This window comes from Melozone crissalis, unplaced genomic scaffold (genome assembly GCF_028551555.1).
Source record: "Melozone crissalis strain CALT ecotype California unplaced genomic scaffold, PUWL_Pcris_2 ptg000090l_1, whole genome shotgun sequence".
Taxonomy (NCBI): domain Eukaryota; kingdom Metazoa; phylum Chordata; class Aves; order Passeriformes; family Passerellidae; genus Melozone; species Melozone crissalis.
This window is the reverse complement of record NW_026535867.1, coordinates 2,736,277-2,880,455: the sequence shown is the minus strand read 5'-3', so window position 1 is coordinate 2,880,455 and position 144,179 is coordinate 2,736,277. Positions and strand designations below refer to the sequence as shown.

Below are 144,179 nucleotides of genomic sequence, written 5' to 3'. Positions count from 1 at the left end.
GTATATTTTTATGGATCCAATTGCAAAAGAATCATGGCTATTTTTTTTGAGGTTTTAGTATCTCGCAAAAATATTTCTCTTTTTTTTTTCCTCTCTGTCCAATTTAAAATCTCCTCTGGCATTAGGCAAAATGTTTTTCTTATTAATCCCCATCATATAATCCTAGTTTGCTGCAGATGCTCTGCTGCATGTCAGAGCATGCAGCACCTCAATATGCTTATCTACCTGTAGGAATTGTCTCCTTGGCTCCCACAGCCTTCCTGCAGGCATGGAGCAGCCATCCATGGGCAGCAGCATGCACAGGCACTCTGAGGCATCCTTTAATCTGAGGTTACAGCCCACTGTCAAGTGCTGCTGGACAGAGTGCAGGCCAGACTGTCAGAGGTGCCAGCTGAATGCAGAGCAGGCACATGGATATCACCTCTTGGTGATAACAGCAGAAGAAAAAATGCCTTTATTCACTGTAAAGAACATTGGCAAGGCATGACCAACTCACCCACAGCCCTGAAATCGAATGGAGAAAAGGAAAGACTTGCATCTCTCTCTCTCTTTGTTTATAAACCTGTCTGTAACACATTCCAGGGCTCCGTGCTCCTTTTCTGATAGATGTGCAAAGCCTGCAGATTGTAACCTTGTCCAGCTTCCAGACTAACACAGGGCCATATCTGGGACATCCTGGGGGTTATGTTCTTGATGTTGGCACATCAGAGTCTGTGACATCAGAGGATATCCTGCCTGCAACTTCCCAAAATTACTGGAAAGGCTTTTATGGAAGATTGTGCCTTTTTACAGTGTGTCACTGATAGACAGTGGTGATGCTGTCACTCTTAGGGAAGTGACAATGTTCACCTCCACAGCATGCTCACCTTGGTGCATGTGCTCTGATTCAAGAATTTAAAAAACCATCTTAAAAGAATTCTCTCAGTATGTGACTGATATTGACACATCAAGGACACAGTTATCATTCTGCTCACATGGAAGGAAAATGTTGAAAAGTAACCCTTCAGCCCATTCCTAGTATTTTCTATTTATCATTCACCAAATGTACACTTTTAAAATTGTGATACTTGCCTAAGATTTTTTTAAAGTGTTGAGTTTTGGTGTTTTTTTTTCTCCACTAGCCCTCTGTCATCAGGCAAATGGCTTGGGGAAGTCCCCACATATCACTTGGGAGCACTTGTTGAACAGTTGGAGTTACAGAGGAGCATTCACCTTTGGCAAGAGCTGTCTCCGATCCTCAGGACAGCATGGGAAAGTGATACAGGGCATTCTAATCCTTGCAGGCAGATATTTGTCCTTGTGAAAAAAAGAATCCTCATGGCACAAGAAATCTGTCCCAGGAATCTTTGTACAGGCAAGTCCTTGAGCTATGGACTTCTAGAAGCAGGGAAATTAAGGAAAATACTTGCCCTCTACTTCTAAACTCTTCTAGGCATCTGGGTTTGGCCCATATGGGATAAAGAGTTGTTGAGCTAGATAGACTACAGGTCTAACTGAGTGGAATATTTGTTATTAGGAATGATGATATTTGTTGTTTTGGGATTTTTTTATAAGAAGTGGTTAATGCTAATCAGGAAACAATTTTTCATGCATTTTTTTCACCTCCATTGGCTTCAGCCACAGTGACAGGTCCCAGATCAGAATCATGCCAGTGGCTGAGAAGTGTTTTTTTCAGTACAAGCAAGAATTTCCTGTTCTGTTCAAGTTGGTTGGGTCCACTGAATGGCCTCTGTGATCTATTTCAGCACTAGGAAGAAAGTGTAAGCCACATCTTGGGGATGACATGTTCTGTCATGGTCAAAGGGCAGCAGATGGAAATGAAAGTTGGTGAAGTAAACAGTTAGGAGAAAGTGCTTGTCATATAATAAACAGAAGTGACTCATGCAGTGTCCCCTTCCCCCTCCAGTCCTTACATGAATCACCTCACCTGTGTCCAAGGAAAGGTCAAACCAATTTCCCAGTTCTTGGAAGAGTTTTCAATTTAAAAGTACCACAGGATCGTGACATTATTTAGTGTGAAGAGTTGTATGAGCTCTGATTCAGTTTAACATGGGATTACTGTACAATTCTATTAGAACTGTCTCTATTACACAATGTGATTAATGTACATCTTGACTGGCTCTCACTGCCAACACAGATTTTCCTTTTCCAAACTCCTTAGTGCTCTCTCTAGCTCTCCCTTGTTATTTTTAATTGTTTGGCTTAGAAATAAAAAGTGAGGAGATGGAGGAAACTACACTTTCACTGGAGGAAGAAGCATAGGCTCATTTTAAGAGGGTCAGGAATTGGGATTAAAAAAGAATTACTCTTCATGGTTTCAACTACAACCCCTCCCAGTTATGCTGAGGAGTGTTATGCTAACACTCTTTTTTTGCTTCTCCCTCACATTTGGGCTCTTCTCTGTATTATTCAGAACCTAAAGGGAGGGTAAGTGCTGCTCTGGAAAATTTCAGCTTGCCAGAAGTGACACAGGGTTGGTAGCAGGAAGGGTTCTTTCAACCCTGGCTTTTCCATGGCTCTCCTCCTGCTGCCAGCCCCATTTGTTTCCATATTACATGCTTGTTACCAGGAAGAATACAGGAAGAAATTAATCCCAGTATGGATTTCTTTCAAGGCATATTTCTCTCATTTCCATTTTGGCTTGATCCTCTGTTAACTGTCATAAGATAAAATCAGGCAGCTTGACATTTTTATTTTGCTCTCCACGCAACAGGTTGGGTTAACCTATGTGGGATTCCCATATGTAATTTACCCAGCTAATTTATGTGGAAAATACCAGCACTCTTGAATTTGAGTTTGACTGAGTTTTCTCAGCATAAAAGCAAACCTCATTTCCAAATGAAGACATGTTTTTTCCCCTTCTGAAGTAGTTTGCCCTCCTGCATAGATGTGATATAAAGGAACATCTATTCTGTTCTTCTGCCATTTCATTTTCCTCTTTTCAATTGTACACTCCAAGTTTAGAGGGTGAATGGGAAGGAGATGTCTTGGCAAATCTGGTCACTGCCATTACCATACCTGTAAATGAATTAGGGGGCAGTGAACCTTTTAAAATAAGATTTTTAAATTCTGTACATAGGGTCATGCTTGATTTTTATAACAAAATCCACCTATTTCTGTCTGCATCTCATGCAAGACTGCACCCATCCTGGAAAAATCAATTGAAGTGTTTCTGTGTTATGAAACATGGGCACTTATTTTTTAATTATTGCACTCAGCTTAAGGCTATGCTTCTCTGTGACTGGCTAACCTGGATCTGTTATAACTCAATTACAACTCAAAATTCAACAGCATTAGCAACAACAGCATAACCAATAACTAAATTGTTATTGGAAATGCTTGTGGTGAGTCCGACTCCAAATATAACTAAAGCAACTAAAATGTTTATTCTTCCTATAGATTATTTAGCCTAAATAGAAATTAATAAGGATGCAATACTCCATTTTTTATGTTTTGAAAGTATTTATTTGCTTGTTTGTAGGAGCCAGAAAGTAAGTTGAGGTGAATGAAGTGGCAAGAGCACTTTTGCTCAGTGAACTATAGGCTTGAGATTGAACAAGATCATTGACAGTTTTACCAGAGAGGGTTTGCAGATGCCCATCAAAATGTCTGCACACAGACTGGCCCTGCAGCATGGGAGCAGCAGAACCCACTGCCACAAGGGAGATCTGGCTGGGTATTTATACCCTGCTCATTGCCATGGAAACAGAAAGCCTTATGAAATGCAGACATCACATACAGAGGTGTTTGTGCTTTCCTGCCTCTCTCACACTCACTCTCTCCTTCCCCCCAGCCCTGGGGCTTTTATGGATGCTTGAATAGTGAGGAGGCCCAGAGTCAGCCAACAGCTTAAGAGATCCCAAAGCCTTGGGATGCCTGGGGCAGTGCCTGCTGGAGGGTGCCCTCAGCCCTGGATCCCAAAGCCTTGGGATGCCTGGGGCAGTGCCTGCTGGAGGGTGCCCTCAGCCCTGGATGCTCCAGCCTTGGGATGCCTGGGGATGCCTGCTGGAGGGTGCCCTCAGCCCTGGATCCCAAAGCCTTGGGATGCCTGGGGATGCCTGCTGGAGGGTGCCCTCAGCCCTGGATGCTCCAGCCTTGGGATGCCTGGGGATGCCTGCTGGAGGGTGCCCTCAGCCCTGGATCCCAAAGCCTTGGGCCTGGGGCAGTGCCTGCTGGAGGGTGCCCTCAGCCCTGGATGCTCCAGCCCTGCAGGGATCCTCCCACCTGTCACAGGAGCTCCTGTGAGGGCCTGGCCACCCCAGGCAGGGGTGGGAAATCATTCAGCAATACCTGAAGGTCACAGCTGTGGAGAAGGAGCACCAAGACCTAACTCACATCATGCCTTCAGCCTCCCCAGGGATGCAGGGAGTTATAGCCATGGGGTGGGGGGTCCTCAGCTCAGAGTTTGGTGGTGGGCTCTCTGCCAGGAGCTGGGGGGGGGGTTTCCAAGCTCTGGACCAGCACATATCCTCTGCTTCTTTACACAGAACATTTCCTCTTTAAGCAGCCTCATGCCACATCCAAGATGGGGGTTCTTCCTCCTGTGGTCACATCTGGCACTGACTGTGGGAATTTTAGATAGGTATTAATCATGGTTTTGCACCTCCATACCTCATTGGCATGTTGTGCCACTTTTTTTCATCAATATCACTGTAATGTACCTGGGAGCTCATCAAATGAAGCCAATATCAATAAAAGTATCCTAGCTGACTTTAAAAATAAATTAGTCTTTTTCTGCTTCTGTCTATAAAAGAAATCTACCCTAAGAGCTGGGTAATTGGTAACCTCTGGCCCTCTTAGCCCACATCTATATAATTTGCAAAGCTGTGTTTAACATGATGCTTCAAGTTAATATGCTGACACAATCTAATTTTCTAAAGAAAAAGGCTGACTACAGGTCTTCAGAAATTCTTTAAAATGTTCTGCTTAGTCTTATGGCAGTGTGTTGTACCAGCCAAGAAAAATGCAAAACCAGGTTTTGGGTGATTTGGAGCAGTTCAGAGTCTGGAGTGCTGTGGAAGGAAGGGGAAGTTACCTCTTATTTCCTGTGGACATCTTCTCCATGCTATAAAATATTGCTCTCTCCTTGGCCAGATAAGGAATTTATAAATGGCAGAGAAATCAAGAATCCAGAACACTCTGGAACTGGGAATTTTGATGCCTAAACCAAATAAAACAATGCATTTCAATGACAGCATATTGCTGTTTTTATGAATTTGTTAGTCTTTTGATTTTGAAATGGTTGTATTGTTAACATAGCACTTCTTTTGCTGTAGCTGCACACTTAAGTAGGCATGGTACAACATCCAAAATTGCTACCTAGAGATACAGTATTTTGTACACAGTAGGATTTCTAATTGCTTGAATAATACTACACAATGGAATCATTTCTTACGCAGTGAGAGCTGTTTCTCACTGCTTGAGCTATAATAACCTCTTGGGAAGTCACGGAGCTGCAAACTGTAATGATCTATGTAGAGCATTTTTGCTCAGTCTCTACTCTTAAAATGCTCAGCATTCACTAAAAAATGAATCAGGAGAAACTGGTAAAAATAAGTTGCAGAAACAGAATGAGATGGCTCTTCAGATTTATATATAGAAGGCTTTTCAGACGCCCACATCCCTATATTAAAAACAGTGATTCAGAAAATCAGCCAGCGGATTTCTGAACCAAAGCATTGTGTGTGATTTTTGCAGTCCACATTTACAGAGATGCATTGTTTACAAGAATGAAATGGGCATTACAAGGCACTTTTGCAATACAGCTGCCCTGTGGTGTAGTCTCTTTACTTGGATGAGATGGTGCTAGTTTTAATTTACCAGTTTAGTTTGCTATATGCATCTATGCATTATAAAAGCAAACTTTCTTCTCAGAAATAAATATTAAACAATTCACCCAGAAATGTACGTGGTAATATTAAATAACCAAAACAGAGTGAGCCTGAAAAGAGTAGCAAAGTCACATATCTGATGCCCACAGCAAAGAACTGGAGTTGGGAAGATATTGTGGTTAAACCTGCCTGCAAGTCAAGTGTTTGCCATCCAAATCCAGAATCCTCTTTTTGAAAGGACAGAAGGAGCTGCCTACAGCCCAAACTCTCTACATCACTGTTCCAATCCTCCTTAAAGGCGAGGGGCCACTGGAAACACTTTGGTTTGTTGGTCAAACCACAGTGGCAAATGTTAATTAAACTTCCTGCCACAACCTGTGGAATTGAGATAAGGGGGAGGTTCCCAAAATGATGCCACCTACTCCCCTGGCATGGCATGTCCAAGGCCAGGGAGGTGCCCTGGCACCTCAGTGCCATGGATCCAGCTGGCAGCAGGACCTGGTGCAGGGGCAGCAGCTGCCCTGGACCCACCTCCCAGACTGGAACTTCCACAGACTGGAACCTAAGGCATGTCAAATGCAGGATGACACATTTTGAATGGTCATGTGCCCTGAAAAACAATTATATTGGTGTGTACTAATGAGCCTAGGTGTAGTTTTTAACAAAGTTCTTCATGTTACTGGCCCACGTACCTCGGAGTGTGAGCCCAGACTGCAAAACCCCAAGCAGACTGACAGCCTGGCACCAAGAGTGGGGGCTCTGCTTTCCCAGATGGAGAAGCTGCTGTGCAAGAGCTGCCAGCCCTGCCAGAGGATGCCCCAGATGGACAGACGGCTCCTTGCTCACACTCTGCTCAAAAGACACCAAAGAGAGGAATCACATACTGCACAAACCCTCCTTCCCCACCAGAGAAGACAGCCTAGGGCCTTATTAAATGCCCTTGCTCAGCTGAGTGCTTGATTTTTGTCCTGAATTATATTCTAGACTCAGTATGGAACAGCACTGATGGTGGCTGGGCATGTTATATAGGCATGTGAGTAGACTGAAATCTGATAATTTTAATTTAAATATCTAATAATTTTAAAAAATATACAACCCAAGGACTTTTTAGGCATTAGGGGTACCTAGTGAGACTCAAAAACTTTAGTTATTCAGTTTAGTTATTTAGTTATTTAGAATTTTAGCCCTTCCTGGCTCCTCTGCTAGAAGACCAGCGGACAAACTTTTTAAAATATCAGTCAGTGTTTCACCTACTGTCATGTATGATCTTTTTCTGGGCAGAATTAATGTTGGAAGGGCTTTTCTGGATGGAAATTAAGAATAGGTCTAGTACTCCAGAGAAACAACAAGCCTTTGTTTCCCTTCCAGTGTTACAAGAAGAGAGGTCTGCTGTACAGGCTATGACACAACTAAAAGTAGCTGTCACAGAGCATGAAAGTTAAGAATAAGGTACATGTTCAAAATACCTCTGTGTGCTCTTTCAGACTAGAAATCAGTGCTGTGCCATCTTCTGGGTTGATGTGGAGATCAGGCTTTGCTGGATGCTACACAAAGGGAGCAATCACTGGCAGAGCTCCATGGGCAGGACTCACACCGAAGGAATTTGAAGCAGTCAGTTCCATTCTGAGGGTGGCCTCTCGTGTGCTATTTCTCCTCTGCTTTTCAAAACCAAGCTGGTGATCACAGAAAGGCTTGTCCTGCATGCCTTCATTCCAGAGGAATTGATTCCAGAATAAAGTCACCCCCCTCATGCATTAGCAAGACAAGGCTTCCTGCTCAATGCCCCTCTATCCTGTCAGGCTGTGCTGGAGCAGTTGCTTTTAAAGGAACTGTGAGACCCAGCTGGGATTGACCTCTGCCAGCAAATGGAACAGCAGCTCAGCCAGCGTGGCCAGTGGAAACAGCTCAGGTAGGATCTGAGGTGGTCATTTGTGTTTGGACAGTCCAGGGCAATTTCAGGGAGCAATGGGCTAAGTCCACACTGGTGACAAAGATGGTGACATACACAGGGTGAGTTTTGTTCTGTTGCTGTCACTTGGGGAATTAGAGCCCTCGGAGGTGGCACCAGGAAGAAGCGAGGGGTCAGCCCTCAAAGAAAGCTGTGTTTGAGGCAAAGGAGATTCCCCTAATAAATCTCTCACTCCCTTTCTCTCAGGTTGTGACAGCCTGTCACAAGTCTGCCACACTTTTGTCTGAAACTCCACATAACCCAGAGCTAGAAAAACAGAATTTCACAAAATGCACGAGGTCCTGCAAGTGATGGGTGCCTGATCTGTCCTAGGGGAATCCAGCAGAGGGATCCTGCAGGGTGGGATTTCTGGGAAGGGTTGCCTTTAACTCTGGGCTTGGCTGTGGGAGCTGCCCCTGTGGGACATTGTGCAGGGTTGTATAACCCAGTGAAAGACCTCATTGTGATGGGTGCTGCTCATGGCATAGGACATTGTTGTGAGAGTCTCAGGCTGAAGTCTCCTGTTAACTCAATCCCAGCACTGTGCTGTTTGTGCAGAGATTGTGCCATGCTCTCATAAAGAGCTTTTGGAAGACAAACCAAGTGAAAGATGAGTATGCTGGAAAGGAAAAAAAGAAAAGAAAGCCAGTGTATGGGATGCAAAAGTAGAGGTATGCTGGAAACCCCACCATCTTCTACTTTGGCCTTTCTACAGTGAAGCATTGCATCCATTGAGCATAGCATTTTTCTTTCTTCTTACCCTGCAATTTTGTATTTAATGAAGAATATTAATGCACATTTAAATTAGGATAAAACCACAAACTTGATAAAGCCCCATGTGGACAGACTGGAGCATTAGAGAAGAATCCAGGAGACTAAACATAAAAAATCAAGACGTCAATAGGACTAAAAATTGTTTAAACCTATGTCTGGACTACCAAAATACCAACTGTCATGTTAGATCACTTTTCGGATATTTGGAAGCCATACAAAGTTTCCTCTGTTAGTTAATTACTCCCTTAACTGTCCGCTACAGAGTTTCTTTCATTTCCTCTCCCAAACATCTGGCAGTAGATGCTGCAGAAGCCCACAGTCAGCAGGATGTGCAAGCAGGGGCCTAACTTTAGTTCATGAGTCATCTCCGTGGCTCCAGTGGGACAGTTCAGGTGGTTAAAGTTAAGCTTGTACTTAAGCGCTTTGCGGAAATGAAATGGATCTGTGCCAGAGGGAGGTTGCTGCCTAGGTGGGAACTGGTTGTTCACTTCTCCTTAACCATTTAAAAAAGGGATTTGTATAAAATATAATTAAAATACACCCCTCTGCTGTGAGAGCAATGATTCCTGATTTCTAAAAGTGGACCTCCATCAGCATTTACATCAGTGTCTCTCAGCCCCCCTGTTTTTATCCAGCCATTAGTTGGAAATGCTTTGATGGGGTTCAGCAGAGCAGGGAGTGACTGCTCACCCTCCCCTTCCCCAGCTCAGTGAGCCTGCAGGGCACAGAGGGACAATCCCTGCTCCAGGGTCCCTGCTGTGTTACAGATGTTCTGCTCTCCTGGTGGCCCCAGGGCAGCTGCTGACCCGGAGCTGTGTTTGCAGGCTGTGCAGCCACCATCTGCCAGCAGCCCTTCCACTGCAGAGACACGGACCCAGAGAGCTTCCTCTCCTTCATCCAAATATTCATGGGGCTTCAAAAAATCCTTATTCTTTAAAATTCCATTTGGAGCTCTCTTATCATAGAGAGCACATTCCCTGGAGCGCTGATCACCACAAGGCCTGCAATGAATTCTGCTTGGGCTGTGCTCCTGTCCCCACCACCGCCCTGCTCCAGTGCCACAACCCCAGCACAGGTGACCAGGTGAGCTGCACAGGTGAGCTGCAGCTTCATGGGAATTCTGCTCATGCAGAATACAAGACCTGTATTGTTGTACCTATACAGGAGCTGTAAAATGCGTCCCAATAATCCCTTTAATAAAATCAGATAGTGATTTGTAGCTGAAAGAATGGTTTCAAAACTCTTTAAGAGTACCTTTGTCACCTGTAATTCCTTTTTTTCTGAACATAAAAAATGAAAATCAACTTTTGCCAAATAGAGAGCAATTTTTCCTCAGCCCTAATATCTGTGAAGTATTTCTCCTTGCACATTTTTCCCAACCTGTCAGAATCATAAGACTGAATATTATAAAGCCAGCAGCTTTGCTAGAAAATGTCAGGCAGCCACACATTTTTCAGAAGAACAGAGTCTACTTTATGCTGGGTAGCATTGTTTGAAATTGAGTTTTCAAAGTGCACAATTTTTCATTTCCAACTCAAGGCTAATGGAAAAATTTCACTTCCAAAGGTGAGATATGGAGCAACTGAAAAGAGAGATTTAGAAAAGAACTGCCATCTCAGCAATCATTTTCAACATTAGGATCATTTGACATTTGAAAACTGGTGGCAGTGATTCACTTATCAGAGGGACTTAACTAGGATTTGTTTATATGTCTTTCAAATGCTAAGTGTAAATCATCAGTCTTGTGTGTCTCTGTTTTCTCCTCTGCAGGGTTCCTCTAAGCTCCCAGAGTTTCTCTCATCCATTGAATCATCATGTGAAATGGATTTTAATATTTACATTAAGCAAATCTTCCTTCCTTCCTTCCTTCCTTCCTTCCTTCCTTCCTTCCTTCCTTCCTTCCTTCCTTCCTTCCTTCCTTCCTTCCTTCCTTCCTTCCTTCCTTCCTTCCTTCTCTAGAACTTTAATAGGAGTCTCTATTCCTATCTGCCTCAGAGGCCAAGATCATTCACATGAAAGGCAGAGTGTTGCAAATTAATTAAGAAAATGAACATGAGGGTGAATAACAGCATTATAGAAAACTACAGAGGAAAGTTTTGGGTTGACATGTTTAAGAGAAGTCAACTCAGGGGACTTTTTTTCCCATACTTTGCATGGGAACGTTCCTTTGGTCAGATCCCAGGGAATGGATGCAGGGCATCATTGTCACACACTAATGCCCTCATTGCTGCTAAGCAAATATCATGGCCTTTATTTAAATACACATGCATAATAAATCTTTGCCAAACAACCCATGAAAATTACCAGCAGTTTCCTTGAAATTAAGAATACTCAAGTGTTTCTTCATTGCGAGAAATTTTTGGTTCAATGCCTCTGCTCTACCTGAAAAGCCTTTTCTGGTCCTGCCACACAATTAATTCCCACCTTCCACTGAAATTCCTGCTAGAAAACACTGAGTGTCAGCCTGCTGTCCTGGGCCAGGGTGCTGTCTGATTTAATTTCAAGGCAGGCAGAGGAAAAAAATGTGGGAGAGGAGCAGCATTGAAAGGGCACATGGGAATGAGCTGCCATGGCAAAGCAGAAGAGTGGTGGAGTCAAGAAGCAAGGCCATTTTCTCCACAGGATCATCATCTGCACCATTTAAATTCACATGTAGTCCTTGCAGAAATGTTTCCTGCTTGTTTTGACTAGAGGAAATAAGGTAGCAGGGAATATAAAAGTGTCAGGCAAAAGGATTTGTGTCAGATTACAGCTTGTACAGCTGTCCCTGGAGCAAGACTAGGCTGCCCAAAGAAGACTACAGAAGAGAAGTAGTCTAGCAGAAGAAATCCTTCTTTCTGCTCCTCACATCTCTTTTCCCTTCCCATACTTTTAGCCAGATTCTTCTGTCCTGCTTTCATTCCTTATAGTAACCTGAAAAAAATTCTGGTAGCTTGACATTAATCTTGTCACCATTTCTTGTGCAACTGAGTAAAGGGTGCAGCCTGAGCATCACACACCAGAGTTTGGAATTAGCCTTGTACATCTTGGATTTTCCCTCTCATCCCCACCATGTCCCCATTTAGGTGCTTCATACTGAATTTATCTATAGCCTGGTCTCACATGCTGCTATCAATGAGCTTTTCTTTTAGCAGTCATTTATCTATGATCCAACAGGCTCAAAGATTTCATAAAACTTCCTTTAAAAAGCCTTTTACTTTGCATTAATAGCAGCCAAGATGTATTCTCTTGAAATGCATGCCTGAACTTGCACATCTATTGTATCTGCCACTTACAGAATCACAACAATCTTCTGGATTACTGGTCCCTAAACATGGAGTTTATCACTTGAAAATCCTTCTAGAGGGCAAAGGCTTTTTATCCAGGGCAATTACTTACCTAATGCAAAATTTTCTGAGGATCACTTTCATTTAGAGAAGAGGTCAAGGAAAGAAAACCTGCTGAAAAAAATTCATTTTAAATTGCTTTGTGTGAAAGGAATGCAAGTGTTTGATGCAGTTGTCATATTAATGTGCTTGCTAAACTCTGTCTGGAACAGGAAAGGAATATAAACAAATTATTTCATACAGTGTAGTTCTCTCTGTCTGAGAGGAAGTGAAACTGAAATGACACCATTTAACCCTTGCAGGATCAGGTATTAGCAACCTGGTTTAAATGACAGCATTGTTTTTTAAGTTTTCTCATCCCAAGCAGAAGCAGAGGCAAAGGGATATGCATTCTTCTTAAAGGGAAAGGACCTGTTCAGTGTATGCCTGCCTCCTTTCAAAGATGTTACAGGAGGGCATGGTTTTTACAAAACCAAGTAAATGTTGTTATTCAATGGCCAGTTGTGACCCCTCATTTAAATAAAGCAGCAAATGAAGCCAAAATTTAAGGAGGGAGAAGAACTTATTGTTAAACATCTATTTTACACTTCCACGAGCATCTCAGACATATTAAGAATAAATGTAATTTGAATAGATGCATATTATTTAGTAAGATAATGCAAGGGAAGTTTAGCAATCTGTGATGAAGTGTGACTGGCTGAGCAGTGTTTATTCCCACTAATATGCTAAAGAGCCCATCACCAGCAACCCCACAATGAAGGAGTTGAAATCAGCAGTGTGTGGTATATTCAGGGTCCCCTGTGGCAGGAAGGAAATTATGAACCTGACTCCATGTTCTTAGAAGGCTAATTTATTATTTTATGTTACTATATTATATAAAAGAATGCTATACTAAAACTATACTAAGGAATAAAGGATACTTACAGGAGGCTTAACAAGATACTAATGAAAAACCTGTGACTCTCTCCAGAGTCCCGACACAGCTGGACCATGATTAGTCATTAAGTAAAAACAATTCACATGAAACCAATCAAACAATCACCTGTTGGATAAACAATCTCCAACCACATTCCAAAGCAGCAAAACACAGGAGAAGCAAATGAGATAATATTGTTTTCCTTTTTCTCTGAGGCTTCTCAGCTTCCCGGGAGAAGAAATCCTGCCGAAGGGATTTTTCCAGAAAATGTGACAGTGACAAGCAGTGGAAACCTTTTACTTAAAGAAATAAAATGCTCAGACATCAAGGCCAAGCACACAGGTACCACTTCTGCTGCACAAAAGTCCAACCTGTGCACTCCAATGACAAAATATCCCTGCTGCAGGTAGAGGGACCAACCTTTGTTCCTCTCTGCCACAGAGAGATGCAGCCCCTGGAGGGAAGGAGTGCTGCCACTGTGGCACAAGGGGTTTCTTCTGGCAGCAGAGAGGCAGCTCTGCCTCTCTGTACCCCCAGGAAATGGAGGTGGCAGTTCCTCACAGCTGGCAAAACTCTGTACCTGGGTGTCCACACTGAACAGTACACTTTATTTCTGAGTAATTATTGCTTTGAGGGTTCAAACACCCATAAAGGTAGATTGATGTTCAGGGAAAAATTCTAGTAGCATCTACCTTTGGCTTTAGAGGGGGACAAATAACATTTTGTTAAACAAAAGAATACATCTGAAGATGTTAATGGCAAGAGAAACCCAAAGAGAGTTCATTACAGGTGTTGAGTTTTAGTTGTAAAGAGGCAGCTGTGTGGTCAGCATCACACTGCATAGAAATATCTGCCCCAGTCCAGAACGAAGCTGAATTTGTGGCAATTTTCCTCTTCCTTTGGAAGCTTTTTTGGTTTTTGGAGAATGGAATGCTGCTCCTTCTTTCATCACTACCTTTCCCTTGGAGTCCGATGCAATTTTTAGTTATTGCTTTGTGAGGAGAATTGTTTATGATTCTGCAAACATGGAGAAATATGTTACTCACATTTCCTCATTCTTCAGCTCCTGGGAGAGAAATGATGGGATTCTTCTGGCCAAGTGTGCAGTCCTGCAAGCCACCAAAGGATCTCTGCAGTGTCACATGGAAAAAAGCAGGGCACGACCTCATAGGGCACGACCCTCTCATTTAAAAATAGTTGCCTATGGAGAACTTAGCCTTTTTAAAATATCAGAGAAGTATTTATCACCTTGAGTTGTGTGTATTTACACCAGGATGGGATGAACTGCATCCTAAAGGGACTTGCTCCTCCTCAGTTGACTCCAAAGGGAGGCTTGCCAGCCATGCCATTGCAGCTGTCTATACTGCAGAGCTCTAAAGTTCATAGAGACCAGTTTTGTCCCAAAATGCCCCTCCACATCAGCCTTTTCAGTCACAGCACTGCACAGGCATTGTGCTCAGCGCGTGCTTCATATTTCTGTAATTCTCATCTGACATCCCTGGCTGTGTCTGACAAGAGCCCAGGTGCTGTCTGTCCAGCACACAGAGGTCTCAGCTCTCCAGAGCCACCCTGCAGCTGATGGGGCTCACCTGGTGATTGAACACTTCCTTTAAGGCTGCAGGGAATGCCAGCCTGGGCTGGGAAGGCCATTGCTCCCACAGTGTGACAGTAAAGTGGAGCAATGGCAGAAGGCCATGTCACCCGTCCCACACGCTCACAGCTCCGTGCTGCTGTAACTCCAGGTGTGGTTTGACACACAGCAAAAGCCTGTCTAACCACTCTGTGCAGCTGAAAACTCCCCCTCTGCTGTGCCCAGCACCTGTTCCCACCCTTCCTCCTCCTCCTCCTCCTCCTCACTGGCACTGGGAGTTCTCTTGGGAGCCAGGCAAACTCACCCTTCAGAAAGGATTTTCTCTCTCTCCTTTTGTCTCCCTGGTCTGGCTCACATCAGTAGCCAAGTGGGGAGGGCAGGAAGACAAAGATGAGGCCACAGGGTGGGAAAGGGCAGGGACTGCCCTGGCTGAACCTTCAGGGAGAAGTTTTCTGTAAGGCTCAATACCTTCCAGTTGAAGCTTGCCCAGAACAAGTTACTTTACCTTGGGTGATGAGAAATAACACATTCAACTCCATAACTTTATATTTACCTTGAACTTGGGCTTCCCAGCTCCTAAAACATGAAAGCATTTCATTTGAAATGCTGCTTGTTGGATGTGCTGGACATGCTTCCATCAAACATGGTGTGGTGGGTTCAGTGCTGGCCAAACACCACTGTACTCGCTAGAATGAACTCAATCATTTCCTGCTGTGAGATAGGATTGGGAGGAAGGTAAAGCAGGCTCCAAATTTTGAAAGGGTATAAAGAAAAGTTTATTATCAGTAATTAAAAGAAAGGGTAATAAGAAACAGAACAAAACCTTCAGAACACTTCTCCTCCCCCTACAACCTTTTATTTCCCACTGACAATGTAAAGAGACAAAACCTAAAATTTTCAGTCAGTTTACCACCTCTATAATAGCCTTTCTTCAATTCACACAGGGAGAGAAGTCCCTCTTGTTAATGTTAGCTTATTTCTGGGCTAAGCAGACGAATGGGGATGCAAGCATCATAAAGTCACCTTCTTCTCTAAGGCAGAGACAACAGGCAGAGTTCAAAGCCCTGAGATTGTTACCTGCTCATCACCTGCCTCTTCTGCTTCAGACTGAAGACACTGCACTGACAGGATGCCTTCAAACCTTGCCTAGGCTGTCCCCTCAAAGTCCACCTGCCTCCAAAATGGCAACACAGGAGAGCCAGCAGGTGAGCAGTGAAGCAGCAGTGATCACCAGAGCTGTCTTCAGCCAAAATGGATTGTGGTTTTCTTAGTGCCCTTAACAGTAATCTATGATGAATCCATAATATTTTCAAATAACTGTCTCTTTGTTGCCATCTTTTAATTCTTGGCATTATAAAAAGAGATTGGTTTGATTATTTTCTGTAGTTTGAAGTGGTCACCAGTCTGTGGCCTCTTTTCAGCTCCTGTTTCTTGTTTCTCCAACAATGGACCAGCCCAGCAGCTTGTGAGAAAATTACCTTTGAGAGCCAAAGCTTAGTTAAGTCAAGCCTAAATCATATCCCAGGATTCTCAAATAAGGCTTCAACAAAAAGGCAAGTGTGGGAACAAAGACCATGCTGAGTTAGAGAAGCTTCTTCTGTCATGATCATTTTCATGACCACCACAACTTCTCTTCCCTGATCCAAAGAGACCAACACAAGGCCAGGGCTGGGTCCTTTCTCTTGCTAAATGAGATGTCCCAATTTATCTCACAGCTATGTATGTGATAAAAGCTTGAAAGGGCTTTAACCAAGGTCATTTGCCAGCGCTTGGCTGTCTGGCAGCCCTGAGGACCAGAGCACCTCTCCCTGGGTGCTCTGCTTCCCTGGGGCTGCTCTCTGTAGTGGTGGGAGGCCCTTGCAAGTCTCACCTCCCTGTGGAAGATGAGATGATCCAGATCCTGCCCTCATCCCAGGAGGTTCCTCTCAGGTCCCTCGTTGCCTGGCAGCAGCTTCTGATCACTCCTGAGCAACACATCCACATCCTTCTCAGGAGCAGCTGCCATCCTCCAATCCTCCAGGCTGCCCTGATTTTCCTATACCACTTATTAATGTTCATAATTGCAAAATAATTGGGCCTGCTGAGTTTGTAATGAATGCACAATTTTAAATGCTGTAGTCAAAGAACTTTCAATTGGATTAAGACTCGAGTGTCCTAGTGGTTTAATTACAGGCCCAGGTAAGCACAAACAAGCTTTGGGTTTACTCCTGTCTTTCAGATAGGCCACAGCAAAGTCTTTGTGCCCACTTGGTATATTTGAATATATTCGAACTGAATATTTGACACTACTTGAAGGTTGAGCCCCAGTAGCCAGGGCTCCAGGCAGTGAGAGTCAGCCCCAGACAGGCTCAGATCCCAGGGTGAGGCACCCCCAGATTTACTGAGTCAAGGTGACAAATATCAGTGAAGAATTCCTTAGGAGGAGACATCATCCTGTGAAATAAAAGGCTGAACTGAAGGGTGTGCAGCTTGACAAATGCCCCAGATAGCACAGCCCAGATAGCACAGATAGAAAGGTGGTGTCCTCCTCTCGCCTTGCTCCCAGCCATCGTTCTCAGCCATCCTGCCTCCTCCTCTCTCTGGCAAAATTGCTTCAATACCCACATGGAAAAGTAAATATGGTTAAAGGCCACTTTTTATTTCTTTCCTTTTTTTTTTTTTAACCTGGAGGAACAGCACAAATATTTACAATAGCATGGTGAAGCAGGGAGCCCGGGGACAGGGACAAGGGGCTGGTGGTGAGAGGAACCCCTTAAGAGAGATGGAAATGTCAGAACCCATATGCTGAAATGTTGACCAAATTGAATCCTAAGGAGAAAGGTGAGAATGACTCAGTTTAAAGGGGGTTATTAAGCTTGAGTCCTATAAGGACAAATAATTATTTCTGCCCTGCACCTCTGGAAAGGGCAGCGTATTTCAGCAGCATTAGAAAATGGAGTCTATCAAACAGGCTTCAGACAGTCCCTGGTGACAAACCTCCTAATCTGGGGCAGGGGAGACGTGGCACTGCAAAGGAGGTCTGAGCAATAGGCAAAACACTCTGGGACTGCAGTTTCACTTCTGCTTTGGCCATTTGCAGCCCAGTCCTTTTCTAGCTGCACTCTTTGAACTCCTCCCCAGCACGCTCAGGGACTGGTTGGGAGGCAGGATTTGCTGCAACTGCCAGAGAGATTAATTGGAAGAGAAGTGTAGATCAACACCATCAGCTGCACACACACAAAAGTATCAATTTAACTACTCCAGTGTAGAAAAGATTGAGATAAATTGATACAATCTTCTTTCTGGACAAGGTCAGAATGTAGATGCTTTCAGCTTGCCAGGTGCAAAACCAGACAAGCTACAGCACCACCAGGAAAGGGAAAAAAAATCTGTGGGTCTATGCCAGTTATAAAGGTGTTATAACCAAATGTATGAAAATAGATAGGGGCTGCCCATATTTTTGCAAAAATTGCATCTACACGTCATACTAAGTTCAATTGTAGTTGATAGCATTTTCTAGCAGCACAGTGGTTGTTTTATTTTACTGTGGGGTGGTTTTTCTTCATCTCACTGGGATGTGTCTGCTTTGATGCCCTATTGAAGCCCCTAAAAAGCTGTGAATTATTTTGAGATCACCAGGAATTCACATTAAATGATAAACCTCAATGCAAAAAGAACTTAACAAATGCAAATCTGTAGTCAGAGAATTTTGACTGTTATGTAATCCCTGAGGTTTCATGGACATCCATATTATATTTACTCAGTTTAGAGGTAAGAGGTACAAACAGAAATTTATTATTTCAAAGAGAAAACCCAACAAATTGCCTTTACTAGGCTGAAGCATCCATGAAAGTATCTAAATGCAATTTATCTTCATTATAGAAACTCAACATTGAGACATGGGTTGTCTGCTGCTGATCATACTAGAAATTATTCCAGCTCCATTTTCACATTTTGATAATAATGATACTAAATTATATTACATAATTATAACAAGTATATTGTATTTGTACAGATTTTGTTTAACAGATTAAAATTATAATCTAATGTTATAAGCAAATAATCATCTTTGGTCTATCTTTGAAGGGGGAAAATGGAATAAAAGCTACAAGGTGGGAGATTCAGCTGTCCAAAGGTAAATGTGTTGCCTTTTCAGAGAGAGGTCCTTTAGGCAGCACAGAGGTGCATGCCATGGGAATGATTGCTCTTAGTCTAGAGCAGCCCAAACAAACCTATTTTGCCACTTTTTACACTCCTAAATGTACACAGGGACACCGCCTGATGTTTTATTTACTCAGTAAATTTGAGCAGACATCAGACATTAGTCTTTCCAAGAGCAGAGAAAAGCCACAGTTTTGTCAAATGTGACTGAAAATGGAAAATTATGAGGGAAAACAGCTGCTCTGCCTTACCTCTGTGAGTGCTGCACAGGGTCCATGAGCACATTTAGGGGGAAAGGGGAAAGCAGTGTTTGCTAAATTGATTTATTTGTGATAGCTATGCAATATAAACATCCCAGCAGCTATTCCCAGATTATTTCTCTTAACAGGGTGATGAGAACTGAACCTCCCCTGTGCTCCTGAACCAAACCCATCACCTTCATCCAGGAGCCCCTGAGGGGATGTGGGGATGGTCCAAACCCCTCCACAGCTGCTGAAGGGGAAGTTTAAATAAACTGTGTGCTTCCTCAGCACTAAATCCTCCTGCTCCTCAAGTACTTGCTGACAGAGTGAAGTGGATTTTTCTTGAAGCTAATGTCTCTTTAAGGATTCATGTAAATCCTTCATGGGTTTTGCTTTCATTTTCAGAGTGACTGAATTTTATGGTAGGATCATATCAACTCTTCCATTTAAAATTCAGTCTTGCACCAAGGGATGGTTTCTATCATTATGTCTATAGTTAGTAAAAGCAAGGCTTTACCATCTGAGCTGCACAAAAACCAGCTAAAACACTTTACAGACCCTGTTTTCCTTTTCACAGTGGTTAGTTCCTCAGACAATAAGCAAATATATCACTCTTCTAGAGGGGAGTTTCATTTCCTCCTTATGTACATTACCTCAGGAATGATTAAACTTTGGGCTTGGTTTGCAGCATCCAATTTCTGCTCCATCCAGCAGCTCTTGGCAGGATGTTTTTGGGATTATGTGGCACAGAGTCAGCGTTGGCAGCACTGTCCATCCACGAGGGTGCCCCTGACACATCCCAAGGGGTGTGAGGAAGAAATGCCCTCCTCTGGATTTCCCAGAAGGCTGTGGCAGGAAAGAGGGAGCTCGGAGCCACCCTCTTTGGGAGAGCAAACAAGACATCAGCTGCTTCCTGAGGTCTCCCTGGGAAATGCACAGCTCATAGGAGCTCTGGATCTGGTGGTTCCTCTCCATGAATGTTGCCTAAAAATAGAGCTGAAATGTGGCTGTTCAAGATACAGCCTTGTGGCAAACAAAGAAATTGAGCACATAGCCATGAAAGTTTTGCTTATTTTTCTATTGTGGTCTATTAAATGTTAAATTCTATTGATTGTAGCTTTTTATTTTAGGGTCAATTGCCAATAAGCTTAAGAAAATCTTCTGTTGTTCCACTAGTCCAGCTTGGTGCAGATCTCAGGGGCTTCTTGCCTGTTTCCAAGCTTTTTTTCAGCAGGCACTTGGAATCAGTTAGCTTACAATGTAAATGTTATTTGCAGATACATGCCAAGTAATATAGACATTTGCAGGATGATTGCCTGAAACTGTCCATTATAACTTCATTTTCAGTTGCCTATCACTTGGGTAGACATTTTCCAGAGTTTCCATCAGATTGAGAGTAGAAGCCATTTGCATGTGCATGCTGGACTCGTTCAGAGCCACAGGGAACATCCCACACTGGCCCTGCCACAGTGAGCTGAGCCTCACACAGACAAAACTGATAAAGCTTTTCCAGGCTTGCTTTGTCAAGGACAGCCATGATTCTGAAATTGCCAAACTCATCCTGGAGAATCCTTGAGTGCAGATGGCATAACCTGGGGTGTTCCCATGCCCATAGCTTTGCTTCCATATCTCAATTTTTCCCAAGATGTTTTGGAGAAAGGCTGCTTGGGAGGGACTGCTGCTCAGGGCAGATTCTGGAGGATCTGACACTCAGGAATCCAGAAAGCCCAATGATGAACCTCCCTCCTTTCCCAGCTTCCTCTGGAGGAGCACAGCTCTGTCTTTCTCAGCATGCAGAAGTGGGAGGAGGGGTGAGACAAGGATGTGTGAGACAGCTGAACTCAGCTACCAAAAAAGCTGCTGCCCTCCCTTGTTTAGAGATGTACACAAGCTGAACTTGCAAGCCTTGCTTTAATGATGACTCCATATCCACTGTGAGCTGCCTCCCCACTTATCCATTATATGCTGTGGAAGCAGAATAGGCTCAAATGCAGCTGAAGCTTCTCCAGCACTCTTTAAATCTGCTGTACACTCTTCCTTGGGCTCTACTTTTGGGAGCTGGGATGTTTTATTTTATTCTGTGTGATCTTTAAGCCCACAACTCACCTGGGCTCTGCCAAGCTCATGCAGGCAGGCCAGGAGGCCTTGCATGGAACAAAGGCTCCAGAAACCTCATTTTTTTGTCACACCACTACAGTTGTTCACCATTATTGTGCCAGAAATGGCACCTTTGGCCATTGACAGGACAAGCTGTCAGCACTGGTGGAGGAGTAAAGATGTTGGGCAGCAATACAGCCAGGTGGAAGCCATAAACTGGACTGCTTTCCTCCTCTGACACCAAAGCATCAAAGACAGCCCAGAAAAGACAGAAAGAGGACAAAACCAAGAGCATGGAGACTTGAGCAATGAGGATTCAGCAGTGTCTCTGTTAAAGGCTTGTCAAAGGTCATGTAAGACTTTAGAAACCAACTTACACGTCTTTTAGGGGCTGCATCCCATGTCTTGCTGTCCTGCCTCCCCTCAGCATGCCTGACATGTTTTGCATCTTTGGTTCCCTCACCACCACTCCCCTTATGGATATCTATCACCAGCCCAGTTCCTTTCCTGAAGAAGGAGTTAATTTCCTAAATCCTTCCATCATGCCCTTGGCTTCCTCTGGTTTCTCCCACATTCTTGCTGTATCTCCTTCCGGCTTGGGAAGATGATGCCTGCACATTTGTCATGCAGCAGGAATGTCACCCAGTCCATGAATGCAGCCAGGAGGGCAAACTTTGTGGGTTTTTCAACCCCCTGCAACTGACTGATCCTTCCTGTCACCAATTTATCATGCTTTCATCTAGCTCTGAAAAGTCCTGTTAGAGTGTTGCAGTGGGACACCACACCAGTCTGAGATGCCTCTTCTCTTCCTTTCAGAAGAGGAAGGAAATTTCAGAAATTTCATGAATATTTTTCTTTAGTGTCTCACCTGGAAAAGGATCAAGGAACATAACCTTGAAATCAAGCCCTGCTAGCTACCACCCAAAACTCAGTATGGACAACCAGCTTTACTTTACATTTTATATAAAAACCATGGTGCAGAGCGCTGTAATGTTTACAGATGTATTTTTATTAAATTTACACCTACAGTTTTTGCGCAGTCAATCTCACAAATGACAAACACAGGCCCACTAATAAGTCAGCTGAGAACTGCACAGAGGAACCAGGTTGGGATGGAAAGGATTTTGTTGTTTTTGTTAAGGAAGGCATGAACAAGGGGAAACAGTGAATGCATCATCTTACATTGGTGTGGCAGGATAAGAGCTCTGAAGGAGCCCAGGCATGCCCAGTCCATCAGAAGAGGAAAACAGAGAACTGCAGATAACATTCTCTCCAGAGAGCAAAAGAGGAACTGAGACCATAAGAAGATGTCCCAGGGAAGGCAGAAGTGAACACAAAGCCAGCTGGAGAGCTCCTGGAGCAGGGGAGGAGTGGGAAGGCCTGTGAGGCTGGGGATTGACTGAATCCTCTGGGCAGTCACTCTGGGCACAGCTTCTCCTCTCTTCAGGAAATTGGGTTGTGCTCCCTCAGCTTCTGGCTGCATGTGCACATGGCCAGGGAGGGGCTGCAGAGGGACCAGGCAGGGAACATATGGGATGGCACAATGTGGATAAAGGGAAATTTTGCCCAGGTCAAACTGTCAGGACAGAAGACAAGGTAGGAGCGTGCAGTGGGGTTAGATGTACTCCTGACTTATACAATACATATCCTTAAATGTCTCAGTCCTGAAAACACAGCATTCTGAAAGGAATCTGCCCCTTGTCCTCTCCAACAGGCACACCTTGCCAGCACTGCCCCTCTCTTGGTACGGGGGAGACAGAAGAACATCAGGAACTAAAGGTCCAGGGCAGCTGGAGAGAAGAAAGAGAACCCAGAGAGAGAAAAGGCATCTCCCAGTGAACCATACAGAGCAGAGGCAGAAGGGTGAAAGGCAAGGGGTGAGAGGTAGAATGGGAGATAAAATTATGATAATGGTATGGGAGAGGTAATTGTGTCACTGAAGGTCAGAGAAGGGAGAGGAGAGGAGAGGAGAGGAGAGGAGAGGAGAGGAGAGGAGAGGAGAGGAGAATATGCAGAAAGAATTGGGTGATGAGATCTCCTTGGAAAGATGAGTGTCATTTTTGGGTAATGGCTTTCACAGCACTCTGGGAGGGACTCACAGCTCCATGACCTGCACTCACATCCAGGGGCTGATGCTGCCTTGGAAGTACAAACCTACGTGTCCTGAGTGGTGACTCTTTCTTCTGGGCAGCAAAGAAGCTCAGAGGTGTTGCTGCTCACACTGAGGGCTTTGGCACAGGCAGGAGCTGTTGCCATGTGTGGCACTGGCAGGAGCTGTTGCCATGTGTGGCACTGGCAGGAGGTGATGCCATGTGTGCCACTGTCAGGAGCTGATGCCATGTTCGGCACTGGCAGGAGCTGATGCCATGTGTGGCACTGTCAGAGTTGATGCCATGTGTGGCACTGGCAGGAGCTGTTGCCATGTTTGGCACTGGCAGGAGCTGATGCCATGTGTGGCACTGGCAGGAGGTGATGCCATGTGTGGCACTGTCAGAGTTGATGCCATGTGTGGCACTGGCAGGAGCTGTTGCCATGTTTGGCACTGGCAGGAGCTGATGCCATGTGTGGCACTGGCAGGAGCTGATGCCATGTGTGGCACTGGCAGGAGCTGTTGCCATGTTTGGCACTGGCAGGAGCTGATGCCATGTGTGGCACTGGCAGGAGCTGATGCCATGTGTGGCACTGGCAGGAGGTGATGCCATGTGTGGCCCGGGCAGGAGCTGATGCCATGTGTGTCACTCTCAGGAGCTGTTTCCATGCGCATTTACCAAGGTCCCCATCTCCAGCAGCACCCAAGCACACCAGGAACTCTCCCAAGCCAAGGCAGCCAGGTGCCTACAGAGTGTGATGGTCACTGCTAACAATTTTGTAACTCATTGAGGCAGCCCCTGCCCCTTCTGCTGTGCCCTGAGGGGAAAGTTCCCTGCATACCCATTTAACTCACATTCATAACAGATTATAATTTTCAAATATTTGTCAAGAATTATCAAGAGCTATGCCAGAAATTATCTGTACATCAGAGTCACTTATAAAGTGCAGGAGAATGCCTGGAGAAGCTGAGGTTTAGATTGCAAATATTGTGGCATCATGACAGCTTTTCACTGGGAGTTGCAGCACGTGTGTTTGCACTTCTATTATAAAACCTTATTCAGCTGCTGAAGGGGCTAAAGCCTTTCTTAGGTTCTCTAAAAGATCCTTTTAATTTTCAGCTCTCCCTGTGGGAGGCTGGAGGCCAGCTATTCTTTCCACTTGAGGGGTAGGTACCTACAATTCTTGACAAGCAAAGTTCTTTGTAGGCAGACAAAAGTAGGCTAAAAGCAAAGATGCCTGTTAGGAGTTTTTCACCACATGAGAAACTGAGAATTGTTGGTTCTTATCCTAACTTGTCACCCCATTTCTAACATATGCTAAGGATGGTTATTTTTGAAGAAAAGACCTTTATCATAAGGAAAAAAAATCATATTTGTATTGCTCATAACAGAGAGTATAAAATGTCACTAACAAAACTATTCAGCAAAGGCCAATAAAGTGTTTAAGTGCTCAGCTATGACAATTTAAAATATTCACTCATTTATGTGTCAGTGGATGAAAAGTAACCCTTCTAGAACAAGTTTATAGCAATCTTCTCCTGGGTTTGTGTCAGTGGTGCTCTCAGGTGTGTCCTGGACATGGCTGGTAGGTTTGAAATGCACATGGTCCTGATGCAGAACCCAAACCTTTGTCCTCCAGGCTGGACCCAGGAAATCACATCTGACAGACCAAAGCAGTTGGACTCCTCAAGAGCCAGGACTTAGCTCGGCCATCATTGCAGTGCTGAGCTTCCTACAAAAACCTCTGAAATGTCCAGCCTCCAAACAGAATAAAAATATTCAATAAAGCATCAGAAAACTATCTTTAACACAAACACAGTTATACTTTTAAATAAATCTGATTTTGTTTTTGTAGGCAGAGTTTGTTCCTCAGTGCCTAATTTTATCTCAGGAGACTTAGTCGCCTAAATCAATATTTACTGCAATGATTCAGTAAAACCATCAAATACACAGCATCTTAATATTGTATTTTAAAATACATCAATTTTGTGAACTGGGATGTATGAAATGTAAGCCTCGAATTATCCACCCTAATTTTTGTGCACTAGGTAAAGTTTATTTCTATAAATGAATACCTGTAAAGCAAGATACTATTTTTATAATCCCTTTAAACCATGTTAGATTAATAGGTTAGGAATCATTCAGATAATAATATAGGGTTTAGGTTATAATAAAAAGAGGATTAATAGCACCAACATTATCCACATGATATATTCCTCATGCCCCCAGCTCTCCATTGCCTAAGACAGCCTGAGCCTGGCACCACAGGCAGGAAAACCCAGTGGCAGAACTCTTGCAGACTCCAGAGTCACTCTGGCATCCCTGAAGCACATTCCAGATTTTGCAAATGCTCATGAGTGGAGCTAAGATAAAAATATAAAACAGATAAGAAATGAAAACATTACACAGTCAACTCATGGCTGAATAACCTTCCCATGGGCTTTGGGGGCTGAATGATCTTAGCAGCCAGACTCTCAGAAACCAAATTTTCTAGGTCTTAGACAATGTTCTTGATACCATATCCTTCTTGTCAATGGAGAAGAGAGCAATGAACCCTTTCTTTTCTAGTACTTTTTCTTTTTTTAGCAGCTTTTCCCAATGTAACATCTTAAACTGGCCCTCAAGGATGAGAAACATCTTCATGTACACAACAGCCTTCCTACAGGCAATTAATGAATCCAGAGAATGATTTTTTTTTAAATTATAACTAATATTTGAGTATTATTTCATTATCTGTTTGCTGCACATTTGTTGAAGACCATTTGATTTTTTGTTTAAACTGGAATGCACTCCTAACACAGCATAAAATATTAAACATTTGTATTTTTATAATACTATTCCCCTTTCCCAGCCAGATCCCATCTGTTAAGACTTCTTAGATGTTTCAAATGTTCATCCACTTTCAAACCAAGGTTCTCAGTCCTGCTCCAGCATATAGAGGCATGCTGTGGTTGTTTTGTTTGTTTGTTCTTCAGTTCCTCCCTAATACCCAACATCTTGAGCTTTCACATTTTAAGAAAGGCAATTTTGTCATCTGCAAGTCCATCACATTATGCTTTTTTAATGCTTTTCTTAATAAAAAGGCAAAACCTGGTGCATTTCCTTTTACAATCTTGGAATGAATTTTCCAGGATAAAGAAAAATTAAACAAAGTTTCTTGCTGGTTGCATTAGAGATATTTACCCTTGGCATTAGTTACTTATTATGAACTTTTCTCCTGCATTATCTCATTTCTGATTGGGAAAGTGAACTTTTTTATGTTATATAATGTTCTCGTAAGTTTTACCACTGACAAAAATACAGCAGGAGTGAAGCTGGTGGTTTGAAGCAAACTCCTGTGTTTTACTTTCACTCTCAAGCAGAAACAGCTCTTTAAAGTAATAAGTTTTATTTTAAAGAGACACGGTGTGAGGACTTCTGACTGTTGCATACCTTGCCTTCCAATCTATGCAGAAAATAATGAAGTTCTAACATTCCTTAGAGGAGAAGTTTTACTTGGTAAGATGGACACAGCTGTCCATCCTTGCCTTTAAATCATTCTTCATTCCCACCAAGGGTGTGAGCAGAAGAAAAGTCACAGTTGTTGAAGATTGCAATGCAAGATGTCTTCCATTACCATCTGTATGGCAGATTGCCTTTGTCAAGTGGGCAGTTTGCTTTATCTCTCTCTTTGAGTGACCACATTCACACCTCCCTTGGGAGGGGACATTACTGATAACAGCTATTGAATGTCACTGCATGGCTGATAAGAACTACAGCATCCCACTGGGAGATGTGAGCCCAGGGGGAGGAGCCAAGCATTGCTACCCAGATATAATCCAGAGGTTTTGAGACACCAGCACGGCTTTCTCCTCGGGATTCCCCAGAGGAACAGCAGCTGCCTCTTCTCGCACTGGATCTTCAGAGGAAGAATACATCCTTCTCTGCAGGATCCCTACTCCAGCAGAATCACACCTGACACTGCAGGAGGGCTGCAGCCACATTCCCAATGGGACTGCCACCAACACCCTGACCTGGGTGTCAGGTTGGGTTCTGACACTGTCAGTGTTGTTCTGGTGTACTGCATTGTTTTATTTCATCCTTTAATATTTTTTTCCTTTCTTTTCCCTATTAAAGAACTGTTATTTCCTACTCCCATATTTTTGCCTGAGAGCCCCTTAATTTAAAATTTACAGCAATTCGGAGGGGTGAGGAGGGTTTTACATTCTCCATTTCAGGGGAGGCTCCTGCCTTCCTTAGCAGACTCCTGTCTTTCCAAACCAAGACAGCAGTCCAAAGTAAACCAGTCACATCCAGACTGCAGCCAGCCAAACAATGTGGAACTCAGCTACTCCTGCCCATCACCACTGCAGAGGAAATACCAGCTACAGCAGAACAATCTTGGATCCTATCCCTGAGTGTCCAAGAATGTGACATGTTTCCTCCAGTGCATGACTGAGAGAAAGTCAAGTAAATAACCGTTGTGACTCAGGGAGAATTCACACAAAATGCCCACAGGGGAAGAAACACCTACTTGGCAGTCAGTGGTTGTTTCTCAAAAGGGTCATTTCATCCTAATCCTTCAGTCTGGACCCTCAGGGCAAACCTTCTGAGGATGAGCCTGGTAACTATGGGCTCATTTATAACTCTGCACAATCCCAGAAATGAGAGGATTTTCAGAGATATATTTTTGACATTTATAAACTCTCTTGTCCACTGCTAACCTCTCCATGCTGTACAGGTTATAGACTACAAGTCTCTCTATTTTTTTGCCCTAGAAGGGAACAAACCTGAAATTTCTCCATATCTCATGCATCCTCCTCTCTCTCGCAGTGAGGAGCCCCATTCTGCACAGGGACCCATCACCTGCACTATTAAGCACTATCTATAACTAACCCAAGCAATCAAATTGGTTTGTACCCATCTAAGCCCTGAGCCATCACCCTCCATTCATCTTTATCTTACAGACTGAAAGAATCATGGAATAGTTTGTGTTGGAAGGATCTTTAAAGATCATCCAGTCCAACCCCCAGATTTTTGAAATCTGTTGCTTTTATTTCAGAACAATGCCTTTGTGTGTCTGAGATATTTTCTGAATTCTTCAACTATGACAGTTGGCATGTTAGAAAATTATTTCCTCTCCCTACAAGCCTCAGAGCTGCAGCAAAATAGCCCACACTACCTTTATCTGATATTCCAATATATCTATGCCTTGTTAAGGTGCTAGAAAAGCCATACCATACTTTACAGTAATTTCTTGGTTTTTAATTAAACACGCACAATATGTCCATCATTTAACAATATACAAGCATTTTAACATACACAAGCATGACAGGGAGGGACTGAAGACTGTGTGGGTTTTTTTCACATTTATTCCAATGTGAACAGCTGTGTGGTTGTCCCACTGCATTGAACACTTCTATATATGTATTTAATACTTCTAATAAAATGGACACTGATACCTCATATTTTGATTACCATAGGATAGATCTTTTTACTGTAATTTACCTGTGTGGAATACATAAGGCAATACAAAAAGTAAAATTCAAAATATACAAAAGCAATATTCAATTTCTCATCTCCCTTTTTGGTCTTTCACTATGAGATTAAATAGTTAGGAAACAATATTCCTTCCAGAAAATAAAGAAATAAAGATTGAGAAAACTCTTTTCCAGAGGGTTTTGAATATATCTATGCCTTGTTAAGGTGCTAGGAAAGCCATATCATACTTTACAGTAATTTCTTAGTTTTTAATTAAGAATACACAATATGTCCATCATTTAACAATACACTGCATACACAAGCATGACAGGGAGGGACTAAAGGCTGTGTGGGTTTTTTTCACATTTATTCCTATGTGAACAGCTGTGTGGTTGTACCACTGCATTAAACACTTCTATATATTTATTTAATACTTCTATTACAATTGACACCAATACCTCATATTTTGATTACCATAGGATAGATCGTTTTACTGTAATTTGCCTGTGTGGAATACATCACCCATTTCTGCTGTACAAAGGAACAGAATTTACAGATGAGTTCATCTTGCAGTGCTAGGGATCTCTGTGAAGTTGAAGTTCTCTGCATCCATGGGAGGAATAGCAAGTCACAGCTAATTAGTGCAGTGAGAATCTGGGAGGAGAAGTTGCTTCCTGTCTTTGAAATTTTCCACATCTTGGGTGAGCTGATCAGTGCTTTGTAACAAGCTGCAAGGCTGATTGTACACCTTCATTTGCTATGAGTTTTAAATGATATTTCCACACTAATATTCAGTTGTTTCCTAAGTGAAGATGTGGTGTTTACTTAGGCAAGAAAAATACTCTTTTTTTGTGTGTGTACAAGACAGTTGGCTTTAAAATTTTGCATTCATAGAAGCTGAGTAATGCACTTAATGGCAAATAATTTTTTTCCCTTTACTCCCCTGTAGGTTTTAGTGAGAGAAGCTTCCTAAAGAGATGTGTCAGAAGAGAGGAAAATATACTGGTCTATGTGGGAAACAGTAATGTAGTAATTGTAATATTTATTAAGCTTCAGATTTTAAACAAGCTACAACTTTAAGTTTGTATTTTTCTTTCATCAGATAAAGAAATCAGGGATTTAGCAAGAATAACAGAGCTTTCTAGCACATTCAAAATTCAGTGTGTATGAAATCGGAGATATTCCAAACAATATTCATTGAAAACCAGCTACTTTTTCTTACTTCCCATTTTTGTATCCAGACAATATGAGTGTAAATATTATTAATCAGAAATTTAGATGGTCTTTCATGAACACAAGAAAGGGAAATGAGAAAGACATGAATGTTTTCCTTCTTGTTTCTCTGCTTCTGTTGCTGTCCCTGTATGATATGAAGACAACATGAAGTCTATAAATGTGCTCCAAGTTAACTTCAGTAGTGTCACAAAAGCAATATTCAATTTCTCATCTCCCTTTTTGGTCTTTCACTATGAGATTAAATAGTTAGGAAACAATATTCCTTCCAGAAAAATAAAGAAATAAAGATTGAGAAAACTCTTTTCCAGAGGGTTTTGAATGAATTAGTTACTTATCCCAGATAGTAAGATATACTGGCATGACTTAAAATACTTGATATTAAATTTTGCCATTGAGGGCATCTGTATAACTTTGAAGGATGACCTTTGCATACTATTAAAGGTATGCAAAAACTGAGCAGCCACATTGAAAATAGAAATTAAAAAAAAAACAACAGGTATGATCTTGATGAATTCTTCACATGCATGAGACAGAGCCAATCTAATTTCTTTGTTCTTGCAAGCACCATCAGCATCTAAATTTTGCATTCTTAGGGCAGCTCCAAGATTCTACACCTGAAAAATGTGTGCAGTGTGATAGGCCCTGAATTTCCAGAGTCCACGTGAACATTTTTTAAGCAATTCTTTGAAGAATAAATTTATGTGTGGCTCCCAAGGAAAGTTGGACAAAGAATTTTCAATTTACACATGAAGCAATGGTTGTCTTGTAATTTCTGCTCCCTAATAAAATGAATTAAGCTTTCTAAGGAGGGAAATGAACAACAGTGAAGTTGAGCAGTGAGGATCTTCCTGTTCAGGACAGACAGAAGATCAGCCATGAGAACAGCTGACCAAAGCTGGAATCACACAAGTGACCACAGACACTAAGCAGAGGGCATAAGTGTGGTTCAGACAGCTGTTTGCTATTAGAATGAGGGTTTTCAAGTACTGTGTAGGTAATGCTTGGACAGTGTAGCCCATTGTTTAGGGTAAGTTAAAGAAACCATTCCTGGAAAGAATAGTTTGTGGTCAGACTCTCGTTATCAGAGCTCTTTTCTCACCCCATCCTTCTCTCTCACTGGCTGCCCTGGCACCTCATCTGTGTCTGGTGAACCAGATAAGTGGTTGTCTCGCAGCCAGGACAGGCAGCAGTCATTCCATCTGCTCCCTGAGCACCTCTGCTGCTGTGGGCAGCACATTTCTGTTCCTGTGGCCCAGGCAGTTTGTGCCCCCCTTGCTGCCTGTGTGCTCTGAGGGGAACTGTGGTGGGCTCACCCTGCCTGGTGCCCACCAAAGCCACTCTGTCACTCCCCTCCTCAGCTGGGCAGGGCAGAGAAAATCCTCCAGAATGTTCATGTGTGAGGTGAGGACAGGGAGAGGTCACTCACAGTCGCTGTCATGGGCAAAACAGGCTCGACTTCAGGAAATTAATTTGTCACCAATCAAATCAGAGTAGGGTAATGAGAAATAAACCCAAAGCTTAAAAAGCAAATTCCCCCCAGCCCTCCCTTCTTCCTGGGATCAGCTTTACTCCTGATCTTCTCCACCTCCTCCCCATGGCAGTGCAGAGGGATGGGAAATGGGGACTGCAGTCAGTTCACTGCACATTTTCTCTACCACTTCTTCCTCCTCAGAGGGAGGACTTCTCAAACTCTCCCCTGCTCCAACTTGTGTTCTTCCCACGGGCTGCAGTTCTTCATGAATTGCTGCAGTGTGAGACCCTCCCTCGGGGTGCAGTCCTTTGGGAACAGCCTGCTCCAGCATGGGTCCCCCATGTTCCAAGTCCTGCCAGCAAACCTGCTCCAGCTTGGACTCCTCTCTCCATGGGTCACAGCGCCTGCCAGGAGCCTCCTCCAGTGCAGGGTCTCAGCCTCCTCTGGGTATCCACCTGCTCCAGCAAGGGGATCTCCATGGGCTGCAGGTGGATCTCTGCATCTCTGTGCCCTCCCTGGGCTGAGGTGATCTCTGCATCCCCGTGCCCTCCATGGGCTGTGGGGGAATTTTGGCTCCAGCCCCTGGAGCAGCTCCTGCCCCTCCTCTGCCCAGGCCTTGGTGTCTGCAGGGCTGTTTGCTCTCTCATCTCCTCACTCCTCTCTTTGGCTGCTGTTGAATTACAGGGTTTTTTCCCCCTCTCTGAACTAAGTTGTGCCAGAGGTGCCCCCACCATTGCTGATGGGCTCAGCCCTGGCCAGCTGGGCTGTCAGAGCTGGTTTTGACTCACAGGACGCAGGGGAAGCTTCCAGCAGCTCCTCACAGAGGCCACCCTTGTGCCCCTCAGCACCAAAACCTGGCCCACAAACACAGGGTTCTTCCTGGCTTCCTGAGCCATTCCTCATCTTGCTTACAGGTGCAAAAACCACTTCTGGGCAGACACCCCATTTGTTGAGAACCCAAATTTCATTTCACCTCAAATTACCAAGCTGAAAGTTATGTAGCCATTCACTTTTTCTCTGCAGCTCCTGGGGAAGGGAAAGCAGCCGTGGAGGGCAAAGGAGGAATATAAATTCCAGCTTTGGGGCAAGCTGTGCTCAGGGAGCGCTGCCTTTCCCCATGGTCTGCCCAGAGATGCCAGGGAGCCACCTCTGACTGCTGCCCCATTTGTAGGTGGTTACAACCCAGTGATATGGATACAGCTGAAATGAGCATTGTTTGCCATGTTGAGAGCCTCACTCTCCTTTGAAATAGAGACAGACTGATGATGGATTTAGCCCACTAAGTAGAGGCTGGAGCTGTGCAGTCTTTCAGCCATATGGTTTTGATACTCATAACATTCCTCGAATTAAGGTTCAAGGAAAACTTCAAAGTCTACTATTACTTGGTGAAATTAATACTATTAGAGGCATTAATCTGTGGACTTCAGTTGGATTCTCCACCTGAGAAGAATAAGGAATTAGTCTTTTGTATTGATGTGTAGTCACAAAATCCTTAAGAACTGTTGGCCATTTGGTGCATCTTATTCAGAAAGGAAAAAAAAAGAGCACAAAACATGGGTGACTTTAGATTTTTTCCTGTCATTTCAGAAAGTAAAGAAATAATTACCTTGTCTCTGGGAAGTTAAAATACATTATTTTGTCCATTTTTGTTTTATTTTATATTTCTATTAAATAGGTTAAAATTTTCTGTTATAGATTTAAAAAACCAGAAGTATGTCTAACCATGTCTTCCTATATGTACATCTAAAAGTACAAACACAGGGAAAAAGCAGATAATTAAAGTGATGTTATGATATGAAATTTGATTCTCATTTTAACCTAGGAAATAACCAGCAATAAGCTTAAAAGCAGAAGAAGTCCAGAACCATAGTAGTAGATTTAGTAGTTTAGATTTAGATTTAGATTTTTAGTAGATATAGTAGTTTAGATTTCAAAAAGAAAATTAACTTGTAGATATCAGATTTGTCCATTTGGTCTCAATTTGTAACTGAGAGCAGTGCAAACTACAGAAGTAGTGACAAGTCAATTGTACTTCTAAAGAGCTTTTTGCTTGATATTCAAAAAAGTCAAATCACAGAAATAATCCCCTGTTTACAGCATAAACTTTAGCTTTTGTCTGTTGATGTTATTTCCACATACTTAGATTCTGAATTACACTTACCTTCCCAAAATAATGGTATAGAAAAAGAATAAAAGGAAAAGAACTAGTGTGCTGAAAAAAAGCAGATTGCCTGTGGATGATAAAAGATCTACTTAAATATTGTTTCAGTAGACCAACTGATATGTCTAGTAAAAACAGCCAAGCTTTGATGCATACAAGCCTGTTTTCAGATCTAATAAAAGATATTACCCTCTCTACAAGTTCTGGCTTGCTTAATGCCTTATTCCATCCTGACTACAAAGACACAGCTATTGCTCAAACATTATTGCTACTGTGAACCTTCCAGCCAAAATATCACTGCTGCTGCAGAAGTCCTGCTATGAGTTACTTCACATTTATCCAACATATTTTAATGTAATCTCTCAGAAAGGCTGCAGGGCTACATAAAATACATCATGGCACACAGTTAATCTGCATTATGTTCTGAAGTGACCTGTCACAGGCACAGGATGGAACAGCAACAGCAGCTATCAAAATTCAGTCCTTGCAAATCATCCATGTAAACTGGCATTTGCTTACTGTACCATTTCATCAAAAGAGAAATAATGATTGTTTGGGACAATGGGAATTATTTTTGTAGGTAACTGGCAATAAAATAGTTGAGAAAAACTTCTGGATAAAGTAAAACAGGAAAGAATGGAGTGAAAGCACATAACTAAAGGTTCCAAAACCCAACTAGTCTGCATGCTACTGTATGAAATCCCTCTTTAGACTGAAGAAAGAATATCTTTAGTCACATGAAAGGAAAAAACCCCAGCTTTACAAAATTGCAAACTTTCTTCCTGTAAATATTTTTAGATTTAAGCCTTTCTCAGAAGCTATTTTTATAAAGCTCAGACAAAACCATTGATACAAGACCTGAAATGGATCTGTGTTTCTGTTCAAATCATGTTTGTTTCAAAATCTGTGGTTTACTCTTAATTATTTTTTTCCTATTGTTTCTGATCATAGCTTTTTTCCCCCCTTTTTTCCATTCCAAATGTGTAGTGGCAACCCTTCTCCTTTCAGACTATCCTGTTTTGAAGTTTTGAAACTTCTCATGGTTTCTTAATGACACTGGTTTCACATGAGCCCATTGTCTGGCTCTGCCTCTGCCTGTTGGTTCCCCTCGATTCTTTCAGCCAATTTCAGTAAACCCTGAATGAGGAAAAAGGGCTTTTCAAAGAGATACTAATTCCTACAAAATTTTAGGAAGAGGAGGAAGAAATGCCAAAGAAATGCCCACTGTGGGAAAGGGAAAGGAAACTCAGTTATTATTCTTCCTGCTTGCTATTAGCCACAAAATCTCCTGCCTAGCCCAGCATATACAACATAAACCAGGCACTCCAGCACATGAGGGATGTCATTTGGGGGTGAAGGGAGATCAGGGCTGGATGGGTGGAAGATGCTCAGCCCTAGGAGAAGAAGCTGCTTCCCTTCTGCTGCACCCATAGAAACACTGGTGTTTACAAATCCTGCTGAGGAGGAGAAAATGCCCATGACTGTGGTGGATGGGGTTTGTGAACCACAGCCCCCTCAGATCCCCACCAGTGCCATGACAAACACTCTGTGCGCACAGGCATTCAGAAAAGATGAGGAAATTCACAAATCTACAGAATTTCTTCCTGTTTTTTTTTGAACAATGTCCTCATCTAGCACATTTAGGAACAATACTGACAAGTTTTAAGAACAGTTTCCCTTCTTCCCTCACTCTGCTTTTAAGGCTGGAAGGAAGTCAAACTTCTCCAAGGTTCATGTGGATGAAGGGGACCATATGGCTGTCAAATCCATTTTTTGAGCTCTGTCCAAGTCCTACGAGATGGATGCTTTTCACATGGACACCACATGGATTATCTGAGGACAGTTCAGCTAGCAATGAACTAGACAGGGAAAATATTTTGGATTGCTCCCTCTCCAAAAGACAGGGGAGATACTCTTTTAGGCCTATAAACAGACTTTTTGACAAATGGTCTCTGCAACATCTTCTGAGCATTTGGTAGGCACAGAGAATTTCTGTTCATGCTGTTCATTTAACCCATAAGTGCACAACTAAATGAATAACATGAAAATGCCACACCATGTTTCTCCTATCACAAGAATTGTTCCTAATCAGATAACATCCCTTAATGTGAGAGACCACAGAATCTTTTTCTTATAAAAATCTACTGAATCTTTTCCTAATAAAATTTCTATGCTTTCTGCCTAAGCAATCCTTTTTTTGCACCTGTAAGTACGGAGCACAAACTGGATTTATCTGCTTCCATGAGTCTTTCAAGAGTGACATAATGTCCATCCCAACATCACTGTTAATATCTCTCACAATCAGAAAACAGAAGTTAAAAGATGGAAAGTGAGTGACCACTATGGGAACAAGTCTTACACTGATGTGAGGAATGGTAATTAAAGCAGTCACCTCAGGAGAAACTAAAATGAATTGTCTGTATTTGACCTTTATTTGCAACAGAAAAGAGATAGAGCATCACTCCAGGAGAGTTTTTACAACTTTTTGAAACATCATTATCCTGGAATTTTTTTCCTAATTTTGAATGTTAATTAATATGTAAAGTACTGTCACCCAACCTGTTATTTTCTGAGTGTTGGTGGACAGTGTGCGTTGCAGCATCCAAGGGGCTGAACCAGAAAAAAAAGATCTTTAGTGGGTTTTGTGGAAAAATTCTGCTTTCTCCATCTGTTATTCCTCCTTTTGCTACCTCACTGCAAAACTCCACAGCTTTACTCTGCATCAGCAGCACTGTGAATTTCATTTTTGTCTACTCATGGAGCAGTGCAGCCTCAACCAGAGTTTAAGAACTGGGGATAAACACACCCATTAACACAGAGATTTTCTAAATTCTGAGTAATTCCCTCACCAGAATGTTTTGGTTTTCATTTTCAGCTAGTTCACAACTGGTTTCACTTTTTGTTTGATGGGCTAGCTGCAGTGCTGGAGCAGGGAAGCCTTCAGGGAAATGCCTCCCTTCCCCACATTTTCACACTGAATTAAAGATGTCACAAAAGCATTTCTAATCATATCAACAATTTCTAATCACACCAACAGTTGTGTACAGCAGGGAATTGACCAGAATTCTGTCACAGAGTTTGGAGCAGTTAGTCAGATTTGTGAATTCCTACTGACTTCTGTCTTCATTTCATGGGTATTCTTTAATCAGCAATTTATCTTGCTTGTGTTCTTGCGTTTCCACAGCTGCTGCACAAAGACAAACTGGTAACTTTTATTTGCAGTGTTGGGGTGTGTGAACCTTTTCAGGCAGAAGAGTGTAGCACAAGGTGAACCACAGCAAAGCCCTCAGAAGCCTGAGCAAAGAGGGGCAGGCATGGATTCCTGTCTGGGCAGGAAGAATTCCCCAGCCACAAGTCCATGCGCAGATTGCTGGTTCAGGAACCACACAGGGTGATTGCAGACCCAATACCTTTTTTATTTGGTGCCATAAATAGCTGTGTGCTTCAGCCTATTGTGACCTTTGATTAGCACAGCTTCAAGCTGCTGCTCTGTCAAGGCACTCCAGAATACACCTTTAAACCAGGCAGGAGGGCAGACATAAACAATAGTTTTGGTTTTTTCCCCGTGCAAAATTCCTCTGGTATTGCTGTGCTTCTGCAAATTGTACATAAAGTAGAATCTAAAACCTGAAAAGTACCACCAAAGGTCCAGGGGAGCTGAAGAGGAATCAGTTCTTCATCTCTTCCAAGCCTAAGGCTTCAATTAAAATAATCAAAGCTTCCACTCTTGGCTGAAGAAATGCTTTTTCACAAGAGGGAATTCTTGCCACAAGTTGTACCACCATTGTTTCCACAACTACTGTTCATATCTTTTTGTTGTTGTTGTTGACTTTTATGTGACCTGACAGTCAATTTCTTGGTGGACAATTGCCCACATTATAAAAATCCACTGATGTGTCACTCTTTGGCTCTGCCAAAAGAAAGCCATGGTACTCAGAAGGAACACAGTATTTGGCCTGTCTTTAAAACAAGGGACTATTAAACAATAAAAGAAATTACCAGCAACAAACATAGCAGTTTATTTTTAAAGTTAAGTGTCAAAATACAGGCAGCTACAATTGTCTGAGGTGTCACCATGCTTCTGTAAGTTATCATAAACAGGGAAGGGCTTGAGGGAGAATACTGTGGTGGCAAGGGAAGGTACAAGCATTGTAGGTGCAGCTATTTTAAATGCTTTCCCTGGAAAACAAAGTGGATTAATGGGAAATAGGAGGAAAAGCTGAAAGTAGTTGATAAGGGACAAAAAAGGAGTCTACAATAACATGCCCAGAAGCATGAAAATCCCACAGAGAAAAGAGCTGTTTTGATATGATTACATGTATTTCTAACCCAAACACGAAACACAGACACTTGCAAACTTTCACCATGGTTATGGCTTGTTTTTATTGCTGAAGAAAATGCACATACAGCTATTCCTTCAGTAAACAAACTGTTGCATTTGTACAGTGATGAAGCAGCTGCATCCCTTGTTTTGTTTACTGAGTGGCTAACACAGCAACATACTTCAGCTTTCCATCCCAGATCCATCTAATGATCAGCAAAAAACCTAATAATTCTGCTAAATTAGGAAACATCAGAATTATCACCACTTGATTTTGAGCTCCAGCTTTTTACTGAAAAACACCCACCCAATGTTGTTCCATCTCCTGCAATGAGCAATTAGTATTTCAGTTTTTTAGTCTTTTGTAACTGTGTGGTCCAAAAGATAAAACATTTTGCACTGGAGTTAAGGCTGTTGGCCTGAGCCTCTCGAGCAAATTCCAACATGGGGAGGCTAAATTCCTCCTGTGCTTTCAGCTCAATATCGTATCTTTCACCTCCTGCTCCGAAATTCTTGAATAATGTTGTTAAAATGAGACTTTGATCTTGGAACACAGACTAACAAAACTTTAAGCACCGCTTCAGGTATTCCTGAAGTCCGAGTTCGCCATATCTGCCAAACTTCTGTCCTGCCCCAAGCATCCTTTCCCGTTTTCCCAGGTTTTAAATCCAGACTTGGAAGTCCTCCCGGTCGCTTTATAAAGCACGCACGGACCGGGGTTCTACCGATCTCCTACAGTGGCCATGTAAAGGCAGACGTATCAAAGAAAGGAAAAAGAACCAAAGAATCTCAGAATATTCAGAGCTGGAAGGACCCAGGGAGATCATGGACTCCAACCCAGGCCCTGCGCAGGACACCCTGAGAGCCACCCATGAGCGCCTTGTCCCTGAGCTCTGCCAGGCTCGGAGCTGCGCCCGCTGCCACGGGGATCCTGCAAGAGGAACAAAAGCTCCGTTCGGCTTTCGGGAAGCGCCGGTGTGCCCGAGCGGGGAGCGGGCTCTGTCTGCTCTGCGGGCCCTGAGGGCCGGAGCTGCCGCCGCCGCCGCCGCCCGCGCCCCCGTCCCCGTCCCGCTCCCGGCCCGGCCCGGCCCCGGCGCGGCGGGAGGCGGCCGAGCTGACGTCACCATCGTCACCGCCCTGACGTCACCATCCGGGCCCCGGCGCGCGCCCGGCGGCGCGGGCCACAATGGAGAGCGCGCGCGCGCCCAACCGACGCCAAGCAGGCCCCGCGCGCGCCCGCGCGCCGCTGGCCGGGCGTGCGTGTGTTTGTGTGTGTCCTACAGCCCTCGTCCTTCCCTCGCCGCCGCCACCGCCCCGCACACCGACACACCGGGGGGGGGGGCGGCCGGGACCGGCGGCCCCGGGCGGGCACACGGGCGGAGCGTCACTGCCGCGCTCGGGTGGCCGAACCGCCGCCGCGCTGGGCCGGGTGCGGAAGGCGCTGCCGGCGCCGCCATCTTGCCCACGGGGCCCCGCCAGACGCGGCTGCGCCGCCGCCGCCGGGAGCGCGAGGAGCCGCCGCCACTGCCGCCTCCCTCTGCGCTGCCTCCCCCGCACCGCCGAGCCCTGAGCGCGGAGCTCCCGCCGCCCGGCCCGGCCCCGCCACCCCCGCCCGGCCGAGCCCCGGGCGCGCGTCCGCCCACCCCCCCCGCGTGCGCCCGGTGCCCGGACGGGGCGGAGCGGAGCGCGCAGGCCCCGGCCCAGCCCCAGCCCGAGCCCAGGCAGGGCCGCCGCCGCCGCCGCCGGGCAGCAGCTGGTGACGCAGGAAAAACGCCCCAGAGAGAGAGAAGCGCTCAGGGCCGGCACCCGGAGCGCGGGCAGCGGCGCCGGATTTGCCCTCCCGCTTCCCGCCGCAGCGCAACCGAGTGGGAGCCGGGGGAACGGAGCCGCCCCCTCAGAGCCGCGGCCTGGCATGAGACCGTGCCCCGCCGGCCGCCGGGCATGAGGCAGCGCCCAGGAGGGCTCCGGGCCGCCGCAGCAGCCGCCGCGGGACGAGGGGAAGCGGTGCGGGGGTGAGTGCGGAGCGGTGCCCGGGCGGGGCCGGGCCGCTGTTTGTGCTCCCCGGGGATGGGGCTCCGCGGGCCGGGGCGCGGCTGGGGGCGAGCACGGAGCTCCCCGGGACCCGCGGGGCGTGAGGCGGCGGCAGCGCCTCCCTCGGAGCCCCGGCGTGTCGGCCCCGCACCGCCGTGTTTTGGAGGGCGAGGGAAAATGGCTGACGGCTCCTCATCTCCGGCTGCCGGCGGGGGGGAGCGCCCGGCGCCCTCGGGGGGCTCTGGCCGCCTCTCCGGGGCCGCTGTGGCCGGACCCCCCCGGTGAGCAGGGCCCGGTGCGTCCCCGCAGCGCTGCACCGGCATCGCCTCCCCTGGTTCTCGCTTCCCTTCGCCCCGAACGCCATTACTGAGGTGGAGTGATTGGGGCCGCGTAGGCCCGGGCGACGCCTGGAAATCAGGCCCTGCCGAGGCGCTTTCCCGACGGTCTCAATGAAATCCAGCAGCAGCAGCTCGTTCACGCCCGCTGTAAACACTGTTAACACGTAGGCCACTCCTCTGGCCTCGGCTTCCAGCGCCCCGGCTTCCATGGACGAAAAGCGTTCGTGGCTTTTTCGTCTAATTCCTGCAGTTCACCGCGCCGCTTCTCCTCGGAGTTGTGTCTTAGGGCTTGTCTGTAGCGATTTATTTTAGGCAGGACAGCCCTCTTCCCTTGCCCGACGAGTACGGCAGAGATAGTTGCGTGTAGTTTGGCCGCAGATACTCAGTGTTATTGTCCTCGAGAAAACGGGATTTCACCAGTTGGATGGGTTGTTGGGGTTTTTGTGTGTTAGTTACCACTGTCTTAACATGTGCCGTCCCACTTTGTGCAGCTTTGTTTGTATACAGTGGGAATAGCTTTTGAAAATTATTTAATTTGTTCTTGAGTGATTTTTTTTTTCTTGTAGAGGTATCCAAAAATGTTGTGATAGTTTTTAAGATGCCGTATTTAATTTTCAGCTTGCTCCTTCAGAAGTCCAGTTAGGTATTTTGAAGATTTGCAGTAGCTCGCAGCTGTATAGGAAAAAAAAGAACCTTTCAGAAAAGAATTGTTCTAATTAAATGTTCAAAGGACTCCCAGGCTGGCTGCAGACATATTGTGTCTGTCTCAGCTGTTTTCGTGTTATCTGTACAACTGGGTTTATATTCGCAGTTTTGCAGCTGTGTTCATATCAGGGACGTTTGTATCGGCCCAGAGACCCTCTGAAGTCGCAGGCTCAGAGCCAGCCCCAGGCCTGCTTTTGCTGACCTACTTGCAGAACTGGGGCCTGTATTTTTTTAAAAAGTTGTTGAATTGAGATACTGTTATGCATTCTTCAGTATACAGTGGCAACACTTGCTGTGACAGATCACGTAACCTGGGCTTTTTTGGCACTTCTCAGAGGCCTGACAAATGGCTGGTAAAATTGTTACATTTAGGAAGGGGCTGTTGATGGGTGTTTGGGGGATTGACCTTTATTGATTGTGGAATAGAAACTGTGTCCCTAGTAAGAAAGGGTTAGGGGTGGCTGAGAGCTGTAGGCAGCTAACTTTATTATTCATATTGTACTTGGGAATTTTCTTTTTTCATATTTTACTTGAGAAGTTGTCAGGCCTCCCCACCAAACGTGTTGCATATTTATTTCAGCAAAACCCAAGTCATACATGAGGGAGTTGGTTTGTTTGTTTGGGCTTTTTTTTGTTTTGTTTTGTTTTCTCAAACAATGCTTTTGATTCTTGGAGTTGAAGTAATGTTTATTCTTTGAACCAACAAACTACAGCAGTGATACCAAGAATTTCAGGGAGGCATACAGAATACATGTATTGATTATTCTGTTGCAATCCACCAGACAACAGTGATACTTAATGATAGCTGTGTACAACACCCAAAAACATGATCATAAAGCTGCAGTGCAAGAAACTCAAATTATCAGCATGTTTATGGGGAGGGAGTTAACCAGAAATAAATGTAAGATTGTATCACAGTAACTTTTCCCTCTCCAGAGGGTCTTGTACTTTCCTTTTGTGTAGTTTTCTTCAGGGTGTTTCTTTTGTGGAGCTTCTGTCTGAACCTTGCCTGGCTGCTGCTTCATGTCTTGCAGAATTTGCCTTTGTGGCCATTTCTCTGCCCGTGGAATTGACAGGAAGACAACATCTGGAGGTGCTAATCAATAAAGATAGTGGTAGCAAAACTGTTTTCCATCTCTGTGGAACACTGTCACCCTTACATAAACATTTTGTTCCCCACATTGTGGTGCCTTTGTGCTCAGACCAGTGCAACTACTCTGTGTTCTAAAGGCACACTTTTAAGCTTATGCATTTTATTAATATGCTGAAATTCATAGATGAGAGACTCAAAATAAACTAAAATAGTTATTAGTGTCTGTTTTGCAAAATTAAATAGACTTCTGAGAAAATAAAGGCATCTGCAACACCTTTGTTCCAAGACATCTTACATTTGAAATTAAAATTAATTTAGGACCTTCCAGTATGAATACAGCCCTGGGTAAGAATGGATAGGAATTCGTTTATTTATTAGTTTGAACAATTTATTTTTAAATGGCTTTGAAGTTCTGTTTCTGTCAGGTGTGTATTGAAAATATATTAAATTCCATGGAAAGTAATTCTGCCCTTCCTGCTATGGTTTAGACAAGTTCAGAACTAATTTCAGATATTTGAATGGAAAGTACTTTGGTGTTAGGCAGTACTGTGAGTGTAGAGATATATCTGTATATAAACATATATATGTGTGTGTGTGTATGTAAATATATATATAATATATATATAATATATATATATAATATATATATTATATATATAATTTATGTGCATATATATTTATATACACATAAATTTATATGTGTATATAAATATATGTGTGTGTGTGTGTGTATGTATTTACTCACTTTTTAAAAAAGAAATACAGTTTTATCTATTCTAAGAGATCAAAAATAGGTATATTTTGAAAACATCCAGATCAAGATAGCCTCATTTGTGAAATAAATGGATGAATGGATCAAAGGTGTCCCTTACTGTTTTTAACTTAAAGCAGAATTTTATATTTTTAAGGACAATCCAAACTCTGCACAACCCTTGAAACTGTAGTACTGAGTTTAATTCTTTCTCTTGTAATCACAGGAGCCTTGCTTATCCAGCACTTGCAGAGAAAGAAACTTTGCAGGATTTTGTGTTCATTTGAAAAGTTGTGAATGTGAAGGCTTTTGTGTGCAGGTGTTTGCTGGGTGTGAGCATTTAACAGTAGTCTGGATGTGGATGTTCTTGTGCAGGTATCTTCGTTTTTCTTACATGGATGTGTCTTCTCTTCACCCTCTGCATAGTGCACCCAGTTTTATTGTCTCCACATCAGCCCTGTTTTAAATCAGAATTCCGAGTTTGAAGCTGGACTTGAGGGTGTGTTTTGGGAGCACAGCTTGGTAGTGTCTGTCTGTCACTGCGGTCCTTGTGTTTGGCACAGCTGGCAGCACTGTGTTCCTGTAGGTTTGTGTCACATCTCACTGGTTATCTGTGAATACACAGCATTACCTTTATTCTCTAACATAGCTGAGTGTTGTTCTGATCCTGCAGAGCACAGCCCAAGGAGGTCTCCTGTCAGCACATACTTGCAGTGAGACTTGAAGTTTTCTGTCTGGGAAGTTGGAGCTACTTCAGATTCTGTGTTAGAAAAACACAATTCCTTTTTTCCATGTATTAAATCGAGTTTTTTATTCTCTTACTAATGTAGGAACATCTGAAAGTTCTCACACTCTAATTATGAAGGTTGTAATTCATTATGAGTTTCCGTTTTAGAGCAGTTATGTTGTATTGGCTGGTTCTCTTATGCTTAGGGCTAGAACATGACTTGGGAATGTGCCTAACAGAGGTGTCCTCTGCACTTGGGGACTTAAAAATTTTGTTTAGAGTCTTCAGTAGACAGGGCAGAAAACTGTTCTGTCACTGCTTTGCACCCTCAAAATGTCACTGCTGCCTTTCTGATACATGGCAGAGCCCCCCTGAGCCCCTTGGTGCATTGGGCATGTTCTCCAGATCTGGGTTGGTGATTTAAAATGGGGTGTTGGTGACAGCACAGGAGAGCTGTTAATGACTGTCCTCACTGCACAGGGTAGGAGGAAAGTAAGGAAGGTCTTAAAGTAGCCAGTTGTGACTTGGTATTAAAATTTTTTGTTTCTCTTTTTTTTTTTTTTTTCCTTGAGGGATCTTAACAGCACAACTGGTTTCTTCTGCATTTTGTGTTGTGAATTTTCTAGTATTTGCTTTGTTTTATAAGAAGCCATTAGTTACTCATTTTATTGGAGAGTTGAATTCAGTCTGCTTGTTATCAAGGCTTTTTGGTTGACACATTTTCAAATAGAAATTATAATGCTTGAAATGAAAACCACTGGGATATAGGTATGTTCCCAAGCTTGCTTTTTAAAAGAACATTGTTGAAATATGACTTTCTTAAAGAATTAGTCACTCTTGACTTTGAGAATGGTTACTTGCTTTTGGTTGGCTTTTTGTCAGTACAGCTCAGAAAGGGGTCCATGGGATGTAGATTTAAGGTCTAGGTAAATTTTGAATGCTGATATTATCAAGCATTTTCATGAAGTCAGATTGAAGATGCTTTGGAAGTTCTGGGTAACTATCAGGGATGTTACTGTGGGAAGCTTGTATTTGTAGCATCCTGGATCTGCTTACAAAACCACTATGTAACCCTGTTTGGTGACTTTGTTTTCATTACACATGGATCTGCTAACAGAAAAATGTGATTTTCTTGCATTTGGATCTTTGCATGGACATTTCAGCAAATCCTGCTGTTCGGTTGTTAGCATTCAGCTGTGGATTTACTCAGAGGAGGGGAATTCCACATTGCATCATTCCTTAGAGATGAGCTTTTTTTCCAAATTCTCTTTTTAAGCTGGGATTCAGGACTGTGTGGAAGGCAAGACTTCCTTGTTGCCCGAGTTTCCTCATATCCTCTCTGTTACAAATTGCAAAAGACTTCTTTTTTTACCAGAAGTGTTCAAGTGACTGCTTCAAAGTAATGAAAAGTATGTGGAGGGAATTTCAGGGCTGTCTTTTCATTAAGCTTTCATGTAAAATACCCAAAACTCAAGTAATAGAAAATTGTCCCTGGAAGAGCCTTTAAGACAAGTAGCAGTGTTTTGTAGCAGTCGAATGGCACGTGGAATGACAGAAAAATGCACATGCCAAATTCCATAGGGTTCAGTCCTTAAGTCATTTACTTGCTGCTTAACCTTTTCTCCAGCTTCAGTGGCACTGGGTGTGGGAAGAGGAAAAGGTTTGGTTTGCCTTAGCTGTAGCAACATGAAATGGTGAGAGAAGGAAAAAAAGAATGTTTAGAAATGTGTTCAGTAAGAAATGTCAGCAGTGATGTGTGTCAGGTCTGATCTCTCTGCTACCAGAGAGGCTCCTTTGGTTGGAGGGGGTGTCCTCACTGCCACTGCGCTGTGGGACAGTGGGGACAGGCCTGTGTTGGCTCTGGGTGAACTTCAGTTCTCTTGTCCAGAGATACATTTGACAGTGGGGTGAAAAAAGTCTCATTTTAAATATAAGACAGGAATGAACATTGTTGTCAAAAGGCACTGGCGTCTTGGTAAATTAGCCTTGAGTTGTTTATGGTTTATGTTTTTCTGTTGTTTTAGCAATCAGAAAAACATTGCTAAAGTACTTCAGTGTGTTTTTTAGTACATTTCAACAGGACAAGTTCATAATTTTGAAAGTTAAATAAGAAAGATGTATCTGTTTAACTTAATTTATAAGTAAGTATGTTGATGTAGTGCTGAAATTCTGATAAACCAAAACATTAAACTATAGTTTAACCTGTATTTTAGACTTTATGAATTTCTGATTTAGAAATAGATTATTAATTGTTTGATAATTTCTGATGTTTTCTTTTAATGTGTTTTCCTGAATCGTTTAGCTGTGAGGATTTCCTTTTTTTAAATCATAAATTGTAACATAAATCCTCTGGAGGTTGAAGATTTAACTCAGGTGGCTGGCTATACAGTTTCAGGTTCCAGTTTTGCACAGCTCTCCATGTGTGTTGTCCTGTCTTTCAGGCAGAGTTTTATTAACCACAGTGAGGCCTTAAAACCCCAGGTGCTGTCCCTGGAATGCTTACAGTGGTGTCTCTGTATACAGACACACATGTGCAGACGCTCATGCCATGGGACTGCTTCTAGGATGATGTCCTGATGTTTTTCTTAGGTGAGGTGGTAGTGTCACATTTCTGAAGTGCTTTTCAGTTCTCTTGCTGTGTCAGGATGTCTTTGTGATAGTTTTGGTAATTAGGCAGAAACACAGCCTGAGAATTCTTACAGTGTGTGTTCTTGTAGCAGTTCAGGCAGGTTCCTGTGGTTGACAGTTTGTCACATGTCTGGTGAAGATGCAGCTGAGAACACGAATTCCCTTTGTGCCATTTGGGAAGCCTTTTTTTTTCCTTCCATGTATAGGATTGCAAAACTGAGGTTGTTTGTTGTTGTTGTTTGTTTGAATGGCTGCAGCAGCCATCAGTTGAGTGATGTTCAGTGGGATGTCAGTGAGTTAATGGGAGTGAAGCCTTGCTGTGAGCCAGTGTTAATGAAAGAACCCCAGTCAGTCCCAGCTCTGGTTAGCAGGTGCATGGCTGGGATTTTCCACTTACCTGCACCATCCTGAGAGTTTTGACTAGATGAAGGAGGGTTTGGGAGTTCATGCTGTCATGAATGTTCCTTTTATTTTCTGTCACTTTCCTGAGAATGCTGTGAATATTTGGGAGCAGTAGAACTCGGGATGTGTTGCCTGGAGGCAGCTGGAGGAGGACAGTGGTTGGTTTGGTTTCATTGTTGGCAGGTGAGAGCCAATAGAAGAGTTGAATTTGAAGCACTGTGTTGGTTGATCCTTAGATGGTACTTGAGAAGATCATCTTTGTCTGAACATGAAATTGTAGCAGCACTCAGTGCTCTGTTTGTGTCACCTTTCCCCAGGTACAAGTGTCACCTGGAGCTGAGATTTGTGCAGGTTATGGGCTCGTGTAGGCCAGCAGTGAGTAACTCAGCAGTTGAGAGCAGGGGATCAAACTCTCTGTGCTCTCAAGGATGTGCTTCCACTGTGCTACACCTGAAACACACTTTGGGGGTTTGGCAGTGTTGATGAGTCACTGCAGTCCTTTGTGGGTGTGAAAATACAGTAAATAAGTCATAGTTCACACTTAAAATGAAGACTAACCCCGTGGTTCTACTTTCAGTTTAACAGCAAAATTTGCTTTAAATATGAGTTTATCATTGATGTCACTTAAGTTCTAAATTGCAGTTGTCCACTAGAATTCTTTATTCCATATATTTGACATAATCAGTTTCTCTATTGTTTCATCAATTGAAGTTCTTGTCTAGAACTTCCTTCCAGAAATGAAGTGGGGGGGGGGGGGAGGAGCCTGAACAACCATGTTGACATTTAAACAGTTCAGTTGCAGTGATTTTTCCTTTGATAAGAATTGTGAAGAAGTTACTTTGGGGATACGTTTCTGTAGGTATAACAAAACTTTGCTTCTCACATAGGCTGCCAAAGTGTTTGTTTTCTCTTAAGCTATTTTCATGGGTTTTGTGATGATTTTCCCTTAATTAGAAATTATTGTTAAAATCTTTGTAGTTTGCTTCTACCTGCCTGTTTGGTCAGGTGTCATTAATCTGCTTTCAAGGAGAGTTGTCTCTACTGAACAGCTGACGTTCTGTTCCCCAGAATTGGTGATGCTAGGGGTGTACTTTGGAGACACTTTCCAGCTGTGAATGAGAAAGTGTCTGCATTACAGACAACAGCTTGTCACAGGGTGCATATAATCAGTTGAGTTTTTCTTTGCCTTGCTGCATTTGTAAATATGAGGCTGATGTTTGAGGGGCCTTGTTCTTGTACAGATTCTTGATAAATGCAAGTGAAAAGTTTGTTTTCCTCATATCATTTCATCAGGACACGGGGTTTGTGTTTCAGAGTGATTTTCTCAACAGAACTAAAAGCTTATTTTTAAAAATGTGTCCATTATTCATTTTTTAGGTAATTGTTAGATGGCTTAGTGAAGTTACTTTAAAATTGTGTGTGGTGAAAAACAAATGATGCAATGAGCCTTGGGAAAAAATTATGAATCATGGTCTATATAAGCATTTTATAATAATTTAAGAACCATTTAGGGGGATAGCAAATGGATCCTGTGATCCAGCCTGGCCTTGAACACTTCCAGCAATGTGACATCCACAACTCTGGGCAACCTGTTGGAGTTCTTCACCACCTTCACAGTAAAGGTTTTGTTCCTGGCCCCTCATCTAAACTCACCCCTTCCAGCTTAAAGCCATTCCCCCTTGTCCTGTCTCTGCCTGCCCTTGTCAGAATTCTCCTTTATGTACTGGAAAGTGCTTTAATGTCTCCCCTGAGCCTTCTCCAGGCTGAGCAGCCCCAGCTCTCTCAGCCTGTCTTTATGGCACGGCTGCTCTGGCCCTCTGCTCCTTCTCCTGATCTCCTCTGGACCCACTCCAGCAGGTCCATGTCTGTCTTGTGCTGGGACCCCAGGGCTGGACACAGCATGGGGGTGGGATGTCCCCAGAGCAGAGCAGGGAACAGAATCCCCTCCTTCTCCCTGCTGCCCACACAGCTCTGAATGCAGCCCAGGACACGTTTCCCTTTCTGGGCTGTGGGTGACATTGCCTGGGTTGTGTTGTGCTTCCTGTCCCCCAGCACCCCCAAGTTCTTCTCCTCAAAGTTGCTCCCATTCCATCCTTGACCTGGCCTGTACTTGTGTTTGGGATTGCTCTGACCCATATATAGGAGCTTGTGCTTGGTCTTGAACTTCAGGTTCCTCTAAGTTTATATAAAATGGAAAATGGGGAAATAGGGGAATGAGGCTTGTCATTAAACTGGTGTTTCCCTCACACCCCTTCATTAGGAGCTCTTCCTCCCGTTGGATTCTTGGCTCATTCAGTCAGATGGAATTGGATTTCATTCAGTATTTTATCTGTGGAATTCTCTCTGTAAATGCATGTGTGACATCAGGCTAAATGCTGAGTAGAATGATTCCTCTGGCAATAAGGAAGCTTGATAAGCTTGATAGGTTCTTTAGGTTCTTTCCATTCTCCTCCTGTGTGTTACCCAATCATTAATCAGCTTGTGTTGTCTTTGTGTTACTGATCAAGAGCTGAGACTCAGAGGCTGTGAACCTCAAGCCTACCTCCTGCCATAGCTTTTCAGTGGATTTCTGTTAGATATTCAGCAGTTACACAGTTTTTTGGGCTTAAGTTTCTGCTGTGCCTCGTCACTCTTTCTCAGTTTTCTTTTTCTCTCAATGCCAAGAAAAATGAGAGGAAGATGAAAAGGTGAATCTGAAAAAGACAGGTGTGTTCTCCAACAGTGTTTTTGAACAAGACATAGATTTAACTTTGGGGATTTCTATATAGCTGCCTTATAAGCCAGAGATTTCCCTTTCATTTCTGAAGTTCTGTTTCTTTCCTTATAAAACATCATTAAACTTCTGTGACAAATAAGGTACAGACAATTTTTCTTCCTGGTGCCTCAGTTGATTACTGTTTACCCAGGAGACTTAGTTCAATGGAAATGAAATTACAGTGGAAACCAGATTACTCTGAAAATTCCAATTAGGTAGGAGAAAAATGACAAATTCAGCCTTTGACAAATACAGAGAACATGTTGTGTCTGTCTCTGCAATTTTGTTAAATGAAAACTTGTGAAAAAGTCCTAAGATGTTGACTATCACAGTGGATGTGGCTGCTGTGCTCAGCTACTCATGCTCTGTCATCTCTAGTTCCATTTTGTTTTTTACCTGAGTTTCCAGGTAATGTTTGAATTGTAGAGTTTTCCTTACAGTTTCATAGCTCTGGCTTTTTTTGTTTGTTGTCATCAGAAGTAAAATTTTTGCCACCTTCTGCGTTTTACAACTTCTGTGTTACCTGCTGTGGCTTTGTCATTAAGTTGTCTGCTTGTAGTGAGAATATTCAAAGTATTACTGCCAAATAATTTTCCTGACTCACTGTGATCTGCTGAGTGTTCCACTGGCTTTATCATAATTTCCAGGACAGTTTGTTGCCTTCACCTTCTCAGACTTCTTGCACTTGGCATTATTTGCTGTGGCTGCTTAATATTTCTTTCATGACTGAACTTGTGCTGTTGGTGGACTGACATTCCTGGCATTTATCATCTGCTAAACAGCTTTCTCTGTGTGCATTTTCCTGTGGGATCCATTGTGCTTGGGAAGAATTTTGCTCTTTATGACTTTTCTGTGTTGTAAAGGTTCATTTGTGCTATAATGTACATGAACCTTGATTATATATTAGTTAAATATGTGCTAATTCTAATTGACTGTATTCTGTTTCCTTCACTTTCCCTTCTCTTCTGGGGTGTAATTTCATGAGAGCTTTGCAGTGATGCTGAAAGGGTTGGTTCTATTCATGGTTATGTGTTCTTCCTGTTTCTCCTGCCATTGTTACTGTTCATGTGGCTTATGATACAGCTGAAAACTAAAATGATTTTATTCCTATCCTCCAGTTGCCTTTCAGCCAGCTTGGCTTCTTGGTCTGGCTGGTGATGTGGTGATGCAAGGGGTGAAAAAGTGGTTAGGATGGAAGCCAGCAGGATCACCCTCCTTCCCTTCCTGTCACACTGGAGACTTCCCTGATTTCAGATGGCCTGAGAGGCTTTACCCTGGCTGAAGGCTTGTCCACATGCACAAATACAATGAGACTTATTTTCTAAAATCAGGATACAATGCTTGTACTGGGGGATGAGGTTGCTGTTGCACACTGAGGTTCTAACAGTAGGAGCAGAACAGATCCATGCACACACTGTGGTAGCAAAACCACCTTACTGGAGTTCTGTCACTCTCACGTGTGCTGGTTTAAGCACTGTCCCTGAGAAGGACAGGTCCTGTGCTCCTCTTGTCTCTCCTGGCCTGTTGGTAGGCTCAGCTCAGAAATGGGATCTTTGTAGGCTGGTTTGTGATGGAATGAGGGCTCATTAGCCAGGGGGTTTGTGGGATTGGCAGTTTATGGGATTATTTCAGTGCAGGGAGAGCAGCAGCAGTGTGTGTTGTGGATTCTTTTATTTTGTGTGTGGTGGGCTGTGGTTTTTATGAATGACTTTCTGGTTTTCAGATAGCTGCAAGAGAATTCTTAAACCCATCCTCAGCCCTTAGGATGATTGTTTTCTCCCTTAGTTGATTGTTTTCTCCTGCATTTCTCACTAAAGAGGGTTATGACATGCTTTTAAATAGGCTTTGTGGATACAGGAATAGTGTGTTTCTGGGACAGGGGTGTCACTTCTTGGTTCTGTGGGGGGGAGTGAACATAGTGGAAATAATTCTCCTATTTCCAGCCCTGCTTTGTTCTCAGTGTACTTTCTAGGGGCTTCTTGTTCCTTTCCAACCTCCTCTGCTATGTATCTTTTTGCATTTATATCAAACTGCAGCCTTTTGTGTTGGCACAAGGAACATGAGCACAGAAGACAAAACTGCTGTTCTGCTGCCACTTCTTACTTCCCTATAGAGGGGCCAAGATTTTAAAGGGGAGTTGTTACACAAGTTCTCTAGAGCAGGTGGATAGTTTTCAGGGGGTTCTGGAGCATTTCAGGGAGCATTGTGGAGCATTTTCTGGGGTTTCTGGAGCATTTTCTGGGGTTTCTGGAGCATTCAGGGGTTTCTGGAGCATTCAGCCTGCCTGGGAAGATGGGCTTGCACGAGTCTGGTTGGAATGGAGCACGTTTAAGACAGACAATATTAAAAGACATGAGCTATCATCTTGTAACACCTCTAGGGAGCTTGTACAAGCTTCATTTTTCAGGCTAAGTATCTTCTGACTGAGATGGTTGTAAGGCAGCAGAAAATGTCAAAATGTTTACTTGCAGTTGTCTGGCATGGAGCAGCACAAAAACCGCCAGGCTGAGCAGGCAGTTGGTACGTTGGAACTAGTTGGAAGTTCGGCTGAGTTTGTTAAATAGTTGTGAAGGAGCTTATTGAAACACAAATTTTAATGCTGGTGTCACTTTCTTCTGTATTAGAGGTATTTGAATTACACTTGACAATGATGGTAGAGTTTGAGTTCTTGTGCTTACTTTGTGCTGATTAAACATTACATGAAAAGTAGAGTTTAAAAAAATTGAAATTAATGCTAGTACAGTAACAGGAATGCTTAGATATTTGAATTTAAAAATACCCAGGTATTTCACAAAGTTTTTATGATTCAAGAATGTAATCTGCTTCCAGCTTAATACCTGTGTTAGGTGTTGTATCATGCTTTAATTATTTACAATTAACCAAGCAGTAAGTTGTGTTGGTTTTATACATTGTGTGAAAATTTCCATAATGTGTTGATAATGTCACAGAATATTAGATGTAAAGACTGCTACAATTAATTGATTTTCTTTAGTACAATGTTTAACATAGCTTAGAGAAGCCATTAAATTTTCCATAGGGAACATGAAGTCAGGTAGAAGGGCTGAGCTTTAATTTTGCAGGCCAGTTTTAAACTCCACTTTTCTCCCAGAATCTTTGCAGTCCAGTTGCAGTGTTGGCATTGGGTGCTGCACACCACAGTGACCCATCAGGAGCTGGGCATAAGCAGGGTTTGAGAAACAGTGCCCAGGTAACACGTAACAATAACATGGTAGTAATATCCCTAATTTACTGGCTGAGTGACTTCAGCCAACATTTCAAATATTTATACCCTGAGTTTTGCAAAGCCTCGAGTGCAGTATATATACTATAAATAAGGCCATGTTTTCAAGCTGCAAGTGGGGCAAATCTGCAATGCCATTATCCTTCCTTTCAGATACTTGGGAAAGAATGAAGGTAGCAAAAGCTGTTCAGCACTTAGCAGTGGCCTCATAAAATGCATGAATCTCATCAGAAATTACAGAATCCACAATGTGTTTATGTATCTGAGGAAGAAACCAAGGCCAGGGATGGCACTGAACATGAGTGAGGATTTGGACCTTGGTGTGGTTTGGCACAGTCTTCCAAGCACGGAATGTTGAAGAGTTATTTTGTTTTTTACTCTGTTCTGTAGGAAGAATTGGAATTGTGAACAGTATTAAATGGCTCTAGTACCTCAAAGGGAGTGTTTGATTTAAGCTTTTCTGATTAACTTTTAGGGTTTTGTCTGCAGTTAGTATTATCTGTAATCCTGAGGCAATTGGACTGGATGATCATTGGAGGTCCAAATGAACAAAAGAATTCTATTCTTAAATATTCCTGTGATAGAAGGAGGAAGTAAATACCTCATGATTTTAGCTTCATCAATCCTGCCTACGAAATTGTGTTTAAAAAAATCTGAGCTTTCTTTGTGAGGCCTGCAGCAAAAGAAGGAAACAACATCCAAGGAAGTTTCAGATGTTTATCCTCTGTTTATCTTCTGTTTATCTTTTGCTAGAGCTAGGGTACAAAAGTTCTTAACAGTTATGAAGGGTTTGTGCCCCACTCATAAAAAGAAGTGAGATATTCTGTGGATGTCTTTTGGAATTTACAGGACCCATGTTCTCTACTTAACAGTAGGACCTGGCTCAGAGAGACATTCTAGAATCTAATGCAACCTAAAATAACAGCAAAACCTTCCTGCATAAATTGCAAGTTGAATTACTATCAGTGAGTGGCTTCACCACTACTCTCACAATATTTGGTACAAACCCCAATGTTTTTAGCAAGTTAAAGGTCCAGGCATTTGCTGATGAAAGGAGAAAGGAGCCTTGAGCATTGCCAGGGTTGGGCATCCACAACCTCCATGGGCAGTGTGTTCCAGTGTCTCACATCCTCAAACTGAAACATTTCCTCCTAATATTTAACCTACATTTCCCTTCTTTCAGTTTGTGCCCATTACTCCTTTTCCTGCCATTCCTGATGAAGTGTTGCTCTCCAGTTTCCCTGTACACCCCCTTCAGATATTGGGAAGTTGCTGTGAGGTCTCCTCAACCTTCTCTTCTCCAGCCCAACTTTCTCAGTCTTTGTTAGGGAGATGCTCCACTGCTTTTACCAACTGTGTGGCCTCTCTGGACTTGCTCCAGCAGTTCCATGTCCTTGTATTGGGGACACCAGAGCTGTACACAGCACTCCCAAGTGGGGTCTCACCAGAGCAGAGTAGAGGAGGAGAATCAAAAGATTTCAGAGTACCTGAATTTCTGTACTGCATTGTAGCACACTTGTCTGATTAAATTTACAGGAAAAAATAGTTTTAAAAAATGAACCTTTACTGAGTTAAACCAGAATTATTAACATGATTTTAACAAACAGGAACACATTCCTAGCCAAACCCTTCACCTAGCAATTCACAATTTCATACTGTTAATATATTACCAATTACATAGATAAAACTATAAAATTACTAATGAATATTGCACATGGCACCCACAGGAATGGGGTGAGAAACAGTGAGAGCACATCACAGAGTAATGTGAGTTATCTGCTAAGCCTGGCATAATAAAATGTGCACTAACACAGCCAAGTGTCAGGTCATTTACCCCAACAAAGCACATACAGAAGACTTTGTATATCACAGAATTTCTAGGTTGGAAGAGACCTTTAAGATCATTGGGTCCAATATATTGGTGAACATGACAAAAAGCAATCAGTTATTTTACAAAAGCAACTGCCTGTGAACACCACAAGTGTATGTTTGTAGCAAGAATGAACCTTAGCTCTGTTTTTTAATATAAACAAATAATTTTGGTTACAGAACTGATTAGAAACTTGCGAATTACAGCCTTTTACATCTAGAAAAAAAAAAAGTAGCCAAGAAGTTTTCCCTCCACACCCATTTGCTGCTCCAGTGAGATGAGAGTGCAGTGGGATGAATCAAATATCTGAGCCCATTACAGAACATGAGAGACCATGCACTGCCAGGGTAGCCTGGCTGTTCTGGGCTTTGCAACTATTTGTCTACTCCCTTGCAGTTAGGGAATAAAGATGCCCTTTTAAGATTGCTGTTTCTGTTCTCTTTGACTTTTGGGCTTATCAAAGAAGAAAAAGAACTGAGAAATCAGCAGACAAGAACTACACAAACTGTACTTTTAACTGGCACTTTCCTTTCAAAAAAATCAGAGCTGCCAATCAGGCACACAGACAAAATCAGGAAGAGCAGAAGAACCTACCTTTTCCTCCAGCTTTTGAGAAGAGTTTACAGCATTTCCTCCACATGACATGGCATCTCCTCCTTGGTTCTGAAGCCCCAAATTATAAATACAACAAGGCATTATTTAGAGCTAGGAGCTTTTAAGCTGTGGAGTTCAAGAACAGAACCAATACAAAATGTGTGTTTTGCAGGTCTTTTAGCTTGTGCTGCAAGAAAACACCTGACTGCTTGAATTAGCACACAGAGCTAAGAAAAGCAGCTGATACCACTAGCACCTATTTATAGATACACTTTCAATTAAGAATAGTGTACATACAGAGAAACCATCTCTAAACATAACTCCTAAAGCACAAATGATAAAGAGTAACACACTCTGTAAAAGTGTTCTTTGTGCAAGTGAGAAGGGAGGATGCCAGATGCATTCCCAGAACACTGGGACTGTTTTTGCTCGTGTGATTGAACTTTGGTGATGAATTTTGCTCCATGGCTTGCAGAGGTGTAGCTGTCACATCCATTTTTGAATTGGATGAATCCAGGACCAAACTCTGGGTTTAACAATCAGAAGTAAGGAACTAAGAGCATTTAATCAGTCTTCAGTACAAACTTTAGACATTCTATTTTCTTGAAGTAGTGACTGTAGAGATGTAAGGATACAATAACAATTACTGCATAGATGATAGATTACCAACTGCTAATGTATTTCTTGTCCTTGCCTGAACTGTTCTGTTGCAAAGGACTGGGTTTGCAGTTGGACCTGAAGCATCAGCCCAGTCCTGATTGGCTCTATTGTCAAGAACATGTTTTTTGGGTTGCAGAAGGACAGCTTTGTGCATAAATAAACTGTAGCATAATTGGAAAAAATATAACAAGGTGAATTGGGTCTGACTGGAACAAATTATATTCTGAAGTTCTTTGATATTTTTGTTGTTTTAGTTTTGAAGGTATTTGCTATTGTAGCTCATTCTTAATACTAAGGTGGAAGGAAGTCTTACCCACTTCTTTGCATGTTCATTGGGAATTCAAGAAAAGGGCTTTATAGTAAGTGAAAGTCATGGTTCAAACAATTTAAGCATTTTCAGATAGATTTTTGCATTCACTGGATAGAAGTCACTTAGTAAGTTTGCTTTTCTGATGTGCCAGTGTGTGCATTTTCCAGTGCTTTTTATATTTACTGGATTCTGTTCTTGAAAAGTCTGGGTTATTTTACTGTCACAACTACAATTTTCATCTCCCATCACAAAACCCCATATTATTTAGCTACTTATCAGAACGTAATTTCTTCATTGCTGGGAAATGCTTAGACCAGTAGTTTAAATAATAGAATTTTAGGGGCTGAACATTTCTGTCCCTGTTCCTTCTGTCACTGAGATACCCTGAATATCCTTGAGGATGTGTTTTGGTACCAGTTGAACCAGTGTAACTCCCAGGGAAAGCTCCTGAGTGAAGGGGTGGCTGTACAGGATGAGGCCCAGTGTTGCTCAGCCCTTTGCCTGTGGCAGCAGCCAGGGACCTGCACCTGTGGCACAGCACGGCAGCAGGGCCACAGCTCCCTGGGGGGAACCAGTTCATTGGCTCAGCATTTGGTGGGGTTTGTCTGAGGCATTGGCTGAGTGCTGTATATTTGGATTTGTCTCTGTTCTCTGTCACGTGAGCTAAACATTTCAGAACGGGAGCTGAAACTGTTTTTTCCATCTGGTAGCCAGAATGAAGTGTGTGATCTGAAGGTCTGTCCTTCCAATACATTATTTGTGAAAAAGCATCATGTGCTGTAAGTAACCAGGGGTGCACTCTCTGACTGTTGCATGTCCCAGGAACTACTGGCAGGTGAATGTCTTTTGGAGAAAGACACTTGCTGCTGCTCTCCAGTTCCCTTTCCGAGCCTGGCCTTCAGCAATTACTGCTTTGAAGCAAGACAGTCCTTTGATGTAAAGGATTTCCTTTTTAAAGTCTTTTGGAAGTTACTCCACGTGGAAGGGTCTCTCCTCTGAAGTCACACTGACATGCTTGGAGTGTTCAACTGGGAGAGGGCTCCGGGGAGACCATGGAGCCCCTCCTAGTGTGGAGAGGGGGCTTACAGGACAGGCATGCAGTGATAGGGCAGGGAGAAGGGCTTTAAACTGGGAGTAGGTTTAGAATAGATGTTAGGGAGAAATTATTTCCTGTAGTGAAACCCTAGTGCAAGTTGCCCAGAGGAGTTGTGGGTGCCCCATCCTTGAAAGTATTGAAGGCCAGGTTGGATCAAAGGAACAGCCTGGTCTAGTGGAAGGTGTCCTGTCCATGGCAGGGGGTTGGAACTGGGTGATCACTGCAGCCCCTTCCAACCCAAACCATTCTGTGGTGCTGTGAAATGAGTTAATACATTTTGAGTAGATTGGCTTTGTTGCCTTGGTGTGCAGAGCCCAATCCTGTTGTCAGCCTTGGCTTGAGTCCAGTTTGTTTTGATTAGAATTTCTTGGGCTTCAGGTTTGGAAGTTCACTTTCTGTGCTCTTACTGCTTGCTTAAACTCCTGTGAGTGCTGCATGTAGGAGCACCTTCAACAAGGTGAAGTTGGATACTGTTAAGTAGCTGTATCTTAGCTGAGCTTAGCCCCAACACCAAGTTTTGAAATTAAAAAGAAAAGAATCCTGAAAGAACTGAAGGTTTCAGGACAATTCCCCTTTATTTTGTTATGTGAATTTGAGGACAAATAAAATTGTATGTTTACATGGATGTTCTCAATGTTCCAGAAACTGATGCTGCCAGATTACTAATTTCAGGTGTATTATGTGGAATGATCACCAAAAAAAGGGTGCTTGAAGTAACCTGGTTTTCAGTGAGAATAGTTTAGTTTGTAACCATCACAGCTACTCAGATTCTCTCTTGTACTGTACCATTAAGACATTTACTACTTTGAACTTTGTTGGAACCTGATGCAGTTGACTTGTCTCATGTACACTCACTTCTTTAGGACGAGAAGGAGCTTAAAGGGTTTTTTTCTGTAATATTTGCTATTTGAGATAACATTTTCTGACTGCTGCTTATCAGGTATTTTTAAATGTTGATAGTTAGACACTTCTTGCTCTTCTGAATAGTAGCTAAATGACAGGTTTTGTATTAATCATTGAATGCATTTCACTTTCACTGCATGTCAGTGTTAATGAGTGAAGTGCTGTGACCTCCAGTTCTCTATTCTGATTATGTAAATAATTTCCTCCTTCCTGAAAGATACAAGGCACAGGGAGGAAAGAAAATGGAAAATGTGTGGGGGTGTCTGTATGTTGTAACTACTGAATTAGGTCAGTGTTACAGATTTGGGGGAGGTGTTTCTGGTTGAAAAGTCGTTCTGGTTGAAATAAAGGCATGGGGTAGAAGTCTAGAATTTTTAAACTAGAATCACATCATAATCCTTGTGATGAGTCAGTACTTATTAAGGTTTTAAGAAGGCAGTTCCTAGAATCCTGTATGAAACAAATCGGTGATACCTTTCAACCTCAAATTTGTATTGCTGCTGTTAAGCCTTTTTGCAGTACACATCACACTTGTAATGAAGCACATCTGTGAGCTCCCATTTCATGGGAACATCATTCTGTAAATAAATTGCTGTATGGTTGTTAGAAAGCTCTGTTGTTACTTGTTAAGCAAGTGTTACTCTGGCATTCATTGTTACCACATGGCAAAGTAGATTTTGTGACATATGTCCTCACTTGTGGATAACCAGAATACTTCAATTAAAGGAAAAACAGTTCTGTCCCCCTAGATAGGGCTTAGGTAAGGCTCATAAATAATAAAATGTATTTTGAGGTTTGCCTCTGTCATCTGGTACCGTGCATTTGCTTTTTTCTGAGACTCTGTATTTTAAGTAGCTAATTCAAGGAAAAGGGATGGATGTAGTGGGCTATTTCAGTTACTTTTGATGGGGAGACTTTTAGAAACTCAAATGAAGGCCATTCTAGAAGTCAGCTGTATTAGAAAAATATACTTGTTCCTTTATCATTGCATGCTGAGATGCCATCCTTTGTGTCATGCTGTAACAGAGTATTGTGTACATGTTTGCTTCTTACCTAGCACTTATCCAGGAACCCACATCTGATTTTTTTTCCCCCTGGCTTTTGAAAAGCTTGATTTCTCCCCAGAACAAAATGAAACTATTCTGCCATGTAGGCATGAGACTGCAGCCTGTGGGAGCTGAGGTTCAGGTGTGCAGCTGTACTGGGTGGTTGAGCCTGGAAGCAGAGGCACGTCCTCGATGACAATGCTGTGCCTGGTGTCCTCTCTGTGGGCTCCTCTCATGGAGCTCCTGGGTGGTGCCTTCTGAATGGGGACCATAGGGAGTCAAAAAATCTATAGTTGTCTTTTTCTGGGACTGCTGAAATTCCAGGGAGTCAGGTGGAGCAAAAACTGGCTTTCACTTGGGATTTAGTGGTGGATCAAGGTGACAAAAGGAGATGGGAACAACATGTCAAATAGGAATTTTCTCAGTTGGCATCAAAAGCAGGAGTCAGTGGGATTCATTTGACTCAGTCTTCATAGCCTCATAAACTGCTTGATTAGCAGTAGAGGAGTGAGTTTGTCACCTAGCAGAGTTCTGTCTGTATCTTGACCCTGTGTTAAAACATCCATTCAGAGCTTTGGGTAAAGGTAATGTTTTTTTATGTGACTTGTACCTGTGGTGTAGGGCAGCCCTGGGTGTATGGGCAGAGTGGGCAGTGAGGTACTGGAGGGCAGTGCTGCAGAAAGGGACCTGGGAGTCCTGGTCAGTGGAGAGTGGAAGGTGGGTCAGCAGTGCCCTGGCAGCCAGGAGGGACATCTGTGTCCTGAGGGACACCAGCTGGGTGAGGGAGGGGATTGTCCTGCTCTGTGGTGGCCTTGCCCTAAGCTGGTGCTCAATGATGTAAGAAAGACATGAAGTTCTTAGAGAATATCCAAAGGAGGGCCATGAGGATGGTGAGGGGTCTTGAGGGGAAGCCGTGTGAGGGGCGGCTGAGGGCCCTTGGTCTGTTCAGCCTGGAGGAGACTGAGGGGAGACCTCAGTGCAGTCACAGCTTCCTTGTGAGGGGAACAGGAGGGGCAGGCACTGATCTCTGCCCTGTGGGAACAGTGACAGGACCCAGGGAATGGCCTGAAGTTGTGTCAGGGCAGGTTTAGGTTGGATGTCAGGAAAAGATTCTTCCCTAGAGGGTGGCTGGGCACTGAACAGACTCCCCATGGCAGTGCTCACAGCACCAGCCTGGCAGAGAACCAGAAACATTTGGTGAATGTTCTTGGGCACACAGTGTGACTCCTGGGGATGGCTCTGTGCAGGGCCAGGAGTTGGACTGGATGATCCTTGTGGGGCCCTTCCAGCTCAGTGTATTCTGTTGATTCTAGGATAGTGTGCTGAATCCAAAATCAGAAATAGTAGAAATGAGATGTATATAAAAACTAACAGGGTACTCATTAGAGTTCAGCTGAATTGTTGAATTCAGCTCAATTGTTCTATTGTGCTGTCTGTACACTTACATATACATATATGTCACTGCATCAGTTTACATTTGTTTATAAATTGTCAAATTCATTATAAATAGGTATAAAGGCAATTCTTGAGCTGAGCCAAAGTGTGCCTTGATGTGTTGTAACTCTAAAAAATTGAATTGAATAGCCTGAATTAAGGAAGTGATGGGAATTCAAAGTTTCATGCTTTATTAGTTCTAGAGAGGTTAAAGCAGTGGTGTGTTCTCTGTGGGCCTGCAGTTTGATGTTTTCTCTGAAACAGAAATGGTGAATGAGTGGCTGAAAACAGGACTGGTGAACCACTGCCTTCTAATACTGTTTAAATTGCATGAATTGGATTATAATTGCATTTACAAAGGTATGTTTGTATATTCTGTAATTAAAAGGAAAATACCTGAACAAGGATTTCCCTGCAATTGAGAGCATGCCTCTGACTACAAGAACCACTCAGATGATTTATTGGAAATGGAATGTCTTTAGTTAGCTGCAGCATAACTTGAAGTTACTATTGTGTGTCTTGAGGACATCTCATAAACTTGGAGGGAGAAGTGATGGACTCACTTAGGAAGTTGGCCTCGTCTAATGCACATGACTAAGACAAGTGAAACTCTGTGTAAGCCCTGAAATACACTTTCCTGGGAGTGTAATTTAAATAATATGCATGGAGAATCATCATTAGACCGTAAAGCAAACAATCCCTAAATAAGAGGAAGAAAAAATAGATGAGTCCTTCATGTAAATATTTTGTATTTACTGGCATCTACAAAATTCATAATATTTTTCTTAAATTTTATTTCATTCTATGAATTTGTAAGATTTCAAGTAAATTGGTTATTTCAGTTGTAGCTTCCTTGTATCTTCTTAAGCTGTGCTACTTTTCTTGAGCAGAATGGAATTTATAAGACTGCTTTGCCCACATCCTTCAGCTGAGCACAGAGGCAAATCTGAGGGTAAGTTCACACTGATGTCAGTCAGTCTGGCAGGAGAGCTGCAGTTTGTCCTGGGTCCCTGGCTGGCATTAGGGTGAGCACTCTCTGCCTTGCAGTGCACTACTTCACATAATTAAAGAAACTGAAAAATAATCAGTCTTTGTACATTTGGTGGGCTTTTGGTGTTGTTTTCTTTAGGAGTCTGAAGCAGCTCAATTCATGAGAATTCAGCCCAAAGCATTGGGATAGGGAAGAGATGAAATCAAGCAGCTTGCCCTTGGCACCAGCTGTTTTGGAACTGCAGCTGCTGGTGGACACCACTGCCTGCAGTTTAAGGCAGCCTGGAGCAGGACTGCTGCTGAAATGAGCTGTTTTACCATTTTCCTGCTTTGCTGCCTCGCTCCTTGTGCCAGCACAAGTGTTTTATGTGGCTGCTCTGTGACCCAGCCCTGTTAAGGAGGAGTGGTGGTGATTAAAGGAGGTTTATTGTGGTGGGGTTGGCTTAGGGCTGCAGAACAGTGCAGTGGGAGCTGGCAGCAGTTTGATTTCACTGGTTTGTGTGAGTACCTCCAAACCTCCATCAGGTAGTGCAGAACTGACTGCATTGAACTGCAGTAGACTGCAGTGTGTGTGTGTGTGTGTGTTTGTATATATATATGTGGCAGAAAACCTACTCTTGCTGGCACTTTCTACTTAGTGATCTTTATAAACATCAGTAAAAAACAATTAAATACTCAGGAGGGCATTTTTTAAAAAGCACAAATTAAATACCGAATACATTCATTTCAAAAATTGCATTTCAAAAATCAGTTTCTTCCTAAAGAAAGCTTTGAGTTGGTAATGCATTTGTTCTGGACTTAGTAGGCTTACTAAGCCTTATGAATATGAATTATGAAAGCTAGAGATGGATAATAGTTGAGTGTTTTGAAACAGTACAATTTTACTGAAAAGTGAACATTATTCTAATGGCATTATTAGAGATGTCTAAGTTTGTTGGTGCTGTTAATACTAGAGACTAGGCAGAGGAGTTAGAGTGTATTCAGTCAATTTTTATTGTGTATGTCGTGCCTTGCAAATTCACACAATATAAGAAAAGATTTTAAAGTGTCTTGGAGAAAGATAACAGCATTGAAACTTAACTTGAGATGAGACATCATAATAAAACACTTAGGAATATGCATGGTGTTACAACAGAAATTTCACTCCAGTTGTTCACTTGAGGTTTTGGTGATTGGATCAGGAACTCAGCACTGCCAAATGCATCTTCCTGGAAACTCATACAACTCTTTGTATCACCTTACTTGGCTCTTTAACTTCCTGGGAGCTGTTTTTGTTTTATGTGGTGCTTAGAAGTCTGAGTTGCTCTGGGAAATTACATTTCGGCTTCCGTGGTTATACAGTGCCTGGTGCTATCAAGTGGAATTGCTGTTAGAACTTGATGCAGCTCTTTTTGTCTCTGTATAACACAGTGGAGTTGAAACACAGTGAATATGGAACTGTTGGTATAGCATTGCAACTTCAACAAATCTGATGTCACAATTTTCTTCATATAATCTGCTAAACCACGTGGTGGGGATGTGATGGGCTTTGTAGTGGGGCTGAAAGGCCAGTGGATCCAGGCTTTCACAGGCACATGCTGGGAAAAGGGGGAATGCAAGTCCAATTTCCTGGGTGAATACTGATGTGCCAAGAGGAGTTTGGCTGCAGGGTCTCTATTAGTCTCAGCTGAGGTAGAATCAGTCTCTCAACTCCCTCTGACATCTGCAGTTAGACACTGTCAGGAGGAGAGTATTGCAAAGATTACAAATTTGGCTTTTTAGGCTCTTAACCAAGTCATTTCTACATAGACCTTGAGCAGCACCATGAATTCAGATGAGAATCTACTCTAGGAATTTGGGCACTAAAGAGTCAGAGCAAAGAGCTGCACACATTTACTCTGAACAGAGTAAACAGACACACATTTGGAAGGTGTGTCAGTGCCTCAATGGTATAAAGGTGATTGTAAGTGTAATTTTTACTTAGAACATTAAAATAATGTTAAATATTTCAAATGTGACTTTGTCAGTTCTATTCAATAAGAAGAAATAATAAGTCTAAAATAAAAGATTCTTTATAGCAATGTATTTGTTTCTGTAATGTTCTTTTCCAGGTGTGGATTGAGTTTCCTGTATATGTTAATACAGCATGTTGTCTTTTTTTTCCCTCTCCAGATTATGCAATGGTCTCTGCAAGATGGCATGTTCTTGAGTTGGAGATTTTTAAGGCAAGCATATGCTGGTACTTCAACTTTACTAAGTGGACTATAATTTCTTCTCTCACATCAACTACATAAGCAGACAAAATTGCAAAGATCTGCCCTGTGTCGAGTATGACAGCCACGACTCGTGGCTCTCCGGTAGGAGGGAATGACAGCCAGGGCCAGGCTCCTGATGGACAGTCCCAGCCTCCCCTCCAGCAGAATCAGGTATGGTATTAACAATCAATTCATCTCAAAATAAAGGACTTTGTTCTTTAGAAATAGTGTTCCTGAATTATTTGAATCTGTACATTTCTGGAGATCTCTAGTTAAGTTAGAGGTTTCTGTGTGCGTGTCTGGAAGTACAGCAATATTTTGAGGCGTGAAGGCAGTGGTATTGGCAAAGTAAATATGGTTAAAGAGCCTGGCATTGTAAAAATGCTGCCTTTTCAGGCAGTGGCATGGTTCTTTCAAGAATGCCTGTTTTGGATAAAAAGGCTTCTTGGATTAATACCAGAAGCTTCCTCAGAGCCACATTGCAGAACCTGCCACAGATCGGTAGACTCACACCACATCTGTGAGTTCAGTTTCTGCTCAGTTTTGCAAAAGCACTTTCTGGCTAAAGCAGCTTACTCAGGTATCAGCCCTTCCAGAGCAGCTGCATCCGGGTCTCTGTTCATTGTACTGCACTTCCTGAACAGCTTCTCATGTTCCTTGCTTTCAAAAGAAAAGCAGAAGCTTTCATATATTACATCACAGCGTAATGATTCTTTTTTGTTAGGCAAAAAAATACCAGAGAAGATGCAGTATCATGTCAAGCCAAAACCATTTAGGAGAAGAACTATGCTTTGTTATTTAATTCAGTGTGAAGATGGTATTTTTTTAATACCATAAGGTTTAGTGATTGCTCCTTCCTGAGAGTGAATTGTACTTTGATACGTGGGGAGGCCTGGCCCTGAACTGCCAAGGAAGTCTTGACTGTCTGACTCCCTCTGCCTCCGTGGGATGGGGAATTGGAAGGAAAAAGTGAGAAACTGTTTGGGCTGAGATAAATGCAGTTTAATAAATGAAAGGGGTAGGGGGAAACAAGTGATGCAAGTGCCATCACTCACTAGCAGCTGATGATGCCCAACCAGTCCCCAAGCAACAGCTGCCTTGGGAAAAAACCCCTTTGTTTTATTGCCAAGTGTGATGCTCTGTGGCATGGAGTGTCTTTTGGGTCATTTCAGGTCAGCTCTCCCGGCTGTGTCCCCTCCCAGCCTCTTGCCCTGCTGACTGCTGGGGGCAAAGTGAGAATCACAGGATGGGTAAGGTTCGAAGGGACAACTGGTGGTCATCTAATCCAGGGTGCCTGCTCAAGCAGGGTTCCCTAGACCACCCTACTGGGGATTGTGACCAGACAGTATATCTGCAGAGAAGGAGACCCCACAACCTCTCAGGGCAATCCATTCCAGTGCTTAGTCAGCCTCATTGTTAAGTTCTTCCTTGTGTTCAGGGGGAACTTCTGTGTTCCAGTTTTTGCCTGTTACCTCTTGTCCTGTTGCTGGGCATCACTGGGCAGAGTCTGGCCCGTCCTCTGACACCTTTCTGCAGATATTGATGAGATCCTCTCTAAGCCATCTCCAGGTTAAACAGGCCCAGTTCCCTCAGCCTTTCCTCAGTGAGATGCTCCAGTTCCTTCATCATTTTTGCCATTCTCTGCTGGAGCTGCTCCAGGAGCTCCACCTCTCTCCTGTCCTGATGAGCCTCAAACTCCAGGTGATCCTCACCAGGGCTGAGCAGAGGGGCAGCATCACCTCCCTGACCTGCTGGCAGTTCTCTTCCTAATGCACCCCAGGATCCCATTGACCCTCTTGGCCACAGGGACACGGTGCTGGCTCAGGGGCAGCTCATTGTCCACCAGCACCCCCAGGTCCTGCTCCCCAGAGCAGCTTCCCAGCAGGTCAGTCCCAGCCTGTCCTGGTGCCTGGGGTTGTTCTTCCCCAGGGCAGGACCCTGCATTTGCACTTGCTGGGTTCCAGGAGGTTCTCTGCCCATCTCTCCATGCTGTCGAGGTCCTTCCCAAGGGCTGCAGGGCTCTCTGGGGGTACTGGCTGCTCCTCCCAGCCTTGTGTCACCAGAGAACTCACTGAGGAGGCCTCTGCCCTCAGCCAGGCCATTGATAAATAAGTAAAACAGTCCTGGGCCAAGTATTGAACCCTGGGGGCCACCACTGGGGCCAGGCCTCCAACTGGACCCTGTGCCACCAAGTAGCAACCTCTGAGATCTGCCATCCAGGCACTTCTCAGTCCACCTCAGTGTCCACTCACCCTGTCCTCGCTTCTTGAGTTTGTGGATGCAGAGGCTGTGAGAGACAGCACCAGAGCCTTGCTGAAGTTGAGGCAGAACAACATCCCCTGCTCTCCCCTCATCCATCCAGGTTGTTTCATCATAGAAAGCAATCAGGCTGCTCAGACATGATTTACCTCTGGTGAATCCATGCTGACCTCTCCTGATTTCCTTCTTGTCCTCCATGTGGGTAGAGGTGGCCTCCAGAGTCGCCTCTCCAGGCGTTGAAGTGAGGCTGACTGGCCAGTAGTTCCCTAGGTCCTCCATCTTGCCCTTATTGAAGACTGGGGTGACATTTGCTTTCTTCCAGCCCTCAGGCACCTCTCCTGCCTTGCTATGATTCCAGCAGTTCTCAGCACTTGTGGGTGCATCCCATCAGGGCCCATGGACCTGTGGATTTGAAGTTTAATTACATGGTCTCCATCCAGTCCTCTCAGCCAAATGAAATTTCTTTCCTCTAGACCATCTCCCCAGTCTCCAGGCTGAGGCAGCCACAGGACCACATCTTCCCATGTATTTATTTTGGTTGTGATGCATTTGAAGAAGCCCTTGTTGGTACCCTTGACATCCTTAGCCAGGTTTTATTCCAAGTGGGCCTTGGCTTGCTTCATTGCTTGTGTTCAGACTCTGACAACATCCCAGGTGGCCTTTCCTGCTTCCACCTCATGGTATCTCCTGCCTGTGTCTGAGTTCTGACAGGAGCTATCAAAGAGAAAAACAGGCCTTGAATCTGTGATAGCACTGTTCACCAACAGACAAAACACTGATGTGTTCCCAGTGCTGTTTTGGTCCCAAATCCAAAACCTAGCGCCCTACAGGCTGCTGTGAAGAAAATAACACTTCCTGCCAAACAGATGTGGCGCAGCAGGTGAAAAATGTTCTTGAGGTTTTGTCTTCCTAAGTCTTGCTCTTATTGTCAGTTCTTACTATTTCTGTGTATGAATAATGAGAGACATCTGCATAACGTGTTGTATTTTGCATGGTCCATCAGAGAGGATCTAACTTTGTTCTTCAAGGTTGATTAGTAGATGGTTATAGTAGTGAGTCACTCATGTTTAGCAAACTCTTTAAGAAAGTGCTTTTCATTGTTGTTTTCTTCTGTGCTTTTGTTGAGACTGTCTCTCTACTTAAAGTAATCAACTTTTCTGGACAAGATTTATAAAAACTGGAGCTTCAGTGTATTTATTTCACCTTCTGGAAGAATGATCTACTGAAAGTAGAAGCTGTTACCAAAAAAACCCCACTTTCCTCGCTGGGAAAGTAGCTTGATTTTTAAACTGCCATGATAGAAAAATATAGCACATTTTATGCTCTATTTTTATTAATAAATCTGAAATAAAACTATTTTATATTGATACGTACTTGTGCTGATTCTTTGGAATACATTATGACAGAAAACTGCCAAAAGAAGTGGAACACAAGTGCAGGTAGTACTTGAAGTATTTTCCATCTTCATTTTAGACTTCTTCACCTGATTCTTCAAATGAGAACTCCCCAGCTACCCCGCCTGATGAGCAGGGCCAAGCTGATGCTCCACCCCAGCTTGAAGATGAGGAGCCTGCATTTCCACACACAGACCTGGCAAAGTTGGATGACATGATCAACAGGTATTTTCACACTTTTTTAAAAAGGTGTTGATGATTTGTGCAAACATCTTGATAGTGGAATCAGAATTTTTATATCTTTGTTTCACTGGACTTCATGAAATGCTTTTTTTGTTGGGTTAAAGTTGTAAAGAGAAAGAAGCTTGAAGCAGAATGTGGTTTTCTTTGGGTTGGTTAGTGTAATACTTGTCAGGGCATTTAAAAATCTATGTACTGAGCCTATATTTAAAAGCATTACAATGGGGCAAGAATTCTTGATTTTTCAGAAGCAGAATTGAAATTGGGTTTGTTTGTTTTTGAATATAGGCCTCGATGGGTTGTTCCTGTATTGCCGAAGGGGGAATTAGAAGTTCTTCTAGAAGCTGCTATTGACCTAAGTAAAAAAGGTAACTGAAAGACCTTTGATTATTGGAACTGGTGTGCAAAGTTCTTTTTTGTCTTTTGAATCCCTGGTGAAGGCTTAAAAATTGTTAATAATTTCTGTTACAACCTGGTCTTGAAGATTGTATCAGAGTGCTATGCAAAATCTTATGAGAACTTTAAAAAAGCCATGAATGTAGTTAGGAATAGGTGCCTTAGCACGAGCTGGGAAGTTGAATAAGCTCAGAGACATAAAAATCCTGTCATTCGTGTCATACCTGTTTTCTGTATTCACTTTGATATCAAACTAGTGGGTTTGGTCTTTATAGCAGATGCTAAAATGCAAAGAATTCTAGTTGTTTTTATTTTTTAATAAGTTTCTAGTCTACCTTTCAAATATCTTGCCAGAAATTTTTGTTCAGTTTTGGCACTTGTATGCTTCTAAGAATATCAGAGAAAAGTTAGAATTTTAAACAGCATGGCTTAGACTAATTGTCCTAGCAGTGCTTGCTGATGTCTGACTTGGGAGTAAGACAGTGTATGTGACTGTTAAATTGTACTGGTCAGATTGACAGGTTTGCCATGTGTTCTGCAAAGTTCTGTTCTCCTGGGAGATTGCTTGTGTTTGAGTAATAGCAAGAGTCACAGCAAAATAATTTTTTAGGATACCTGCATTTACCAGCTCTTTGTGTTTTGAACACAGCATTATACCAAGTGCCTGCTCTTTCTTCTGCATAGGTGCTGGCCCAGGACAACTTCATTTCCATGTTAATAAATGTTATTTTTAGGCAGCTTTAAGACTAAAGCTGATTGTGGTCATGATATTCTGGGTTGTCTTGATTGCTTAGTCTCTTTTGCTTTGGAGCACTCTGTGGAGAAACAGAAGTTAGGGTGCATCCTTGTGATCCAGCAAGGATAATGACATATTGTTGCCAACACTGATTTATCAGCTCTGGTTGTGCTTGGAATTGGTGGCTTTGTGTGTAGCTGGGTCTGGCAGGAATCCTCAAGCAAGTGTAGGATGCTCAAGGGATCACATCTGTTCTGAAGGGAAAAGAATGCCAGCTTCTCAAGAGAAAGTGCAGCCACCTTTGTGTCTGGGTGGTTGGAACAGTGCAGTAAGAAGAAATTATCTGCTTGTGATTTGTGAGAGAGTAGAACTATATTCTGCCAGCTGTTAAATCATCTTTAAAAAGAAAAACAACCCAAAACCTGAAAGCTGTCAATGCACTGAAGTAATAAGAGCAGAATGAGATTTCTAACTACTCCTGACATCAACATACTTCCCCAAAGCATCAGGCTTATTTGAAAGTTCCCCAGAAGAAAAGCTTATTTTTCCTGTTGAAGTTGTGAAAAACAGTGGAAACATATTCATTTGCTTTTGCACTTTGGTTTAATTAAGTTGTTGGTGTGCAATTCTAAAAAGTACCTCTGTGTTGCTACTTAATTATATTTCCTCTTTGAATGAATTGCTGTGTGTAAATGCTATGATTATTAGATAAGGGAAAAACAAGCAAAGCTCTTAAAAGCAGTTGTTTACTGTGCTGTCTTTACAGCTTCATCCTGGATTTTTGGAGGGTTTTTTGCTACTTGAAGTTACATGATGGCTAATGTGGTTCCTTTTAAATAACTTCCAGTTCCCAAGGAATATGATAGGGTGTAACTGACACTGTTTTGGTAGCTCAGAGCTTGGCAGACACTGTTTGAGAGTGGGATATATATAGAGAAGCAATAGAAATGGTTTGGTTGTGTCTATTTCTTAATAGATTTAACTGCTCCATTATCTCAGTAACATCTATAATTCAACCCTTTGCTACCTGTCTGTGGGAATTTTTCATATTCTGACAAGATGTGTTTCCAAAAGGAGGAACTGAAAGGATATACTGAGAAATAATCAGCTTTTGAATTACATAAACTCTATATTTCTGACTGTATCCTATTTAAATTGTGAATTAACAGAAACTAGAAAGACCCCACTACATGTTTTTGCAGGCACCATTTTCTTGTGGTTAGGGCTCTTAAAAACCTTTTATTCCTAACACAGCCCATGGCCATCAGCATTCTGGAGTGACTTCAGGGTAGTTACTTCTTTGTGACCCTGTCTATAAAATAAGAGTGGTATTTGCATTATCTTTAAACCTTTTCAGGAACTACAATTGGACATAACTAAACTAATTGAAAGTACTTATATGAATGAAATGTCAGCATTACCACCTTCAAGTGAAAGGAGTGAATTTGACAGAGTAGTGTGAATCCTGTTAGACTGTGACTTGCATTATTCCTGGCAGATGCACCCATTTATGGAAAATTCTCTTTTTATGTGTAGGCATCGATGTATTATTCTTTGTTAAACAATGAGCCATGAAACTATCAACAGATAGTGTGGAGTTACTTGCTGATAGAAGAAAACCTATTTGAAAAATAGCACTTAATAGCTAGACTGATGTTTATCTTCACAATAAATCTGGAATGCTTATGGCGTATTTCCAGTAATGAGATTTGCTCCAGAAGTAAATGCCGTGGTGAATTGGATCCTATAAATTTAAAAAATAAAAATTTGTTTCTTTTAAGGTTTTAGTTTTCTATAGGCCAGAATATTCTCCACACTTTCTTCAGAAGGATTTTATTGCTCCTGACATTTACACTCAGTTTTTAACATGCTGTCAGAACTTCACGTGTCACACACAAGCAAGATGCAAGGCAACTTCTGGAACTTATAACTAACTTAAACTGAAATGAGATTTCACTGCACAATGTAAACCTTCAGACTTGACTCCAAATCTGTGTTTTTGATGAATTGCATGGAATGAGAGAGAGAGGGAGGCCCTAGGGACAAAAAAAAATTAAATCTGTGTGTGCATGGGTGCGTGTGCATCCAAAAGCTAGGCCAGCCCAGCAATGGGAGTTGTTCCCAGCACCCTTGAAAGACCATCTCCATCTTTCTCAGGATGATTCATCTGCATTTCTGTGGGACCACTACTGAGTTCCTTACTGAAGCTCTATCTTCTGCATTTCCTTGAAATGGATATTTTTACCTGTTTTCACTCACTGGTTTTGCTGTTAGCAAGTAGATAAGAGAGAACATAAAGAAGAATTTTACTTACTCTTATTTTTGCTAGTATATCTATTGAAATATGTTGTAAACGTGGGGGAAAAAACCAACCCAAATCAAATGTTTTTAAAAACAATTTTAAAATTATGTAAAGCAGTAATTTTTGAGGTGGTTTTGCTAGAACATTAATCCAACGAGTTTATTGTCCATTTAAGCTTGTGTAAGTTTGTTTTCATCCAAGACTTGTTTAGAATCAATTCTGAAACTTTAAACACCAAACCTTTGAAGTCCAAATGTTGTGATTTAACCCCAGCCAGCAGCTAAGCACCACATAGCCACTTGCTCGCTGCCCCTCCACTGGGATGGGGGAGAGAATCAGAAAGGGAAAAGTTAAAAAACTCATGGGTAGGGATAAATACAGTTTAAGAGGTAAAACAAAAGCCTTCTGTGCCAGCAAAGCAAACCAAGGAATTCATGCACCACGTCCCATGGCTGGGCAGGTGTTCAGCCATCCCCAGGGCAACAGAGCTCCATCACATGTGACAGTGACTTGGGGAGACAAACAGCATCACTTCAAATGTCTTCCCCTTCCTTCTTCCTCAGCTCTGCAGGCTGATCATGACCCCATATGGCCTGGGATATCCCTGTGGTCCTTTAGGCTCAGCTGGCCCGACTGTGTCCCCTCCCAAATCCTTGTGCACCCCCAGCTTACTGCCTGGCACGGTGGTGTGAGGAGCAGGAAAACCTTGGATCTGAGAGCCCTGCTCAGCAGTAAGGAAAACATCCCTGTGTTACCAACACTGTTTCCAGCCCAAATCAAACACAGCCCTGTATGAGCTACTGAGAAGAACTTATCAACACCAGCACACCAGATCTGCTTTCAGCATGTAAAATGTTCATGTAACAGCTAATGAAATTCTATGTCTAATAGTTTGTTGTTCTTTCTTGTTTTAAATAGGCCTTGATGTCAAAAGTGAAGCATGCCAGCGATTTTTTCGAGATGGGTTAACAATATCCTTCACAAAAATCCTTACAGATGAGGCAGTGAGCGGCTGGAAGTTTGAAATTCATGTGAGTTTTTCAAGTTGTGTTTCTGAAGAGCGTGGTAATTTAAAAAGGAAGGAAACTGCCATTGTGATTAGGGGGAGACTGTAAAAGCTGGAGCTAATCTTTGAAACTCAGTAGCAAGTTGTGAGAAAACTCTTGTGTGCATGGATCTGGACAGGCAGTGGGGAGTCATCTTTCTGTCAGTGTTTCACTTTATTGCCTCCAGAGTTTTGGAAGGAAATAAAACATGAGAGATGATTTGGGGGAGAACTAGAACCATGTATGTTACAAGTTTATAGTTCATATTCGTTGTACAGTCCCCTGCCACATTCTTACTTGTTCTTTTTTTTATTAACAGAGATGTATTATTAACAACACTCATAGACTAGTGGAACTCTGTGTGGCCAAGCTGTCCCAAGATTGGTTTCCCCTTCTTGAACTTCTTGCCATGGCCTTAAATCCTCACTGCAAATTCCACCTCTACAATGGTACTCGTCCCTCAGAAACAGTTCCTGCGGGAGTCCAGCTCGCTGAAGATGAACTTTATGCCCGTCCTCCTGACCCACGATCACCAAAGGTGTGAGGGCCTTTCCAGAGCCCTGTGTTTTACTCTGTGCAGTGTTACCTAATGGCACAGCAGCTGTAGAGAAGTGTTCTTAGAGTGGGGGCAAAAGCCTTCTTCATTCTTCTATCACTAAGATGTTCTGTTGCTTATGACTCCTGATTTAATGTGCATTTCTCCTCTAACTCCTCCTGTCTTTGGTCCACCATCAAACTGTGTCACCTGTTTCTGTGGTAAGCTGGCACAACTCTGCTGGAATGACATTCCTGCTGTGTTAACTGGCTTGCTTGTATTTGCCAGTTGATGCATTTACCTTCTCCCTTAACATGAAATTTTGTAGGTGACACACTTTGAGGAGGAGATTATGTGATAAATTAGGAATTTTCTCTTCCTTTCAGTTTCCAGTGGTGGAAGAAATGTTTTTTAATTGGACATGAGATACCAGTGTCAGTGTGGTTTTTTCAGTGGCTTTGGTTTGGTTTTGTTTTGGGAGGATGTTGAAGGTTTGGGTTTTTTGGTTGTTTGTGTTCTGTAGTTGTGGTTTCTTGGGGTTTTGTTTTTGTTGTTTTATTTTTTTAACTGGAAGTGAAGATTAGCCATCTGTCCTGGTTCTTGAGTCTGAAGTTTTCAGAATTGATCTCCAAATGGCATTGATAAGACTTGAGGAGTTAACTGAATTTTATTTATTTTATATATATATATATACACATATATATGCACACACAACTTTTTTTTTACTTTTTTTTTTTTTTTTTTTTTTTTTTTTTTAGTTTTTTAAATTTTTTTTCTTTAGTTGAAGTGCTGACTATTTACTTGTAAGAACCAAGGATAAAACACTCCAGTGTCCTTCAACTTCCCTTGTGTTGCTAGTTGTGTTTAGAAGAATGTTACTTTGCATCCTTAATGTTTTTATATGTGACATTATCACATCTAGGACAAAGAAAACATACCAGAACTGTCAGACTTTCTGTAATAATCTAACAGCTAAAGTTGGATCTAAATTATAGTCAGTTTTATTCCTAAATAAATTTCTTGAGCAGCTCATCTACAGCATCTGCTCTTTGACATGATAACAGATATCCTGTTGCCTGTTTCTGAGCATTTCCTTAAAACTGAATATGTAAACTGTGTAATGACTGTTTTAAAACAAATGTTGTTATTAAAAGGTGCTTGAAAGTATTTCTGGATGGTACTTTGTGAATACCAGAAAATAACTGCTTGTTTTATTACAGGGTTGGCTAGTAGATCTTATCAACAAGTTTGGCACATTAAGTGGATTTCAGGTCTTGCATGATCGATTCATGAGTGGATCAGCATTGAATGTTCAGATCATTGCAGCTCTCATCAAGTAAGTTTTTTTCTAAATAATGATTTATGCATTTGCAAAAGCTGGACTCAGTATAAAATACTGTGCTAGCAGAAAGCTTAAGACTTTTATTGAAGCACTTCCTTTCACTCCATCTCTTCATTCAGCTGGTTGTGTCTGCCTTCAGCATTTCATGTGCTTCTAAGTAAATATGAGTTTCTTTAATTAATTGCACCTTATTTTCATAATGTTGCATGACTATTGATTATGACACTTTCCTTTTTTTCTTTTTTTTTTAGGCCATTTGGACAATGTTTTGAATTTTTAACATTACATACAGTGAAGAAATACTTCCTTCCAATTATAGAAATGGTTCCACAGTTTTTAGAAAATTTAACAGATGATGAACTGAAAAAAGAAGCAAAGAATGAAGCCAAAAATGATGCTCTGTCAATGATAATCAAATCTCTAAAGAACTTAGCTTCAAGAGTTCCAGGACAAGAAGAAACTGTAAAAAATTTAGAAATATTTAGGTTAAAAATGATTCTTAGGTAAGATGCTACTCCTAATATAATATGCCACTGGTGACATTTTTTTCCACACTTCTTACATTAAATTTTTCTCACAGGTTGTTACAAATTTCCTCTTTCAATGGTAAAATGAATGCACTAAATGAAGTTAACAAAGTAATATCCAGTGTGTCATACTACACTCATCGACATGGTAATCCTGAAGAGGAAGAGTGGCTCACAGCTGAAAGAATGGCAGTAAGTGCTCCTTTTCTGTGAAGTTCATTGCATAAATTTGGTTTCTCCTTTGTACTTCAACTGTAGAAGTAGCTCTATATTGTGGATCCAGCACACATTGTTTATTTTCATATATAGTGTTAAAAACATTAGGCATCATGTCATGGTAATAAAGCACTTTAGAGTGGCCTTTCTGTGAAAAAATGCTGCATTTGTGTCAAAGCTGCTGTTGAGAATTACTTTTCAGTGCTGCTAAAATCATGGTTCAAAAATGGATCATTGGATAGTGTGTGTTTCATATAGAGTTTTAAAAAACCCAGAGAAATCTAGATAAAACAAATGTGATTCATTTGCAATTGCAGTGTTGCAGTAACTAGAAATGTAATGGTCATTTAATTAAGGATATAGTCTGGCTTTGGTGCTTCTACTTTTTCTCATCAGAGTTTTAAGTGCTCTGTTTCTCACATTTCAGAAGCTGGATACTTCAGTACAGAAAACTCTAGATACCACACTTTTGTTTTAATCAATACTTTTGTATTATGAATACTGTTGCTTGAATGTATGTATAGGGAAGTATGAAAATAAGCAATTATAAAACTAAAATAAGAACTATTTTCTCTCAGTTTTTGTGAAATCTAGCTGTGCTAAGTGATTTTTACACTGTTCTGCCCCATCTTTCTGACTGGCCACCTGTTGTGAGGTTTGTAATCTACAAAAGAACATCTGACAAGAAAAAATAACTGCAGTTTTGACTTTTTAAAGCAGTAGGAGGAAATAGGTCTCTTTTTTACACATTTCCTACCTACAGTTTGGCATCTCATACAAGACCTGTGTTTTTAACTGAAAATGCCTAGATTCATTATTTCATGAGACCAGCTTGAATATTGTAAGTCTGATCAAGGACAGTGTTGGAGGTGGTGATGCTGTGGGTGTTTGTTTTCTCTGTCAGTGCTCAGAGCGCATCTTGCTTTGCTTCACTTGGAACAAAATGGTCTGACTGTGTCAGTGACACCACTGAGAAAATTGCATCTCCTTAAATATGACTTGAATATTTGCCTCTGGTTCAGTTAGAAACATTTCAAAACCCTAAAAGTGGCTGTACTTAAATAATCTTTTTATATTTCAGTCCTTGCTTAAGTCCTTTTTATGGGATCTGCTGTAGGTGTACCAGTAGAGTTAGGCATGTCATAAACAATTTGGTTTTGATACTTAGTGGCTGTGAATTGGAAAATAAAAATTTTGTTGCTTGAATAGAAGAGTTAACTCTACTCTTCTTCACATTGGCTTCTTATGTCTGAAATTGTTTGAACATTTTCCAATAATAATGCAGTAATATATTGGATTATTTTAAATGGTGATTTTTTTTGAGAGAGAGGAAATTAAAGATGAAAGCCTTTCTGTTGTGCTGCATCTTTTTTAATCTGTAACAGGTTGGATTTTTGTTTAGTAGTTTAAATATTAATGATGGCACCTGAATAATTTGAGATGGCACTACTTTCTTTTTATATTCAGGAATGGATCCAGCAGAACAACATTTTATCAATTGTACTAAGAGATAGTCTTCATCAACCTCAATATGTAGAAAAACTTGAGAAAATTCTCCGGTTTGTCATCAAAGAGAAAGCTCTCACTTTGCAGGATCTTGACAACATTTGGGCTGCACAGGTAAATAATTCAGCTGCTTGTCTGCTGCTGCACAGGAGGCATCTCCTTGTGTGTCGTGTGGGGAAGAGAACCTGGGCTGCTTCTGCTCTGTGTTAGACAAAGCCAAAGAAAATTTGAGGTGAAATGGTGTTTGCTTTTGGGGTCTTGGAGCTTAAAATTGTCATCTGAAGTGTCTCCAGTGGAAGGGGTCAGCCACACATAAATGTAAAGCCTGAGGGAACAGTTCAGAACATGGAGCAGAGATGATCCTTTTTAAGTATTAACAAACCTTCAGCATTGAGCAGAGGCATGATACACAATAGCTTAGTATTTTAAAATGCATGGAGAAATATGTGTTGCTAATCTCTGAGTTCCATGCAGTTGTGTAAGATTTTCCTGGGCAGAGTGTGATTAGTAAGGCTTATAATGATGACTGTTCTAGAAGTTATTTAGCTGCAAGTTCTTTTCCTTGTGTTGCAGTAATGATTTTTGAAAAGTTACCAATTTTGCAATATTGATGTTTTTACTTACATGGCTGGGGAGATGGATTTCCCTAGCTCTGGGCTGCATGATTCTAATACACAGACTAGGCAGCTGGAGAGACAAAATCATTGAGAATTATCAAGTACACAGAAAATTTAAAGAAAGAGGATTGAAACATAAATGAAGGGTAGTGAAACTCTGATTGTACAAAAAAGTCTTCAGGCCAGTCCTTCAAGTGTGGGAAGGCCAACTCTGGTTTCCAAGGCAGGGAGGGAGGGCTGTGCTGGTTTGGGCAGGGACAGAGTTACATTTCTTCATAGCAGCTTCTGTACTATGTTATCTGAACTCTGAGTTTTCTCACTTTCCCCCTTGTCACTCTCTTCCCCCATGGCACTGTGGGGTGGAGAGCTGGGTGAGCAGCTCTGTGGTGCTCCTTTGCCAGCTGGGTTATACCCTGACAAAGGCCAATACAAGTTTGGTTATTTTGGTAACACAATTTACACGTGTTCATGCTGTTCTGAGACTAGAACAGTTTGGCTTAAATGGACTTAATTTCAGGTTATATTTATATAAGGGAGATCTCTGGTGTTGCAAGTAATTTCATCATGCCTAGGCTTCAGTTCTAGCATGGCAGTAACTGCACAGGCTGAAACTCAATACAGTCTTTTCTTATTATCCCAAAGGCCTGTTAAGAAAATTTCATAATGCAGCAGAGCAATGCACAGATTACTTGAATTAAGGTCTGGGATCATACTGTTAGTTTTTATCTTGCAGTCTGTAGGTCTTTCCACACTACAAGATACCTGTGGAGAAAAAAAAAAAAACCCAAACTTTGAGAGGTTAGTTTGCTGTTAGTAGGCCTCTTTTACCTATTTTAGAGCCTCACTTTTAATAAGATGAGGAAAAAGTCTGAAATTTGGGAAGAAAAGTCTTCCAAGCAATTACCTTGCTCCTAGTGCTTGGAAATAGGACATGTGGATTAGCTAGTGTCAGTCAAACTTTCTACCCTTCCAGAAAAATGTGAATACGTTGAACCCTTAAAAAATGGGGATAGTCCACCTTACTATTTGGAAAAAAAACTAGGAGTAATTTCAGAAGGAATGTTCCATGCCCTTAAATTCCCAGCTTGTTCTGCTCACTTCTTATGCTATCAAGTAGGTGGCTGTGCAGTGCTCTGGCTGTAATTTTGCCCTGTACTTTTTTGGTGTGAAAGTAACTCTTATTCAGGTGGATGGTTTCACTGTGGCTTTAGCCATGGGACTATAATGGACTAAAAAATTAAGAATACTAAAATTTGCTAATACAGAATGATTTTCACCTACTTCACTATTGCCTGTGTATAGTAGTTTTTAGAAGTTCTTATTAAATGACTGCTCCTGAGAGCAGCTGGGGCATGAAATTCAGTAGTGAGGAGTTGATTTACTGTGTAGCTTTATATAACAAGCTATTTTAGCTTGGCCTCAGTGCAGCAGTGGGGGGGTTTTGCTTTCAGGCTCAAGCACTTGTGTTGCTGCCTGGCTTTAGAGGCTCAGCCTGCACCTGAGACACTTTAGTATTACTGAAAGTAATGCAATTATGCTGCTTTTGCCTTTCAAAGGCAACCTAAGTTTTAATTTTATTGAAGTGTTTTCATGTCTTACAGAGCCAGTGCTCACAATATAGGAGTGCATTTGATGAAAGGAATAGTGTTGTAAGTTTCTAAATGCAGGCATTAAGTTGCAGGGGAAGATGCAGCTGTACAAAATACAGAATGGCAGAGGCTGAGGTCTCATGACTTGTGTTCTGGAGTGTTTAACTGGAACTTCACAGGCATTTCCCTGTTCCTGTGCAGCAAGCTGGCAGGTCACACACCAGGTTCCTTACCTCCTCCCACTGTCTGGTTTTGCTTCCCCAGACCCTTCAGTGCTTTACAGTTTCCCCAGATCTGTTAAAAACCTCCCAAATCAGAGTTTTTACCTGCTTTATTCTTGCTTCCCCCAGGAGTTGGCCACATTTCTGTATTATAGATGCTCTTTCTGCCTTGCATGCATTCAGTTTTTCTTTCTATCCAGGAAATGATCTGGCAAGAGGAAAAAAATTACATGATGTTTTCCAAAGTCAAGTGGAATTATGGTTTTAGTAATTCCCCCTCTTGTAATCTGACCCATAATGTGAAAACAAACATTGCTGCTTAAAATGACTTTTTTTAAAACAAAAATTTATGACACCTTATAAAAAATTTAAGGCACAGCATGTAACAAAGCTGTTAGTCTGGGTTTGGTTTTTAGTTTTGGTTTTAAATTACTGATGGAAGCTTTTAGTAGGAATTGAATTTCAAAAGTGCTTATACATGTATTTTTAATAGTGTACAAGATTAATTACATCAGAATGTGTATTCTAGGTATTTGTTTTGCATTTTTTATTTCTCACTTACAACAAAAATTTCTACAGTAAATCAGCTATTGATTCTCATAGTCCACATTTGTTGGTTTTGACTGCAAATGTAAAGTACAGGATGTGTTTTCCAGCCTGGGCAGAAAATTTTCTTCATGCTTGGAGTTAAATGGAACTAGCTTTTTTTGCCCTCATTGTCTTCCTCCTTAAATGTCAAAATTGTGATGTACACAACACTCTCAGTTAAAACTGTGTCTAGTATAAAACTCAGCATCTTGTCCTTAGTTGTTTCATTGCTGGATTTGTAACTTTAAAAGATGCTGGACTTTAAAACATTGTCTGGTAATGAGTTGTTTGCAATAGAAGGCTTTAGTTGTCTGTGAATCCACTAACACAAAGGAGGTACTTCAGCCTGAGAAACTGGTGAAATACTAAAAATTGATTTACACCTTAAAATACCTCAGTGAAATTCAGAAGTGGATTTTGAGTAATTTGTTATAAAAAAAACCCCAAACCATAAAAACCCACACAAAGCAACATAAAAATACCAGTTTGTAAGTTAAAATACCCTTTTAGATTTTCCTGTCCTCTATCCCAGTTTGATTTTGTAGCAGGAACAAAAAAATAAATATTTTGATGCTGCAGTATTTATGGTCTAAATAAATACTTGTATGCACACATACAAAGCACACTTAAATACTTACACTTAAAAGGGAAATCTAAATATTGTGAATTCCCAGTGAAGTTTTCAGTTTGCTGCTCCCACAGCATCAGCTTTTCTTGCTGGCCACCTCTAATAGTCTTCCTTATAAAAATTATGTAGAATGTCTTGCTGCTTGACTTAATATGAACTTTTGGTGGATTCTTTTTCTTTTCTTCCTGACAGGCAGGAAAACATGAAGCCATTGTAAAAAATGTGCATGATCTCCTTGCAAAATTAGCTTGGGATTTCTCTCCTGAACAGCTTGATCACCTGTTTGATTGTTTTAAGGTAATTTTGTGTTTTGACTGTATTCAGGAAATGGGTTGTGAGGGTGTGTGTAAATTTGTGGCTTTTTCACTGTTTTTCTCCTCTTTTAAGATTTGCTAAGTTTCTGTGTGTTAAAACACTTTTTACTGTGTAGCAACAGTTTGAAATATTTAATTCTAGAAAGGCTGTTCTTTAATGAGCACTCTTTGTGAGATTTTCTGTTTACTTCCTGTGTAAAACAAAGGCCTCTTATTTTTGTTTAGGAGACAGTTTTGTTTTCTGGTTTGAACACTTCAGGATAATGCAGGTCTGTGAAGACTGTAGTATTAAAGTTAATTTAGCAATCCGAGGAATATAGAATTTTCCAAATAAAATAAGTTACTTGTCTTAGATACCTTTCTGCATTTGTTCCAAATTAAGAAGTGTTGGTGATTTAGTAAATTATCTTTTTCTCCTGGCATTAGAGTAGGTTTTGTCAGGTTTACTGGGCAGTGCTACTTTTGATCTTTTAAGTAGAGGAGATCAAGGACTTCCGTTCCCTGCTCCCCCAACTTCCTCTTTATCATGTAATAACTTTTCTCTATTTAGCTTACATACAAAATGAAACAGTCTCAGGAAGATAAAGTTGAATGTTTATAAACACACAGTGATTTGTTTGAAACGACAAAACAACTTGTTTCTGAAAGTTTATGTTATTCACTGGCTTTTATTTGCAGCTTCCAGTAGTGGTGCTCTCTGGCTTGTTTCACTGTTTCACTTTCTGGACATGATCTGCTGTACTGCTTGAAAATGCAAGCCAGCTTTGTAGACTCTATTTTCTCTTTTTAGATAAATGCATTATAGTCATATTTTGGCTTACATGCAATTTGTGCTTTGTTTAGTGTGGTCCTGTAGTTTGGTAAATGTGGGTCTAATGTTCAGCTACTTAACCCAGTGCTCAGAAATGCTGTGTATAAACTGTTGTGTCTGACCTTGAGAGATGGATATGAAATGATGGCATATTGAAAACTTATTCAGGAGAAGGTTAATGGAATGCAGGGGCCATGTGTTTCAGTCTGATTCAGAGGCATGAATGATACTAAAGTTTTACTTATGTAGTGATTATAAGTTATTTAAGAAATCTTTTAAGTGTAAGCACTTTTGTGAAAGCATTTAAAAGAAACAGCTGAGCCCACTCTGATTGTTGGTGCAGTTGTCAATGATAATGTTAACTTTTACAAACACATCTGTGATGTTTGAATAAAGAGCCCTCTCTTTTTAAGCTTCAAGGTGAATATGCTGTAGATGTAAATATAATACTGAAGAGAAGAGCTCTTCAGTTGTGTCTGGCTTATGTATTGCTCTAATTTGCTATTCATTATTAATGACAGGAATTAATGGGAAAGTTCTTTATGTAGTTGCATCACTTTATTGTTGCATTGTTTGTTAGCAGTGCTGGTTATGTGTGGAATTTTTAAAAAAAGACTTTTATAATATTTTTTTAAAATCCTGCCTTAGGCAAGTTGGACGAATGCCAGCAAGAAACAGCGTGAGAAGCTGCTGGAGTTAATTCGTCGCCTTGCAGAGGATGACAAGGATGGAGTGATGGCACACAAAGTGCTGAACCTTTTGTGGAATTTGGCTCACAGTGATGATGTGCCAGTTGATATCATGGACCAGGCTCTCAGTGCCCATATAAAAATCTTAGATTACAGCTGTTCACAGGTGAGTAAACCAGTATGAAATCAGTCTCTGAGTTTCCTTCCGCTCCCCACAAAAAATTCAAGCTATTTGGTAATTTAACAGAAGTGTTATTTACATAAATTTGTATGGTTCTATCAACATCCTAGTACTTTAAAAATGCTACAGGACATATTTTAATCAACACCATTGGTGCTTTAATGGGAGAGAGAGAGTGTAATGCATTAGTTTGCCTGTCTTGTTGTAGTTGGTGATGTACTGTAATTAGCACACTGGAAGAATTGGAAAAGAACCCTACCTAGGGAGAAAGAAAAAGCAATCCCCCTCCCCACCCCCTTTGCTCTTTCCCAAACTTCTGCTAATTTGTTTCAGTGGGTTTTGTTGCACTTTTTTTTGTGCCAGTAAGTCCTTATCTGTCGTGTATGTTAGAAAGGACCTAGCAAGATCCTTTTTATACTATGATACACTCTCCTTCCCTCCCCAAACTTCTGTGAAAGTCTGTCAGAGTAGTAATTAATTGTGGTTTGAAATGAATCCATTATTCATCTTGTTAAGAAACAGTTTCTCATTGTTTTATGACAGTGAGTAGAAATAAATGGAAGAAGAAAGGAAATCATTTAAACACTTGTTAAATAAGTAGTGCTTGAGTGCAGGGAGTTTGTAACACACTCTTAGCTTCTGCCAGCCTGTGGTGCTGCTCAGACACTGCTGTTGTGCTTTCATGCTTCAAAACTCAGGTGATCCAGTATTTGTTTGACTTTTGAGTGCTCCATGTTGGACACAAAGAAAGGGAATTGGGACAGTTGTGCAATATGCTTGATTTTGATGATAAACTGCTGTTCTTTAAGGATCGAGACACACAGAAGATCCAGTGGATAGATCGCTTTATAGAAGAGCTTCGCACAAACGACAAATGGGTCATTCCTGCACTGAAACAAATTAGAGAAATTTGCAGTTTGTTTGGTGAAGCACCACAGAACTTGAGGTAAGAATGGGATTCAGATAAAATTTTGTCTGTTGAAAGTTGGATGGGCTGAAATTAAATTTTTTTTTGCAAGAGGTCTGGAAAGTCTAGGTAAAACCATAACCTGTGTTGGAAGATGGTCTTGAGTTTGTTCTAGTGTGTATAAATAGTGTCTAAACAATCAGACACCTAAGTTTGGTAAGAGAGCATTAACTGCTTCTTCATACATGTTTTTAATAATTTTTATGGTAATCTAGTGGAAAATCTGGATTTCTTTTACTGTTATTAATGGAATTTCCTGCCTAACAATGGAATTAGCTTACAAAGCATAAATATGTTTTATGTGCCTATGTGGCTGCATGCACACACATACATACACAAACATAGCTACCCATCCTTGATCTTTGATAATAAATTCTTGCAGGTCATCTAGTTCAAATGCTTAAAATCAAAGGTAGCTTTCTGGTCTGGCTGAAATTCTCTACTGATTTTCTCTCCTGAATGGAATAGATTAGAAATAAATTAGAAATTAGAAATTTTATTTTATTGGGGTGAGGGGGTTTGTTTGTTTATTTTGTCGGGGGTTGATTTGATGTTTGTTTCTGAAAGGAAGAAATAATGAGAAGGCATTATCAGTTTGGACTTGTTGAAGTATACTTGATTATTTTAATTATTTTTAATGTCTTCTCAGTAAAAAAGACTGAGCCGCTAAGAGTATTCGTATTCACATCAGAATTTTTACATACTCCTGAAAAACATTGTTGGCTTATCAGTGCTGCACAATTGCTTTGTTTTAATTCTTGTAAGCAGATAAAGTATTCAAGTCAATATTGCTATTACAGTCAGCTGACAAAAAGGATCAAATCAGGGAAAGCTGAGGAAAATAAGCTGCAGTTTGCACAACACTCTCTTCTTACTGATAGCATTTTCAGGAGCTGTGATAATGTTGCATTCCTGGCTTCTGGAGTTTTATATATTCATTTGGTTTGCAGCATACTTCTCAAATTTTCAGTATATTTCAATTCCTTGCAGTTTTTCATTAATGATTGTTTGAAGTTTATCCAAAAAAGTCACGAAGTTTTCTGCCAATTAGCAGAAAAGTCTGTTTTCTGTGTTGTGGCATCCTTAATCTTTTTTGTGCTGCAAGATCCAGGCAAACCAAGCTACCTGCTTATTCAAGTTGAATACTTTTAGCACAGTGCCTTAACAAAGATACTTTGCTTTAAGTAATTAATTACTGAAGCACTTCAAGCATTCAAGGCACTGATTTAGGTTTCTGCTCCAAAGTAATCTTGGGAGGAACTAAACTTTTTTTGATTGTGGAAGTGTAGGTTTCCTGTATGTTCTATGTTCAATTAAATGGTTTGAATGTCTCTCCTCTTTTTTTTTTTTTTTAATCTGACCATATCTTCCTCAGATTTCAGGGCAGTCTGCATTGCAGTACGTAATAGCACCTTATTTTTATGCCGAATTTGAAAACAAATATGTCAGGAAAGTGAACTTGTAATTAAAAGATTCAATCAAGGAACTTAAAATGATTTGTTAGCAAGATACTGTTGAGGGAGTTGTTTTAGTCAGGTGATGTTACTGCCCAGGTGACTGGGAAATTTGCAAACACAGTTTTGAAATAATCGGTGACTTCCCAGTCCTCTGAGTTTTCTCATAACTCTTAATATTGATACAGTTTGGAAACTGTAATGCATGCATGCAATACCTCTTCCTATCAGCTTCCCTTATTTGACTTAAAACTTTTAACATCCTTCTAGAATTTGGAGTGAAAATAAGTCCAAACAGGTATTTGTGACAGCTGCCTCAAAAACATGTCACAGAGCACATATTCTTTATGCTACTCTTTTGAGGTGGGTCAGCTGACTGGCACTGCCAATGGAAAGTTCAGTCCAGATCAGGAAGTGCTGCTGATTCCTGGCAAAAATCTGTATAAATTATCCTATGCCATTGGCACTGTAGAAATTCTTTTGAGGGGGAGGTTTTAATTGTTGCTAGTTATTCATGCAGTTGAACAAAGTGATGAATTGGTTATACAATTGCTGTGGCAAAATTTAGCTCCCTGATCACAATGAAGTGCTACATGTGTCAGGAAGTTCAGCTTAACCAGAATTTCAACAGAAAATAATATTTATGTAAGTACAAGGACTCTTATGGGTGCAATGATGCTTATTAATCCTTAGGAATAGTCACCTTTATTACTCATAATACTGACCTTTAGTTTACAGATAATGATCATAATTCTCTCTGTGTTGGGTGGTAGAGCCTCCTGTAGGCCAATATCAAATGCTTAAGGTTGACCTGTATCTACCTGAGCAGTAAAAGACCAATCTCTTAACTTATTTGCCCAGGAGAATTAACTCAACAGTGAGAGTTCAGTGGTTTCATAGTGCTTTAGGGCAACAATGATGCTTCAAGTCACTTTTTACCCTAAGTAGAAGAATTTGTGGGAAGTGGTTGCTACAATTTGGATTTTTCATCTGAATAATCTGCACTCTTTTAGTGGTACATAGCATTTGTTCAGTTGGCACAACTGTCATCTTCAAAAGCTGAGTTACATATGTAGTATTATATTGGGTGAGTTATATGTGCAGATAAATAATTCTTTTTATTCCATTTAAATTGTTTGGAATTTTGCCTTTGCCAGTTTGCCAGTATTTTTCTAACAAATAAGCATTCTAGCTATGTCCTTTCTCATAATCCAAAACACTTTGTTATCTCTTTAAAAATGTTATTTTTTCTTTTTACACATTGACTTTTGGTATCCATTGAGTATAACACAATGAAAATATTAGTTCTGCTGTTAACTTCAGTTTTTCAAGCTCCTCAGTTATTGCTCATTAGTGAATGTCTAGTAACTAATGTGTAATAATATTAAAGGTTAAATTATTGTGTCCCAGGGACAATGTCATATTAGTCTAATCTTAGATGCATAAGGAAAATTTTAATTGCATGTAGTCTTTGTCTTAATGCTAGAAAATATTCTAGAAGCTCTTGTCAATCAGCTTTTTTTCCTATGCATAAAGACAATCATTGTGCCTTTGAGTCCATCCTAGCAATGGATCAAAATAATATTGGAAATGTTGCTCACAATCACTGTTAAAACTCAGAGCACATAATTCTAGTTATTTCAATCATTCAGCTTTTCAAAGTCATTGCTAACCAAGATGGATCCGTGTGCAAATGTACTCTTTGTGCATGTGGCTGAGAAAGGAGAGAAATAAAAAATACCTAACACAGAACATTGTAGTCTTGTGCTGATAAAGATTTGGTTTTGCTGTACTGTTTGAGATTGATACAAATGCATAATATTATGAATATAAATGCACACTCTAATATCTTTGATTCCACAAAATACCCCATCTTGGTTCTGTTTGTTCCTTTAGTTGTTTGATCATATGTATTTCCCAAATAATCAGTGTTCTTCTTTTCTGTTACCCTTTGTGAATACAGTTCCCTGTCTAGAGGTAACATCTTGGGTAACCACTAAAATAAACTTCCAGCCTTTTGCTGGATTTGCTGCTGCTTTATTCTCATAAGGAGGTTGGTGGAGATGGAATGAAACATAATTAGAAAGTTTCTTAAAGTGAAAACAGAGAATGTTTTGAATCTGTGAAGTCCTGTATGTTTCCTTTTTTCATGCTTTCATCCATTTTGTTTTCTGTCTGAGAAATGTCTGGGTATTTGAGTGTTTTTCAAACTATTTTAGAAAATTTTGCATGTTATGAAATTTAATCTTCTGAAAACCACAGTGCTTAGCAGCCCAAAGTCTGTTGGTTGCAGATAACAAAATTACTGGCAGGGTATTGATGGCTTCTGTCTTTTAAACCCAGATGGACACTGATCAGCTGATGCTGGAACTGGGATTTCTTGCCTTCCCCACTGTTCTCTGAAGGTGTGGAAGTGCTGTGGGGTGCTGTGGGCCATGTGGTATGGACACCCTCTTTCCCAGGAAGGGTGGGAATTCCTACCTGTAATCCACTCAGCTCATTCTGAGGTCTGCTTGTTTAAGTGTTGAAAGAAAGGAGAACAGTTTGGAAATCAGATCTTTGTTTCTTAGGGCAGGCTATGGGATCAGCTGAATGGGAATGAGGAATGCTGCTCTTCCCCCTGACACCCACTTTTTTTCTCTCTTTGCTGTGGAAGAGCAGTTCTGGTTTATGCAGCCAAGATCAGTGCTCTGATCTACAGCTGCAGCAATTGAGAAATTGGAGAGTGTTCTGCAGAGGTGATGAGTCCTTAGGCTCTAGAATCTGATAGTGTTCATGGCATGTGGGTCTTGGACACAAGCTCTGTACTTTGCTTCTGTCATCTGAATATTTCTAGTGTTGTTTAAGAGAAGCATTTTTGGTCAAGTCTTGATAATACATTTGAATTACAACAATTATTTATTTGGGATATTTCCTTTCTTGAACTTCTGGGGGGCTTTTAGGTTATATGCTCTGTGTAACAGGTTTTTTTGCTTGTACCAACATTTTCCCACATAGTTATTGTTAGGAAAAAATCAATACTATTTTTAGGGTTTTTTTAAGTATTGAAATAATTGGTTTGCTTATTGGCTAGTGTACTTTGACTATGGTAATGAGTTTTGCTTGGTGTTTTAATGTTAAATGTAGAAAAGAATATCAGATGGCTGTGGGAGAAAGCAGGGTCATGCATATTGTAGTTATACTGTAGTTGAAGGTCTACTGTGCATTTTGGGCAGGTGTTTGTTTGTCTTCTGTCTTGCTGCAGATATTCTCTCTCCAGCACACTGAGCTGCTCCCATTGCTCTGATGTTTTCCATACATTTTGTAACCATAAAATCCTCATAAATGGCCTGCTTTAGTAACTCCTAAGAACTGTTGATACATCAGAAGATAGAAAAATATTGTCAGAAACTTAATCTGTGTTCTGTTTGAGATATTGTAGGAAAATTTGGATCTTGCATCAAAGATTTGTCTCTTAAATTGATTTCTGAGCTATTTGATGCAAAGCTTCTTTCTCTCCCTCTAACACTTGTATTTTAATTCCAGTCAAACTCAGAGAAGTCCCCACGTGTTTTACCGACATGACCTAATCAATCAGCTTCAGCACAATCACGCCCTCGTCACACTGGTTGCAGAAAACCTCTCTGCCTATATGGAAAGCATGAGGCAGTATGCTAAAGGTGAGTTTGAACATCAAAGCTGCTTTGTGGAGTATAGGAGAACTCCAGTTGAAAATGGAGTTAAAAGTAAATTCCCATAATAAAATAACTATTGAGTTTATTTATTTAATTTTCAAGCATCTGTGGGGTTAATAGCCTTTGTGGTGACTGGGTAAGAAAAGCTTAAATACTAATTTTTTTCTTTTTTATAATTGAAAATGTGTGTTTTACAGCAGAATATGAGAAAGTGGCAGCCATTGTTTGTGTGTGGATTGATAAAAATCATCTTGCCCTACTTAGTTTTTTTTGTGGAAGGTTCTAGTAGTAAACTTCTAGTTTGAATTTTGAAGGCTCCTTTGACAAGTTTTTTAGTCACCTCACTTTGCAGCCAATATTTGGAATTTGGCAGGGAGAAGGACTTCAAACCACAGGGATACCATTTATTTTTCCTGTGTAACTCCCACGTCTGTTCAGGCTCTCTCACTTTGTTTGTTATTAGCAGCACTTGGGCAGCACATTGTGTCAGTATTTTTGTATTTTAGGCTACATCCAGCTCTTTGCTGGTGAATTTACCCTCTTACTCTGGATTAATTTTTAGCTGCTGAGGTAGAAGCATGGAAGTGAAGGAGAATGGTGGGCCAGGAAACTTGGTACACAGGACCACAGTTCTTTAAATATAAAATTATGCCAACAGAAGTGAAAGGAGGAGATTTACACTCCTCCTTCCCCACCACTGGCTTTACTGACTGCAACCAAGGACTGTTCTACCCTGGCCTCATAACAGCCTGGCAGCCTTTCTGTTGCATCTCAGAAATTACACAGGATGTTCTGCAGGGATTCAATGTAGGTCATTCAGGGAGGACAGGATATTTGTACATGGGAGAGCTTGTAGCTACCAGTGCACAGGAAAGTGGCCTTTCTGGAATTCATGAGTTTTGGAGGAAAAAAAAAAAAAAAAAAAAAAATATTATATAAGAGATATCCAAAATACATACGTACATACATGGACTTTTGTAAATAATGGTGCTCTGTGAAGATGGTCACTTCAGCAAGGTGTAGGCCAGTGAGAATAACATTCAGTTAAATCTACACACTACAACTGTATTTCTCCATTCAGGAGTACATGGAGGGGTTTACCCTAATTTAAGTACCTTAACTAATTATAGCATTGCACTAATAATGTTAAAATAATACTAAATTATTTGGTCTGTTTTCAGTACTAGTGTAGGAACTATTTTTAATTTATCTTATTTTTTAATTCTCAAGCCAAAAGGTTGTTGAAAATACTGTTTACATATCAAATTGTTGAGGGCAGAAGAATTAGGCTGATGACTTGCATGATTCTTTTCCTTTCCCAAAAACCCACATTGCCCTGCCCCTCCCCAGCTGTAGTGACTCAGTTAAGCAGTGATACAAACGTCTTCAATGCAATAGGAATTACAAGTGTGTAAAGGGTTTAAATTTAATCTAATTACAAAGCAATTAAAATGCTCTTTCTTGAGATGAAGCTGCTGCAGAACTTCTCATTTGTATCAGAGTACAGAAGCAGAAGAATAATAGTGTGGGGTTTTTTATTAGGCACTTTATTACGTTATTAAGGGCAACCAGGAGATCTTCCTCATGTTCCAGATACTGTGCTCAGACTGTAATCCACAGCTCCTGTGCAAAAACTCTTTTATTTTCAGTTTTATATACTAAATAGAGCAGAACATAGAATGCTGTGATGTTTGTCTTCCATGCCTTCATGGAGGGGGAGAAAACATGCCAGGGGGCTACATAAATGAAAGGGGAAGAAAGAAGATTATGCATGTGAAATCAGAAAGAACTGGAAGCTGTAGAATTAAGCTTGGCTGGAGAAGGTGAATGAGACAGAGAGGGAAAATTCAAGGCAAAGATACAAACAGCACAGGTCAAACAAATGCCATAGAAATAAAAAATCCAGTTGTTGACAGATATTCTTGGCACTTAACACTGCAATTACTATGTAATTTGGATATTTTAAAATTCATTTTGAATTTGCCATATGTTTGTTTTCCTTGAAGTCTTCCCTAGTTGTGTTTGGTGATGGAAAGCAGTGTTTCTAGTCTGTTATTCACTAATGCATAGTGTTTTCTGGGATACTCCCCTTTAATATGTTTGCCCTTTTAGGGTTAAAGGGAAGCCTAATCTGTATTTCTGAATTTTTTCGATGCTCTGTGGTTTTCCCTTCTCTTGAACTCATCCTTTCCTTCAGCTCTGCAAAGTTCTCCATGAGATAACTACTCGTGGATTTTGTAGTCCTGAAGGAGGTCACAGTTTCATCTTTTCAAAGATGTATCAAAGATCTTTTGAAAATTTCAATTCTCCTTTATCTCTCTTTTTCTGCAGTAATAAAAAGTCCAAAGTGTTAATGAAATGGTTTTGTAGAAACTGTACCATATGATCTTCTGTGTGTGTTTATAACTAATTATACTTAAATTTTTAACCAGTTGTTTTCTGCTCCAGTGTATAAGAGGAATTTTTAAAGAGATTACACTTTGACTTGCTGTGGGATGTACAGAGTGGAAAATAAATCTGGGAGATGTAGAAAGAATGTGATACAGAAAATATTTAGGGAAGTTGAATTTTTTATAGTTCAGAGTTTTTCAGAATTCTGAAGTACATCTGCACTCCCTGTCTGCAGCTGGCTGGATTTGAGTTCTCCTGTTATTGCCACTATTGATGTTGTGTCTCTGAATTAAACTTTAGTCAGGAAGAAAAAGCTCAGGTAGTTCCCACAGTGAAAATAAACCAACACCAGCACCTCCCCCTCAACAAATGAAAATCAAACAAAAAACCCACCCTCAACACCCAGCACTTCATGTAATCTATTTTAATTTCACTGCAATATGCTTATCTACTCTGATTTTTTTTATGCTGGAGACACAGCATAATTTTTCTGATGGAGACACAGCATATTTTACTAATTCTTAAATCATTTTTGTTTACATACTTTTATGTTATTTCTTCAGATTCTTTTCCACATTTCTCCTTTTGCTAATTGCTCATTTAAGATCATTTCATGGAAGTTATGATTTAATTTTTAAGGATTTCTGATGAACATAATGTCTTCAGTTTTGCAGACATTAATTAACTACTGGTCTTCTGTTTCCCCTGCCACTCAATATTTAAGGTAGTGTAGCTTTTACACTTGAATATAGAGAGGAGAATTTATGACAATTATTTTTCTCTTTATTTTGAAGCACTGATGTACTTATTTTTGCCCCTGCCTGATGTGATAAGAGATACTAATTTTCAATTCTGGAGATAAATTTTAGTGTTAGTCTTGATGTTGTCATGAGATGGTCTGCCATGGCTGGGTCACCTTAGTTAAAGGCAATCTTTGCAAATAAAAATAAAGCATTAATTCATTTCTACTGGAACTGTCATAATGAATGTGTCATGATGAAATACTGCTGATACAGATGAAGGCTCTTTAAATAAAAAAATCTAAACAACAGCCAACCACCAAACAAAACTACACCAAAATTTTGTTCTTGTGAACAAAATTGCTGCTTGTAAAGAAAATATTATTATGAACTTTGACAAAATACAGGTAAAAATTTGACTTCATGCCTTACTTTCAAAAGAAGTCTTCTGTTTCAAGCTTGTCAGTATTACCAAGCATTTGGGGTTTATGTTTGGAAACTTGCAGTAAAAAAGTTGTCTTATACTTTATTCCTCTGAGTGATGTTGTGTGCATAGCTGTGTATAAAGGTGGTAAAGAAATGGAGTAATGATTTCCTCTGGAGTGGAAAAAGCCTGAAAACAGAGAAATGAAATTTTGGACAAGATGCTGTTTAACAAAACTAAAGCATCCTCAGAAAAAAAGCACTGGATAATTGAGTTATATAGAAGTCAGTTTTCAGCTGACTTCTGACTTCAAACTGACTACTTGAAAATAGGAAAAAATTATATGAATAAGTAGAGTGCAAGGTCATAATTGTTCTGTAGCACTTTCACTCTTCTGAACAATGAGCACATAATTGTTGATTTGATTATAGACCTCAGGAGTCTTTGCCTGTGTTTAGCATAGGAGAAGCATTAACTGGGGGCTGACTGCTGAAAACTCTTTTCACACGCCTCACTGAAAATGTTCTGGCCTTGGATTATATTCAGAGTACCAAGTCTTCAAACAACTCCTGTCTTCTGGAGCCAGCATCACTTTTCTGGGTGTGTTGTGTAATGAAATGTTTTATTTGCAGAGCATGGTGAGTATGATCCTCAGACTGTGAGACCAGGAAGCCGCTACAGCCACGTGCAGGAGGTGCAGGAGCGACTGAACTTCTTACGGTGAGCTTTACCGTGAACGTTTCTTTAACTTCTTTAGGAATATTTTCAATGATTTTTGAAGAAAAACACTTTGCATTTCTCTCTCTTCTATAGTTTAAATTTGTTTTGTTAACTTCTTTCAAAACTCAGATGCAAAAATACATAGAATGTTTTTGGTTTGGTTTGTTTCTTTTCCTGGAGGGCTTTTATGCTGCTGTTGGATATATGAAATAAGGTTTATTAGACTATTTGGAATCCAAGGCTCTTATTCTGCACTAAGATTTGTATTTTTCCCTGTCTGTGTGCAGAACCTTACTGACTGAAATACAGTGTGTGATGGATACAGTTACATTCCTATTGGGGTAACTTAGTTTAAAATTTAAAGTATTCCAAGTAGGGATGTGGCCTTGTGTCCTTACTTGTATCACACCAGAATTAAATCCATGATCATAAACTGACACATACTTTCCTCAGTCAGTGATGATGTGTTGGCAGCAACTGAGCCCCAGAAAGAAAGCACAATAAAAAAATTATTTGGATGATTTTGGCCAGCTCCTGTTGGAGTGAAATAAGAAAACAAAAGATCTCTGGTCATCATAGAGCTGCAGAATGCTGATACTTTTTAGGCTGAGTCTCTCTTAGCTTTTTCCTACTTGGTTTTAACCTTGTTTTAATGAGTAAAAATACTTGAACTGTTAAGCTTGAATTATTTCTTCCTTGTTTTGTAAAGGAGATTTTCTTGTACTTTTTAAAATTTTACTGAGAATTTTCATTAACTAAACTGAAGTGTTAACTGTTTAATGAAATTATACAATAGCACATGGATAGCACACTTAATGTATCATTCCTGCATGTTCAAAATTGTAACTTCCTTAGATTTAAGTTCACTGTTTCTTAATATAGAGAAATTTATGAAATTCCATGGATGTCAAATGTAGAATATATATGTAGCAATTTCTGAAAAGCAGTGCCATAACTCAGTCCCTGATTTCTTATACATAAAAAATTAATAATAAAAATTAATCTAAAGAATTTTGGTTATCATTTGTTCTCCTGAAGTCTCCTTAGTGTTAGCTCTCAGATTTGAAGCTCTTAATAATTGTTTCATAATAACTGAACACAAATTAAAAACTAGCTTAAATAAAAGGGAAAATTTCCAGTTCATTGATTTCTGCTTCTGGCTCTGCTCCATGCTATTGATACCTTTTTTGCAATTTTACTAAATCAAGTCTTAAAACATAGTGAATCATTGCAGAATTAATTTTTCCTCATATGTTGTTACCTAATTTTTAAACTAAACAGTATACATTAGGAAGTGTGCATTTATTTGTATATAAAATGGAAACAATGCTTGTGTTTTTTGTGTATTTGGATTTGATTTGTCTTCATTCATTCAAACTTACTAAGATATCATGGGGCTGATTATAGACTGTATGGCTATTATAGACATGTAAATGAAGTTCTCATATTTGTGATATATACAATGATAATGTTGATATCCAACTTTGTGCCTGTACTTTTTACTGAATTGTAACTCTGGCTGTGTGTTAGACAGTGCTGTTAATTGTCTCTTTGTTTTGCTCAAGATTTTTATTGAAGGATGGTCAGCTGTGGCTCTGTGCCCCTCAGGCGAAGCAGATATGGAAGTGTTTAGCAGAAAATGCGGTTTATCTTTGTGATCGCGAAGCCTGTTTTAAATGGTATTCCAAACTAATGGGGGATGAACCAGACTTAGACCCTGACATTAATAAGGACTTCTTTGAAAATAATGTGCTTCAGCTGGATCCTTCCCTATTAACAGAAAATGGAATGAAATGTTTTGAACGTTTCTTCAAAGCTGTGAACTGTCGAGAAGGAAAGCTTGTAGCAAAGAGACGAGCCTATATGATGGATGACCTGGAATTAATAGGATTAGACTACCTTTGGAGGGTGAGTTAATTGAAGGAAGCATCTGAAAGGTTAACTGCTGAGACTTTCTCAGTCTCTTTATGCTTTTAGTAATGTGTCATTTATTAGTAATGGACTGAAATTACAAAAATCTGCTTTTTCCAACTAAATACATGGCTTTTGACTCCACTGTCTTCCCAGTAAGTATGCAAATTGGTAACTTTGCAGGCTGATGTTAAATGGAAAGTTATTTGAAACATAAGTATATTTATGTATGCACATGAAATTAAAAATTTGTCAGTACTGTTGAAGAAGATAAGATCCTTCCAGGTGAATTATCTGTAGGTTTCTCTTTTTTCTCATGCACATTATAATTAAACTTTGTTTCCTGCACTTCATGAAGCTATTCCATGGTATTCCTTCTAGTATGGTAAACTGGAGTGATTCTAGATCAGACCCAGTGATTGCTGATCTGATTCTTCCTCCTATAATCACAACCTTTTGGCTAAGTATGGTGGTTTTCTAGGATCTATAGATTCCATAGAACCACCTATTCTCTATATATAGTCTTCCTTTTCAATAGGAAGGTTGAAGCTTCCTGATGCTTGCCAAATCTGTTGGTGAAAACCATCAGTATTTAAACTGTAACCTAATTTTTTCAGAGTATTTCTAGTTCTCGAGAGCTGCATTAGAGCCCACAATGGTGCCCTGTGACATGATTATCATGGCTGTGTTTGTAAAATGTGTACAGCAGCAGTCTTCAGTAATTTTGGTTGTGGCTTCTTGAAGGGTTGAGTATTTTAATCCTGGTGATAATAGTTAAAACCAAAGTAGATCCCAATTTTTATACAAATAAGTTCACATCATGTTTGTGAACAGAGTTCCCACAGAATGTTAGCATGTTTTAGTTTTGGGAATCAGCTTACTCTGATCAGCAAAACTCATGAGGCTTAAGCTGCATATCCTGCAGGGGTTGTCTATAAAACCTGCTGTCAGACCTGGTGACTAGTAATTAAAGTTTAGATTATCAGGTTAGAAGCAGAATTCATTTGCTTGTCCCCTTTCCACCCATTCAGAGCCATTTAAATAGTTTAAAATTCTGTCTCATGATGCAGATTGTTGAGGCATCTGAAGAAGTTTTCTTATTCTCTGAAACAAGAGAAAATTTGGAATGTTATGTGAACATGAACATATAAACACTGCTTTTACTCTGTTTATAGAACATCAACCTTTTTTGCCGGCTCTGAACTTCAAAACTAATAAATTATTAATTTTTCCTCATATAATCATCTTGAGTGTAAATTTTATTGGTTGTATTTTCTAACTAAGTGTTTTAGTCCCTTTCACCTCATAAGATAGATGTGCTATTGTGTTGAGATTCTTATGTAGCAGTTTTGGTTTGCATTTTTACACCAGCAAGTTTAAAGAGATGTAAATGCTTTTTTTTCAATTGTGCCAGGTTGTGATTCAGGGAAATGATGACATTGCAAACCGAGCAATAGACCTTCTTAAAGAGATCTATACCAATCTTGGCCCAAGGTTACAAGTTAATCAGGTAAGGAAAAACAAGAAGAATGAATGGAATAAAAATAAAAATAGTCTTTAAAAATAGTTTTCAAATAATAGTCTTAAACATCAGTTTGGTGATATTTTTGTAGTTGAAAGATTTGAAAACGGGAAATAGTTTCTGTGTTTTGGCGGGTGAGTCCAACCATCAAATTATGGGCAGATGCAGAACTAAAGCTTTTCTCATATTTACAGAGTGAACTCTCATTAATTTTTCCTACTAAGTTCATCTGCTGTATTTGCTCTTATTACTCAGAAAGCAGTTAATGTCATAAGAGGAAGGTCTTTTGTTGCACTGCAAATTGTGGTATGAGTATGTTCAGGGGCTGGGTCTGTGGGGTGTTGTCACAAGCTAATGTAATCTCTTTTTTCTGGCATACCCCTTACAAAGGGTCACTGAATTTCTATGTAGTGGGCAAGCTGAGGTCTAGCAAATCAGATATTAGCTCCCTGCATTAATATTTGCCAGGAGATGATTCAGTGGACAGAGAAGAGATACTGGGTTTCTGTAAGGGAAAGGGATTTCATCCACAGGGTCCTTGACAGGCTTGAGTAGTGGACCCTTGAGAACCTTGTGAAGTTCAACAAAGCCAAGTGCAAGGTTCTGCAGCTGGGTTGGGGCAATCCCAGGCACAAATACAGGCTGTTGGATAAACAGACCAAGAGCAGCCCTGCAGAGAAAGACTTGGGGGTGTTGGTTGAGAAGAAGCCCAACATGCACTGGCAGCCCACAAAGCTACCCATGTCCTGGGCTCCATCAACAGCAGCATGGGCAGCAGCTCCAGGCAGGGGGTTCTGCCCTTCTTGTCTGCTCTGGTGAGACCCCACCTGCAGTGCTGCATCCAGCTCTGGGACCCCTAACGTGGGAAGGACGTGGAGCTGCTGGTGAGAGTCCAGAAGAGGCCATAAAAATAATCAAGGCCCCTTCCAACCCAAACCATTCTGTAATTATGTGACTGCACAAATTAAGTGGAGGAATATTGTCCTTTGGACAAGCTCCAGTTGATAACTTGCCAGGTGTATTTCTAAAAACTGATATTCTACTTGTCTTCAAAAACACTTTCATAATCTTCAGAGCTGCCAGTCTGCCAGGTCCAGCACAGCTGCTCTAGGTGGTGAATTCACAGCCATTCAAGCTGTATTTTCCTGCAGTGGCAGATGGCTGGAGGCTTCTGTCTTGCTGTAGGTCTGGGTTTACTAAGCATGCATTGATCTGTTCATCTGCACATGCTTACCTCTGACACTTCCAGAAGTGCTGGATTTACATGCACACAAGAATTCTTTAACATAGTCTGAGAGAAGGAGAAAGTGAAAGTCCAATTCAGTGTTCTCTGTCCAAATTTTCACTTTCTCTATTTACATACAGTACAGTTACAGCTGCTGATGATGTGAGATTATTGAAGGGCACACTAATTTAGAGCTATTTATTGAGTAACTTACCTGGTTTGGTTTGGGGGATTTTTTTTTTTTCCTTTATCATTTTGTCATTCTTCTGAAAAGATGGATTCTAATATGTCTTGTAATTACACCAATTTCTTAATGTAATTAGGTAGTGATTCATGAAGACTTCATTCAGTCCTGTTTCGACCGTCTAAAAGCCTCCTATGATACATTGTGTGTGTTGGATGGAGACAAAGACAGCATCAACTGTGCAAGACAAGAAGCAATAAGGATGGTGAGAGTGCTGACTGTTTTAAGGGAGTATATAAATGAGTGTGACAGTGATTACCACGAAGAAAGAACTATTCTACCTATGTCAAGGTATGTGTGAAAAAGCAGTATGATTTTGATTTCTGTTAAACTAAACCAGTACTATTATCCTTGGCATTTTTACATTCTAAAGGGTTTCTATTCAGGAAATGGTTTCACAGTGTTTCAGAATTCCCTTTTCTTTGCTAATGTATGAAACTGTATTGAATTTAATTTTTTTGCAAGATCAGGCAAATACAAGTATATATGAAAGGGGCAGCAGGCCTAAAAATAAACTTGGTGGTTTCTTGTATAACTAGCACAATGTACCTTGAGGCTCAATTGTTTTGGATACAATTCTTTATTTCAGATAATTACTTAAAATCAATACTGTTCTTTACATTAGCATTGGCAAAACCTTTTTGTTTCTCATAGTCTTACTATACAAAAACATGTTGTAAATGTATACGTTCACCTTCCAGAATTGTTTGTATATCTCAATCTTACTTTGCAAGATTAAACTTTTAATTATTTTTAAGTGAAATATTCTATAAGCTCCTCACAAAGAGGGGAAGAACAGAACCAGTACTTTGAAGTACATTTTCTGTACACCTTCGCTCTTCTTATACTTGTCCTTGAGTGAAAACTTAGCTTAAATCCTTGGTGTCTATGGATTTATGATGCAGCTAACATATTTTTAAACATGGTGGAGGTTTTTCATCCACTTACTTTAAATGACCTTTTTGTCAAAAAAATTGAAGCAATTTCTATTTCTTCATGGTGTATCAGTAATTTGCAGTGTTGCTGCAGCTTTTTTGCTGCATATATTGATTGACTGATGAGTCCTAACAAAGTTTCTTTTTGATTGTGGATACTTCTTTTTTTTTATGGGCTGCTTATTTGATTAGACTAATCTTTCACTGGCCTTGTTAGCAAGGAGCTTTATGAGGAGTTTTTGCCTTTTGTTACATGGGATTAGTCTGTTGGGCTTATCTGGGCACATCTTTCCTAATGAGCTCTCTGCCATTCTGTGGAGTGTGATCACTGCTAATGTGAAAACATTTCTTCCTTTTTTGACCACTTCAAACTTTCTTGAAAAGATTGTGATTTTAAAAACTGGAATTCTAGCATAAAATTCATAACAGCTTTTGACAGAAGGCATTAAGGCTGAATTTGACAGAAGGCATTAAGGCATTGGCAACCTGATGGATTTTTCTGATCTCAGTGTACTTAAAGCTTTTGTTGCTTTGCTAAAACAGCAAAACATCATTGCCAGTCTGATTAAGCTCTGTTTGCACATTTTGATCAGGAAGTTACATGACAGAGAAGAGATCTAAAACTTTATAAGAGACTTCTAAAGTTTCTCTCAGTGTTCATAACCTGACTGTAAATTTGACCATATGATTAATGCATTTGTACTGAGTGTGGTTTCTTCAAAGATTCTGTGTATGTTGTTTCCATAGTTGCTAGGGCTTTCATTAAATCTTACACTGGAAAATACCATGTTAAGATTTGATGTAGAAATACCTGCTGCAAAAAATGCAGCAAGAAAAAGAATTTATTTCCCGAGGACAAAAATAACTTTTGCTTTTCTGTTTATTTTCAGAGCTTTCCGTGGTAAACATATCACACTTGTGGTTCGTTTTCCAAACCAAGGCCGGCAGGTGGAAGATTTGGATATTTGGTCTCACACGAATGACACCATTGGCCAAGTGCGGCGCTGCATCCTCAATCGCATTAAAGCCAACAGTGCACACACAAAAGTAGAGCTGTTCATTGGGGGTGAGCTGGTGGATCCTGCAGATGACAGAAAGTTAATTGGGCAGCTGAATCTCAAGGATAAAACGGTAAGTGTTGCAGGCTGGGTAGTTACATCAATTCGGATTTTCCTTCCCTTTTGTGAATACTTGAAAAATATCGTGCATGGCATCATTTATTTTTGTGAAATAATTCCATTCTTTCTTCTTATATTATGCCATTAATATTATATCAGATGCTTATTTGTTAAAGAATGTTAAATTTTGGAGAGTATTAAAACTATAATTGTGTTTTTCAGCTAATTACAGCAAAGCTTACACAGATAAATTCTAATATGCCCTCAAGTCCAGATAGTTCTTCTGACTCTTCAACTGGTTCTCCGGGCAACCACGGCAATCACTACAGTGATGGTCCAAATCCAGAAGTTGAAAGTTGTTTGCCTGGAGTGGTAAGCATTTCCTGAAATTAACAGTTCAAACATGTTTTTTCTTACACTCTGTCTTTGGCTAACAATTGGTTTTTTTATTTGCTTATTTTAAGATCATGTCACTGCATCCTCGATACATCTCTTTTCTTTGGCAAGTTGCAGACTTGGGCAGTAGTCTAAATATGCCACCTCTTAGAGATGGAGCTCGTGTTCTTATGAAGCTCATGCCACCAGGTAAAACTTAACTTGATCCTTTTTTTCATCTTGTAATATGCTGTAAAATAATATCTCATCTGATACATAAAAGTGAAGATAGAGGAGTATTTTCTACTTTCTGGTAATGTATTGGTACTGTAATTCATTACTGTTATCCTAATCAGGACTGTAAAAGATTTCCCAAGTAGTTATTTCTTATCTGCAATGTGAAATTGCATAGTTTGCAGTTGGTATTGGAGTTAATGCCACAGTGTAGTGAAAATGGAGAGCATTGTATTTTAAGGTGTTTTTATAGTACTGCTTTAATAGGAGCACTTTTGACTGTAATAATCATTGGAGAACACTCTGTAGTCTGATTTTGTCTGTAAGTTTTTGCAACTGTTCTGAGACACTTAAAATTGTTGAGATTTATAATTGTAAATAGTACTGGCTTGTTGTGGAGTACTTTTGCAGCAAAATGCTCATGAGTTGTGTTTTTATTGCAGATAACACTACGGTCGAGAAACTAAGAGCAATTTGTTTAGATCATGCAAAGCTTGGGGAAAGCAGCCTTAGTCCATCCCTTGATTCTCTGTTCTTTGGTCCTTCTGCCTCACAAGTGCTGTACCTAACAGAGGTTAGTGATGCTTTGCCTGTTCTTAAAAAATTGTCAGTTCTCTCTGTGGCAGTCCTGTCTGTAACATTATGGAAGCCTAAGATCAAATTCTGGTTTGAAATTAACAATTGAAAATAATAAACAATTTACTGGCATAACCGTGTATTGCCAGTTCTGTCAAAGCATTGCTTGTGTAGTATTGCTACAAATTCTCATGGTCAGTCATCTGTATCCAAGCTGGTGCATTTCCATTAGTTAACTCTGTATTTTCTTCTACAGGTAGTTTATGCCTTGTTAATGCCTGCCAGTGCACCTCTGGGAGAAGATGCCAGTGACTTCCAGTACAACTTCCTGAAAAGTGGTGGTTTGCCTCTTGTGCTGAGCATGCTGACCAGAAATAACTTCCTGCCAAATGCAGATATGGAAACTCGAAGGGGCGCCTACCTTAATGCTCTAAAAATAGCCAAATTATTGCTAACAGCAATTGGATATGGCCATGTTCGAGCTGTGGCAGAAGCTTGTCAGCCAGTTGTGGAAGGCACGAGTACAATTTCACCGGTAATATAAATCTTCCTTGCTGCAAATAGCAGTGTGCTCTGTGTTTTATCATGTGTGCAGCAGCATCTCCTTACTTCTCACTCACAGTCTGTTCTTTGAGTGCATTGCACATCAAGGACTCAGGGTACTTTCAGATCATGTTTTGCAATTCTAAAAAAAGAGATCAACTTACTAAACAAATCCTATTTCTTGGTGACTGTAAAAAGTTAGCACTTGCTCTGTGTATGATTTTTGGTGGTTTGCATGATTGTCAGTACAGGTAACTTCGCATTTTTAACTCTCTTCATCCTTCTGGACAAAGTGTGCAGCACACAGCAGGATAAACACATCACGTGATGTGTGAGCAGCTGGCTCACAGGTTGGGCACAAAGGGTTGTAGGGAATAGTGACAGAGTGGTGACCTGTCACAGGTGGGGCTCTGCAGGGCTCCATCCTCAGCCCTGTGCTCTTCAACATCTTCATAAATGACCTGGATGCAGGACTGGAAGGGATGCTGAGCAAGTTTGCAGATAATACAAAACTGAGAGGAGCTGTTGATGCCCTGGAGGGCAGGGAGGCCTTGCAGAGAGGTCTCAGCAAATGAGAGGAGTGGGCAATCACCAACCATACAGAGTTCAACAAGGGCTGGTGCCAGATTCTGCACCTGGGGTGGGGCAAACCTGGATATATGGACACACTGAGGAATGAGATGCTGGAAAACAGTGACACAGAAAGGGACCTGGGTGTCCTGCTTGATGGCCAGTTCAATATGAGCCAGCAGTGCCCTGTCAGCCATGAGGGACATCTGTGTCCTGAGGGACATCAGGCACAGCATCACCAGCTGGGCAAGAGAGGGGATTGTCCTGCTCTGCTCTGGGCTGCAGCAGCCTCACCTTGAGTGCTGGGGACAGTTTTGAGCACTATGAGATACAAAACTCTTGGAGAGCATTCCAAAGGAGAGCCACAGGCATGGTGTGAAGGGCCTTGAGGGGAAGCTGTGTAATGAGGTGCTGAGGGCACTTGCTCTGTTCAGCCTGGAGGAAACTGAGGGGGGACCTCAGTGCAGTCACAGCTTCTTGTGAGGGGCAGAGATGGGGCAAGCACTGATCTCTGCTCTGTGGTGACAGTGACAGGACCCAAGGGAACGGCCTGAAATTGTGTCAGGGGAGGTTTTGGTTGGATATTAGGAAAAGATTCTTCCCCCAGAGGGTGGTTGGGCCCTGGAACAGACTCCCCATGGCAGTGCTCACAGCACCAGCCTGGCAGAGCTCCAGAAGTGTTTGGGCAATGCTCTCAGGCACATGGTGTGACTCTGGGGATGGTTCTGTGCAGGGCCAGGAGTTGGACTTGATCCTTGTGGGGCCCTTCCAACTCAGCATGTTCCGTGATAAATGTGAATTCCCCATCTGTGAGGTTTCATCTTAAATAGTTTCTTTATCTATAACCTGTCCTCAGGAATCCACAGAGAGCCCCACTTCAGAGCACTTAATTCCAAAATACTGACTGAGATCCATCTCTGAATTGGAGAAGTACATTCCCCTTAAATCTCAAACATAAGTACCTGTTCTGGTTAGCTGCATCGGTTAGAAGATACATAATTAATTATTTTTCAAGTAAATCAAAACTCTTAATGATTACAAAGAAGTGAAGATCCCTTTTTATGTCTCATGTTAGAGTATAATAGGAATATATTAATGCAGACATGTTTGCCACCTTGTCTTTCATCTATTTAAAATGAGTACATTTTACTGCCCTGTTTTCTCACAACAGTTATTTAAAGGGCAGTTTGGAACACACATTGCATCACTTGAGTCTTGAAGTATTGTTTGAAACAGACTCAGGCTGACTTCTTGAAAGGTAGTAACATTTGTCTACAGTTGCTGACTTTCACTATTTGGAGTTGCAAACATCTGATTTAATAATAACAGATTTGTTGGAAAAAACACTGTTATTCTTGCTGTCACCATCATCCTCTTTGAGTCACTTAGGGTATTTTTTTATTCCCTTGGGATGCAGGTGGGATTTGTTAAAATTTTTAAATTCTCTTACCTTAAGCCTAAGTACCAAAGCATAATTTCTGTCTTGGCTTTCCATCAGTATTTAAGAGAAGTAGGCAACCAAGGTTATGTATCTATAGTTTTCAGTTATTGGTCTGTTGTTGTCACTAGTACCTTTAAAATTGTTACTTTCTTCCTTGTTTTCATAGAAGGTTGAATTAATAATGTTAAATACAGTGTTCTGGTGCACAGAACTGATTTACCCTATACATATTGCTGTTGATCACTTCCAGTAGCATTCAATAGCTGAGTGACTGTGGAAGCTCTGTTAGTCTTCAGTGGAGGCTTTGTAACTTTGCTCTCTGAATCAAGTGTCTTAGTGAAGCTGACAGAGCAAGGGATGTGACCAACACCAGACCTTGCCCAGCAGCCTCACAGTGTGTCTTTTGAGATGGGCTTTTTGAATGAATTGGTACAGAAAAATGAAGAAACTCTTCTGTTTTAATTTGTAACCACAGTACACCATCTTTTGTTTGTCTGTGAGAAGGAAACACCCATTTCAGGTTTTGTCAAAACTATGGAGCTCTGGCAGACTAAGGAGAGAGGGATCTATGCTCAAATCAATACAAAAAAAAAGTTGAAAACTTGTCTTGCTGTTTCTATTTTGAAAATATTATAAAAAACAAGAGGGATCATTTAGAACAGAATTCTTCAAGGGTAACTTAAATATTTAAAATGTACTTCTGTATAATAAAAACTGCAGTCATATTCTGTCTGAACACTCTTACCTAATCCAGAGGGAGCCCCCATGTTTGACCAAACCCTTTCTTTTCCACATCTACTGAAAGGGAAGGAGGCATTGTAACAGAAAAAAATTCTGTCAGCTTGAAGTGATCTGATCAATAAACAAGCCCCCAAACCTAATAAGCTTTGAGCAATGCCTTTCCTTTCAACTACTTGTACCCTGTGATCGTCCACTGCAGCAGCGCAGTGTCTGCAGGTGTGATGGTATCTGTTTGAAAATGAGGAGGTTTATTTATGTTGGCCTTTGCACTAAGTTTTCCTTCCAAGATCTTATCTACTTCTATCAAACCTTTCCAAGTAACTTTAGATCTTCATATCTTTTTGCTTTTTTTTCCCATGTAAAAGTAAGTATGAGAAATACTTTCTTCCAGATAAACCAGGCTACGCATGACCAGGCAGTGGTGCTACAAAATGCCCTACAAAACATTCCTAATCCAACTTCAGAATGCATGCTGAGAAATGTAGCAATACGTCTTGCACAGCAAATATCTGATGAGGTTGGTGAATTCCTTTCTGTATCACCTTTTTCCTTATAGCATCTTTTCTATTTTCTTAATCCTTAAATTTGTTGCTTTGTAAGACAAAGATTTTCCTTTTAAAATGTTTTAGGTAATGATCATATGAAAGAGAAAAATCTCAAATCATTGCCAGTGTGTCTTTATATATTGAAGGTGCTTTAATGACACAAATGAAAACCTCAGTAAGGCTAAACAATGTGCTTTGCAAACATAGTGGTCTTATGTGTATGGTGTGGCCAAAGCCCATTTGGATCTGGAATGAGGAGTCTTGTTAGAGAACATGTCAGTGAAATCACTGAGTTCAGCAGGAGCTAAAATCACAACTGCTTTACCTTCCTCTTGCACCTGCATCTGGATCCCTTGGTTTCCAGGGTGGAAGCCATAAATGCAGTGTTTCTGTACTGTATAGCATGTCCACAAAACCATCCCCAAAACATTTCTGAGCTATCTAGATAGAAGGTATTACTGTATCCTCATCTTGGTGTTGACAAGTTCACTATCCCTTGAGAACAAAGGGCAGTGTCTAAAGAAAGCACAACATGCTGCAATGCAAGACTGAGCCATCTGCCTTCCCCCAGTGGTGGTTTTGCATCCATAGGTGTAAAATCAGCCAATTCAACTTTGATTTAATCAAAAATCTTCTATAGAAGAAGTATCTTTTGAGGTGAGATGTGAGGAAAGGTTTTTTAATTCTGCCGTTGTCTTTCCTAGAGGCCTGCTAATAAATAAGTAATTTTTCATTCACCAAACACATCAAGCAAACAAAATCTGAATGTGTTTAACGGTAGTGCTGTGTAAGATTTGTCTGCAATTTTCTGCAATTATGAATACTGCTGTAGGTCTAAAATTCACGTGTACTGTAGTTGCCTTTGAAAGGTTTTTTGCCTTTTCATGTTTTGATGGTCAAAGACTCTTTACAATGGATCTCAAAATTTAAAAAAAAAAAAAAATCTGACATAGTTTCCATAGGCCAGAGAGAAGGCTTTAGCACAGAGAGGAATAATTCACCTTTTTTTAAAAAGTTGATCCTTAAAGACTTTGAAACTACAATGAGATAAAAAAACTCTGTTGTTTTTCTTGTGGCACTGTTGCTGTAAGGTTGCTTTGCTTGTGACAAATATAAAATACCTTTTATTTTTCTTGGAAATACCGTTAATGTCCATATCAGTTCAAGAAGGCACATTGTTCAGGTTGCAGATACCTGATGCAGATAACCTACCTAGCTCAGCTTCTTAAGAGTCCCCTTTTTTGTTGTCTGAGCATTAGAAAAATGAAACTTGAAATCCATCTGTCTGCCTTCTGCTTTTAGAGATTGCCTATTTTTTGGATTATTCTGTTTTGATCTACAGACTTTAGATAAGTTTGGTAGTTTTTTTGAAAGTTGATGTGGAACCCTAAATAATAGCAGTTGGAGTGTGTTTTGTAATGTGTGTATATCAGTAGAAACTGCTGGATGTGAATTCAGACCATGCACAAAGTACTGAGCAGTGACTCTGCATTCCTTTAGTCCATGAGCTGTGTCCTTATCCATGTTCAACCTCTGTGTCTTGAACATGAAGCAATCCCTTTACATAATGATCACATACTTGATAACATCAGTGTGTTCAGGCTGGCTATCAGCTAGCACAGCATGGGGAGAAACCCTAAAATAAGTTCAACTTTTTACACTGCTTAAGAGGCTGGCTGCCTTCCAGATGAATGCTTGGTGTTTTCTTGGGGTTTTTTCCTAAATAAAGAAGGTTTTGGCATTGAAATTGGTAGTTTCTGCTAAGTCTTAGAACCAGAGTTGCCTACATCCTACTTTAAAAAATTAATTTTACATAAGTGAAGTATAAATACTCTTCAAGGTACATAATCTGTTTTCTATTTAAGGAAAAAAAAATCTTGTAAGATTTTAAATCTTAAATTTTCTGTGAAATTCATTTGTGGGAATTTAGAATCCATTGCAGAGTTATTTGCAGCTGTATTTTAATGTTGCTTTAGTTAATTTCTCTTTTTTTTTTTCAGGCTTCAAAATACATCCCTGACATCTGTGTTATCAGGGCAGTGCAAAAAATTGTTTGGGCATCAGGTTGTGGATCAGTTCAGCTGGTTTTCAGCTCGAATGAGGAAATCAGTAAAATCTATGAAAAGGTAAGAATTCCTGAGCAGCTGCTTTTCTGTATTACTGTTTGGTTTTGTACAAAAGGGAATGGGTACAAAGGGTTGACAAAGGTTTAGAGTGTGATGAGCTTTAGGTGGATACAGCGATGTGTTTCAGAATCAAGTATATCATTGTCATAGCACAGCTTAATTTTCTGTTCCAAATTCCCCTCCTCAGTAACTGGTGAATTGTAACTTGAGTCTGGTGTCAGTTGAAGAATGCACCAGTTCTGTAACATGTTTTCAGCTCAGTTAGATTCTGCATCTAAATAAGGAATAAGCATTTCCTGCAAGGCTTGATTTGTCTAGGCTTCAAACTTAAAAGGTCTGTTCTGCAGAAGTAATTCAAAGCATATGTGCAGTCTAGAATGAGAAAGAAGAGCAAAGTGATGTGAAAAGCATTCGGAAAAAAGATTTAATTGCTAATTTTGTATGGCTTTTCTTCTTTTATTAATGGGCTCACATGTGGTTTACACAGCTAGTTTGGAGTTAGGAGTTCTGTATCAGTAGATTATCACACATCTTGTGATAAGTAATGTTGCTTACAGTTACAGGAAATAACAATCTGGATTTGGACAGATTTTAAAAAAGCATTTCCTATTTTTGTCTTGTAAAATCAGGTTTAGTACTCATCAATACTTGCCTGAGAGTGAAAGGAAAAGAAATATGTAGGGAGGCTTAATTCTTGGGGTGTGTGCTGTTGTATTTAAATGATCAATTGAAAGAAGAATATTTACCTCAGCAAAATGCAACACCTCTCCATTAGCTTTCATAGGGTTATAATGGCGTCTGCTTCTACTGCTGTGAGCATGACTTCTTCATGAAATAAACTACGGCTTGGGGTGTTTTTAGGTAATATTTCCGTATAAAACATGGTTTAGTTTGTGTGACAGTCCAGGCACATGAAGATGAACTCTTATACATGAGATGCTTTAAGAGCAGTAGTACACTAGAGAAAGCATACCTCAAAGAAAAGAGACCTAAATTTGCTTTTTAAAAATTCTTCTGGGTAGAAATTGTAGAGTTAAGTTCTGTAAAAATATTTTGAGATAATGGAAGTTTTAAAAGTGGTGAAATTCAAGCTGTATGTTATTGATCATCTTTCACATGATTTTGTGGGTTTTTCATTTTTGGGTTTTTTTTCTTTTTATTCTTATTGACACATACATGGACATCTGTAATAAATGGTGGCTGTGTTTGGTTTCTGCTATGCAAAAGGGAAATAAAAATTGAAGGGGAAAAATTGGACATTCATAAGAGGAAGAAATTGTAGAAGTAATAAGAAGGGGAAATAAAATGCCCTTTGTTAATATAACATTAAAACAGAGGAAAGTATCCTAGAAATAGAGGAATATCATGGAATGAAAGACAATTTAAGAGAACTGTATCTGGTTATAGATTAGAGGAAGCAATTTTAATGATGGCTTTATAAAGATGGAATATAGCAATGTACAGACCCTCAGCTCTGGGTGCCCAAGTGCAGGGAAGTATTTCACTGAGTGTAAAATGCACTTTGCCTTTCTCCTGGGTCCCTGCAGCTGTGCAGAAATGACTTTCCCTTCTAACCAGGGCTTCACTGCAGAGCAGGTGCAGTTCTGGATTTGCTGAAGGAATTCTGCCTTTGCTTTCTGATGTTGTGTCAGGACTGCCACATCCTCCTGCTGCAGTGCAGTGACTGCCTTTGATTTTGTAGTTATTGTGCATAGACAAAATAGTGTTTGCTGCCAGAGTGAGGCATATTTTGGCCTGTTCACAATTAGTTCTCTCCTCTGCATTGTAATCCCTTCTTTCTGCCTAATTAATCTTGATACCTTTTCACGTATAAAACAAATATTTAGTGCCTGTAGTTATTGTGACTAACCTGCACTCATGATTTATAAATGATAAATTGAGACCTCACATTCAGTTTCTTTGGAATTTCTTGAATGTAATTACTTCTAGATGGAGAAGAGGGTTTACCATTATTCTCAAAGTATTTATTTTGAAAGAATGTACCAAAATCAACTCAGTTAATTCAAGTGTTTAGTTTAAGAAGTAACCTGTGCACAATTAGAGGTAATATTATTTTCTGTGTCAAAAATCATGACAGCAGCTATGTTTAAAACTTAAACTCTTTCATCTTTCTGAAAAATAGCAAAGTGATTAATAAATTCTAGCAGTCTTAAAAAGCTTTTGGTCAAATAAGTTGTGAGTGTCAAAGCCTTGTAAAAGTGAATTGATGAATTAATTATACAGCACTATAGTGGTAGTTTAAGTAGTAGAGTTTAAGTAGTAGAGATTTCCAAATTTTAAATGCCATTTTTTGAGTGGTAAAGAAAAATAGAACAAAAAAATCCCAAACAAAACCCCAGATGCAAACCAATAAAAACTCCCAACAGTACTAACTGATGTAACTGTTGCCCACAGTTGTCCTGTTTAACTTCTGCCTCCATAAGCTCATGCTTGGAATCCTCCAATGAGAAGCACAATTCTGGAAGTTCAAGTCATCCCACACAGTACTTTGGTTCAGATCTGAGTGCATAAAATACTTGGCACTGATAATCACTTAGTATACAAACTGTGGTTTGTGTTTGTGTTTAGTGATATACCTTGGAGCCAGTTGGGTTTCTTGGGATTGTTTTCTGTACCCACTTTGTGCACTCTTGTTTGTTTTCACAGACAAATGCAGGAAATGAACCAGACATGGAAGATGAACAAGTTTGCTGTGAAGCCCTGGAGGTGATGACCCTGTGCTTTGCTTTGATTCCAACAGCACTGGATGCACTCAGCAAAGAGAAGGCGTGGCAGACATTTATTATTGATTTACTATTGCACTGTCACAGCAAGTAAGTTTTGGTCACATCCATTATTTTACAATTCAAAATAAATATAAAGCCTAAATGCAGAGCAGTGGCTTCAGCCCATGTGAAACTGTGATGTGAAGTACTGGGTGTTTTCAGAAACCATCCAGGTGGAAAGTTGTTAATACGTTATTAAACTTGGTTGCCAGTGCTTTGATCTGTTACTAAAGAGTTAATTTTTTAAGATACCGTTGTTTCATTCAAACTTTTCTTTGAGAAATGACAGGGATCTGAAATTAGTGGTGTCTTAAGTTTTTCAGTATGTTTTAAAGGGAGTCAGATCAGGTGCTCTCAGATGAATGGGGTCAGAATTTGAGCAGAATTTGTGTTTTGGGGTTTTTGACTTCTGGATATACAGATTGAAAGATTTTATGTTTAGAATATTTACTTTAACAAAAGGATCAAGTATCATCAGAGCATCTCTTTACAGTGAGCTCTTTGCACACATTGGTGAAACTGGAGGGTTACCAGGAATACCACAAGCTTTATTGATTTGCAGCCTGTGGTACAGGGTGTTGAATTTTCAGTTTCACTGAAGCTTGCTTGTATCACTCATATGGAAGTATAGTTCATACTGTCAGTACAAGAAGCTACCACTTCTCTCATATGCCTATAAAACTAGAGACAAACATGATAATCTCACTTGGAATGGTGCAACTGTTCATTGTTACATGCTAAAATAGCATGAGCATGAGTGGAAACAGAAGATTGCTTTGTAAATTAAGATGGTGAAGTTGAACTAAGCTGCTGGAAAGTTCTGTTCTGAATTAATGTGGAAACAAATCAGTGTTTGTGGTGCAGAGAAAGTTTAGCAAATACCAGACAGAACTCTGAATATCCTTTCACAACTATTGTTCTCTAATCTCCTGTGCTCAATCAGAGAACAATGTGAGCAAAAATATGAATGTGAGAAAATGTTTTTGGTGCACCATAAAAGACAAAGACAGAAGATGACCAAGTTCAGATCTCACAAATAGAATTTTTCTAGAAAAGATCACATGGATTGTTTGTTGTACAGGGTTTGACTGGGACTTCTATTTCCTCAGAGCACAACCATGTTATACCTCTAAACTTAGAAACAGAATGCAAAATGTTTAATACTAAATGCTAGAGTAGCTTTTCTCCTACAAGGTAATTGATTTTGTAATGGTGTCCTCTGAATGCAAGATCACCTAAGAGGAGATAGCCAAGCAGTTAGTCCTAAATAATCCTGGAACCCAGAAGTCTTCTGCTGATCTCTGCAAAGTGTTTGGTGGCCACATGTATGAGGTCTAAATACATTAAAATTCTTTGTGCTGTAAAGCCATGGCACTTACACCCACTGAAGGGAGTGCCTTCTATGAACTGAGCAGAGACCTGTGTCCTGGAGCTCTCAGAAGGGCAGGATTCAGATTGCCAGCCTTAAGGGAGGTGCTTGACCTCCAGCTATTCCTCCTGCTAAGTGTGAGTTCATGGTGCCAGCTCTGTGCTGTCATCATGTGTCTGAAACAGCATGAGATGCCTGTGCTCAGGCAGCTGCATCCCTCTCATGATTCCTTAAGAGCTCTTAGATGGTTACAGCCTCACAGAAATGTAATACTTGTGTTCAAACACTGCATACTCAGAAACATAACAGTGTGAGGTGTGTCACATTGGTCACATTTGTCACTGTAGGAAAATATCACCTTTGTCTATTTCATTCTGCCTTCAAGTGCACAGAGCTGAGGAGTGTCTGTGTGATGTGTCCCAAGCAGTTGAAGGATTGTATCTTGAAATAACTTTCTGTGAGATGTTCTACAAAAACATGGGCTCAGCAATCAGACCCCATCAAATGTCAATTATTGTTAATTGTTAAGAACAGAGCAGCCCCACCCCACAGTCTGCTGCAACTCAGAGCAGAGTAGGAGAACTTGCAAAGATCAGGGAAGGGTGACAAGGGAGATCAAAGCTCTGCAATGACTTCCATCTGAGGAGCAGCTGAATAGCTGGGGGCACTTCATACTGGAGGAGAGATGAATGGTGGGAGGAGAATACTACAGAGACCCTTAAAATCAGAAGTAGCAAAGGGAGAACAAGTGGAGAGCTGTTTTTCTTTGTGTAAGACCGTCTTGAGCATAACATTTAAGCAGTGCAAACCTTCAGTTTGGAAATGGTTTGAGGGGTTCTTTCATGAGCTTGTCCAGTGAGGACTATGATATACTGCTCTTGGTAGTTTTCTTGAACCACAGATTGTTAGAAGCTGAGAGAACATTCTGGAGAAGTGTCTCTGCATGGTTCCTTCTTCTTGTGCACTTTGCTTTGTGCATGGTGACAGAGATGGTGCTCAGCCAGGGGCATCTTTGCTCTGACCTCTAGGTCATCCTGATGTGGCTTTGAAATCACAGTTAAGCACACATGAAAAAGCTCTGAAGGGAAGAGGATTCTTTGGTGTGCTTTCCACCCTGACTCCATGGGCACAAAATAGAGATAGCCACATTGAACAGACACTGCAAAACTCAGTTTTTCATATGAGATACTTCCATAAAATCATTCATTCAGCATTCATTTACAGTCTCTTCCCACACAAAAAGAGTTGCTCCCAACAGTTTTTACAAGGCATACTGCTCAGACAATTAATCCTACAACTTGAAAGAAAAGGGTTTGCCCTAATTTTTTAATTTTTTTTACTGAAGTTTATCCATTCCTGCATTGCTCTAGTGATTAGATTAGGTTCTGAGGTGAAAAATTTCCTTTAATTATAGCCACTTGAATTTTCAGGAGGGTCATCATCTCTCACATTTTACTAATGATAAATTTTGATGACTTCAGAGATAACTCGGCAAACTGCTGTAGTGACACATAAAAGCAGTTTTACTGGAGTAGTTCTGGTTTGTACCTGGTTTTACCAGGTACAACTGGTGCTTGATTAGGAAAAAAAAATTATTTAGGATTGCAAATTTTTGCGTTATGCAATATTTACTGTCAGTTGCAAAGGTGTAGTGGCTAGGTGTTTCTAAGTTTCTTTTTCTTTTACCTTTAAATATTTGACTTGTGGAACAGTTTTGTAATACAATTTATGCTTCTGAAATTTTACTGCAAGGAGAAATAATATGATGGATAGGGAATAATTAAACTGTTCATGTTTCCTACATTATGTTCAGTTTTAGAAAATGGCATTAAGCAGATAAACACAAATTTAATTATTGTCCTGTTTGGATAGGGAGGTTGAATTTAATGTTTCTATTCAATTATTTCCAGAACTGTTCGTCAGATGGCACAGGAGCAATTCTTTTTAATGGCAACCAGGTGTTGCATGGGACAGAGACCTCTCCTTTTCTTCATTACCCTGCTGTTTACTGTTCTAGGGGTAAGTTTTCAGAGATAAAGTCTTCAGTATGGGAATGTATGTAAAAAGTAACAGGACAAAATGCCTGCAAGAAAAGACAAATTGTTATTAATAACAGTCACTATAATATCAATTGTTTCTGACCTACAGACAAGCAGCACCGATGATTTCCATATGAGCTAGAGCAGGGGAAAAGGGACTCTTGCATTTTCTGATAAGAACATGAGCAGTTCATGGCTTTAATGTCTGCATTTGATCTTTGGTGATTGCTAACCTTTAAGTAAAAATCTTTAGCAAGTTAGAGAATACCTGCAGTTAGTGCCTTCTCCTACTGGTCCTGCCAGGACTTTTCAGCTCATTGGTCTCTTGTACATTTGATCAAAAGTTTTGATTTGGTTTTCTTTTTCCCATTCAGGTGTAGAAATTGCTACTAAAATAGTTGAGAAGTCATTCATTAGCAGCTAAATACAATTTTAAACTTGTAAAAGTTTAAACTTACACTCTTCTTTTACATTTACTGCGAGATTTAGGGAAATATGTTGGTGTTGCACTGTAAGTAGAAGCACTTATAAATTCTTTGCTTTTGGTTTGCACAGAGCACTGCAAGAGAGAGGGCTAAGCATTCTGGAGACTACTTCACCCTCTTAAGACATCTTCTTAACTATGCTTACAACAGTAATATTAATGTACCCAACGCTGAAGTGCTTCTCAATAATGAAATTGACTGGCTTAAGAGAATCAGGGTAAGTTTCAGGATCAGTTTATTCCTGATAATTAGGTTTTTGCTACAAAACTGTAAACTTTCTTGTGGACTGCAGTTCTGAGCTTAATGTTTGCTGTTTGGAGTATCCTAACTTTCTCTTAAATGACAGGATGAAGTAAAAAGAACAGGGGAAACAGGTGTTGAAGAAACGATCTTAGAGGGTCACCTTGGAGTAACAAAAGAGTTGTTAGCATTCCAGACACCTGAGAAGAAATACCATATTGGTTGTGAAAAAGGAGGTGCTAATCTCATTAAGGTAAGTTCAAGTTTTTTGACTTCTGGAAAGGGTCTTTGTGAGGTTTTGGGGGGGATTGATTTTTGGGGTTTTAATTGTTTGTTTTTACCTATAAATAAGTAAAAAGAAGCGTCACATCTTATGGGTTGTATCCATAGAAACGCTTTTGATTGGAGTTAAATGTTTTCTTTTAAAAAAATTAAATTGCATGTTTCATTCATAAAGTGTATTTAACATTTTCATTCTTCCTTAAGTACTGTATTTAACATTTTAATTCTTATTCCAGTACTTGACCAACATCACACAAAGATAGTGAGATACAGTCTCACTGTACAGGACTGCTTTCCTTCATTACCTCTGTAATGACTTTCCTGCACATGTTCTTAATTAGTGCCATTAATGCTTAGGGCAGGTTCGAACAAATACATCACATCTGAGCATCTCTTTAATCAGACATGTTTTCTTTGTACCTCTGATATTATAGAGCAGGAGTGTTGGTTTTTCAGCACTAATTGATAAAGAGCTTTGTAGATAATATTGCTTTTGCAAAAGAAATTTTTTACCAATCAAGAACAGCACAGATTTATTTTTAACTTGGATTGGGGAAGTGGGTTTGCAGGGAACCACTTCAGAATGGAGTTCTTCTGTTCTAGGTTTAAAAGCTCATTATGCTATTGGTCTCAATTTTTACTCTTGTTTTTTTTGTTAAGTACCTCTCTGATTCTCAGACACTCATTTATGTAATAACCCTTATAAAATAATTTCCATGGTAACCGGTGATTTATTGTCTTTTTTTTCAGGAGTTGATAGATGATTTCATCTTTCCAGCATCCAATGTTTATCTACAATACATGAGAAATGGAGAATTGCCTGCTGAGCAGGCCATACCAGTGTGTAGCTCACCAGCCACTATTAATGCTGGCTTTGAGCTCCTCGTTGCACTAGCAGTTGGATGTGTGCGAAATCTCAAGCAGATTGTAGACACATTGACTGAAATGTATTACATAGGTACAGCAATCACTAGTATGTAATACTTTTTAATTATCTATTTTCTACTCTTTAATGTATATATCATGTGCAGGTTTTGTTTGTATTATCCACTGAACCAAATGCTGAGTTTTTTAGTTCGTGGTTTGTTTGTAGTTGCTTTTAATGTTGCAAAATCAGTTTGCCAGTGTAGGCTTTATTTGTTTTTTCTTTATACAGTAAATGTACTGATCTGCATTCCATGGTCACATCCAAATTCCAGCCCCAGTCACAGCCTGACCCTTCCTGTCCCAATCTCTGACTACTCCCCTTTGTCCATACCAGCTCCAGGGACTTCATTCTGTCTGTATCTTCTACTTGTCTCATCATTTCAGGCTCTTGCTAACCAATCCCAGAGCCTCACCAGGTATCTTCAGCTTAGTTTTAGAGCCAGTTTCTTGGTTGCTCACCTGATTTGTCATCATTGCCCACATACAGACCCAGGTCCTCTGTCCTGCTTCTCTTTTTAGTTCTGAACTCATTCTCTGCTTGTCATAGTCCTTTTTCAGGCTCCTTTTTGGCCTTGTCTCAGCACAGCTCTGCACTGAAAGAACTTTCTCCCTCTCACTAGAGAAAGGTTGTAGTGATTGCTGTCTGTTCAAAAACTTGCAAATGTTAGTGCTTCAAAAGCTAATAGTCATGTGAAACTTGGGCTGATTTTCAAAGGATGACAAAAGGCTTGGTTTTAGTGCAGACTATTGTTGCCATTAAAAAAGCATTTCTTAAAAATTATCAAGCAGGAGGATATTTTCTCCAGCCCTAAAGGGACACTAAAACCATTCTGCTGTAATATTAACAGGGAAAGGGAATCAACAACCACCAAACAAAATCCAAACACCATCAAACCAAGGAAACCCAAGCTCATATGGTGGGAAAGGCTGGGAGAGTTGGAGTTGTTCAGCCTAGAGAAGGGAACCCTCCAGGGGTACCTCATTGTGACCTTTATTACTTAAATGTAGTTTATAAGAAAGATGGAGAAAAAGATTTGTACCAGGGCCTGTAGTTACAGGACAAGAGGCAATGATTTTAAACTGAGAATTGCACACAAGGAAGAATTTCTTCTATGAGGATGTTAAGACACTGGAACAGGTTGCCCACTTGTGGATGCCTCATCCCAGAAGTGTTCCAGGCCAGGTTGGATGGGGCCCTGAGCAGTCTGGTCTAGTGGAAAATATCGTGGCCCATGGCAGGGGGTTGGACTAGATGATCTTTAAAGGTCCTTCCAACCCAAACCATTGTGTGATTTAACAGATGTGTAAACTCAGAGTTGGGCAAAACCATAAGCAACTAAAAATAGTATCCAAAAGTGGAAATTGTCCACTGCCTCTCAGAGTGCCAGAGCTACTTGCTTGAATGGTGCTGTCAGTGAGTCACTTGAGGTTTTTCAGTCTCTTCCTGTTCAGTTCCATCTCAGATGGATAAATTAAAAGGGCAGCTTTATGGTTTTCCCCTCTGCCTCATCCTTCTTTCTTCACCCTTTTCTGTTGGGAAGTAGTGTATTTCTTATCACCTCACAGCTAGGGGGATTTCATGGCATTCCCTTCCATTCAAGTGTTTGATAAGCACAACAGAACACCAGATCTGTGTGGTGTGTCAGACAGAAGAGAGAACAAATGTATGAACTGTGCATGCTCTGGGATTCATATACCAAATCTGCTTGTAAATAAATATGCATGCTCTCTTATATCAGAATTATTAATACCAAGTTTTTTGTGTTAAAACTACAGACAGACCAACAGGTTAGCTTAGGTGATCATAAACGTTCTCAAGGAGATGTGAGGGACCTGAAAGAGAAGATCAGGAGGAAAATGTATATATCAAGTTATATAGAAAGCATTTGCTAAAACTGTTTCCCATCCTGGCAAGAAAAGTGAGGCCTAAGTGAAATTCTATAATTTTTGAAGGATTGTAAATTTTTGAGAGTACTATAGTTTTTAGAAGGTTTATAAATTGATTATATATTCTATATTCATTCAGCTAAGAAACTTGCTGGTATTGAGGAGAGGCTTCTGTTTCATATATAAATTTTTGCCTGGCTACCTCTTTAGTTATGCAGTAGAAGAAAAGGTTGTAATAAGATTACAGACAGAACAGTGCTTCACAGAAGTTGTGTTAATTTTAGCAATTAAGTTGGATGATGGAACATTGTTTTTATTAAATTGCAGTGATACAGACTAATAATAATTTTATGCCCTTTGTACTGCATTGATGTTTTCTTTTTTGATAACAAACCAGTTCCCTGAGCACTCTCTGCTGTTTCCTCTTAGCTTGTGAAGCGCTCACAGAATGGGAATATCTGCCTCCTGTTGGGCCTCGGCCTCCAAAGGGATTTGTGGGACTGAAAAATGCTGGTGCCACTTGTTACATGAATTCTGTCATTCAGCAGCTGTACATGATTCCAGCCATCAGGAATGGCATTCTTGCAATAGAAGGCACAGGCAGTGATGTAGATGATGACATGTCTGGGGATGAAAAGCAGGACAATGAGGTAAATTTAATTATATAAAATTACCTAATCTTTAAATTGTAATTACTTTTTTTTATGAAAAGGTTGTAATAAATTTCAGTTGCTAATCAGTCACTTTGATTTCCACTGATACCTGTGGGGAAGATAGGATAATATTTCATCCTTGAATAAGTTCACTGCCAGAGGGGCACTTCAGAAGATCCAGCTTGGCAGGGTTTGCAGAATTCCTCCTCAGGCATTTCTGCTGGAAAGCACTGCACCTTATTTCAGCCACCACAACTTTGTTAATGCAAACCAAGATGGTATTTGGGTTTTCAGCTGAGTATGAAACATCTTAGATTGTCAGATTAAACAAAAGATAAAACTAACTAGGAGACAACTACATATGGAAGTGAATTGCACAAATTTTCTGCTTTTCAGAGCAATGTTGACCCACGAGATGACGTGTTTGGTTATCCACATCAGTATGAAGATAAACCAGCACTGAGCAAAACTGAAGATAGAAAAGAGTACAATATTGGAGTTTTGAGGCATCTCCAAGTAATTTTTGGCCATTTAGCAGCTTCCAGGCTACAGTACTATGTACCAAGAGGGTTTTGGAAACAGTTCAGGTAAGTAGAAAATTGAGTATTGATGTTGGTTCACTGGATCACTGAAGTGCAAAAAAGCTAATCATAGTAGAATGGCAATGATGTAAAGTGTAAATTAGCATAAGTTGTGCAGCTTTATCTGCCCTTTCACCACTCTGTAGAAGTCTGTTAATAAACTATGTTTACAGCAGAGTGGTTCTTTCGAATTTTAGCAGTTTTTGAAAGTGAGACTTTGAATTAAGTATAAAGTTATACACAAGAGCTTGTTTTCACTTACCAGAAAGTGTCAGGGACAGAACAACAGGTCATGTAGTACATCAAAACCCAGTAGTTTGGCTCTTCAAGGGAGAGGGGTTAGGAGCTTGAATGATATATTTTTTCAAAAAGAAATTGTTGGCTAACAAAACAAAAAATATTTGACAAAATGTGCTTTCATTTTCAGACTCTGGGGTGAACCTGTAAATCTACGTGAACAACACGACGCTTTAGAGTTTTTTAATTCGTTGGTGGACAGTTTAGATGAAGCTTTAAAAGCTTTGGGCCATCCAGCAATGTTAAGTAAAGTTTTAGGAGGGTCCTTTGCTGATCAGAAGATTTGTCAAGGATGCCCACATCGGTAAGTGTTGAAGATTTTCATCTTTTTTTTATAGAAAAACAACCCATGTTTGTGTTCTTATAAAAGTAATTAGAGTCAAGAGTGGGCTTTTTGTGGGGGTTTTTTAAGCTAATAGATTTTGCTACCTTATTTTTTCTACAGCTGAACATTCATTTGTCTACAAGTATTTAATCATTATTGCTTCTACTTCACAGATTGTATGTGAAGCATTGTGTATTGATCAAGGCAGGAAAAGATTATGCTTTTTCACATTGAAAGTGAAAACAATTGTAGGGACAAATGTAGAAAATTTTAATACCTGGCCAGCAATTGTTGCTGTCTTTGGTTTTCCATAATGTGTGTTTAGAGTTGAGCCAAGTAGGAATCTTCAGTTCCAATGAGTAAAACTGTTCATACTCACCATGTAACCTGTAATTAAGGTCAGTGGTGTAGAAAGTTCATCTTTTTCTGAAGACTTCTGTATTTGGAGGTACCTTTAAATGTGAATGCTGAAATTCATTTTTGCAGAAGGCATGTAAGAAACCACCAATGCCAAATCAGACTGCAATTCTGTAACTCACTGTTTTGATGATGGTTATTAATGAAGGAATAGAACTCAGTATTGTAAAGTTGTAATTCTCCAGACTTTTTAATTTATCTCTCTTTTTGTGATGGATGGTTAAAATTGCCTGCAAAATTCAGGATGGCTTAATGATTAACTTATTCTTTTTAGCGTTTGTCTTTTTTTTAATATTGTGTTTATTTCTGTCACTATCAGTTGGCCTTCTTACCGTTCAGATCATGTATGATTGTTTAACACTACATACCTTATACCTCTGTACATTGCCATTGCAAATTCTCTTTATTTTGAAAGCTGATCATTTCCTTTAGCCTTCAGTTAGCAATTAAAATACTGGAATAAAATGACACAAATGGATTTTATTGTGGTAATCTCTCAACGTCAATTGATCTAATGCATGAATAAGAATGATTTGTAAAGTGAAGATCTTAAGTTTCATGGATTACAATGAGTGACTAGAAGTGAGTTGAAATACTGCAAGGTAAAATGGTAGCACTGATTTCACCTTCTATGCAATGGGTAATTAAATGGCAGATCCAGACCAGAAGCAACATGAGTTACCATTCATTCCTGATATTATGTATTATCCTGAAGTATTTCTGTGTTTTTTGAACTCTACTGGGTTTGCATAATGTTAACAAAAATGTTGTTTAGGGAGGAGGGAACTGATAGTAACTAAACTGTGGATTTGTGTATGGCAAATAAAAGCCTTTCTATATTTTTTTGTAAGCTATTTATTGCATGAGTGAATATTGCTTTTGATTGAAGTGTTTCTAAATATTTATTTATTCAGCCTTTGAATGCTTGATTGCATATCAGGGAAACAAGCCCTTCAGGGTTACACTGGAATAGATGTGGCTTTTTAAATTTATTCATCACTTCTTTATTTTAAAAACAAAAAGTTGCTTCCAGGATGTATCAGCTGGTTGTCTCTCAAGCATTGCTGGCTTATTGCTAGAGATTTGTTCACAGATTATATTTAGAACATGATGTCAAAGCCAGTCATAAACATTCAAATAGGTTTTATGAAGATGATGATTCATGGTTTTTTAGATAGAAAATAAAAAAGCTTTTTGTTGTTTTTTTTTTAACTGAATTGGCATCTGTTTTGAACTATTGTCTTTAAGGTGTGATAAAATATTTGTGTTTATCATTTAATTCCTGACCGTAGAAATACAGTGTGCAGATACTGTAATGTAACTGTAGGAAAACTGCTGCAGTAAAAAAGAGTTCAGTTCTTTTACTGCTTACACACTGTAGCACATGTAAAACATCAAAAGTTGAACACATTCCTGCCTTTCTCATACATTTACCTGTTCATTGCTAGGTACGAGTGTGAGGAATCCTTCACAACTCTGAATGTAGATATAAGGAATCACCAAAACCTTCTTGATTCTTTGGAGCAGTACGTCAAAGGAGATTTATTGGAAGGTGCAAATGCATATCATTGTGAAAAATGCAACAAAAAGGTAATGATTCCTTGTATTTTTAATCTGTGTACAGCTGTGATGTTACAGCTGTACTAAGTTCAGTCTTAGTTCATGTTTGGGGAGAAAAGTCGTCCTTTCATTACTCAGTTTGGTATTTGGTGAGAGTGTATGAATGGAAATTTGAGGACTGGTAACTGTTCATGTCCTTTTTTAGGTGGACACAGTGAAACGCTTGTTGATTAAGAAGTTGCCTCCAGTTCTTGCCATCCAGTTGAAACGATTCGATTATGACTGGGAAAGGGAATGTGCAATCAAATTCAATGATTATTTTGAATTTCCACGAGAACTGGACATGGAGCCTTACACTGTGGCAGGTGTAGCAAAATTGGAAGGGGATGATGTGAATCCTGAAAATCAGATAATACAAAATGAGCAGTCAGAAAATGAACACTCTGGGAGCACAAAATACAGACTTGTGGGGGTACTTGTGCACAGCGGCCAGGCCAGCGGCGGACATTACTACTCCTACATCATCCAGAGGAACGGTGGAGATGGTGAGAAGAACCGGTGGTACAAGTTTGATGATGGAGATGTGACAGAGTGTAAAATGGATGATGATGAAGAGATGAAAAATCAATGTTTTGGGGGAGAGTACATGGGCGAGGTGTTTGATCACATGATGAAGAGAATGTCCTACAGGCGCCAGAAGAGGTGGTGGAATGCTTACATTCTTTTTTATGAACGCATGGACACGATAGACAAAGACAATGAACTCATAAAATATATTTCAGAAATCGCTATCACCACTAAACCCCACCAGATTAAAATGCCCTCGGCCATCGAGCGGAGCGTGCGCAAGCAGAACGTGCAGTTCATGCACAACCGGATGCAGTACAGCCTGGAATATTTCCAGTTCATAAAGAAGTTGCTGACTTGTAATAGTGTCTACCTGAACCCTCCTCCAGGTTAGTATGGTAGTGTGATAATCATGGATTCATTTCTTGCAAGAAGAGTTTTGCTTTGTGTGGCCAAGGATTTATCTAGGCAGTGAACATTTGGTGTGTCCTGCTTTGAATACTCCTGTCCTTCTGCAGTTAAACACCTCTTGTGGAGTTGTTCATCAGTGGTAACTTGCCAGAGTATTTAGCAAAAAATACTTGGATAAACTATCAGCTATTACTCAGGTGCTGTACTAAATCAAGTTAAAATACTCAAGTTTGAGGGCTCTTTTGTTGAAAACAGTTCTCAAAGGTGAGATGCTAAATTTGTAAAAGACAAATGTTAGCCTCCAGGTACCTGTATTAAAGCTTACATTTTCAAATGATACATTATAGAAGCTAGGGGCTATTTTGATCAAGTTTCTTTTAAAATGGGAACACCATATCAGACAAAACAGTAATCTGAAATCAATTAAATTATTAAAAATTGCTTTTACTTTGTCTACATGTGAGTATTCTGATTTTTCTTTAGGACAAGATCATCTGTTGCCTGAAGCAGAAGAAATAACTATGATTAGTATTCAGCTTGCTGCTAGATTTCTCTTCACCACAGGATTTCATACAAAGAAAATAGTCCGTGGCCCTGCTAGTGATTGGTATTTTGTCTTTTAACAACAATTACGATTTTGGAAGTTTGATGTCTGTTAAAAGATCCCATTTAGTAGATACATGGTGAAGGTGCACGTGGAGAGGGGGAAAGGTTTGAATAGAAAATACTGGGAAGAATTTGAGCCTTGAAATACCCTGCTGATCTGAATAGCTTCAAATTTAATTTTCAAACAGAGCTTAACTCTTGTCTTTAAAAAAAAATAAAAGAATGGAATCTGTCACTAGCACAGAACAGATTATGTTTTCTGACAAATTCAGAATGGTTTTTACATTGTTTTAGTAGTATTAAACAAAGCTCTTTACAAACCATTGTTGCAGCTTATATTTGAATTCTGTTTGTGAAACATGTATAGTAGTCTTTGAGACACTGTTGGCAGAGTACTTTATGTACATTGCTTTAGGGCCTGTAATTCAAACCCACACTGTGACAAACAGTCCCATCTTACTCATTTTAGTCCTTCAGCTGGGTTATTCTCTGCTGAGGAGAGGAGTGGGGGTTACTGCTGGTCAGATTGGAGAGAAAATCTGGTATTCATGGCCAGTAGTTACCAGCTACTAGTAAGTAGCTGTGTAATAATGGCAAATTCATACCCCCAGCAGCAACTTCCTTCCAAGAGTAGCTTAAGTTACTCCTTTGAATTTAAAAGATCAAGAAGAGTTCAAATATTCCTGCTGAAAAGACAGAGTAATGCAAGGCCCTCTCTGAAACACATAGTTTAGTCTTTGGGTATTGGTTTTTCATTTTGTGAGGCTTTTTAAGATCTCTAAATGAGACTATAAATTCTTGTTAGGTTACCTATTTAGTTGTGTGTTGTATATGAAATCCACCTGAATTCCCTGCTGCTCACCCTCTCCCTCAGTTCCAGTACAGAGACAGTGGTGGCTGCCAACATAAGACCTGCTTTGAGGAGTAGATAGGGGGTGTAATGCTGTCTTAATTCTTATAGATGATAGAAGTAAAATTGGTTAGGTTTTTATTTGAAGTTTGGTTTTTAATTGAAGGGTATCTTCCTTTTCTGATTGCTCGTAAGAGTATCACTGTAAGAACTACAATCTAATTAAAATCATTTTGTGAACAAAAATGATTGGGTATCACCTTTAACACATATTTTCTTCAAACTCTGCAAAAGAACATGTCTGCCAAATTCAGAAATGTCTGCATTTGGTGCTAACTGTGCCCTGTTCTGTTGCAGGTATGATGCCCTGTGCATCCTGCTCCGGCACAGCAAGAATGTCCGTTTCTGGTTTGCACACAACGTCCTGTTCAATGTTTCAAACCGCTTCTCTGAGTATCTCCTGGAGTGCCCCAGTGCAGAAGTGAGGGGTGCATTTGCAAAACTTATAGTATTTATTGCACATTTTTCATTGCAAGACGGACCATGTCAATCACCTTTTGCCTCTCCTGGACCTTCCAGTCAGGTATTTAATTTTCTAATGAAAAGCTTTTGAAATTTATTCTTACTTCTTTGTTATAAGCATTTAATGTAAACTCTGGAGCAGATGCATCAGTGTTGGCTGGAAAGCTGTGCAGCCCCTTTGCATTATGAAACAGGATGCAACTCAACCAGTTAGAGAGTTGCTGTCACAGGGTTCAGTTTCCCCTCATTTGTAAATCTCTGTGAAGGCTTAGACCTTTGAGCTGGGAGTGTGAAATCTGCAAAAAAAAAAAAAAGCAGTGGTTATTTTAGTGAAGTAATGTCTAGAGAAGTGAACCCTTGTTTTTATTTAGAACTGTAAAACAAACAAACCCCCACAAACAAACACACTAACCTGAAAACTTGCAGGAGTTCCCTAACTTTTAATCCCATGTATCTTGCAACAGTGAAATTGTCAAATATTGTAACTTAGTGTAGGAGTAGACAGTGAATTGCCTGATTTTACACTCAAACAACAACAACAAAAAAAGCCTACATCTTATTGTGATACTTGTGATAATAATGTTAAAAAGATCAACTTTTTTGAGCCTTTGCATTGTCATGTTTTAATGTCTCTTTTTGCTTACATGATCCCATTTACCTTCCCAGAATGTTTTCACTGCTGTGTCCAGCAAAAGAATTTGTTAAGAATTAAGTTGAAGCTCCATAGGCTTAGGAAGTGTTCTGTGTTGTGAGGTATTTGACATATACCTGAAGAGGTGATTGGGTTGTCTTAGTCTACAAAGTTAATAGTGGAATTGCATGTGTTTCTTGAGTATTTAGGCCTATCTGCTATTGGAAAAAAAGCCCAGTTAAAAGTTTCTGTAGCTATAATTTCTTGGACTTACACAGTGATTGAGTGATGGAAGTCTTACTCCCTGTCTGTGTGTTTTTGTCTGTGTGAGACACTCAAGACTGAACAGCTGCTGCCACTTTGGAGCTTGTATAAATCCCATACCTTGTAACCAGTTCTGTTCTCTGTCACAGTAAAAAGCAGAAACTAAATCAAGATATGATAGATTCAGCCACTAACAGCAGAACTTGTTTCTCTCTGTAGGCTTATGATAACTTGAGTTTAAGTGATCACTTACTGAGGGCGGTACTGAATCTTCTGAGGAGGGAGGTATCTGAGCACGGGCGCCACTTGCAGCAGTATTTCAATCTGTTTGTGATGTATGCCAATCTAGGTAAGCAAATTGCTTTTACTGACAGCACTGTAATAAACTGGGGCTTTATTGATGATCCAGTTACAGAGATAACAGCAGGAGGATCCAGTTTTCCATCCTTAGGCAGATTGTTATAGTTATGTGTCATATAAATGCTCCCTGGCATCTGTGTTCCTCCTCCTTGGAGTTTGGGGCTTCAGTCTCCCTGTCATCCATGGAAGATAAACATGAGAAGCTTGGGGCTGTAAAACAGTGTCCTGCTGGGAGAGGATGAGGATGAAACATTATAAAATACTTGACTGTTGCTGTTTATCAGCTCATGCAGGAAGTAGACAATTTGAAAGGAATTTAATTTCCTATCTCTAAAATTAATCTAGACAATTGTGTTAATTTAATTACAACTGTAATGCCTGTTGCTTTCATATACTTTGCCTGCCAAAGCATTCTCTGTCTGGCAGGTTTCTGTCATGACACCAGAGTAGAATTAGTGTCATGGCAGAGAGGAGAGATGCAATTCTTCTGCTCCAACTTCCCTTTTCTTCTTCACTAGCTTTTCATAGTCAGTGCAGTTCAGCCCTCTGAGTAGGAGAGCACTCAGAGGCCAGATAGTAAAATATAATTTTATTTGTGAGTCTGATCATCATCACAATCTACCCTGCAGAGATAAACCTGGAAATACCAACACAGTAAACAGTTGTCCTTGTTTCACTACTGTTACTGAAAGCTTCTGTATGAGTGTAGAGTCCATTCAGCAAAAACCACAATAACACAATTTCTGCATTCTGTGGAAAAGATTAAACTGTCTGACATTTTGAGAAATCAAATAGTAGATTGTTCACATCAGAGCAAGTGAGAGGTCAGTTCTACAGAGGATGCAACTACAAAACTGTCTAGCATAATCAGCAAAAATGCCTTTATAAAACCACTTACACTCCTCCTTATCAGAAAAATGGAAGGTAAAGCCCAGTTGTATTTTAGAATAAGACAGACTTGGAAATGTATGAAAAATCATAACTTTTAAGCAAAATAAGCAACAGAATGCAAGAAGGGATATAGTGAATTTCCTGGTGAATACTTGTGTAGTACCTGCACGGTATTCTTGCAGTAAAATCAGATGTAAGTTTGGATTTTTTGGTTTGGGATTTTGGAGGTTTTCTTATTTATTTTGTTGCTTAATTTACATTTATTGCATCGTGTGGTACAGTTAAAAATTTCTTAAGTTTGTGATTGATGTATCTAGGACATGATAGAAAAATAAGAAAACACACTTATGGGGTTGTTGTTGTATAAGAAAACAACTTTGGGGGTTGTTTTTCCTATCCTGGGCCTCACAATAAAAGGATTAATTTATTGTCCAAAAGACTTCTCTGAGGCTTTGCTATTAACACAGATGCTACTTGTGCTTTGCTTAAGTGCTAATGAGCACTGTGAAGAAATGGTAGTAATTTACAACTCTCCTTCAATGTGATTTTTCACCTGTATATAATTTTCTTGAGCATCTTGATTGATTTGATTTTTTCCCCAGAAGGTATAAATGAGGGTTTAATAGAACCCAAGAACTAAAAAGTTACAAGTCATGTAAACTCCTATTATTTTTCTTTTAAAAAATTCTAAAAATATTTTCAGTGCCGGAAAAAAATCTTTTTTTTTCCATTCCCTGCCCCATAAAGGTGTAGCAGAGAAGACACAACTTCTGAAACTAAATGTTCCTGCAACCTTCATGCTTGTGGCTCTGGATGAAGGTCCAGGCCCTCCAATTAAGTACCAGTATGCTGAGCTGGGGAAGCTGTACACCGTGGTGTCCCAGCTGATCCGCTGCTGCAACGTCTCCTCGAGGATGCAGTCTTCTATCAATGGTACAGTGAATCCCCAGTTTGCTTTAGATCCAGTGACTAAACCACTAAATGTCTTTTTGTGCATGTTTAGCTATTATTTATAAAGTGGATCAGCTGGAAAAATGTTTTCCTTTTATGTTTAGCAGCTCCTTTCATTGAAAGAAACAAATCTGTTTGTTGTAAGCAAAACTGATTTGTTATACTAAAAAGACCAAAACAGAAATCTGTTCTATATAAAATACAGATATTTTATACTGCTTGGCTTATTCCTTAAAAATATAGGGAAATAATTAGTAAAGTAGGAGGCTGTTCATTACAAAATAGCAGTGCTTTTAGAGTAGTTTAAGCCCAATGTTGACTTAAACTATTCTAAAAGCATTATTATTTTGTTACTATTATTAAAGAGTTGTCCAGAAGATGTTTTTATCCTGAAAAACAGATGACAGAAATAATCTGTACAGGAAAAGCACCACAGCAGGTTTTGAGATAACTGATAGTGCTTAGCACTGAAGAGATGTTGCATTGTTTTGTCTCTTGAATATGATTTGATGTTCACACTCAATAGAGCAAACAGCAGCCAGCGCTTCAGTTTGTAAAGGATAAAGAATCAGTTAGAAATTGATTAACCACAGTGTAAATCATTAACATTTCCAATAGCTGAATAGAGTGCAGTTATTTTTGAGGAATGGTGACAGGATATTGGGCCATGTGGACTTTATAGCCTGTATCTGTACACGTTCTGCTAAACATATTTTAGAAAACCTAATTAGAAATCTGTAGAGAAGCTATTTAATGGGAAACTCATTACAGCTTGATGTGTCAGGCTATAAAGTCAATAGGCTAGACTGTGCTGTAGTGAGATTAATGAACTGAAAATTTTACTGTGCTGTAATAAGCTTCAGAATCATGTGGCAATTTTGGTTGGAGTTTTTTCCAGTGCATTACTTGAAGCTTAAACTGAAAAGGTAGTCTACCTGTGAAAAACAGTTGTATATTCAATATATTCATAATACTCTACTAAAAAAGATTATTTTTATAAACTTTACTTTGACTGTTAATTATTATTACTATTTGCATAATAAAGTTATTTTTTCTTCAGCTTATGAAGCTAGAAAAGTTTTCCCTAGTCTTCTGGGCATCTTCAAACAATAATTCAAAACACTGCTAAATTTAGAAACATCAGGAGCAAATCAACATTCTTTCACGACACAAAATGAAGCTGACTAAATAAGATACATTAATTACAAAAGCATATTTATTCTGTACACTCCAGAGATTCAAATGGGACTGTTCTAACATAGATACTCCCCTGAACACTTTTGCATTGTCTTGTCAAGTAAACAGACATTGTGTCCTTAAAATACAGCTTGGGCTGTGTTACACAAGCAGTGAAGTAGATAAATGCAGGAGATAAGAGGATTTCTCTGAGAAATCTCAGTGAATTCTCCTCTGGCATGTGAATATGTCTCCAGCTGTTCTGCTTTGATTGTTACTGCATATTCTTATCAGAGAGGGAGAAGTAGCTCTCTCAGGCAGCAAGTGTCAAGCTTCACAAACATAAAAATCAGTTATTTCTTACTATATTTTTTTCAAAGAAAGTCAGCTGTTAATGGAGGGTTTGTGGTTTTTCTCCATCTGTGTTTTTTGATGAGTTACACCAGTTTGTATTTTGGAGTGTCTACACTGAAGGTACTTCAGCACCTTTTAATCTGTAATAACTGTTTATTCCAGGTAATCCCCCACTTGCCAACCCTTATGGTGATCCTAATTTATCTCAACCTATAATGGCACTTCAGCAGAACGTAGCAGACATTCTGTTTGTGAGAACTAGTTATGTAAAGAAAATTATTGAAGACTGCAGCAACTCTGAAGAGACCATCAAGTTGCTTCGTTTCTGCTGTTGGGAGAATCCTCAGTTCTCTTCCACAGTCCTCAGTGAACTACTTTGGCAGGTAAAAATAAAAAGCTAGGAGAAAGATGGGAATAAAAATAGGAATGATTCTGCATTTATATGTGAGCATGTTGTACTAAATACTGAAGGGGTGCTTGATAAATAAATTTCCTCAAGATGGCATCCTCTGTCAGTGTTTGCAGTCTTAGGTCTGTACATCACACTGGAGCACTGTGGGAAGTGCTCTGTGAATTTAGGGAAGCACTCAACCTTTAACAAGTCAGGAAGGATGTGTTAAGGGTGGAAAGTAGACTGAGGTGGTCTTTGTGTATTTCAAGAGCATCTGCTAAAACTTTCTGTCATTATTCATGAAAGAGATTCATAGATGACATGAAAAGTTGGAATAACTTCCTTAGATCTCCCTTGTATTTATTTCAAGTATGTTTGTTAAGTCAGGTTTTTTACAAGTCTGCAGAACTTTTTTGGCTTCAGACTCAGCAAAGAATCTTTGATACTGTCTTACAATTCCATTGTAATTTCTGTAAGGTCAGTTACACTTTTCCACTCCAAATAAAATTCTTTACTTCTGTTAGCCCCTCTTTATATTTGCCCTTTTTCTTTCATTTCTTTTATTTTCAGGGACATTTTTCCATGTCCTTTTGTTTGACACTTGAAAGATTCATAATACAAATCACTTTATTGATATTTTGCTGGCCATATATTTTACATTTTAGGGTAACCTGTGAAACCAAGCTTTGTACATACTGCCTAAAAGTAGCAATATCAGTGAAAAGTGCCATTTTTAATTTTTTCTTTTCTAAAGGTATTTTTAAGGTACTTTCTTCATGTCATGCTTGGGGCTTCAGATCAACTGTGTCAGAAAATCATAAAGACACATTTTTTCCTTTACAGAACCTACTGTAATTAAAAACAAATTAAATTGCAAACTACAAAATTCCTGACACAACCAACACTTTCTAGAAAAGAAGTATTGTATCTAGAAGTACCCTTTGAATTACAGTAAACTTCAAATGAATTGTGTTCTTGTATTTCACAGTGTAAGCTGCCTGCCTCAAGAAATGCTTTCTTGTGTTCTCTGCATTTTCACTTTTTAGGTTGCATATTCATACACATACGAGCTTCGACCTTATTTGGATCTGCTTCTGCAAATCCTGTTAATTGAGGACTCTTGGCAAACTCACAGGTCAGTATTTACCTGTACTTTTATAATTCAATATTGTTCTGTACAGGTTGTTTTTCCAGTGGTTCTGTTGCTAATCTTTTCAATATATTTGTTTTAAATAGGTATGAAATCAAAATTCATAAATGATGCAATTTTTTGTGGTTTTATCTGAAAATTTGAGATAAGTACAATTTTTCATATTCTTTACTATATAGAGAAGTTTGCTATGAAGCCAAGACTTCTCACATACAAGAAAATATGATGTTTAGGTTAAACTGAGGTTAAACTTCCCTGTGAAGTGCTCAGATTGATTCACAGAAATGTCCCCTTGAGGTGGGTCAGCAATAGCCTGGGCTTGCTCAGGAGCACATCAGATGTAGGAGTGGTACCAGGACACACATGAAGTGTGAATGTGGGAGAAAATAATATTTCACATTTGGGTATTCTCCACATGATCACGTTTCAAGAGAATTGTAACTCAGCATATTACATATTAATCCAGTTGAAAATCTAATTTTTGTATGTCTACAGAATAAAGATTTTGAAAGCTATTAAAAATTTTAATTACTGCAAATACTGTTTCTGAGAACAGTCAGTTTTTCAGAAGTTTAATATAAAAGTAGGTGAGATAACACAAGTGTCATCAATGTGCTACCTGTCAGTGTTTTACAATGTCACTGTTTCATAATAAGCAGTTTTAGGTAGTGTGGGATTTACTGAATCATTTCCAGCTGTGTCTCATAGGACATTTGAAATGCTTTCAGTGAGAGCACACTTGTTGGGTATGGGAGTGGACTCCTGTCCTTAGCTGTGGAAGCAGACTCCTCATTTAGAATGTTACCAATTGTCTGGGCTTATTTTAGGAGGGACTCAAAGGAGATGGTGGTCTGGCTTAACCACACTCCAAAATATAATGACTGAGTTGTAGGGATTTGGAAATTTTCTTTATGGGATTTGCTATGCATATATAATGCAATTAGCTTATATTATCTTCTGGATAAACAAATAATTCATGAAGTAAGTCCACAGAATGCTGGAGGATGGGAATACTTTACTAGATAGGAAATAAAACAATGGATTTTTAGGGTTGAACAGCAGGTGAGAATGGAAATGATTGTTGGGGATAATGCTGTATTTGGAATAGCAGGGTATGAAGGAGGTGGAATGTTGTGGTGTGGCTTCCCTAGAGAAGTACATCACTCCATGTCCCATTGTCAGGAGTAGCACTGCTCCATGGAATTGTGTTAGGCTTCCACAGAGGGTGTTGAATGGCCAGCTCCAGACATCCACTACTCACTGCCACTTCTGGCCACGGCTTGCAGTTCTTGTCTCTGCCCTGTACTTGGTTTTGCTGTGATAATCAGAGAGTTTAATGATCTCATCCAATAAAAAAACTCCAAAACCCAACAAGCAACCTCAAAACAGTGAAATTGTCCATTGTAAATGGTGTCTTGTAACTGCTGGGAAATGAGTCTGATCTGACCCTGGGCAGTGTGCACCCCTTGGGGCAGCTTGTCCTCTGGTACTGCAAGATCACTGCTGCTGGCCCTTGGCATCAGACCCACTCTCTTAAATTTCTCTTGATTTGACAGGTTCAAGTGCCAAGTTTGGAATGGTGCAAGTGCCATTAAATTAAATTAACTGAAGTAAAGCTCATCATTGCCTTACAGATGGAGCCTGGGCTGATGGCTGCCAGGGCTGTGAGGAAAGAGGGCAGTTGCTTTCCCTGCCATGAGTGTTGCTCTTTGAGACACCAGTGTGGGTTCTGTGCCCCCTCTGACTCTTTTTCAAAGCCAAAAGTGTGTCAGTTCTCAGTTTTTGCACAGTTTCAGGGTAGCAATTAATTCCTCTGCCCTGTTCTAGAGCAGAAGGCACAGAAACTGGGCTTAGTTGCAGGGGATGCCCAAGTCCCTTATCCCATGCACAGATATATGTACCACTCATTCCCCTTCAGAGGAGCTGCATGTAAAGGGTGTCTTTGAGAAGCATAGGTGAGTGTAAGTAACTATTCTGTGAGGATTTAACTGTTCCAATTCTCTGAGGACCTACTGGGTTAACAGGGCTGGTTTGTAAATGCATAGATACTTTAGTAATAAAATTGAACTGTTAAAGTTGATTACTGTGACTAGAATTAATCATAATTACATTTTTATATATCTTGTTCAGTTATATTTTTAGCATGTTTGGTAATTTTTAAACTAAGTTATATATATGACACGTCAGGTTAATTTTCTGATTTTTAAAAACCCCTCTTGACTAACACCAGAAGTCAGAACATCAACTGTCCCTTTTGTAATTATATTGTATATAGACCCTTAATTCAAATGCTAAAACTCTGTAATACTGAAAGTTTTGTCATTGTTTTGGTCTGTTTTTTTCTAGGATTCACAATGCACTTAAGGGAATCCCAGATGACAGGGATGGACTCTTTGACACCATTCAGCGCTCGAAGAATCATTACCAGAAAAGAGCTTACCAGTGTATAAAGTGCATGGTAGCTCTCTTCAGCAACTGCCCTGTAGCTTACCAGATCCTTCAGGTGATGCCTTTTATTCTGTTTCTTGCTGCTTTTTTTTCCCATTTCTGTGTTTAAAAAAACCCAAAACAAACCCCACCATTATTCCATTTTTAGCCCCTCAATTAAATTACAATTTCCATGGACAATTCTTTTGAACCTTCTGTATGAGAAGGTCATTATAAGGGATTGAAAACAATCTGGTTAAATTCACACTCATTTGCAGCTGTGATACAGCTGCAAATCTGCAGACTTCATTTCAAATTTGAAGTTTTCTTTGGAGAAAAAAGGATATTTGTGACTCCTTTAAACAGCAGCAGATCGGTTGGTGGTCTCTGACAGCTGATGTATAGGAAAGGAAAAACACCTCTGTTTTCAAGAACACAGGAAATAATTGTGAATTGTTCATTTTCCATCTGCAGAGCAATGGAGATTTGAAGAGGAAATGGACCTGGGCAGTGGAATGGCTTGGAGACGAGCTGGAGCGTAGACCATACACTGGCAATCCCCAGTACACCTACAATAACTGGTCTCCACCAATCCAGAGCAATGAAACATCAAATGGCTACTTCCTAGAGAGGTCACACAGTGCTAGAATGACTCTTGCAAAGGCCTGTGAACTCTGCCCAGAGGAGGTAAGGAATTAATTTGACTTTCAATTCAGAAATTGAGTAAAATGCTTCTGTAAATAATTAACCTTAGCAAAAGTCTCCACTCATTTAGGAGGTAACACATTTCATGTGTACTTTATAAGTATGGATTTATATTTTTATTTTTCAGTTGCTATTACTGTTTCTGTAGACATTTGTCTCTTAGAGTATTAGCAGTATAAAATTGAAAGTGACCATTTGAAGTAGATTATGAATGGGTCTGTATTTCCAGTAATATATTGATAGAGGGAATTTTTATTACAATACAAGCTATAGGTGACAGGGTGGCGTGGAATTTTTCTCTGAAGGTCTAAAACATGACTCTAGCATTTCTCTGAATGTCTAAAACATGACTCTAGATTGTGTGAAACAATCATTTGCACAGGATTGGTTTGAGCTAGAATAATTGTAATATGTTTTTAAGGAGTAAATTAAATGGGCTGTTTCAAACTTTAGGAACCAGATGATCCTGATGCCCCAGATGAACATGAGTCTTCTCCACCTGAAGATGCCCCACTGTATCCTCATTCACCTGGTTCCCAGTATCAACAGGTAAAAGCTCTGAATTGAACTATTTATTCAGAGTTTCAGGTTTGCTTTTTTTAGCATTTATAGTGGCTTAAATTATAGGCATTTAGCCAGAAGCATGTTATTGTCAAATACCATGTTTGGAGGAATAAAGGTACAGCTCCATTTCACCAGGAGCAGTTTCACCATCAGAGCTTCAGGTGGGAATTTTATCAGATCAGGGATTAATCATCCACAGAAAGGGCAGAGAGATTGATGTAATCACAGCCTAGGGCATACTGAATTTAGATTCTGTTGTATTTATTGACATTGATAATATTTTGTGAGCTGCTTTCTGGTTTTCAAATATAAGATCAAGTCTCAAGGCCTGAATTTGGATAAGTGGAAGGCTTTTGGAAAAAAAGTGGATGGCTTTGTGGCCATGTAACTCGTGCTATGAACAGTGATCTCAAAATTTTAAGTACATATAAAATCCAAATCTGTTTTTATGTTAAATGGCTGCTTTGTTAATACTTTCCAGTGGAAAGCCAGATCTGGAAGAAATCATAACCAGGGTCTTCTTATAGAATTGACTAAATTATGGGATCCCTCACTTAGTAGCCATATTTTGTTCCAATTCATTTTGTATATTCCAAATCTGCTAATTCAATTTCCTTTCCTGCCCAAATCCATTTTCCCCTCCATCTTGCTTTCCTTACTTGATGTTCTCAGCAGAGCAGTTGGTAAGTTATGCAGATTTCCCCACTCCTTCCTGAGCTCCCGGGTTCAGACACATTCCATAACCTCACCATTGCCCTTGTCATGTGTTCACTTTCTTGCAAGAGACAGCATTTCTCACTAACACACACCCAATCCTCAAACTCTTGGTTTCTCCACAAACTCTGCAAAACCGTAGATAAATGAGGTGGTTTTGTTTGCCAGATCTGTGTGTGACTTTTTAAATTGGGGCAGAGCATTTGCAGAAAACTGCTGGTCTAGGTTTCATTCAGTTCTGTAACGTTGAGGTTTCTCCCTTAAAAATTAAAGTATGCAGCATAAACACAGGGTTGCTTTTTCCATTGTTTTAGAGAAAAAAGTCAAGCTGGTTGAATCTGTTAATAAAATATGTGCACAGTGTAATGTGGCAGCACATAGGCAACCTCTCTTGGTCTCCTTTTTTTTCCTTTCTTGCTGCTTTTGCTTTGCATGTAATTGTTTGTGATTCAAAAGCTGGGATTACTGTTTCAAGTGATCCTTTTATCTTTACAAGTTGAAAGTTTGTTTCCCTTGTGTGTAAATTGGCCAGGTAAGTGAAAGGTGTGACTCAGAGGAATGAAGCAGCTGGGATGCGTGTTCATACCATGTGGGTACACAAGAAGTTGGTGTGCTTGAGGACACTTCCCAGTGGTCTGAGTGGAGAGGGGGAAAGCAGGGAGTCAGGAGACAGCCCACAAGGTTAAATCCCTTTGAAATATGTGTGCTTTGTTGCAGAATAACCACGTGCATGGACAGCCATATACGGGCCCGGCAGCACACCACATGAACAACCCTCAGCGAACCGGCCAACGAGCACAAGAAAACTTCGAAGGCAGTGAAGAAGTGTCCCCGCCTCAGACAAAAGATTAGTGAAATGCACATAATCAATTAACTTGCTCCATCAAGACTGTGCACCCAGGCCTTACAGTCCAACTTTTCTCTGTGTCTGGCTAATATTTAAAACTAGAAAAACTATTCCTAATCAACATGGAGTGGAGAGTCTATTCACTGTCTTATCTGCAGAAAATTGCTGTCAATATATAACCCGCCTGCAGTGGAAAGTGTATAGTGTTTTGTAATAAATGGCCTGATGCTAATGTGTAAATGGCAAAGGTGTATATAGTATATTAATGTTTGACTGTTAATTCTTGAGCAAGAAACATTTTTTTTTGTCTTGATGAGACTCACAGATCTACAAAAACAAAAAAATAATTTCTTGATATATCTGCTGCGCTCTGCAACCAGTGTTGCCTGCCTCATGGCAGTTGGATCAACTCCTTTACGAAAAAGCCTATCCATGTCAACCACAAAAATAGTTTCATGTTAATTCTTTGCCACTGGAGTCGATTTTACTATGAGCAACGTAATGGCTGGTAACCTTTTAATTATTTGGTTGATGTGGAAAATTGGTGATGTAACATTGTTTCTAGATCTTTTTTCATTGCCTTTTTCATTCTGGTATTAGGTTAATCACTTTGAAGCTATAGTTATGCTGTAACATTTAGCATGGCTTCACACCAAGTTAGTGTAGCCAATGAGGGGGAAAAAAAAAAAAAAAACAAGCGTGACAGCAGTTGTCCCAATGTGACAACTGTATTGCTCAGAACTTTTTCTTCTTACACCTAGACTATAAAATGGGGAGGGAAAATGTGACAAACAAGTGGTTTTCAGTTTCACATATGTTCCTCACATCTGATGTTTGACAGTTCTCTCTCTGGGTGGGATAAAGAACACTTAGTTTTCAGTAATAGGAATTTAAAAGATTTAAAACAAATATGCAAAAATTTGCTATGCCAGGATGCCTGGAGCATAATAGACTGTATTTGGTGTGCTTGTTTTGTTTCTTTGGTAGAGCTTATTAGATAAACTTCTAACACTTTCCTTCTACTGCATCCCAGTGAAGTGGAAGTCAACAAAATCACAGAGTACTTGTGAGTGCCACTGCACCAAGTTAACTTGCTGGTTTTCTGCTCGTTCACAGTTCTACTTGAAAGCGAGAATTGTCTTAGCTCTTTATCCATTATACAGAAAATCTTAACATTAGAAGCAGGGTTTAAATATAAAAGAAACTACTGGTTAGTCAAATACAATTCTGAGGTATCTCTATTCCAGAATAAACATTTGTTTAAAGACTTAAAGAAACGCATCAGTAAATACTGTATTTAAATGAAAATTGGTAACTTGAATGTGTGTAATTTTTTTGGAACCTGTCTAAAAACCAAATACCCCTGCAAAACAGATACAGCCCACCCTATACTATTTAAATATTTTGCTGTTTTATTTTATAGAAATTATTTTGCTGAATTCACAAATAGAATTTGATTTAAGAAGAATGTTTTGTCCTGTGGTGTGTGTTGTTTTTTGGGGTTTTGTTTTTTAATGGACTGCACAGAAAGGTGAATTCTGTGCAGTGGCACTATGCTGAATTCTGGAACAACAGTCACATTGAGATTCTGTGCACAAAAAAAAAAATTGGCCCTCAAGAATAAAATAATCAGGACAATTACACTGTAAAAGTTTCTTAATGTGATTTATCTTGTACTTTTTGTATGTTTTTATATATACATATATATATTTAAGAGCACAAGCTTGATGGTGTTTTTTACAAATGAGTTGATAGAAACAAAGCTGCTTATCAAATTAAAGGTCTGTAGTTTTGAAATGAACAATGGAAAATTCAGTCCAAGTGCATTCTTAGGCATTTAGTGTAACAAGGGAGAGACACAGAAGATTTTTGAATATGCTGTGTAGCGATGATCACTTTTATGCTTCCATGTTTTTCCTAGTGCTCAAGTTAATTCAGATTTTCTTCATAGTTTTTTAGTAATACCATTTTACCTGGATTTAGTACATTTGGATAAGGTGTTCCCATTATGTTTGGGGATGCTTGTTGGAGGTTTTAACTACAAAAATTCTACCCTGAGTTCTCAAGTTGAAATATTTATTTGGACCAGTAATTGTTAAACAGGCTATCTCAGAGGCGATTATTACGTATTTTGTACTATATAGGTAAAATATATAATGTGCTAGTTCAGCCTTGCCAAATGTGTTTGCTTTTAATAGTGCAATGATTGTAGAGACATGTCAAACCTGTGACACTTTAAGGCTGTGGCTTTCTCCAGCCATACCCAGCCCTGCCCCAGAATTGGGAATGGCTGCAGTGGCAGTTGTTTTCCAGGCAGCAAACTGAGGATTTTGTGCATCTCTGTGACATGAAGAAAGGTAAACCCATATTGTTTGCTGCAGCTGTTGCTTTTTTAACAGGCAGCTCCAGTGTAAGGTGCAATGTTTTCTTCACTCTGGGCAAAACCATTTTGAATTGTACTTCTTAACAAATACTGTACAAGCAAAACGTTTGATATGCACGTTTCTGTCGCAGCATTTTGGCAGGGGACTCCAGGCACTGCACCTGGTGATACCTCCTTGGTGATGGCACACTCTAAAGCAGTACCCCTCAAAGTGCCTAAAATTCCATTCCCCCATCACTGATTTCAGTCCTGTTTTCTGTTTAGAACAGTTTCTAGGGAATCTCTGGTCTTCCATAAAATGAGCCAATAAATAGTAAAGCAATTCCTCGTGTTCCTGGCAGTGTAACGTGGAATACATAGAAACTGAAAATCCATGGGTGATGTTGAGTCAGGGTTAGTGTGTAGTTTGACCTGGGGGGAAATCCATAACCTTACTGAGCAGAATTTCTCCATCTTGTACATTTGGCTTGTGGTTGTTTAGTGACTAAATTCAGCTTTTAACACTTGCTACTGTCAGTGTTAAAAATAGTACAGCCATATATAAAAAGAATTCAGTCACTCTTTGTGTATCAGTAAATGTACTATGTTTTGGTCACAGAGTTGGTCACCTGCACCTGTGTTACCCCTTTGACAAGAAGGAGATGGCTCAGGGTTCTGTCAAAGCTTGTTTGTCCTGCAGGACCCAAACTTGTGGGAATGGACAAGCAGAACAGGACTCTGCTTGACTTGGAATTTTTCACATTATTTTCCCAGCTGACTACAAGCTCTGAAAATTTGAGTTCTCTGTTTTTCAAGCTTGTGTATCTTGCTGAAATCGAGCCAGAAAGAAATGAAATTCCCCCATTGATTTTTTTTTATTTTTCTGACTGAAACTTTAGACAACATGAGAGATTTGTGTTAATCATATTTGCTATTATGCCTTCTCAGCCACTCTGTTGTGCCTAGCTTGTGTGTTTTAGCATATGTATCATGAAAAAGCACTTACAGTTCCAAAACTTCCTGTATATTTCCTGAGATCCAGGAGAGAATGAGATTAGCCATTCTGCCAAAGCTAAAATGGGCAAAAATTGGCTGCTGTAGCAATTTACTTCATTTTTGATTTCAATAAATTTTGTCTACCTCTTAAGTCTTTTGCCAGAAATGAATAGGCTGATGAGCTGTGTCAGGGCAGTGTGGCTTCATGTTTTTGTTGGTGTGAGTTCCAGTTACTGGGCATTGCAGGGAAGCTTTCAGTGCAATTAATTTAACTAAAAATGAAGATTGACTGTATAAATTAGAGGAAGAAGAGGCCTGTTGGGGAATTTGCAGAGTAACCAATTAAGTATTTAAATATCTTAGTTAAACCTCGTTAGCCCACACTTACAAATCCACATTGGAAGCAAATTCTCTCCCCCATGACAAAAGACACACCATTATTTTTGGGAGGGTGAGATGCTGATGCCAACCTCACATCTCTTAGGACAGATGTGGGATTCTCCCATTTGTGGCTCTGCTCCAGCACAGCATAATCAGGACCACAGTGATTTTGGCTCTTTGTCTTTTCACTTTTCATGCCCTCCATGATGTTCATGACACCACTTTCCCCCAGCCATGAGGTTTGGGCGTGAAGTTGCAGCTGCCCTGCCTAGAGCCAGCCAGAAGAGGCTTTCTGGGAGCAGTGGGAAGTGTCTGGCACAAACCAGAGCTGCACTGTGATGCTGCAGTGGCAAAGGCAGAGTGCAGGGATCCCAGCTGCTTCCTCCTGCAGGATTCCTGCTCTCCTAGCAGGTGTGTGGTGGGAAAGGTGACACCAAACCTCTGTTTAGAGCTCTGAATTCTCTCCTGGCTGGCAGCTGGGCTCACAGTGAGCTGTGGGTACCCTCTGTGCCATTCCAGGCTGTCCCTGTGCCTGCCCAGTGGGTGCCATGTCAGCACAGCCCTCCTTGTTCCAGATTGCAGGAAGGGCTTTACCCCAGCCTGAGCACTGGTACTTTTCACACTGGAACTTCCCAAGGTTCTTACCACCAATTTCCTTTTATTCCTAAGGGATAAAAGTCTCCCCTGGGCTTTAAGTGTCCAGTAACCATTCCTGTGTCATTATTCACAAGAGCAATGCACAGCCCCACCCTGCAGTGTCTGTCAGGAGTAGGCTGTGTTTGGAAGGGTGCTCACAAGAGATTCCAGCATTAAATTGAGACCTCCCCATCCTGCACTCTGATTTTCTAACACAAGTTGTGGTGGATCCATGGATTTCAGCAGCATTTGTGCCAGTTCAGTTGATCTCAGCACTGTAAGAGTGGAAGTTGGTGATGTGTTGGGGTCAGGCCAGCTCAGTCAGTGGGCGGCACTCAAGACAGAGCTCTTGTTTGCAGACAAATCAAAACAAGCATGGGGGAAACAGTTTCTGAAGGAGAAAAACACTCCTGAATAAGGGCTAACTTTTAATCAGATTTTTAAATACCCAACTCTGTATTTTTTAGCTTTAGAACTCCTTGAAGCCACTTTTTGATAATAAAACTGACCTACAGGCTGTTTCCTTGGAAGAATTTAATATAGCCTTAAATCACAGCAGCACAATTCTGAAATGACAGGGTCATTGTTCAGTGGTCAAAATAATGTGCAAAAAAATGTCTTCTAGTTTTTAACCATTAGATAACCTTGAGTAGAGAAACAAGAGGAAAAAGGTTCCATGACTTCATCCACAATCTGACCATAGCAAAACATCCAGTGCAGGGAAATAAGATCATTCCCTTCTCTGTTTCTATAGTATTCAAAGTGTCTGATAATGTTAAATTTTGTTCTTAATTTGCAACTGCTGTTCCAGTAAGTTGGTGTATTTTGCCCAAAGTGGTGTGAGCTGCACTGTCTGATTTGCAGTGATGTCTCCTTTGGTCCACACCAGAGCAAAATGTTTCAGTGTTTGGTTTTCCCCTCTAGGCTGTTCCCTGATCCACATTTCTGCTGTGGTGTTGTGCTGTCCCTGTTTTCATACAATGCCCAGGGCTGGATGAATGCTTTCCAAGTGTGGTTTCACCTGAGCCATTAAGTGAGCAGTTCTGTTCCTTTGCTGTAGTGATACCTCTGTAGGTGCAGCTTTTAAAGGTATTATTGGCCTTTTTTGTAGCTTTATTTATTGAAAAATGCTGCTCAGTTCTTGTCCCTCACTCTTAAATTCCTGTCCATCTTTTATTGTGATTCTTACAGAGTTTTTCACTCTGGATTGCAAGGATCATTTTTATATTCAGTATTTTTGTATTTTCTTGGAATCAAATCCCTTCACTTGTTTACCTCCTGTTTTTACCCACACCTGCAGTCCTGCTGTTTGCTGCTGCAAGAAAAAAAACCCAAAAACCCCCAAATTTGCCAGGCAGCCTGGAGCCTTTCAGAGTGCAGTAGCAGCAGCCACAGCCTTGACCAGGTGGGCTTTGTCATCTTTTAAAACTTCTCATTTATGTGGGGTAGGAAAGCTTTGTGCTACTGATGGCATTCTGGAATTCTAATAGCTTGTAGCTTACTGGGGTTTTTTTGGTTGGTTGTTGTTTGGGGTATTTTTTTCCCTTCATTTTCTATATTGAACCATTATTCTACAGGTGAATAAAAGCAGTAGGTTTTGCTGGAATCTACTCTGGAAAAGAAGGTTGGATACTTAATATACTTGATTGTATTTAAATATCTGGTAGGTGCTTTAAAGTCCTCAGAAGGTCTTCTGGAAGCAAATTCCAAAGCTTAGAAAAGTGAAGATTAGTTCTTCAGGACTTACTGATACTCACCAATTCTGTCTGCCTGCTGTGCATGAGTGAGGACAGGTGAAGCAGCAGAAATGGGAATATTTTGCTGAAGGGAGAGGTCGTGCTGTGTGAAATCCCTGGGGAGCTGGAGCTGTGCTTTGCCTGGCCCCACACACCTGTCCTAAGCCACAGAGCAGCAACTTCAGACTAAGTAGCATGTAAAGCATTTTCTACTCTTCTTCTTCTCTAAGGTCTGTACCAAGTGTAATCCTCTGAGCAGATAAAGGCAGGGAGGGGGCTGAGCGAGGGCCTTGACAAGCTGCTCTGTGAATCCTTTCTACCTCTTGTTCATTGCTGGGAGCGGCTCCGGCCGTGCGGGAGCTGCCCCGGGCCAGGTGAGGTGCACAAATACCTGGTGGGGCTGTTTTCTGGGCAGGCACTGCCGTCCTGCCTCCCTGGGGATAAATGGAATTGTTTGGGGAACCTGTGTTTGCATCCAGGTGAAGGAACTGGCGTTTTTTAGGGGGCACCGTGAGGACTCTCAAACATTTCTCCTCCCGTGTGAAGTAGCATCAAATCCTCTCACAATTAATGTTCAAATCACGCAGCAGTCGCAGGGAGGGACTTGCTTTTCCAGCTGTGTTGGTGAGGGTTTGGAAAGGGAGATGTGGGGATGTGAAAAGCCAGGATTCTGCAGATCAACCCAGGTGTTAATCTAGAACAAAAAAATGTTACTGATTGCTACTGTGGTTGTGTGTAAGACTGAAATGCTGAACGAGAACTGTAACCCTCCCACTCCGAGTCTGAGAGAGACCTGGCATTGGCATTCTGAACACTTCTGCAACCTGAACCAAAAACTGCTGTGGGAATGTAGACTTACCATAGAGCTGTGGAAGAAAACTTCAATCGTGTCACTTCTCTCGGTCTTCAGAGCAGTCAACATGGTTTTGATGTAGGTTTTAGATTATGTATATATAAATCTGATTGAAGTACCAACAGCAAACCATAAATAAAATGTGGACTTAATTGAAGAACGGGCTAGTGGAGGCCTCTTGTGTTGAATTTATTAAAATACAATAAAACCAAGTTGTTGGTGGAGGAGACTCGCTGTGATGAAGACAGGGAATAAATAAAGCTGGAGCTGAGCCAGGTTTGCTGCTGCCTCTGCCCCTCCTGTGCACCCACAGAGTGGTTTGATGGTGCTGTGGTGGCTGGAGATGAGCTGGGAACGCTCCTGGCATCACCTTCGTGCCTGTGAGGGCCAGAGGCTCTGGGAGTGGCAGCTGCTGCAGGGACAGTGCCACATTCCTGTCACATTCCAGGCCCAGAGGAGCTGGTGCAGTGCTGGGGAGCTGCTGTGACCCTGGGCCTGCCACGTGCCCCTCGCTTTGCTCTGCCAGAGCCAAGGGCCATCTCCCAAAGGAACGTGAGGTGGGTCCAATGCAGAGCTACTGGAAACATCTGGTTCCCAAAGTTTGCTCTTGAAGATGTGCAAATGGAAGTGGAGAACAGTGGCAAATTTCTGGGAATTTGTGGTACTAACGTGAAATAAAAAACAATTTAAAAAGGACATTATGGAAGCAGGTGGCACAAAATATTCCAGCTTGGCATGAGGAAGAACTTCTTTACAGTGAAGGTGGCAGAGCTGTGGAACAGCTGTGGAGTCTCCCTCTGGAGACATTCCAGACCCACCTGGATGCACTCCTGTGTCACCTGCTCCAGGTGACCCTGCCCTGGCAGGGGATGGACTGGGCAGGCCCCAGGGGTCCCTCCAACCCCGACACTCCTGTGATTCTGTAACACCTGAGTTTGTCCTTGGCTGCTCAGTCAATGTCGCCCATCTGAGTGGACGTGAGTGTGAATTCTCTGGACATCAACATGGTGGCAAAAGTGAGAATTTCGGGTACACTCTGGATGTATCCCAACAGATCACTGGGGGTAGGGGGTTGCTGTAAACTGGGAGAAGAAAGCTTTTGATAAAAACAGCAAAAATGTTAAACAACTCCCACAAATGTTTCTGTTCTCACATTTCTCTCTGAGAATTTGTTAATGTCACAGGACAAAAAAAGCCATTTTTTAATTTAACCTCTGTGGAGGCTGTAAAGATTTATTGATCATCTGCCTCCCTGCAACCTTTTAGAATTTGGGCCCCTGTGGTTTTTACATTAGCTGAAAACACAGCCTGAAGCAGTTCCCTTGTATTTGACAGATAACTTACCTGGTAACTTCAGCACTACAGTCAGGATCATGATCTTGCTGCTAGAGCTTGTTTCCCTCTCTTCTTTTTGCAGAACTCCCTGCATGGCTTTGCTCTGGCCTTTTTTCCCCTCACACTGTTCCTTGCATCTCCCTCTGCAGTTGTTCCCTGCCCGCCCCAGTGTGTAGCAGGCTGTGGGTCCTGCAGAGCTGCTCCCCTTTGATTTCTCAGGGCTGGGCAGTGGGGCTGGGAGTGGAGCTGTGGAAAGCCCCGGGGCAGGGACCTCTATCGCCGGCTGGGGTCCATGTACAAATCACAAATGGGATGGGAATGCTGTGGAACGTGCCTTGAGCTGTTTTATTTTCCAGCATCAGTCTCATTACATGGTTATGACAATATGAAGATGCCATCAGCTCACATCCCAGGCAGCAGACTAAGAACTTAATGTTACAACTCACTTTATAAGTTGTTTGACCAATCACACAAAGCAAAAGCACATTGACAGTAGCTCTATCCAAGCACTATAAGCACAGGTACCTTTGGTTAAAGCAATGCTGCTTATTTTGAATCCAATACCTGCTTGTAAGCCTCAAAACACAATGCACAGAGCTCCATTATTAAGCTTCAACCTTCCTAATATCTTGCTAGAGAAACTTTTCTGTAGCTTAGAGAGTTATTCTAGACAAGCGTTAAAACACAGACCATTGTTCTATTTGTCGTTTTCTACTTTTTACATAATTTTTCTGCTGACCTATCTCATGGCTGCTGCTTAGCTCCAATCACAGTTCTGCTGTCTCTGAGGCCTGCCTTTGCAGCTTTCCCAAAACCCTCTGATTTTGTGGATTCCCACAACCTCGGGGTGAAGAGACCCTCCCCTACCGCTTCCATGGGGGAGCTGGCAGGGGACAGTGATGTCAATCAGGGTTCTGTCACTGGGAAGGAATTTGTGATACCTGTCCATGTTTAGGTAGCACTTAGTGCTTCTCAACACACCCTTAAAAAAATTTAACGAAAATGCTGTTTGCCCTTTCAGTAGATGGAAATTTGAAGCCCTTCTAAAGGAAGGCTTTAGTGCTTCACTGGTATGTATCTTTTATTTTTTTTAAATTTTTTTCTTTTAGCAGACAAGGCCATATACTGGAAATAACCTCTGAGAATTCTGCAGGAACACTTAACATCTTTCTTTTAAACAATTTGCTTCATTTCAAGATTTCTGTAACTGTGCTAATCTTTATGTGAGGAGGTTTAATAATACAATTATTATTATTATTATCGTTTTACTAATGAGCATGGCTTTGGTTTTTAAGTTTGACTGTATCTATAGTAGCTCATGTCTTCTGTGCAGTATTGGGGCTGAGAATTGAGATGCTCCTCCATGAAGTGAAGTACCCTGGATATAAACCATACAAGCAAATCAACTGAGTATTCTGTCATGCTGCTAAAACAGCTGCTTTGAGCAGGAGGTTGCTGATTATGATACGCATTTAAAGCATAATTACAACACATTCCATAATTACTCCCACAGCAGGGGGGTTGGAACTAGATGATCTTCCAGGTCCTTTCAGCCCCAAACCAGCCCACGATTCCATACAATGGCAGTGGGGGTAGAAGGGCAGGACCACAGAAGGAGCCGTGTGC

The 144,179-nt window shown here is 40.4% G+C and overlaps 1 protein-coding gene across 2 annotated transcripts; it reads left to right on the top strand.

The window, feature by feature from the left end:
• The first annotated feature begins 39,318 nt into the window (after nt 1-39,318).
• On the top strand, nt 39,319-139,871 carry USP9X (ubiquitin specific peptidase 9 X-linked). 2 transcript variants are annotated; one of them, XM_054291344.1, is made up of 45 exons: nt 39,319-39,616; nt 63,330-63,583; nt 67,145-67,290; nt 67,594-67,673; nt 71,658-71,770; nt 72,105-72,323; nt 73,541-73,656; nt 73,914-74,165; nt 74,243-74,381; nt 75,873-76,025; nt 79,747-79,851; nt 81,328-81,534; nt 82,359-82,495; nt 87,496-87,629; nt 91,832-91,919; nt 93,485-93,827; nt 95,245-95,340; nt 96,901-97,112; nt 98,647-98,887; nt 99,097-99,246; nt 99,339-99,459; nt 99,927-100,057; nt 100,316-100,594; nt 103,746-103,871; nt 105,900-106,025; nt 108,693-108,859; nt 112,091-112,199; nt 112,775-112,921; nt 113,051-113,197; nt 113,977-114,199; nt 116,470-116,690; nt 117,090-117,280; nt 117,702-117,875; nt 119,762-119,903; nt 120,079-120,829; nt 121,335-121,458; nt 122,665-122,890; nt 123,944-124,073; nt 125,723-125,908; nt 127,619-127,839; nt 128,894-128,982; nt 131,344-131,500; nt 131,899-132,111; nt 132,583-132,678; nt 134,125-139,871. In XM_054291344.1, exons 2-45 carry the CDS (start codon nt 63,488-63,490, stop codon nt 134,257-134,259), a joined length of 7,659 nt encoding a protein of 2,552 aa, XP_054147319.1. In that variant the 5' UTR covers nt 39,319-39,616; nt 63,330-63,487; the 3' UTR covers nt 134,260-139,871. The 2 variants fall into 2 exon arrangements, with proteins under 2 accessions (XP_054147319.1, XP_054147320.1); XM_054291345.1 differs by lacking the exon at nt 103,746-103,871.
• Nucleotides 139,872-144,179: the final 4,308 nt, after the last annotated feature.

Coding starts and splice junctions, on each gene's coding strand:
- USP9X (XM_054291344.1), top strand. CDS start 63,488: ATGACAGCCACGACTCGTGGCTCTCCGGTAGGAGGGAATGACAGCCAG. Junction 81,535..82,358: donor TAGATTACAGCTGTTCACAG/GTGAGTAAACCA, acceptor CTGTTCTTTAAG/GATCGAGACACACAGAAGAT. Junction 106,026..108,692: donor TCAGTAAAATCTATGAAAAG/GTAAGAATTCCT, acceptor TTGTTTTCACAG/ACAAATGCAGGAAATGAACC.